Source organism: Castor canadensis, chromosome 9 (genome assembly GCF_047511655.1).
Source record: "Castor canadensis chromosome 9, mCasCan1.hap1v2, whole genome shotgun sequence".
Taxonomy (NCBI): Eukaryota; Metazoa; Chordata; class Mammalia; order Rodentia; family Castoridae; genus Castor; species Castor canadensis.
Window position 1 is genome coordinate 85,993,525 of NC_133394.1, and position 103,941 is coordinate 86,097,465.

The window sequence follows — 103,941 nt, forward strand, 5'->3', positions numbered from 1 at the left end:
GTCCACAGAGTACCAAAAAGCATTTAGAAAGTGAAAACTTAAAAATTCCATTTATTAATTGAAGAAAACTTTCCAGAGCTAAAGAAAGATTCAGATCTTGAAGTTGTCAGTGCTAACCGAATACCCAGTACAATTGATGAAAACAGACTCACTCCTAGACATATCTTGGTAAAGTTTTGGAACTCTAGTGATAAACATAAAATCATAAAGGCTTCCAGAGAGAGAAAAGAGATAACCTACAGAGGAACCAGAATCAGATTGACAGCCGATTTATCATTGGGTACCTTGGATGCTAGAAGTCAATGGGCCAATATCATAAAAGTTCTGAAAGAAGAAGGCTTTCAACCTCGAATCCTGTATCCAGCCAAATTGGCATTCAATTTTGAGGGTAAAACAAAGGTATTTTTTGATATTGAAGAATTCAGGAAGTTTATTTCTTGTGTACCCTCTTTGAAAGAATTACTAGAGAATACACTTTAGTTATTTAGGATGCTTCCTCCTACCAAAACATCCAAGAAAAATTCAAGTACACCTGAAAAATGAGAACTCCTGTCCTTAACGGTGGACAACCAACAGCTTATTTGGAGATGAAGGGAAGGAACTGTTAGGCTGATCAAGTTAAAGGGTGTATTTTAAAATTTTGATGGCAACCATTCTAGCTTGCATAGGAGTAAACTTTCTATCTTGTCACTGTAACTGTAGATGGGAAAATGGAAACACACAGGGGAAAGGTTCCAGATAAATTGGAATAGAAAAACTGCAGCAAGTGCGGGGTCTGAGCTCAATCCCTAGTACCACTGGTGGGGGAAGCAAAGTCTGCATGCATCAAGAGGAGGAAATTTCATAATGCAAATTTCTTGATGTGAACCTCTGCATTAAAACTTGTATTAGAAAAAAAAATTCCATTTATACTAGCACCAAAAACATGACATCAGAAATTGTAAGGCCTGCCGGGCACCCGTGGCTCACGCCTGTGATCCTAGCTACACAGGAGGCAGAGATCAGGAGGATTGTGGTTTGCAGCCGGCCTGGGCAAGTAGTTCCCAAAACCCTATCTCCAAAAAACACATCACAAAGAAGGGCTGGTGGAGTGGCTCAAGGTAGAGTGCCTGCCTAGCAAGCATGAGGCCTGGAGTTCAAAGGCCAAAAAAAAATTATAAGGCCTCTATGCCAAAAAGTAGAAAACATTGATAAAAATCAAAGACCTAATATGTGTGTGTGTGTGTGTGTGTGTGTGTGTTTGTATAAAATGCCCTATTCCTGGGCAAAAATGTGAGACCCTATTTGAAAAACAAAGCAAGAAAAGGTTTGGGGGTGTGGCTCAAGAGGTAGAGCATCTGCCTAGCAAGAGGCCCTGAATTCATGGCCAGTACTGCCAGGGGGAAAAAAAAGTTCTAAATCTCCCCAAATTGATCTATACATTCAGCGGAGAACTCTGACCAAAAATCTCTGTAGAAATGTTCAAACTGCAAGCTGATTATAAAAGCATGTGGAAAGCAACTCTGAGAGCAGCCAAAATATTTGAAAACAGAGCAAAGTTGGACTCCCGCCTTATTGGAAGACTTATATAAGGCTAGCATAATTAAGACTGGTTTTGATGAAATGATAAACCCATGGGTCAATGGCACAGAAGAGAGTGCAGAAATAGAGTCACATGTATATGGTCAATTTTTGACAACTATACAAGTATAGTTCAATGGAGAGAGCAGTCTTTTTAACAAATCTATATGTAAAATATGAACTTCAACTCCTACTATACACCGTTACCTGAAAATGGATGACTTAACTTTACAACCTAAAACTACTAAGTATCCAGAAGAGAAGTAAAAATCTCTGGGAGTTGGGTTGACAAAAAATCTCTAAAAAATTGAACTATTAGACTTACCTGCTCTCTAAAAGGTATTTTTATGGAAATAAAATAAAATGGGAAACTACATTTGCAAAACACATCACATCTGACCATGCATGCATATCCAGACATATAGTAATACTCAGTAAGAAAGCAACCCATCTTCCAGAACATTGGCAAAAGACTTGGACATGTCACCTGAGGAGAGACACACATGGCAGAGGCAGATGAGAAGGGTGCAGCAGCATCCTCAGCCATTAGGACAATGCAAAAGAAAGCCACAACCAATCTCACTGCACACCTCACAGAACAGTCACTTCAAACAAGTGTGGGGAGGAATTCCATCCACTGCCGCGCAGGATGAAAACAAGAATAAAGTCACTTTACAGAATGTTTTGGCAGCTATAAGGTTAAACTTAAGAGTATGATCCATTCTACGGATTAGCACATTTTCATTTATCATTTATTAATCAACATCTAGTTTTGCTTTTCCATTTTTTGGTTAGTATGATGCTGTTACAGTTTCTTTGGTGATACTGGGGTTTGATTACAGGGCCCTATGCTTGCTAGGCAGGCACTTTACCACTTGAGCCACACCCCCAGCCTGTTACGAAGTTTTTGTACAAATTTTTGGGTAGTTGTGTTTTTTGTTGTTGTTGTTCTATGCCTACAACAACAATTACCAGGCTGTTTTCCAAAGCACGTGCACTATCATGCTATTTTACCCTCCCACCCAGCATGAAGGGGGAGCCCAGTTTTTCCACATTCTTGCCAGCGCTGCTTCTCCTCTCTTAGAGCATCCTACCTGGTGTGAACAGACATCTTACCATGACTTGGTTTGCATTTCCTGGATAGCCATTTGAGTATCTCCTCTGGTAATGTCTACTCATAGTCTTTCCCCATTTTAAAATTTGCACTGTTTGTCCTTTTTATTGAGCTCTGGCTTTTTGTGTCTTCTAGAATCAAATCCTTTATGACATACATGATTTGTACAATTTTTCGTTCATTCAGTGGGTGCCCTTTCACTTTCTTGAAGGTGTCCTTTTAAAGCACAAATTTTCAATTTTGATGAAGTCCAATCTATTTTCTTTCATTGTTTGTGCTTATGGTGTCTTAGCTAAGACACCAGAGACCTAATCCAAGTCCAAAGATTCACTCTATTTTCTTCTAAGTTTTACAGCTTTATCTTTTACATTTAGGTCTTTGATTCATCTTGAGTTAATTCTTTTGCATTTGGATATCCAGTTGTTTCAGCACTATTTTCAGAAAGATGGATGAATTTTTTAAAGAGAATTTTTTCTGAAGAAAAAAATGACAAAAGGCAGAGTGGAAATTATAACCAATTACCCTAATCAAATATGAATGAATAATTTATTTTACTGTAAAGCATATTGTATCAGGTAAATCTGGTAAGACGGTGAGCCCTTTTACAAGTGAAGAGTAACTGTCTGGGCTAAAAGCAGTGATAGAAATATTCTCATCTTCAGCATTTGTCTGCCTGATTAATCCAGCACTTAAAAGAAATAATGCAAAACAGTAATTTCTTCAAATACAGGTTGTATTCGTACATTTTCAAAAGTAACAGCAAAGAGCAATAGGCACTATAGATGTGAACCTTGCCTTAAATAACGATCAGGCACAAAACTTGTATAAGCAGTAAATTAAAGGTAGTGATTGCAAATAAAACCCCCATAATATTCATTTCTCGTCAGTAGGCTTTACATAAAATGTTCCACCACACTGATGGTACTTCAAATTGTAAGCTTCTGTTTGAGGTACAATAAACAAATAGATCAATGTACTTTTTAAGTTTTCATATTAACTGTACCTTGTGAAGAATATGCTTTTGTTTCTTCTTTTATCCATTAGCATATTCCCATTTTTGAAACTACGTACCACATGCTTTCAGATGTATCTTTCCCATGCAGGTGTACGAGAATGGAGACTGTTGTCCTTAGTAGGCATCCACCTTCAGATTTAAACCTAAGTTCCCACCCAAAATTATATAATTAAAATAAAGTTTTTCACACCCATTCTTAACTTGAGCTGCAACCCTAGCCCCCTCCGCACCCATTCTCAACTGACCATCTTTTTCCAGTTTATTAAGTGTGTGCTGGCATTCCATTACTCATTCAACGATGAACGTTTCATTATTCATTCAACAATGAATGTTTCATTGTTTTAGCCTCCCTGCAAACACAAGTAGACCTTAGAAAGGACAGAAGTTGAACTAAAGGCTCCTCCCCATTTCTGCTGAACACAGCTTTCCCAACAGGAGTCACGTAAGTATCCATCTTCCTATATCATTCAAAAGTAATATTTCACAGCTCAGGGACTTGGAGAGTGAAAATTGTATTACCTATGTTTTTCCCAGACTGTACTCCCCAGCCTGGCTACAACATAAGGAACCATCTTCATGGTGATGTACTTACCTTTCTGCCTGACAAAATATTTCTATTTTGAGGCACCCTGAAACAAGGGGATTTTTGTGGCATTTGATGTTTTGCTTTAGCCTAACTTTTAGACAACAATCAAGCCAGCAGTGGAGGCTTATGCCTGTAATCCCAGCTACTTGGGAGGTGGAGATCAGAAAATCACAGTTTGATGCCAGTCTGGGCAAAAAGTTAGCGAGGGGAAAAAAAACTGGGTGTGGTGGCATGTGCCTGTGACCTTCATGGAGGAACATAGCAGCAAGGTCCTGGTCTAGGCCTGCCCAGGCAAAAAAAAAAAAAAAAAAGGGAGACTCTGTCTGAAAAATAACTAAAGCAAAAAGGATTGGCTAGGGGTGTGGTTTAAGTGGTGGAGTGCTTGTCTCACGAACACCAAGACCCTGAGTTCAAACCTCAGTTAAAAAAAATAAATTATATTCAAGGTTTTACAGGTACTTTGTCAGTACTGTTAAGAAATATAAACCAAAGCTTTTTGAAGGAAATGCAGCCTATAAAAGCAGTCAATGTTCAGGTGACTCAGATGTCATTGCTCTTTTTTCTTTTTCTTTTTTGAATTAGGCAGAAATTTCATTTCCAAGCTCTGCAAAGATCATTATGAAGTATCCTTCTAAAAGTGTCCCAAATTCAATCAGAGGCACATCACCCAAGCCAAACACTCATGACATGAAGAATTCTTCTAGGTTGTAGTTTTTCACATTACTTTGTGTTTAACCTTCTGCAATGTTCTGTATGTACATCATATTGTAAACATTTTTGAAAGACATAAAATAATGCAGTGGTTTTTTAAGCATACAAAGGAACTTAGCATAAAAAGATCCAATCTGCTTCATACACACGATGGAGCAACTTAACACACAATATTTTTCTTTTCAAACAAGTTTGCTAAGAAACATCTCCCAAATTTAGTGTTAAAAATAAAACAAGTGGGATTGTCATTTAAAAAAATTAAAAACAACAATCTGCTCATGTACAAAAATGAAGACATCATTTGATTAGTAAAGCTTATTCTCCCCTAATTTTACACTTTCCTGTCCTCTTTTACTAATTGTAAATTCATGAGAAAAGAACCAATTTTATGGTATAAAAATCTTAGGAATAAGTTACAAATACTCATCTTTTGGTAAACAAAAATGTTTCCTTCCTAAAATGTAAACATCCAGTAAATAAAACATATGATAATCCAGGTTTAGCAACACCGGTAATTGCCTCGTGAAAGAGGTGCATGTTGATGTATTTGGTGATAATGTTGTCTGTCTTGACATAAAATGCTTCAGCAAAAAGAACTAGTCTATTATTATTTAAAACTGTATTCTTTCACTCCATTTTCTTATTTGAGCAGAAAATTCTTTAATTTCTATGGAATTTTGGTTATAGGACCAGGCCACAGAAAAAGTGTGAAAGTTCAAATAGTCACTTGGTTTTCTTGAGACTTGGAGGCAGTCATTCATCCCTTTGTGTTTGAAGGCTTTCCTCACTGGACTTCTTCCCTTCCATCTTCACAGCAAGGTACAGGGTCTGTGCTCCCGAAGTGACTGCTTCAAGCTGGAACAACCGACCAGCAGGTCATCCTGGCAGGCACTCTGTACGTGGTACCCCTGATGCTCTGCAGCTGTCAGGCCTCGATCCATTCCACACCAGCGTCCACTTTGGGCCCAGGAAGACATGGTGGTGCTGGGCTGGGCTTACATTACTCCTTGAGCTAAAACAGTCACATTACTGTTTTCTAGGAGTAACTTCAAAAGTAGCACCTGTTGGTTGTCTATTCCTGTAGAGTTACTACTTTGTATACTTTGGAAAATTCCTCATAAATGCTGTAAGCCACACTGAAGTATGAGGAGATTTTATGATATGCATTAAATCAGAATTGCAAACTTGTCCACTGTGCAGAATGATCAATTTATAAAATGTTAAAATGAACTTTTTAAAAAAAGTTGACCAAGTATTGTTAATGAAAAGGTTCATACATTTTAGGTTTCTCATTTGAAGGGCTATCCATTATGAATTTATTGGTATTAGCAAAATTACAATGTCTGTAATCCAGTAAAGATGACAGTGCCTTGGCAAAGTTTTCATTTCAATTCTTTCTGAATGATTTGCTAAGGGGAACTGAGCTACGTTTTAAACGCTTAATACTTAAACAGATTATCCTTTAGCAACTTTGTAAAATGATTGATGGCACACCTTTCCCCATCAAAGAGATGCTCATCTAAATCTATAAAAAGGTCAGAACACCTGGAAAGCTCGCTTGGTATTTTCTGTTGGACCCCCAACTCCCTTCTTTCAAACACTTCCATTCTTGAGTGGGTTCTTACAGCTGCTCACAAATATTTATGACTTGACACAGATTTTCTGAAGGAAAAAGCAAACCATTCTTTTAAACGCATAATGGTGACCCAGTTTTAGAGCCTTTGAGGTCTGACGCTTACAGTGTACTGATAAAGTCTTCACAAGTTAAAAGAGCTCATAACCTATTTACGACGTGTCCAGCACAATAAGTAAGATTTCACCTGATCTGACAGGTCTGGTAATGCTTCACTTAGTAAACAATTCGACCAGTCTTGGCAAATATCCTCTGTGTGGAAGAAAGACTTAACACTGACACCATAATGACTATGAACTTTCCGAAGGGACAAGTCTTTCCTTTGAGCAACTGAAATGTTGAAGATGTTTACTACACTTAGAAAAACGTCTATCCTGAAATCTGTATCTGGTCTTAAAGTTATGGTAAGCTTTTTGGAATACCATGCAAGTAAGGCTACAACTACTGGTTACAAATACCTCCCTGCCTATGCATCTTAAGAAGCAATTCCAAATGATCTTGACTGAGTTTGTAAGTGAGAAGACAGGGAAAAGCCATGATCTTTGGGGAAACATAGTTTGGTAGAGCCATTTTAAACTCTGAGCATAAGCAAAAATCTCAGGAATCCTTGTTTTCATTTACTTTTAATGATCTGATTATTGCCAGTGTCAGGTGAAAATGTAAGAAAAACAGTCTTGGCTTCAGTTACTACATGATTTGTTTTCCTAACAGTTTCAAGCAATAAAGGTCCTTTAAGACTCCTTCTATAACAGTTCCTACTATTAAAAATGTCAGATTGTTAACTAAGCACAAAAAAATAGATGGTGCCATCAGAATTTTGCAAAGGAGGCAGGCCTACTGGCTGCAAATATTCAAATGTGCTGGCTGCACTGTCACTGAGGAGCTGGGCAGCACAACTGATTTGCAGTACAATTGTGATTCTTCAGATTTGAATGTCTACATGGGATTCCTTCCATTTTTGATAATTATTGTTCTAGTGCTACTAACTCCACAAGGTGTGGCCAATGTGCTGTGCCATCAATAAATTAAGTGTTTTGAAAATTCTGAAATGCATTTATTAATTTCAACAAGTGGCAAGAATCAAAGACGTGTGCAATCTGCTGGCTAGAAGTTGCAAAATGCTGAAATGTGCATTTCATATAGTCTCCGTTGAGATGTATCCCCAGTGCTTTTGCCACTTGAACATCGAGAGCCATAGCATCAGACCTAACGGTCAGGACCATGGTCCCCATGCCAATAGTCAGACGAAGCAGCTGAGCTTTCCACTATCCAGATGCTGTTTGCAAAATGATACCCAAACGGTGTTCTCCAATGATCAAAACTACCCACTGCCATTAACAAATAGGTTTTGGAGGCAAGTGGAGTTTCACTGGCGTCAAGTTTTCCAAGACCAAAGTCCATAAACCCACGGGAACTCTGACTGCTGGGATCCCACTGAAGTTGCTGGTTGAAATACACCTTTTATTATTAATAAACAATACTGATCCAGTGGGCCACCTTTCTCTACTCTTTATGGAAGAAAAGAAAAAATGTTGCTTTGAGACCTGGCCTGGGACATCATGTGAGTGACCACCTAGAAAGTATAAAAAGTATAAAACTTACATGAAGAATTAAATAGACGAAAGGGAAAATGCCTCCAATAGTACAAAGTTGCCTCAAATCCCTGCAGAATTCTATAAAGCCAACAAGTATCCAAGTAATACAATCCCAAGCCTGTGCTCAGTTATAAGATCACTGTGAAACTGAGACACAGAAGTAGTATCTTTAGATGCAAATATACAACATAATTTTAAATTATTCTTTGAAAAGGATACAAATCAACTACTCAGATTATCTTAATTGCCCTTTTGATAATGTAGTTGATACACCAGTCTTACCTGTGAATTCACTGAAATAGGAAAGCTGTTGGATGGGAAGGAAACTCTGAGAACATCTAGTACATATACCTCATTTTATAGATGAGCAAAATGGGACAAAAGGACAGGTTCAGTGACTTGGCCTATATTTGCTGTTGGTTATGAACAAATAGAAAACTGAGCTTCCTAATATCCAGGGGTTCAGTCCTTTCTCACTGTACAGCCTCAAAATTACATATTCAGTGGCTTTAAGGTGTCTGTATCCATTTGCCCTCATACGACATACCCATATTACCACCTCAGTTCTCACACAGTATCCCTGACCTTCAGACTGCTGATTAGTTGTTCCTGTTACTGATAGTGTCTATCATTAGAATTCTTTCAAATTCTTCCTTGTAATTTACTTTCTGATTTGTTGGAGGGCTGGGAAGGAAACTGTCACATTTTACAGTTGTCTAAAGGAGATTAAATGGAGTCTGAAGTAGAGAGACTGAGGTTTTCACCTGCAACTGAGGTATACACTTTTGTAAGTCAACTGTTTCTATCTTTTTTTTTTAAGTTAAATTACTGAATTTTTCAGTACATGGTAGGTAGCCATTTCTTCTTAGACAGCTGACTTCTATTTAATTGAGATTTTGATGAACCTCCCTAAGCATTTCAGAACAGGACTTTCCAAATAGTTTAGCTGCAATCTAGAAGTTTACAAATAAAACTCACCCATACCATTTGTAAGTGCACCTTTCATGACCTTTCATCTATATGAAATATATTACATATACACTTTTTTTTGGGTGGCACTGGGGATTGAACTCAGGGCCTCATACTTGCTAGGCAGGCTCTCTACCACTTGAGCCACTCTGCCAGCCCTATATACACGGTATGTACACTGTAAGGGCAATTATGATACACTAAATTCATTTTGCGCAGCTAACGGTTTGGAAAAATGGTTATAGGATGCAAAAGACATACTTTGACTGCAATTAGCGCGTCTATTTAGGATACAACAGTATTTATTGGTCATACTGAAAAATAGGACAAAATAGTAAGACAATGAGAAAATAAAACAGTGGTATTATAGCCCGCTAGGATGTTGAAAACCCTTCACAAATTTTAATTAATTTTTTTACATTAAAATTCTCAAGTGATGGCAAAGATGCAAATGTGTCACATATGCAAGCGTATGTAAGAGCTGGTGGGCTGGCTCAAAGTGGTACAGTGCCTGCTTAGAAAGCTTGAGGCCCTGAGTTCCAATCCCAGTTTCACCAAAACAAAAGAAAACAAAAGACAAGAATATGTAATAAAACTACTTAATGTCTCTGTGTAAAAGTTTTATTTTAAATGGGGTTTAAAAAACAAAAACACCTGGGCTTGTTTTCTAAATAGAAATCTAAATGGTATCTCGATGTCCATAAGTACCACAACAATGTCTTGAAAATCAAGAGGTAGATATTTGGACTTAATTTTTTAAAGTTTTTATAACTAAGAGTGAAAACAAGTTTGTGAGTTAGAGTGGTGAAGGGAGGCAACTGCTTTCTCTTAAATCTTTTTTCTTCCCTGAAAATGAAAAATTATTTTCTGAACATGAAAGATGACATTATTATGATGAAAGCTAAACAATACAGAAAGTGTAAACAAAATAAAAATCGCAGCTAATATTCCAGGGCGTCCTCCCATGTGTCTTTATGTATACATACCAACATTTTTTCACTTATAATAATATTATAGAAAAAATTTTACATGTCCTTAAATATCAACCGATAGGAACATTTTAAATGTTAAAAATGCTAATACCACAGTATAGTTAAGCCACAAATAGCTAAACTGTAGTGAAGGATATTTAAGTTGTTTCAAGTTTTAGACAGTGTCAACAGTGCCATAATGTGTGTGCACATACACGGCACACGCTCACGTTTATGTCACCTACGTAACCCCTGGGGCACAGAGGCACATCGTTTACTTACGTACTGTGACATATGCACTCAACTTTAGTAAGAAATTAAAAACAAATTTCCAATTCCAGGTGCACATTAATTCGGTGGGTCAATTTAAAATTCATGTTTGTAAACTGTCTTTCACAAAGTTGTTATTTACATTCTCCTCAACTATCCCTATGATGCTTTGAAGTCAGTGGGAGGCTTAAAACTGCTCAGGAAAAATGTAGTCGTAGAGATCCTAATGCTGAGTTGTCTGTTTTTCTGTAAACTACAGGTTCCTTTCACTGTCTTGTTTACTTTTTTTTTTTTTTTTTTGGTGCGGCTGGGGTTTGAACTCAGTGTTTCATGCTTGGACAGCAGGCGCTCTACAACTTAAGCCACTTCTCCAGTCCTATTGTTTACTTTTGAATCTCTGTCAACATCTAACATATAGAGGGAGTTAATTCTCTAAAGTCTAATGAATATCAAACATAGAAAATTAGAACTAGGAAGTATAAATGAGGAATAACCATGCTAGTATTTTCTATTTATGATCAAGATCATACTTAATGTACCATCATTAAAATAAGGAAGACTAAGGCTGTTATGACAATTTCTTTTTCAAAAATTTTTTTCCTTTTATCATTTTTACATTTACTTGCTTTGTGTATACACTGTTTGTGCCACCTCCCCTCTCCCTTCCTGCTTCCAGGCAGAACCTGTTCTGCCCTCTTCTCGGATTTTGTTGAAGAAAAAACTTAAGAGATAATGAGAAAGACAAAGTGTTTTTGCTAGTTTACTGCAGCACTATTTACAGTAGCCAAGCTATGCAAACAGCAAGACACCCCACAACTGACAAATGGATCACAAAAATGTGGTATTTATACACAATGGAATTTTACTCAGCCACAAAGAAGAATGAAATTTGATCATTCGCAGGTAAATGGATGGAACTGGAGATCATCATCTTAAGCTCAGAAGGCCAAAAATCGCATGTTCTCCCTCATATGTGGATTATAGACCTAAAATAAATGCAGGAATATTATTGGACACGGGTCACACACTAAGGGGAGAACACATACAGGAGGAATAGGGAAAGGGAAGGAAACCAAAACTTGAATGTGGTTGATGTGCTCACTGTTGAGGAGCCAATAAAGTAATCTTAAACTGGCAGAGGCCACTATGGGAAGGGGACCAGGAAGTAGCGAAGAGGTCTAGTAGAAATGAACCAATGTGAGTTGTTAGGACAATTTCAAACAGTTTGTGAAAACAAGTTACCTTTAAGAGCCAAATCCCTACCATAGTAAAAAGCACAGGTCTGGGATAATTGTGGATTTATAGAATTCAGGGAGAAGTGAAAAGGATCTAACACCAGTGAAGAAAAAATTAGAGGTGTCTGATGTAGCTAAGAATTAGAGAAAGACATATGACAAGTAGAAATTAGTGAGTGAGGTACCCATTTAACCAAACCAAAGGTTTAAAAATATTAAATCTGGTGGGATCTGCAGTCATCAAACTGTTAAATATCTACTTATTTTTCCGTCAGTATGGAAGGAAAACCCCAACAGTTTTGACCACGAATCTGGTGCTACATCTTCCCAGTAATTTGCTCTTCTGGTCTCTGAACACGTTCTCCTTCTTCCCGCAACTTCTAATGCCTCCCTCCCCAATGCCTTCCTCTACTAAAAGTTCGAGTTCATTGAGAAAGAGGCCATCCAATCAAAATGCATTTCCTGCCACCAACCCTATTACTCTGTTTCTGCCTTTCTTTCTGATCCAGTGGATGAACGATCCCCATTCCTAAGTAAGGTCACACTTCCCTCCATAATGGTGTTGGATGTCAGCCTCCTGCAATTATCCTTGCTTTGGGGCCCTACCATGTTTTTCTCTTCTGAAGCATTCCCAGGAGCCTGCCAACAGGCTGGAGTACCTGCCTATCTACAAACACCCTCCCAGCTACATATGAACCCATTTTCTGCCCTGTCCTTCATAGCAAAACTCCGTGAAAGAGTCCATAATTATTTTTTAAATGTTTTTATTAGTTTATAATAGTTACAAATGTCATTGTGACATTTCCATATATGCACATAATGTATCTCAGTTTGGTTCACCCCATGTTATTCTCCCTCTTAAAATGACTTCAACAGGTTTCAGCATTCCATATTCATACGTGTGCAGAAAACACATCGACTATTTCCACCCTCCTTTACCCTGCCCCTCCCACTAGTGCCCTCCCCTCAGCATGACCTGTTTCACATTCCTGTCCTTCGTTGTCTTAGTGTCTGTTTATTGCCCAGTGGGGTTTTGCCTTGGTATTTTACCTGTAATATATGGTACTTTAGCCAGTCAAACCCCCTTTATTACTCTCCGTTACCCTTTTCCCCCATTGCGTATTGTTTAGCAGTCTTCAGTGTTTGTTGTCCCATTTCCACACAGATGTGATATATTTCATTACTATTTGCTATCATTCTTCTTTCCCTCCTCCCCTAGTCTTCTCTGATAGTCCATTATTGGAAATGTGTTCTATATATATATTCTGTAATAATAATGCCTGTATTTGGGTTTATCTTCAACATATGAGAGACAATGTGACCTTCGTCTTTCTGAACCTGGCTCACTTCACTTAACATGATACTCTCTAGTTCCATCCATTACCTGCAAACAACCCACTTTTGGGGGCATGTTTGTATGTATATGTAATATTACTTGTGTTTGTATTGGACATATATTCCACATATGACAGAAAACATGAAGTTCTTGGCTTTCTAAACCTGGCTAACTTTACTTAAGATGATGTTCTCCAGTTCTATCCATTTACCTGAAAATGACAAAATTTCATTCTTCTTTATGGCTGAGTAATATTCCATTGTGTATATATACCATATTTCCTTATTCCACTCATTGATTATAGAGCACCTGGGCTGTTTCCATGGCTTAGCTATTGTGAATAATGCTACAATAAACATGGGTGTGCAGGTGCCTTTATTGTATCCTAACACATTCCTTCAGATATGTGGACAGGAGTGGGATTGCTGGATCATATGGCAGTTCTTTTTAGTTTTTTTGAGGAGGCTTTACATTGCTTTCCAGGGTGAATGTACTAATTTACATTCCCACCAACAGTGTATAAGGTTTCCTTTTAACCCTCATCCTTGTAAATATTTGTTGTTGCTTGTGTTCATGATGATAACCATTCTAATAGGAGGTGGACTCTTAATGTGGTTTTGATTTGCATTTTGTTTATGGCCAGAGATGTTGTATACTCCCTCATGTGTTTTTTGGCCACTTGGACTTCTTCCTTTGAAAGAGCTCTGCTCAGTTCATTTTTCCAGTTTTTTTATTGGGTCATTGATTTTTGGGAGTTTAGTTTTTCCCTGTAAATTGTGTTTTTTTTTCTTGGTACTGGGATTTGAACTCAGGGCCTACACCTTGAGCCACTCCACCAGCCCCTTTTTTGTGAAGGGTTTTGTGAGATAGGGTCTTGTGAACTATTTGCCTGGGCTGGCTTTGAACTGCAATCCCCCTGATCTCTGTCTCCTGAGCAGTTAGGACTACAGGGGTGAGCCACCAGTGCCTGCCTAAATTCTGGTTACTAATCTTTTGTCAGATGTATAGCTGGCAAAGATTTTTCTCCCATTCCATGGGCTGCCTTTTCGTCCAGTGACCATCTCCTTTGCTGTGCAGAAGCTTTTTAGTTTCACGTACTTGCTTCTCCACCTTCTAGTGTTTCTTGACCCCACTCAAGCCATGTTTACCTTAAATATATTGATTATAAAGATCTAATACCTAAGCAAAGCTGCATTAGAAATAGATAAAATGTTTTTAATCAGTTAAAACCAAAAACAAGTGTTTGACCATTCAGATTTGTTTAGGATAAAATCTAGGTAACCATTAATATATGAGAGTAATATATTGCTTGTCTAGTATTGTGAGGCCCTGAGTTCAAACTTCAGTACTGCCAATAATAATAATAATAATAATAATAATAATAATATATGCCATTAAAACAAAGTTTTGTTGAAAGATAAACAGATTTTTAAAAGTCTAGGCTGGAGGTTGTAGCTCAGTAGTAGAACACTTGCCAAGCATGAGGCCCTGGATTCAATCACCAGCACTGCAAAAAGAAAAAATGTCTGGGAGAATACATGCCAAACTGCTAACAAAAGTTACCTTGTGAGATTATGGGAAAGGAAGGATTACAACAGCTTTAATTTTCTGGTATTTACAAACTTACATATTGTTTGAATGTTTTATAACAAGCATGCATTGTTATAGCTGTAAATAATGTACCTTAGTTATAGCCAAAGTACCCAAAGAAATAAGGAACTGTGTTAGTACTGGAATTATAAAACTAAAATAATCTGGGTGGCAGTGGCTCACACCTATAATCCTAGCTACATAGGAGGGCCAGCCCAGGCGAGCAGTTTGCAAGATCTTATCTCAAAAATATCCAATACAAAACACGGCTGGCAGAGTGGCTCATGTAGTAGAGTGGCTGCATAGCAAATATGAGGCCCTGAGTGCAAACCCCAGTACCACACAAATTCAAAAACCCTAAACATATATGTTCTAGCAACGATTACAAAGAGCAAAATCACATGAAGAGAGGAAAGATAAGTGTGAGTTGTAATTGCCAGGAAAGATGTAGTCTAGCGAGGAGTGGATGTGGAACCATGGGAAATGAAGATGAGAAGAGAAGGTCTTCCACAAACCATAGTAAGATACAGTAAGCAATGTTTTACATTAAAAAAATGCAGAAGAATAGAGTAAAAAACTTGTGTGAAGAGAAAATATTAATGCAGTATTGCAGTGTCTAAAAAAATACCTCTTACTTAGTAGGTGGTCATTTATGAGTAAGTATAATATCTAGTCTGAATGGTAAGTCTTATATACAAATATTCATCTCAATATATGAAAGAGCATTACAACAAAAAATGGAGCAGAGCTAAGTAAAGTAGGACTGCCTGATACTATGCAGCTATTAAAACTTTATCTATTTATAGCTGTATATACATACATAATTTTTTTGTCAATATTGATGTTTGAACTCAGGGCTCATGCTTGTAAGGCTACTCCTACTGCTTGAGCCCTACCTCCAGCAAAACTTATCTATACTTCAAAACAGCGTGGTTGAAGCACATATAAATAAATGATAAAAGGCAGTTAGAAGTGCATGGAAGCAACACTAGGAATCTCTCTGTATAGCTATCTTTATCTCAAACTAGCAAAAACGCTACGTCTTTCTTATTACTGCCTATGTAGTCTCTTCAACAAAATCGGAGAACAAGAGGGCAGAACAGGTTCAGCATGGAAGTGGGGTGGAGGGAGCACAAATGATAAAATAAAAGAAGAAAAAGAGAAATGTATATAAAAGAGACTACAAGGAAATATTCTAATTTCTTCTGTTTTTGAGTATAGCCTAGGCCTAGCCTTGTACTTGCTATCCTCCTGCCTCAACCACCCAAATGCTGGGATTATAGGCACATACCACAAAGCCCAGTTTAATTAAGTACACTTCTGGATTTTTCTTTGGGGGTGGGTGAGGTACTAGGTTTGAACTCACAGCCTTGAACCTAGGGCCTTACACATTCTGAGTAAGTAGTCTACCCCTGAGCTATACCTAACAAAGAAATGCTGTAAATGCTAATTGCTTATATATAATACATCGAAATAATGAATTTTTCCTTCCTATTCTCTCATTCCTTAATTTTTATTAGCATTATTTTAATAGCATAGATGGAATCTGTAAAACTGGGGATAAGAACAATAAAGACTGAGTATTAAATTTATATGACACTCCTACAAAGTTACTGTGTTATTTTCTTCACACTGAGAAATATAAATATAGCTATATATTTCAGCCAAAAATCCTGGACATCCTCCACTGGCATCCACTATAGTGCCTATGAAAAACGCAGACTTTTCTGTTTTGCCTCAGAACAATGGCAATCCAGAACTGTTCTAGATTTTCTAGGAGAATCAGATATTAGAACTGCTGATGTATACTAGACATCCCAATATTTCAAATTTTATCACCAGAGTACAACATTTGGGAAATGTAAAAAAACTTGTCAGGCTATGTGTCTTAATTTTCTTTTCTTTTCTTTTTTTTTGGCAGTACTGGGGTTTGAACTCAGGGCTTACACCTTGAGCCACTCCACCAGCCTTTTTTGTGATGGGTTTTTTTGAGATAGGATCTCTTAAACTATCTTCCCAGGCTGCCTTCAAACCATGATCTTCCTGATCTCTGCCTCCTGAGTAGCTAGGATTGCAGGCGTGAGCCACTGGTGCCTGTCTGTCTGAATTTTCTTGGTGAAAATACTGCTGTTGTGGTAATATACAAATACTCCTTAGGACTATGAGAGTGGTTCAAGTGGTAGAACGCTTGCTTAGCAAGTGAGTTGCCCCTAAGTTCTATCCTACTACTGCAAAAACAGCAACAATAAAAACAATGTTTTTTAAAAAAGAGAAAATGGACTAATTAACGGGAGTAGGAATACTAATAGTCTTAACATGTAAAATGCAGTAAGAGAACACTGTATATGTTTCATTCAACATCAAAAAAGTAATTCATGGGATGGTGGAGTGGCTCAACTGGTAGAGCACCTGCCTAGCAAGTGTGAAGCCCTGAGTTCAAGCCCCAGTGCCATGCCCCCACCCCAAGGTAATTCATTGTATCCTGAGGGTGGCAGAATGAGGCAGCTTAGGAATCTTTCTTACATAATCATAGACATCGTACAGATGTAGAGTGTACATGCAAACTGTTTCATTTCTGTGGAGTACTCTGCTGTTTCTCTCCAATTACACAACTCCTACTTAACATCTCTTCAAAATATAAATACAGTCATGTTTGAACTGAATTTGTTCAGAGGTTAAGAGTGAATTAGGGTCCCATGACCAATAAGCCTTGATCATCTTGGATCATTCACTAAAGACAGGGAAGGAAAAAGTTTCAACTTGAATCATATTTTATTCATTTTCAGCTTTACTAGAAAGTTTCAGAGGAACACAGAAGAAAATGAAATATCCTAACCAAATTAACTCTCTGAATTAAGAGGACAATTTTTGTTTTACTTTGTTTCCTGGTTACTCTTGATCTGGAAGTGAAAATGTGGTATTAGAAACATTTCTGGGGATAGGGTACCACTCAGATTAAATAGACCATTTTGCCTCTCACTGAGAGAGAAAGTCCTCTGTTCCTGCGGGGCTCCTGCCATTACTGCCCAAAGTAACTACTTTTTCTAGAAACAGGATTTGTTTCTCTTTTCTAGAACATAAATCCAAAATCTTCGCTGTTTTATCAAAGAATAAATTGGCAATTCTTATTATGCCATTTTCCCAGGATTACATAAAGACTTAAGTTTTTTTTTTTCCCTTGTGCTACTGGGGCTTGAATTCAGGGCCTTCACCTTGAACCACTTCATCAGCACTCTTTTTTTAAAATTTTTTTTTGTGTGTGTATGTGTGTGAAGGGTTTTTCAAGATAGGGTCTCTCGAACTATCTGCCCAGGCTGGCTTTGAACAACTATACTCCTGATCTCTGCCTCCTTAGTAGTTAGGATTATAGGCATGAGCCACTGGCACCTGGCAAGTATTTTTTAAATATGGATTTACATATCTATGCCATAGATTTTAGAAAAAAATTGGAGACTGATAAAATTTCCAAGCTCAAAGAGATTTTGCAAATTATGTATTTCAACTCTATTGCAACAAGACTTTGGAATAAATTATGTAGCAATTAAAATCGTCTACAAAGAATTTGTAGCAGCATGGGTCAGAGCTATCATAAAGTGAAAGGTAGGGAAACTTGTATAAACCACATGACTTTTTTCTGGGTAGTGGGATTGTGCATTAATTTTATCATTTAAACATTTCTTTGCTTTTCCTATCATAAACATATTACTTTTATAATTGGAAAATCATGAAATATGAAAGAACTTTGATGATTATTTTTCATTCTTTTTCCTTTTCCTGCTGAGACTCTTCATGTTCCAGATAAAAGCATGTTTTTCTAAGTAATGGCAAAGTAAATACTTAGTGATTGTTCAGAAAAATAAAAAGCTGTTTTGTAAACTGTACAGGTTATTGGGTAAAATACCTGAAAACTTTGATCATAGCACACTGTGTTTCTTCATGAGTACTTTTTCTTCTTCATGTGCATCAATTAATTGTAAGCCCTTTCTCTTCTTGGTTATCCTGTCGTTTTTGGCAGAGGTAAGCCTTTCTTTAGACACTTGTAACAGTTGTTGCACCTCAGTGAGTTTCTCAGCATCTCTGCAGCAACTTCTTGAGAATTATCTGGAAATGACTGTTTTAGGTTTTGTCTTGCTTTAATTTTAAGGAATACACCTTCAGGAACCTGTGAAAGAAATATAAAACTAAGATTATTTTAGAAATCATCATACAGGAGATGATCTATAAAAAATACTACTGGATACAAAGCACTCATCTGGTTGCTATGGGAAGTTAGATATGAAAGAAGGGTCATAAGCTCTGAAGTGTTTTAAATGTGTAGTCTGCTATGAGCAGAGTTTAAGGTATTTTACAGAGTTCATAGTACATGCCTTTAAACAGAAATAATAATGTGATACTGAAAGTTTCTGAAATGAATTTCAGAACTATAGAAAGGAGGAAGTAATTTAGGAAAGCGCTCTGGAAGTGAGTTTTCTGTAGTTCTTTGAAGAAGCAATAACATAGTGTAATGGAGGGGACAGGGAAGTTACTTATGCAAAAAGAGATGGCATAGTAGATAGCGCAAGGGCTCTGAAAGTAAAACTGGCCTGGATTTGAATCCTAGTGCCCTAACTTATTAGTTGTCATTTAAACTGCAATGCCTTGTGTCCTTACCTATAAAATGTAAGTAATACAGGGCTGTTCTGAGGATATAATAATTTATGTAACCATAGTATGATACCTAGACCATCTTAGTCTCAATAAATTGTAGCTATTACTGATTTTACACAAAAAGCATGAAAGCAGGTCAATTTATCACATACAAATTAAATATATGTGGTTTGAAAAGAGAATTTCAGGTAGTTCAAAATGCATCAATTAATTACAGAAATAATTCAGTGGGCAGGCATGGTCAAAAATAACTCTGAGATACTCATAATTACTTTCAGAAAGAACAGGGGATTGGAAAGCCTGCGTTTATTTAAGCCTTCAAGACATTTGTCAGCTGTATGGGATTAGACACATCCCTCCATCTCCCAGCTTTCTCATAGGGCTGTACATGAGGCTACACCTGCATTCAGAAGCACTGCATAAACTGAAAATTGCTATCCAAAACCTGTTTTGTCCTAGGAAGAACTAATTCCATTTTCAGGGCATCATTTTACTATTCTAGGAGGACAATGATATTTGATCAAGAAAGAACAAACAGGGAATTGTTTTTCCAATAAAGGTGAAACAATTCCACTGCTTTTCACTGAGTTCTTTTCTGAACTAATGGCACCTGTTTGCAAAGCAGCTTTTCCACGGATTGGGTATCATCTCATAGCATGCAAGGAATCATCAGAAGTTGGCTGGTCTACCAAGTTACATCACTGGTTTTATTCCCAATGCAAAGCTTCCAGTTAGCATTACTCAAGTACTTTCTACATGGAGAACGCCATGAGAAAGGTTAGAAAATTCTGTCATTTAATCAGCATGATGAACAAATTTGGATTTGGGATATAATTAAATTGGCAGTAATAAGTAATTCTACTTTTAAAGCATTTACCTTATTATATTATAGATCTATATTTGTATATTGCAAGAACCACTAGAATTAAAATACATAATATATAGAGAGATATAGATAGAGATGTCTTAAAGACTGTTTTAGTCTTATAAAAACTCTTCAAGACAGGTTTTTATTACCTTACAGAGGAGAAAACCAAAACCAGCACCAAGTATAGACAATAGTAAACAGTGAATTGAAATTGGAATTCATGTCATGTACTTTCCTCTAGTGGAAGAAAAATCCTAAACCAATTATCACCTCATGTACACAACAAATTTGCTTATAATGTAATGGAATAATTCTCTTTTTCCTCTTTTATATTTCTTATGGAAATTTATCTTTGGCCCCAGCACATCAAATCTTTTCCAAAAAAGTGGCTAACAAACCTCCTGTACAATGGGTGCCTCTGGGGAAGGAGAAAAAGGGATTGAGGAATGAAGTTTATCTAGACGTGTAATTTAGTTATATTCTATATAGGAAAAGGAAAATCTGAAACAAGACAAAATGTTAACAGGTGCTTGTTAAGTCTCATTTTCTTCTTGTCAGTAAGGTTTAAAAATAGAAGTCATTTTAACAATGAAGGCAAAATACTTTTCCAAATTATCATACATATATTTCTTTGGTCATGAAATAAGTATCTTAATCTCTTTTTTGACACAGCAAAAAGAGAATGAGTTAGAGCATGAGTTAAATGGTCACTTTAATTTTTAAATTTTTAAAGTGCCAGTTCTACTTCACATTCAGCAATTTATGCTTCTGACACGCACCAATGATCATGCAGCAAGTCTCCACACCTCTGAGTCATTTTGATGACTAGAATATGCTCCTGTCCTATGTCCTTCACTGTTACACTGCTTTCCCAACTCTGGCGATGGTGCTGGGTGAAACTGGGGAAGGCTCAGTGGGTGCTGAAGCTTCCACAGGAGTTCACCAGGCAGCTTATACAACAGGTGCCCCAGGAACTAGGATTCCTCCAGGAAATACTATGCAAGCAGTGAAAATGGGCCACCCACAAGGGTCCTATGCAGAACCCTCACCTTCCAACAGAAGACTATCTACATGTCCACATGGCTTGCCAGTTGTTACAGGGTTATAGACAAGGTGCAAACAGACTAAGAATTTTTCTCTCACTTGTTTTGATAAAACTGTAAATTAATTCATTTTCCCATCTCTGTGTATATTATGTCATTTTCTCTAAATGCAGGTGAGCGTTTGGACCAAGAGCCAGGCTTTATGGCCAAGGGCGCTGGTAACAGAACTTGGCAGATGACACACAGATAGTTTCTGATGACATCTTTTGCTTGTGGCTCACTGATCCTGGCTTTACTTCCTGAAACCATGACACAATGTCAAGGCCAAATTTCCTTGTCAGACAAATGGTTCAAGAACCCCATCACACGCTTGGCATGGTGGCACATGTCTGTTATCCCAGCTACTCAGACGGTAGAGGGAGGAGTACCCGCAGCTGGAGGCCAGCTTGGGCAAAAAGTCAGACTTTAGCTCAAAAGCAAGCTGTAGTATAAGACATATGTCATCCCAGCTATGTGAGAGAAGGTGGGAGGATCATGGTCTAAGTTCACCCAGCAAAAGCACAAGACCCTATCTGAAAAATAACTCTAGCAGAACTGGGGGTGTGGCTCAAGTGGTACAGTGCTTGCCTAGCAAGTGGGAGGCACTGAGTTCAATACTCAGTTATCACCAAAAAAAAAAAAAAAGGTGCAAACAACAAGGAAATGAAAGAAGAAGCTGCACAGTGTTGGTGGCCCTTCACCACCTATGGCAGAAAAAAATGGAAAAATGAACTTTTGAAATCTGTGGGTCCAAAGTTTGTTTTCCTGGTAAATTCTTGCCAGTTGTGCACACTGGACCTTGTTCTTCTTTCATTTCCTTGTCATCTGTGGCTTTTATAGCCAGCTTGTGGAAAAATTTTGGGGTTTACAAAACCGTTTGACAGAGAATTTAGGGTTCTTTGCGCTTTTCACACCAGTTTGTGCAAACATTAAGCTTAAAAAACAAAAACCCAGGTATAATAGGAACTATGTTGTTTGCTTAAGAACAGGAAGTGCCAATTCTGTTTTGGAGTCCCTAGAGTTATTTGCAGCAGCTTTTTTGAGCTCATGTTTGTTTTGTTTTCTTGGTGAATTCACATTTTAGTTGTGGGCATTTAAACTGATATATTTTAATTCTGTTTGGCTTTCATTTGTTTGATTGGAGGGTTTTAAGGCTCAATATCTGGTTTTTCTTTTTGGCTAAGATAATCTGTTAAAATTACTTGGAGGATTGCTATTCAGCCAGTCCTCCACACAGACATCAAAAGAATTAGCTCACCCTCCCAGGAATGTGTAATAACTCTGCAGGAGGGCAACTATTGAGATTTAAACATTAGAATTTATTTTTCTAAACTTTTGCCCCATCCTTTAATTTTTGTTGTAGTATACATTAATACAGTACTTCATATATGTAGCTGAATAATTACTATACATATAAATCAGGGTTTTTTTTTTTTTTAGGAAGAGAGCTCCATGATCAAAAAGTTTGAAAATGCCCACTGTAGGTAAACTGATTATTCTCGCCTTCCATTACCTTTTTTGCTGAGCCCTCACTACAGACCTTTATTACCTTGTTCCTAGGATTACCCCAGTTGTGTTCTGACTTTTTCCTGTCTCTACTCTCTCCTTACAACTTCTTAGGTGTCAGGATGACAAACATGCTTCCTTGTCATTCATAGGCAGGTTCATTCAATGTACATGTACAGTAACAGAAATACCTGGGGGGGGGGTAGCTGGAGATGTAGTTCAGTGGTACAGTGCTTGTGGTACAGTGCTTGCCTAGCATGAACTGAGCTCTGGGTTCTATCCCAAGCACCACAAAAAAACACATAGAAGGAATGTAATTCAGATTGGGAAAGGGTGGATGAGGAGAGACTGCACAGAAAAACCTGGATTCTGTCTTTACAAAATTGAAGAACCCCAAGGAATTAAAATTCTTCCTTCAGGGAAGAAGTATGATAAAAAAAAATCTGCATTTTAGGAATACTGCTGCCAGGAATCAGGAAAATGGAATGAAGGGGAAAGAAATCAGGTTGGAAGAACCCAAGTAGACTACAAGGATGGGGAGAGTTTCAAGGAGCGCCCAATATGATTAAAAGCTAAAAACAGCTCAAGAGCACTGCAAAGTGCTCATTTATACTCAGCAAAGTTCTTGGGGACTGTCAGTACTGTGTCACTAGAGCAGTGGTCACATATACCTGGCGAGTGTAAGTTGAAAAGCCAATGGGGCATTAAGGATGTAGGTGGTTGCTCCTGTGTTTGAGGAGTCTATTTACAAAGAAAAGAGACGGTAATGCAATGATGCCACAGGCTCTTGAGCTTATGGTATCTGTGTTTAAAAGTGGAAGTAAGGGCCAGGTATGGTGGCTTAAGCCTGTAGTCCCAGCTATAAAGAAGATCACAAGCAAATGCATGAGACCCTATCTGAAAAACAAACTAAAAGCAAAAAGCACTTGGGGACATAGCTCAAGTGGGTAGAGCACTTGCACTAGGCCGTGAGTTCAAACTTCAGTACTACAAAAAACCAAACCAAACGAAACCAAACCAAAACAAAAAAACACTAGGAATATACCTCAACATGCTTTATTGGCAGAGTGATTGTCTAGCACCTGCAAGGCCCTGGTCAACCCTGCCACCCCCCTCCCCGCCATCCCGAAAAACTCATACAATTAAAAGAGCACAGATAGAGGAATCAGCACACAGTGGAGATTCTTTCAGTGGAATCGAAATCCTTGTAATTCGTCTCCACTCCTCTACCACGTATCTGCATTTCCCATCTCTACCTTTTCCCACGGTATTCCTACTTAGATGCTACCCTCCTCACTCCTGAAACTCTTTTTTCCTTTTTTCATAAAAATGCTTTCCACTTCTCTCTACATCTTATTTGTATCTTAACAGGCTGCTTCTTTGGGAGTATCACTCTGAGAATCTATTTTACCCACTTTTCTATTTCCCAGCATGCCTTCAACATTGATTTGAATGACCTATACCAATCAGGATCATAAATTTGAGTTCAGAGTGGATTGGTTTGAAATTCTGCCCCACTCCTGGGTCACATGAAACTTCCTTGCTACGACTAGATTCAGCCAAAATCGACAGCCTTGTAGAGTTCTAATACTCAACAATTTGCAATGTCAGGCAGTTCAGGCAACCACCACCTCACTACGAAGGAGCGCAGGCGGTCTAAAACAGTTCATCCAACTGCCCTCCCTTCCGTTTTCCTCATTTTCTTTCCACGGGAGGCCGGGGGGGGGGGGGTCTCGCAATGTAGCACAGGTTGGCCTAGAACTCGGGATTCTGCTGCCCCGCCTTCCAAATGCTAGGATTGGAGACGTGGACCGCCACATCGGCTCTGATCATCCCTTTAAATGACAAGACCACCAACAGCTAGCAAGATCCCTTTTGAGTAACCTCACTTTAACGCCACTAGGCAACCGTGGTCAGCAGGAAAAATACCCGCAACGTGGAGGTAAACACGGCCGACGGCGAGCAAAGACCCCTACTTGCTAGTTTGTCCAGTACCACTCCCCGCCCCACGTTGCGTGCATGTTGCGTCTACGTCACGACGTACCGCCAGGCCACGCCCACCTCCGGGTTCAGCTTGCCCCGCCCTCTAAGAACGTGGTGGCTCCCGTGGCTTCCCTCACATGCTCTGGTGGAGAGGCCGCGCTCGGCTCAGCTCGGTGTCTCAGATCCTGCAGCCCACTGCAAAGCAATTTCGGGCCTTCTTGTTACGTGAGGCACTACACTCAAGCGTCTACGGTAGCTTGACTTATAATAAGTTTTCTTTGTCGGGTCTCGGCGGCTCCAACCTTTATTTTTTGGAGGCGGGCTTTATAGGCGCGGGACTTCCACTTCATCTCTCCATAGGCGCAGCGCTTGACGCCGCTAACCAATCGCAGGCCAGATCGTGTCTCAGCAGCCAGTCAGGAAGGCCTGGAGCATTAAGACGCGCCTTCTCGCGGTTGCAGGGTGGATAATGGTGTTGCAGTGTCTTCCTTCTTTTGTTTCTGTCCTTGCTAGGGCTCAATCCGGCTTCATCGCTCTTTTTGTGGGGCCGAGCCTGAGCATGCGAAGCTGGGAGGCGGGTCCCTAAGTGAGGTGACCGCAGGGCTTGCGGATGGGTCTCCGAGCGCGGTCTCTAGAATGGACTGGAGACCGGGCGAGGAAGGGACCAGAGGGGGATGGAACAGTGCCCTGGAAATGGGAGGGCAGCGGCGGGAGATGCGAGTCGTTTCCTTGCCATTTCTCTTGTAGCTCTCGGAGGCCGGGGCACTGTACGAGCGTTGGCGTGTGTGATTCCAGAGGGGCTCGGATGAGGATGCGCCGAGTCGTAGTTCATCGGACCCCTTTTCTGCCACCGTGAGGGGCACGAGCAAACGCGGTAAGCACGGAGTCCTCCGGCGCGTTGGGGCCTGGCTGGTCAGCTGCGGTAATAGAGAGGCGGGCGAGGGGAGCACGGAGCAGTCAAGTGGTCGTGGTCGGGGTAGCTCTTAGGATTGAGAAGATTTTAGAACAGTGTCTTATTTTTACAACGTGAGATTTCCACCACTGTGCAAGAAAACGAGCCAGCTTAGACTATAGGCATAAGTTAGGCTATAGACTAAGTGGCTTTCTTTCTCCTGCATAGTGTTGGAGGCCACTTAGAAAACAGAAGTGTTTGTAACTTTTTAAAATTTCTTTCTCTAGCTGACGTAATTCCAAACTTCCATACCTAACAAGATTGCTTCCTTTCCCCCTTTTTATTTTCTCTAGATTCCAGTCTAAAAGATTCATGTCAAGGTGTTACTCACACCTACTTTACATTTTAATGTGCTTATATCTTACCTGAGTGACGTTAACAGAACTTTTGCTTATGTTTTCTTAAAAGTCACATGGACGCTGAGAGATGTGCAGGACAAATGCTTGCTTGGCTGTTTTATGTAGGAGATACATAGCAGAGGTTGAGATGAGTTAAAATACTATCAGGTAGTTGGACTATTCCTTTTCTAGTACTCAATTAAGACCCGAATTAGGCTATTAGTAATAACATTATTGTTTTCAGTTGTCTTTAAGGAAAACATTGGTTGTCATATTTTCGTAACAGTTTTATCTGGGATCTTGCTACAATGCCCAGGCTGGTCTTAAAACTAGGGCACAAGTTAGCCTCCCATCTCTGGAAAGTACAAGGCCTGGCCAATTTTAGAACATTTTCATCATCATCCTAAAAAGATTCTAAGCTGTTCCCTCTTCCATACAATCGCTGGAAACAACTAATTTGCATATAGTTTTGTGATTTTTTTTTTCCCACATAGCAGAATGTTTTCAGAATTCATGTTATAACAATTTCTTTTTATTGCAGAATTGTATTCCATTGTATGTATGTACCTACATTTTATTTCTCTATTCATCAGTTACACGTTTGGGTTAACAACTTTTGGCTATTAGGAATAATGATAATGTGAACATTAGTGTATAAGCTTTTGTGGACCTAAGTTTTTATTTCTCTTTATCATACACCTAATTGGAATTGCTGGGTCATATGGTAACTGTTTAACTTCATGAGCATCTGCCAGGCTGTTCTGACATGACTACATCATTTTACCTTCCTTACCAGTAGTGGATGAGGTTCCTATTTTGTCACATTTTCACAAGTGTGAGGTGAATGTTATTGTAGTTGGCACTTGTTAACGAATCAAAAAGTTTGTGGGAAACCTATTAGAGGTGCTCCTTGAGTTGGAGGCAGCGTCAAGATGAATTTCAGTCCTTGGCACATGCATTTTTGCTATCGTATGCATTCTTGGAAAAAAATGTTAAGCAAGATTACGCATTTGAAAGTAGAGTGCTGATTAGAGTTAGGGCAGACTGTTAACAATCTATGCAAGTTATCACTAAATTTTTAAAAAAGGTTAGTAACTGAAGTATTTTTATGCCTTCCTATCCCACTTAAGGGAGACAGCCATAGGGGATATTTAAAGAGCCAGAGTGGCTGATAGTCGCTGTAATCCTACCATGGAGGTGGAGCTTTAGGTTAATGGGTTCAGAAGAAGTGTAACCTGCTGAGGGCCAGTTAGAGAAGCTGTTGCAGCTAGGGAGGGAGCCAGTTCAGCATTTTGAATTGTCCTTTCTTCCCTGCCTAATTGTATTCCATCTGACAACTTCTAATTATTAGTTACAAATTAAAGCTTTACACTTTACACTGCTCTAGATCACTCGTAGAGTACTTCAGTATAAAGAAGTATGTAATGCAATCTTTTGTGGTTTTTTGTTGCTATTTACTTGGTTTTATTGGTGATATTGAGGATCTCAGTTTGATCATTTGTTTATATTTTTATTTACTTCAGTAACTTCATATCCAATGATTAAATCTTTTCACTGCTGTTCACATAATGAACTGTTGTGATTATTGAATACTTAAATGAGGATATGTAAGCTTTACCAAAGATAGTGCTATTGCAAAAGGCATTGACCATGCATAAAGTGATTTAAAAATACCTCTTTTTTCAGGAATTATACACTTGGAGGCATCTGGAAAAGATATGTGGATCTTGGAAGATAGTCTGAAATATGTAGGAAAGGTAGTGTATCTTTGTTCTAAATGTATTAAGTATTACTGGAACTGTAACTGTGACTTGGAAATGGAGGTTTGTCCAAGTAAAAAGAGAGAGTTGTGTTTGTTTTAGACAAAGTTTATTTCTCACTATAACCTTACAAAGGGAGACATAGACGTTTTGCATTCTAGGACTGGTAACTTGTTGAGCATTTATCCTTTTGTCAGATTGTTGGCTAGTTCTACCACAACCCATGTCTTGTCCTGCTGTAAGCGACTGGCATTCTTGTCAAGTTTTTCATCATTTGAATTTTCTCTAGTTGTTGCTTTAGAAAGCCTTGGGGTTTTAAATTTTGGTTACTAGCTTTAGACAGTTCTGAATCTTTTCATTTAATTCATAAGTTGTACATTTTGCTTTGTGGATGTGAATATGAATTGACCTGCTATGTTAGTTGATCTTAAATAGTTCAAAACAACAAATGCTATCTCACAGTCAGGAATTTGGGGATAAATTAGAATGGAACTGGCTCAAGGTGATCCTATGAGTCCACTGATGACTTGACTTTTGGTGATAATGGGCATCCTTCCAGACTCTCACTTGGCAAGCCTCAGTTCCTTGCTGGCTGTTACCTGAACAATTTAGTTCTTTGCCATGTGAACTTCTTCATAGGCTGGGTGTATTCACTTAACAGCTGGCTTTCCCGTAGAGGGAAAGATCCAAGAGAATAAAAGCCAAAACACAGGTTTACTTTTTACATGCTGGTCTGGGAATAATATGTTATTCTTTTATTTACAAAGACCAATCCTGGCACGTTGTAGGGGAGGGTACACGGGGTATAAGTACCAGGAGGTAGGGGATTACCTTGGAGATTTGCTATCAACTGATGACTGTTTTTTAAAGAACAGTTTCAATTTATTGCATCAAAGGATTTAGTTTGACTCAAGTAAAGTAGGAGTGTTACAGCATGTATATCCAAATAAGGTACATGATTTTCTAAGGTATACGATTTCTTTCTAAGGTACATGCTTTCTTTCTTGCCCACTCCCTCTTTGTATAACTGAAGTGATGTTCCTTTTGAAAGTTTCTAGAACACTTAAAAGAAAATTCATTTTCTACTCTACGTGTGTTGTGTATCTTTTTCTTGGAGCCTTTTGCTAATTCCTAGGTGAAGGTAGTAGGAGAATGTAATTGGAACTACACTATAACTAGAAATTGGGTACCCCTAAATCCTAGTATTTTGCTGGGGTGGCACTAACTTAGAAAGGTTAAGCTTTTTTGGGGGCAGTACTGGAATTTGAACTCAGGGCTTTGTGTTTACTAGACGGACACTCTACCACTTAGCTAAACTTCCAGCCCTTTTAATGCTGGTTATTTTGGAGATAGAGACTCGCTTTTGGCCTATGCTAGCCTGGACCTTGATCTTCCTATTTTATGCTTTCCAGTGTCCCTGGGATGACAGACTCATGCCTTGCTTTTTCCCATTGAGATGGGGTCTGGAAAAGTTTTTTGGTCTGGGCTGACCTGAAACATCAATCCTGATTTCAGCCTCTAACATACTTTGGGATGACAAGAGTGTACTACTGTGCCCATCTCTTGGTTGAGATGGAGTCTTGCTTACTTTTTGCTCAAGCTGGCCTCACTAATCTTGCTGGTTTCAGCCTCGCAAGTAGCTAGGATTAGAGGCGTGAGCTACCAGTAACCGGCAAGGTAAAACTTTCTGTTCAGAGTTGTCCAAGAAATATCATTACTTATATGCAGTTAATGTAATTTTTTTCTAGAGCATAGAATAAAGGTACATACACAATATCTTAGAAGTACTTTGATCTTTTTCCCCCAAAGTTTGATTTTTGTCAAATATATGATGAGTATGCTTTACTAAACACTTTTTTTCTTCTTTGTCTTTTTCTTGCTTTTTTCTCTGTATGGACTTATTTGGAGTGAGCTTTCTTTTGCTCCTCTTACTACCGACCTAACTGGGCTAACTGGGGGCAACGGGAGATGCAGAAAGGACAAACATGCATAAAGTTGGGGCCAGGTGTGCTGGTCACTTGATGGAGATGCACAGCAGCCTCATTGCTTCTATTCTTCTCTATTCTTTAAGGCCTTACTTCTAAAATCTTTGCTGTTCTTTAAAGTCTCTTTCCTTAGACTCACACTGTCCCATGTTCCCTTTAATCTCTCTTAAAGTCTTTGTCCTCAGACTTGCAGACAAACAACAGCAGCCGTGTCTAAAAACTGCATATGCATAACTCTTAAAGTCTCGGTCCTTAGACTTGCACTGTCCTGTGTTCTCTTTAGCTTAGCTTTTCTAAAGCCTATGTATAAAGTTCTCAGTGCAGACTTGCACTGTCCCATATTCCCTTTAATCTAGCATAACTCAGCACTCTACAAACAGCATCCTTCTCGCAAGCAGCCCACCAATCAGTCCATCCCCTTTCAAAAAACCTTCTATCCAAAAACCTGGCTTCCTCCTTCAGTAAGTCTTTTAAATCCAGTGGTAAACAAGGAGGGGCGTGACATTGCAACAGGAGAAACCTGCATTCCTACTTCTCTGAAGGAAACAATTTAGGAAAAACAGCTGTGCTGCATTTTGCCTTCTCACTCTCCTTTGTGGTTGAGGCTATGCCAAACTCAGCATATAGATCACTGAGCACAACTATGCTTATGTCAAGTTCTCAAGGCTTCTCGTAATCCGCTCCCCATACTTCTTCCCCTCTTAATGAGCAATCAGAATGTCCCCTATGGTAGATACTAATTGTTGCCTGAGATTTGTTTTTTGTTTTTTGTTTTTTGTTTTTTTGAGTCAGCTTTTCTTTTCATCATTATTCTCAAATTTCTTGTTAAATAAAACTCTCCCCTTTTTCCTTTAAAGTATTAGTTCTTGGAAACCTCTTGCCTGTAAAAGCACTACAAACAGGCAAAGAGTAAGCAGTTTGATGTTGAGAAGATACCCTAAAATAACTTGAGATTGTCTGTATTAAGTAGATATGGCATACTTGCAATAATCTTTGTTAGTTTTTTCCAATCAGTAAAATTGGAGGTCTTAACTGTTCTATATTAGAGAATTGAAACTTACAGAAATATGTACTTGCTATGTGTGTTTTAAAGGACTAAGCAATGAAAAAAAATTATGAATAGAGCTTTAAAATAATAAAAAATAAAAATGTCCAATGATTAAACTTTTCCACTGCTGTTCACATCATGATTTGTTGTGATTAATGTATGTGGATGAGGACATAGAAAAAGAAAATCATGAGACTTGAATATTAATAAAATTTCAGTATTGATTTGCTTGTCTGATTGTTTTTCCTTATAGGCATAAAACAAGGGTGTTTTTCTTAGAGCATCATTTGTCAGATTTATTTGATCAAGAAGTTGAAGAGTTACATAATAAGGTAAAGGTGTTTTTTGTTTTTGTTTTTGTTTTTTTTTGAGAAAAAGTTTTAAATGTTGCCTAGACTGGACATGAACTCACAGTCCTCCCTCCCCAGTCTCCCAAATAGCTGTAATTACATGTCTGTAAGCAACCGTGCCCATCGGCGAACGTTAGTTTTTATAAAAAAAATGCAGAAAAGATCAGATCTGAACGTAAGCCTGAACATAAAGTTGATCTGTATTCTGACATGTTTTCCTTACTCTCTTCAGCTTTCAAAAGTAAAAAATATGGTTCCAAAGATAACTGTGAAATTAATAGATTTAAGGACTGGAGGCACGGCTCAAGTGGTAGTGCACCTGAGTTCAAACCCTAGTACCACCAAAAAAATAAATAGATTTGGTTTAGGAAAGACAACTGAAGAAGGAACTTCAGATGGTTATCTTCTCTTAGAAATAATGATGTAATGCTTTCAGACCTCAAAATTCTTAGAAATCATGATTCCTAAATAGAAAAAATGGTGGGAAGCTGGGAATTTAAAATCTGATAACAAGTCTGTCATTAGTTATAGACATTTTTCAAATTTGATTATATCCCATTTATGAGTCATACTAATTTCTTCTTAAATTTATACAAACTTAAAAGCTGATTTAAACTTTTTATAGCCCTTAAAATATTTAGGAAATTATAAAAAAACAGCAAAGCTAAAACATTAACAAACTATGTTAATGTTTTTTAACTATGTTAAACTATGCTATTTTGCTGATACGTAACTTGGCACCAGCTATTATAGAACAAACTGCGTAGCATACCGTAATCTTGTGCTATGTAAGGTTTTGTGCAAAACCTTACCCTTTCCAGACTTCAGTACTATTGGAATGAGAAAGGGGGTCAAATTTCTTAAAAGAATGCATTTTGAGAATCTTTGGCCTGTCTCGAAATCCCAATTTGATGTTTTCTTCATTAAATTAGTTCCAAACATTCTTCTGGCTCCAGTGAGTAATTCATTGTCTTGAAAATGAACATTCTCTGAGAGAAAAAAAAGTAGACTACTTCATTGAACTAATATGTTGCTTTTTTTTTTTTAAGGTACAAATAGTCCTCTCTGCAATTTTCCAGTGTGCATGCTTATCTATTTACCACAGTTTAAATAATACCAGTCCAAGAACATAGTTAAAATTTCAGTTGCCATAATTATTAACTGCAACTAGTTATATAAACTTTGCTGTTGGATTTTAGTTTACAAACCACCAGGGTACATAGTTTTGTTGCCTCCTTGTCTTCCAGAGATTAATCTCAATGTGACAATTTACGAAAAGTGATCATCCAGAGAAGAAATTGACCAACAAAGTGGCAAAGAAACAAAAAAAAATTACAATCTTGGAAGTAAAATTGGATGTGATTAGATTAGAAAATGGTGACCACAAGGCAAAAGATAGGTCAGAAGCGAGGCCTGCAGGAATCTCTAGTTATGAACAATATTGAAAGAGTCTGATGAAGCAACTTTACCTTTTTAAAAAAAAAAAAATTCAACATCTTTTTTCCCCCTTTTGTTTATTTTTACATTATTAAGCATTACAGATAATGTCAGTGTATTTTAGCTTAAATTGTGCTAGGAACAGAGCATCACTTACGGCTTTCTGTTGAAATGGAATATTTACTTCTACTTTGGATTGAAGATTATAATCAAAAGCAAACTTCTGGTTTTCCAGAGCATTGGTATTTATTGCTGCATTGAAAGAAAGTGCTAATTACAAAGAAACTAAAAATGAACATACTACTGCCAGTAAAGGCTATGTAAGAAGTTGGCATGTGTGCTGGAGGCATGGCTTAAGCAGTAGAGTACCACCACCAGAAAAAATCAGCAGGGACTGATTAGTACTAAGCTGTCTGGTGAAGCTGCAAGCCCAGAGGAGGACGCTACTGTGAAGTTTGCACTCAGATTCCAAGATATAGGCAGTTCTTGCTTTGCACAATTGTTCAAGCCTGTACTGTGTAAGAAACTGCAGGATTCAGTATAGTGCTATAGAAGACATGGTCGACTTTGGGAATATTGACACTGCTGCTATTCAAGAGGCAAGGTCGTTTCAAAGCAGTTTACATGGTGGCCAGGAAGTAAAGAGAGGATCCCTGTGCTGATTGGCTCTTCTTTCCTTTTATATTCCACCTGGTCCCCTACCTTTGGGATTGTGCTGCCTGCATTCACATGGGTCTTCCTACCTTTGTTAAACCTCTGGAAACTCCCTTGCAGATACACCCAATGGTCTGATTTACTAATCAAGGTGATTCTCCATCCAACCAAGTTAACAATTAAGATTAACCATCTCACAAATCTGTTGGCATAAATGAGAGAAGTGGTGACATAAAAGATGAAGAAACCTCAGAGAATGATACCAGCAAAAACCACATTAAAGGAGGCATTAAAAGCACAAAGGATAAAATTTTGGTAGCTCATCCAAATTCAGGAGTAGGGTAATTTGACAAGACACAGAAAAGATGCTTTCTGTAAGTAATATCACAGAAAAGTCAGTACTGTTCACGGATTCTTAATAAATTACAAAGACAATACTTGCCAGTTTCTAATATTTAGAATTATAGTGTACTAAATCATGTATGTTGTTAAAAATTTTTTAAAATATATTTGTAACCAACAAGTGTTAGTTTTGTGAAAAATTTTAAGATCATAGAACAATCCTTTTCCTGTAGGTAAAGATTGCTGCTAGGTGCCAGTGGCTCACACCTGTAATCCTAGCTATTCAGGAGGCAGACATCAGGTGGATCGCAGTTCAAATAGTTGGTGAGAACCTATGTCAAAAATACCTAACACAAAAAGGGCTGGCAGAGTGGCTCAAGTGGTACAGCACCTGCCTAGCAAGCATGAAGAACTGAGTTCAAACCCCAGTACTGCCAAAACAAAAGATTGCCCTGTGGTTTCTGCTTATGTGGTCAATGCTAGGACTGCCTGCATTCAAAACAAGATAGGGAATCTTCATCTTTTTTTAACCAAATGTGAAACATCCATGAATTGTCTTTAGAACAGTTATAATTTTACTTTTCATACTGCTTTATGTTACTGAGTGCCTTGAAATAAAAATTTATATTTTAATTTCTTATACTTGTATTTTATCATTTGTAAGTAAAACTCGTAACAGATTGACAAATTTTTTTCCTGTAAAGGGTCTTGTAAATATTTTAGGCCTTGACCACATGAATTCTGTTCTTAGCTAAAGCAGCAATAGACAGTATGTAACCATTGAGTGTGAATGTGTTCCAGTGATTTTTTATATACAGACACTGAGATCTGAATTTCATATAATTTTCAAATGAAATATTTTTCTTTTGTACTTTCCCCCCCAAGGATTTAGTTCTTAGGGCCTGGAGTTGGGCAGGGGGAAAAGTTTAGAGTTTGCTGACTTGTTTAAATTATTGTGTTTTTGGAAGAAAGCAGTTCTAATTTTTTTTTTTCCATGCCAATGTACACATCCAAGTAGCAGGGACTCTTGGAATGCAACACGGGAGAAAAGTTGGAAGTTACCATCCTTTGGCTCAAATGTGGTCCTGTTTTTAAAAGTTGGAGTTTTTGTTGGCACTTCTATAGGTAAATCTTGTTGCCATAAATTACAATGGAAAACATTGAAAAACATTTAAGTTTGCCACAGTAAACTAGTAATTTGTTTGAGCCAATGTGTTTCAAGCTTATAGAAATAAATTTGGTTTTTATATGAACGATGTATGTAGGACACTTAAAAGGGTGTGTAGCCAGTACAAAAGTATTTCTTCTTTCTAGTACTTAAATAGTACTTTTTTCCCTACCCTGTGGTGCTGAAGTCAAACCCAGAGTCTTGTGCATGCTAGGTAAGAGCCTCACCACCAAGCTAAAAGCTCACCTCAAAACTTGATCTTCCTGAGTGCAGGGGTTCAATGCTTGTATCACCACAGCTTTCTGTGTACAAGAAATACTCTACTTCAGGTGGCTAGGAAAGAGGTTAAGAATGAGTTGGCTTTGGATGATATATGAAGATAACTTGTTTAGGGCTGGAGGCCTAGCTCAAGTGCTAGAGTGCCTGCCTAAAAAGCAGGAGTTCCTCTGAGTTAAAACGGGTTGAGTCCAGGTTTGGTCCTTTACAGTAAGTGATTCTCCACTGGCTTGACTTTGCTAAATGGAGTACATCATGTTAACTGATAAGCTAGATTCAGAATGTGTGTTTTCTCATGTAGATCCAAAAGACGAATGCATACACAGAAACATGCTCATATGCACATTTATATATATACAACATGTTTATAATAGTGGACTATTGCATGGGACTAGGGGGAGGAGAAGAGAAAGTCACCAATACTGAAATACGTTGCATCAACAATGTATCCAACAATATTGAAATACATCTACCTAGGTAGGTGCCATAAGGAGATGTACTGAAAGCTGTTGAATTATAGGGGGTAGGAGAGAAAGGTTAAGGGAGAGCAATAAAAGGGCTTGGTTAACTTGACCAAAGTACAGTATACTCACAGCTGAAATAAACCCTTTTGAACAATAAATATGGACCTAAAAAATGAGGGGCGGGACTGGAAAACAGGTCCTGTGAGGGGATGGGAACTTTATATACTTACAGAGCAGTGAAAGCTTTTGTAATAGTTTTGTGGGAGGGAATGAGGGAAAGATGAAGGGGCAAACCTAACCAAGGTGCAGTGTAAGCATATACAGAAATGTCACAGTGAATCCCTTGTACAACTAATAATAAAATAAGCAAAAAAAAAAAAAAAAAACTTGTCCAAAGTAAAAGTACATGTAAGCAACATATCTAAGACTCCAGGATCTGAGGAAACTAGTAAGGTACTATCTTGAAACAGTTGGAACCAGAGGATTTGGGAAGTTTTTGGAAGTGGCGTGGGGAGGGGATTGAGGGGGAGAGATGATGGGGGAAATGTAAATAATGTACAATATAAGTTATAATTGAAATTGTCACTACGAATCCCCCCATATGATGAATATATCATAATACAAATTTATAAAAAAGAATTTTTTGGATTTGGGGATTTGACCATCCCAAACCTAAAACAGCCACGCTCAAAAAAGTCGGGCTTTCAGGTTAGGGATTTGCGAGTGCTAATAGGAGCTGAAGTGTTAAAGGTTACTTTCTGGAATTAAACACCACATCCACGCTCTCTGGAGTCATGTCAAGTATGTCCACACAAGCCTTCGGGTGTGACAACATCGTTTGGTTTCATAGTTCTTGAAACGCAAAACTAGACTAAACAATTTAAAGAACCCGGTCCCAGCTGCAGCAAGGTTCGTGCAGCCCGATTTTCGCGAGGTTTGGTGCTGGCAATGTCGCCAGGGGCTGCTGACGCCTCACAGGACTAGTGCTACGTGGCGGCCCGTCCTTCAGGCACTCGGCAACGCCCAGCAGGACTTTTCCTTGATCCGCGCCTGCACCCTGCGCGCCGTGCCTGAGAACAGGGTCCGTAACCCACGCGCCCCCAACCGCTCCCCCGCCCGCGCGGCTCCCGGAAGTGCTGAGGCGGGCAGTGCACCCGGGTGGGCGGGGCAGGACGTCGCACCCGGAAGTGTCGGCCGGCAGGGCGGGGCTGCGGCTGCCACGTTGGAGCGGAACGTGGAGGTGGCCCGGGGCCGGAGGAGGGGTGGCGGCGAATCCCGGGAGAGTCCGACGGGCGCCGCGCTAACGCAGAACCGGTTGCCGAGAGTCCCCGTCAGGCGTGTCCGCCTCCCGCCCTCTTCGTCGACTGTGGGGCCTTCCGGTGGAGCCCGGGCCAACGCTGAGACGCCGGGCTTGCTCTTCGCTGGCCAGCTAGGCTGCGGCCCGGCCTCTGGTGACGGCGCGCCCCTGGTCTTTGGGCCCCGCGGGACAACGCCTGGCGTCGGGACTCGTTCGGTGATCGCGTCCGTCGCCATCCGCCGACGTTTGCAGCGCTGAGCCCCAGCTTACCGCAGGCTCACTACACGGTGTCGGGCCGGGCGTCGCCGCCGGGCTGGTACCTGGAGCTAGAGGTTAGGAGACCTTGAGACCTGGGCACAAAGAGATGCGATCCCCAAGGGCGAGGAAGGGAACGGACCCCAGGGTTATTCTCTTGACAGGAGTTTGGTTGGGGTGTGTTTGTTTGTCTTTGAACCGTTGCCATATTTAAAGGTTCATAGGTTGGAACCGAAGGCTACTATCATTTAGCTAACGTTAGATAATTTTAAGGACAATAGTTGCCAACTGCAGCCTATACTTCGAAGGAAGCGTCCCTAAGTATCGCATAGTGTTGCTAATAAGTTGTAAGAAGTTAAGTTGTGTATATTGTAAAATATATCAAATACTGCCTGGACTTGGGGGCGTTATAAACTTTTCTGTGAGATCGGAGAACTAGTTTTACATAGGTCTTTTTTGAAATTGCAGTGATACGATGTGTGTGACAAATCTTTCCTCTAAGTACAGAAAACTGAAAATTGGTTGTCTTAGTTCGCAGTAGTAACTTTTTAATCAATAGTTAGAAGCTCGTCCTTGTATCACAGTATCCTCGTTTTCCTTCCGTCCGGATTATTCATGAGTTGGCCGAAGTTTACGCTCCTTTTCTCGTGGTTCTTACGTGCTCCTTGTTTTTCTTTATGCCTTATTACAGCTCTGGGAAAAGTTTGTAGGCTTTAGAAACTTTGGGGTAACTTACAATGCCTTTGTAGTTGTGAATTTATGTTACAGACATTCACTGTTATTTGGGAAGTTGAGAAATTTGAGATGAGTTTTGGATTATGTTGCTTAATTTTCTATAACCAAGTTCTTTTCTGAGACTAACGTATAAGAAAAAGACATTTGTAAACTGCAGTGATTATCAATCTTGAGATTCCACTCCCTTTTTAGAATCTAATTGAACGCATTGGATCATCTTCCTAGAAAAACAGGCATGCACAGATGCAGAATTTTCTGTGTAATTTCATGAGTTTTACAAATCCCAGGTTAAATCCTTGTAAAGTGATAGTACTAAATTGATTTTTATATTGTGTTTAGAAGGGCTGCCATTCTTAGTAGGTTAATACAGTTTTATCATTTTGCAGATTAGTAAAACCATTTAGTTGTTACCAGTGCACAGTTCTTTCTTTGCTTTGGGTTTGTTTGAGATGAACCTACAACATTGACAATACTGAGTTAAACCTGCAGAACAAATGCTCTCTTCCTTAATGAGATATTTTGCCCAAACCAGATGGGTTTGTACTAAAGGGAGTGCCAGCAAGGGATTGTGTTCCTAGTTTGGAAGTAAAGGTGCAGAGTCCATTTTTGATTTCCACTTTCTGAGGTATGCATGGGTTAGCTCTATATATAGCATCTTAAGGTTGGTATTTTTCAATGAATAGTGCTGTGGGGTTTTAGTGTTGCTACACAAAATTGGCAGTTTGGAAATGAACAGAAACAACAAAAAAGGTTTCCACTTAATTGAATGCAATTATTGTGGAAAGTTGGGTGAAAAAGTAAGGAACATAAATTTCCTCAGATGTGTTCTTGAAAATTCATTGAGATGGACTTTTTAAATTGTGATTTTTTTTTTTGAGAATAGTTGTCATTTATGAACACTGATTAACTATGTGCCAGGTACTGTTCTAAGCCCTCTAACTTATGTAATTTTTACAAGGTATGGTGTTTATAACTGTTACTGTCTTTATTTTACTGGGAAAGGAGCCAAGATACACAGGTAAAGTTACATGACAAGGTGAAGCTGGGATTTAAATTTATGGTATGTGCTCCAGACCAGCTACTCTAACTACTGGGCTAGACTTAGTGTTTTACAGATGGCATATATGAACAAGCCACTGTCCTCCTAATTTTTGTTTTCTATTTTTATAATGATTACGTTCTGTGTGAAATGATCTTTCACAATTATGCTTAGTGTGAATTCCAATCACATGTAATATTGAAAGAATTACACTTTAAAGCACGTCTTTCTTGGGGAGCGTACATGGTTTTATCTAAGCCCTCTGTATTTTCAACAAAATTAGTTGCAATTAAATGAGTGATCATTTAATTTCCTTCTAAAAGGAAATACACATGGATCCAATGAAGCTGTATTTCCATAGCACTTTTATTTTGAGAGTGATTGCAGTTTGTAGATTATGGTACTCTTCTTTAATTGTGATCAGACCTCCTTACATAGTTCTAAGCCATTGATGTAGTTTAGCGTCGTTCTTTTTGTACAGATGGCACTGAAGCCTTCTACTCACTGCAGGTTAACAAGTAGAATTACTTCTAGAACATGTAGTGCTAGCACTAAGAAATAAAACTTGTAAATGCTTGAATTTCCACTTAACCATGCCATGTTCTTATGAATTTGTCTCTGTGTTACACATTAACTGAACACTCACTAATTAGGTAGCCCTTGTACCTTTACTGGTAGAGATACTGTAATTCTAGCCAGTTTTTTTTTTTTTTTTTTTTAATACGGCAATTTTGTTTTCCATTTTTAGAAATTATTCTGGGGCTGGGAGTGTGGCTCAAGTCGTAGAGCACCTGTCTGGCAAGCACAAGGCCCTGAGTCCAAACCCCAGTAAAATAAAAGAAAGTAAAAATTATTCTGAAATCATAAACTTTTTCCCCTAGCAATTCTTTCCCCTATTTTTAAATATGTAAAGTTCCTCTAAACGGTTTAGAATGTAAAAGTTACGTGTTTTATCTAAAACTGGTTGTTCTAGCTCATCAATATTATATATTTTTAAGTGTGGGCATTCAGAATCAAAACTTTGTATATACCTACTGCATTGTTAAGCAGTTTTGATTCAAAAGTGATAAAAGTTGTAACACCTGGTCGAAAATTGACAAGATGGCACATAAAAGTTTGTAAAAAAGCTAGTTGGAAAATATATAAGCAATGTATGCTAGTCAGATACCATTAAGTATTTAATTAAAGTAGGATGGCATTTTATTTTACGATGCCTAAAGTGTGTGTTACTGACAAATAGGAACAAATACTTGGGTCAGTGTGGATTGGATCATCAGGGCAGTTTTCAGGAATGAGCTTGAACTTACTGTTAAAGATTAAGTCACTTGGCCAAGAAGAAAAGAAGGTACTTATAAGAAATAGGTCCTGTTTTTGCTTATTAGAAAATTGCATTTCCCCCCAGAATAATATTAGGTATGAAGTTTTCTCAATAGCAAGTAATATTTTTTAAAGGGGTAGCATATCAAAATACTAACTCATGTGCTAGACACTTTGTTTGACTTTCTATTTTAAAACATATTATCTCCTTTAAACCAACCATCCCATCACATAGACTCATTCTGTCCATTTTACAAATAAAGAAACTGGGGCTCAGAAGTACATAATGTGTCCAGGTATCATAGCTAGTAAGTAATAGATCCTTTCACCAAACCTGTAATATACTCCCACCTTCCTCTAACCTGGCCCTTTGTAAAGTGCATTTCTTGTCCTCAGAACTTCATTGTGTGTGATTATTGCCATTAATTGTTTCTCCTAAATATTATTTTTTTCTGTGATAAAAAATTGAATACCAACTTGGAAGTAATTAGTAAGTTGGGCTTTGGAGCTAAACTTTTGAATTCAGGTCTTGGCTCTGCCTCTTGCTAGCATGTATAATTAACTTTCTGTGTCTTTATCATCTGTAAAATCTTCAAATAGAAGCAATTTGAATGTATAAAACTCAAAGGCAAAGTGTTAGTCGAAGACCCTTTTAGGGACTGTTGTAAGATGAACTTAATCCTCTAAAGGTGAGCAAAAAAACTACAGTAGTATAGTGCAGAGCATTGAGTATTTAACTACAGGCCTGAAACTGAAACAAAAATGGGTATAAAGAGGAAAGAATGACACATAAATGTTAAATGTCCAGTATGTAGGCATTTGTCTACGTAACTAAACAAAAGAGAAGTGGAAAAAAACAAGGTAAAGAAGTTCGTGGATTGCCAAATATATAATATCTGGGAGTCAAAGGATATCATTTAAAGGTGACAAACCAGTTAGTACAAGTATAAGCATATTTAGCACTGTAAAGGTAAACACCAAGAAAGATAGTATTGTTGACTAATACTGTGTGGTGCAAGAGGGGCAGTGAGGTTTTACAAGCGAATTTCATTAGTGCTACTAGTAGGGATTCAGTAGTTGTATAAAAAATAAGAGGGTAGTGATAGTAAATAACATTATTTAAGATTATAAAGATAGAACCGGAAACAGAACAAAAATATAAACAATGTTAACTACACAAAAAGACAATAGATAATAGTGATTTTTAAAAAAATTGTAAAGCTAAACAGCAAAATGTGATAGATTGTGACTAACCATATGTTTCATATCAGATTTTAAGTGGTTTAAGCTAACCTATTAAAAAGATTTCAGATTGGATGATCAAACAATCTGATGTTTTTGCTATATTCAGGACAGTGAAATCAAAGTGGTTCAAAGTTGGAAAGGGCAAGAGTGCGCGTGAAAAGTGGATTTTAGAAAAGCTAGAAAGCCGGTGTGGTAGTAGTGCACATCTGTGGTCCCAGTGTTCAGAAGGCTGAAGCAGAAGGGTAACTGAGCTTAGAGTTCAAGACCAGAGGGGCAAATAGCAATACCTTGTCTAAAAAAAAAGCTGGTGTATTGATCTTACTATGAGATGAGGTTGTATTTATTCAAGCTAAAAGGCATTATTTGAGACAAGGATGCTAAATAAAGTTAAGATATATATTTGACTAGATATTTAACATTGTAAATATGTGCCAGATAACTACTTATTAAATAACAAAATAACTTTACTAAAGCAGAAGTTTTAGTAAATATCAGGAAAATAGATACAAACACATTAATACATTACTAGTAGGAGACTTGATTCCTTGCTCTGGTTCAAGACAAATCAGTAGGATGGAAAATAAGGTTATAAAAGACCCAAATGATTTAGACAATAAAAGTAGATTTGGTTAACATATATAGAATTCTGAACTCTGAAAATCAGAGAGCACGCCTTGTTTTTAGGCCCTATGAACATTTCACAAAAACTCACTTTATAGGAGAGGGAGAAATTAATAGGCAAAACACAGACTTTAAGTTAGGATGCTATAATGATGAATATAAATCATGGTTGCCAAAACCTACAAAGTGTACAGTACCAAGTGTGAGTCCTAATATAGACTGTGGACTGGGTAATGATGTGTTACTGTTGGTTCATGGATTAAAACAAATGTACCTGGATGTGGTGCGGAAGGCTGAATGGGGGAGATGGGGCAACTGTGGCAGCTGTGTATTTTTCTTAGTTTCTCTGTGAACCTAAAACGGCCCTAGAACATAAAGTCTATGTTTAAAATGTCAAAAAATCTATGGGAGGTAAATATATATATATATGTTTATGTACACACATAGAAGCACATACATATAAATATAATCAAATTCAAAAGGTTAAATTTACAATGTAATTTTTTTTTAAATTGGGGGCTAGGAAGGTTGCTCAATGGTAGTACAAGGCCCCAGTTCAATCCCCAGCACGCACACAAAAAACTCCCCAAAATAAACTGATGAAAATCAGAAAAGGAAAAAAATGGGCAAAAAATATGGATAGGCAGGAAAAGTGACAGAAAGGGGACTATGGATGACTCATAATCATACAAAGACATGCCACCATACATTTAAGAATGAGAAATGCGAAATTAAACTAATTTGCATTTAGAGCCAACATTTTTTTTTTACCTGTTGGTAAACATCTACAAGTGTGACATTTCCTCTGGTAAAGCTTTAGGGTAGCAGCAAATCATATATTACTTAAGGTATGAAAAGATTCAGTTGCCATAGAAGACAACTTGGTAATATTCATAAAAATAGAATTGCATTTATATTTTAATCTAGCAATTTTACTTCTGGAAATTTATGGTCAACCCTCTGCATGAATAAAATAACATGTACATATGAACATTTATTTCAGCATTATTTGTAAAAATTAGCAAATTGAGTTTAGGTGTTCATCAGTATTGGACTACATAATTAAATTGTGATATATATTACAATGGAATACTATGCTTTGTGAAATTATGTAAAAATATCAAAGATTTGAAAAAAATGCATAGTACAATTATCTCCTGAATTTTTCCCCAAAGTAACTTTAATGGGAATATATAAATAAGTGCTATGTGACTATAGTTTGAAGTGACTAATTTTCTAAACATCTCCACTTCATCTTTAAAATCTGTGGTTTTACTATGTTCTCTGTTCTAACTTAAAATTTTAAAATATTAGATATTTTTGAGACCGGGTCTTGTTATGTAGCCCAGGCTGACCTTGAAGTTTTGGTCCTTCTGCCTCCACTTCCCAAGTGCTGGTATTACAGGGTGTGTACTACCCATGCCTGGTTTAAAACTAGTGTTTAAAACTTCTCTTTTCAAGTACTCCAATTCCAGGAAGATGCATCTTGTTTATTGTGCAGCTTCTAATACCCATGATACACTGTTGCCCATTCTTTTTTGAAAAGCACACAGGAAGTTAATTCCTCAGATTCCACCCAGTGTTGTTTTGTTTTGTCAGTGGTGAACTCTGGGCCTTGCTGCTTGCTAGGAAAGCACTATACCACTCCAGACGCGTCTCCACCCCTTTTTGCTTTAGTTATTTTTCATATAGTGTCTTGCAGTTTTGCCCAGGCTAGCCTCCCATCACTATCTTCCTGCCTGTGCTTCTCTTTTAGTGAGGATTACACGTGTGCACAACTGCCTAGCTTGCTTGTTGAAATGGGATTTCAGTAACTTTTTTGCCTGGGCTGGTCTCAAACCACGATCCTCCTGATCTCTGCCTCCCAAGTAGCTGGGATTACAGGTGTGAGCCACCACACCTGGCTTCCTGTATTGTTTTTGTGGCATATTTTTCCAGGCTGCATTTTCAACCAAAGGACTATAGGTTAAGCATCTCTTATCCAAAAATCTGGAAAGTTTGAGATTTTGGAGCATTTCAGATTTTCTGGCTAGTGATGCTCAATCATTGAAGTCTATAAAGATATTTCAAAATCACATAAGCTCTGAAATCTGAAACACTTCTCACTCCAGACATTTTGGATAAGGGGAAGTCAACCTGTATAAATCTGTAAAGAATTACAGTAGCCCCTCCCCCTTTTTTTTCCTCTCTTTTGGTGGTGGTGGTACGAGGGATTGAACCCAGGGCTTTGCACATGCTAGGCAAGTGCTCTACCTCTGGAGCTATATCTCCAGCCCAAGTTTAATATTGAGCATTTCCAACAAATGGCACCTAAGTCTGTTTGAATTATTGGTAGTTGGGCATTGCTAATGTTTAAATGGTTTGTCCACTATGTTTCTATGTAAAATATGTTTTTGTATTCTAGTTACATGTTTGATATATTTCTCTGTAAAATGTTGTTCAGCAGGATGAAGTTAAAGGAAATAGATCGTACGGCCATGCAGGCATGGAGCCCTGCCCAGAACCACCCCATTTACCTAGCCACAGGTAAGTTCAAAGGGAGAAGATAGAATGAGTAACCCATTTCTTCTACATCCAGCTTACTCATACTTTTTTTTTTTTTAAAGATTCAGTTCAAGTGCAAGGTCCTGAGTTCAGACCACAAAAAAAAAAAAATTGATTGATTTCAAGCTTCAAAAGTCTCTTTTCCTCCAGCAAGATACCTCCATTCTCCTTGTCAGCTGAGTTCATTGTCTTCATCTGTGTTCACATAGCACCTTGAACATCATAGCGTTGATCATAATGTGTTGTATATGTAGTAGTTTTCCTCCTGCACAGGGATTTTGGTTATCTTTATTCCTCCAGTATTAAGCCAAATAGATGACATATAAAATACAGTCAGTTTGAATGAATAGAGAGCAAATTTGTGCATGTATTTTTTGACTAAAAAGACTTAGAGTAATATTGTGTATGACTGTAAATATTACAGTAAATCATCATGGGACTGTTTCTAAGGAGAGATTTCAAAATACCTATAGGCTTAAAAAATTTATTGGCAATATCCACTCCTACAAATAACATCTCTGAGTCCTTTGCTAGAATCTCATTGCTATAGTAATTTAAGCATGTACGCAGTGGCATATGTGCTGAGATTTCAGACCTAATGCTGTATTCATGAGCAAGATAATTGAAAGTATGCTTATAATTTCTATTTTATACCGTTTTCCCTGAATGTTATTTTTGCATGTGCAGTTACCATAAATGTGTTTTCCATAGGAACATCTGCTCAGCAATTGGACGCAACATTTAGTACCAATGCTTCCCTTGAGATATTTGAATTAGACCTTTCGGATCCATCCTTGGATATGAAATCTTGTGCTACTTTCTCTTCTTCTCACAGGTATGAGGTTCAACCTCAAATTCATGTGATTATTATATGTTATAGTTGGTGTCCACTTTTGTCTGTAATTATGTCATTATTAGAAACTGTAAGGAATACTGTCAGTGACATGAGAAGTTTTATGAAAAAGTACATAAATGCATTTTTGTGGAAGCGAAAGAACTGTTTATGTGTTCTATTGACTTTTATTGTTGACTTATGTGTAAGTGGAAAGGAGAAACTAGTATTTTTTTTTCATCTTAGTATAGCACTTTTTTCTATCTCCTATATCTCACTTGTTGATGCAGGTATGACTAGAGAAAGGTGTAGTTATTTTAATCACTTTGTTAATAGTGTTTATCTCTGAATGGCAGGTTATTTTCATTTTCTTTGTACTTATCTATACTTAGAAATATATTTTGCAAGAAATTTTGTTGACATGATTTCTGATACACTAAAGTATTTGGATCACCCTTTTAAGTACTTATTCTGTATTATAATGTAGGGAAAGAATGCTTTCATTTAGTAATAAAACAAACTTTGTTGTCTCAATATTTTAGCAGGTTTTAAAGAGATTATACCTTAGCTAACAGAATATAGCTCAAATTGTAGAGTTTCACAGAGTCTCTTACACTCTGCAGTCTTTGCACTGTGATGGGAACCCCAGACACATTTTGTGTAGAAACTTTCTTCTCCCCCATCTGTCTCATCATACAGCTGCATGCCACTGTAATATTTTATCTACATGCCAGACCATGATTTCTTTTATTCTCCACCAGAAGTAACAAACATAATTTTGATGCCACCTTCCTACTGTCATAATACAGTATTTTTCTTAGAAAATTTCAGGTAACTCCCCTGTCACCAGTACTGTTTAACAGACTATGTTAATATGTCTGTGGTTAAATGGAATGTGCTATTTGTCAAGGACAGTGATTGGTTAGCTCTATTTTACAGATGAAACAAAGGCAACTTAGGAAGATTAAGTAAGTGGCCCAGGGTCTCACAGTTTCTGAATGATGAAGTCATTTTCAAGCCCATATCTTTTGGTATATAAGTATAGTTTGCTATACTGTATTATCCTTACAAGAATCTTTATTTTTTAGCGATTACAAAATCAATTATGCAGATGAGTACAGTAAAAAAAATAAAATGCCATTTCACTGAAGTGGAGGAGAGCAATATTTTTGTAGTATTTATGAAATTATAAATGTATAATTTTAAATTATTTTCTGTACTTACTTGATTTCATGAATGAGTTATTTTATTCATTTTTTTTCCTAAAGGTACCACAAGTTAATTTGGGGGCCTCATAAGACAGATTCCAAAGGAGATATCTCTGGAGTTCTGATTGCAGGTGGAGAAAATGGAAATATTATTCTTTATGATCCTTCAAAAATTATAGCTGGAGACAAAGAAGTTGTAATTGCTCAGAATGACAAGCATACTGGTCCAGTGAGAGCCTTGGATGTTAACATTTTCCAGGTTTGACTTTGACATTCATTTATAATTCTCTAGTATGTACTACTCATTTGAAATAAGTTTATAACTTTGTTATGCTTCAGCCTTAGAATTGAAAGCTAAAAAAATGTGGGCCTGTATGGGTTGATGAGTGAGTACATTTGTTTTAAGAATGGTGGGACTGGACATGTGACTCAGATGGCAGAGTGCCTGTCCAGCAAGTATGGAGCCTTGAGTTCAAACCCAAGTACTACCAAAATAAAAGAGCATGGTAAGTTCAGAGTTGAGATCATGGTGAATAATCTAATTCCATGAAGAGCAGACTAATAAAAGTCTGTGTCTAATGTCATACCATCTGGCTGGACATTTTAAAATATTAGTTGCCGCAGAGATTGGAAACTTTGCCTTTTAAAGTTTGTGCTAAGTCAGGGTTAGGCTGATAGTATGGTGTCTAGTTAAATCACCATCTTATTAGCTGAGAAATTTTGTTTATGACAAAAAGTTTATTACTTTATGAAATAATTAGAATTTACACAGATAATGCAAATTTAACAAATAGCCAATTAAGACTCTGTCAACCCTATAAACATTACTGAATTTTTTAAAATCTTTTTTTGTATTGTACTGTGGGTACATTGTGACTTTTGCAAAAGTTCTTAGAATATATCACAGTTGAATTCATCCCCTTCATCATTCTCTATCTCCTCTCCCTGCGTTCCTGGAACAGTTTCAGCAGGTCTCATTTTCCCATTTTCGTACATGAGTACATCATATTTCCACCATATTCACCTCCTACACCGTTTCCTAATATCCTCCCTGCTCCCACTGGTGCCAGCCCCCAGACAGGACCTATACTACCTTCCTGTTCTCCATTTTTGAAAAAAAGACATTTTTGTTTGTATAAAATAGCTATACAGAGTTTCACTGTGACATTTCCATGTGTATATGTATATAACCCAAATTGGTTCATCCCCTCTATTTTTCTCCTTTCTACCTTAGTCCCCTTCTTACAGGTTTGAAAATTCTGTATTCATTCTTGTATAGAAAGCACATCAGTCATACAAACATTCTTAACTTCCGTCTTTTACCCTCCCTCTCCCATTAGTGACCTCCCCTAAGCGTGTCCAGTTTTTATTACTGAATATTAATTATGTAAATGCATAGGCTAATAAAGTTCTTGAATTAATGGAATACTAGATGCAACAAGCAAAAAATGAATATTAAAATTTTAATTTAGTTCTTTTTTGTATCATAATTTAATTTAGTTCCTTTTTATATTATAAATACTTAGGGTATAGAAATAAAGCTATCCAAACTTCTTCATTTATACTATTCATGTTATCTGCTCTTAAAATTAGCTAGCTAATCCCTGTCTGAAGTATATTAATCACCTGCTGATTTTGGTATACGTGTGTTATAATAGAATTCCTCTATTTTCATGTTACATGTCACTTGATCAGATAAGAATTTATGAGTGTGAATAGTACTGGATGAAGGTCAGTGTTACAAGCTCATTGTATTCTTGTAGTTTATATCGCAGTTTTAGGGATTTTTTGACCCTAAGGGTTTATAGCAAAAAAACTGTAGAAATATTACCTAAAATAAAATTGAGTATATGTGAACTAGAAGTATGTGAAGGTTTAACACATTTTTCAAGTTTTATACTGGTCTAGCTTTGGAGGCTGGCTTTGAGGTATTCTAAGAAAGATGTAATAGCTATTTCTGAAAGCAATGATTGGTGACCTGTTTTTATCTTCTACAATCGAATGCAAAGCCACAAAAAAAAAATCACTACATGAGTAACATGATTGCTTAAGAATTTAACCATATAATTATTCTTTTTTTTGTAATATCTTGTACTGAAATTACTTTTGTTGTCAGCAGACATAATTTCTTTTTAAATAGTTTTATAATATGTTTCTCTAAAAAACTTCTTTTCGTTATTTTTTGCCATACTTGGGTTTGAACTCAAAGGCTTATGCTTGCTAAGCAGGCACTCTACCACTTGAACCACACCCCCAGATCTCCCCTCCTTTCTTTTAGTGACACAAGGGATTGAATCCAGAGCCTCACACTGCTAAGCAAACACTCTGCCTCTGAGCTGCATCCCTAGCCTCTAAAAACTTTAACTTTGATGAAGAATTATGCATAATTATTTAGGAACTTGTGTGTGTGGTTTTTCTTTTTTTTAATAAAATAGAAAAACTGTGCTAAAACTGATGTCTTTCTAACTCTGAGCTGGGTTATTCTGAGTTCTCTTAAGTACTCATAAATACTATTTAATTACTTCTTATTGCAGACTAATCTGGTAGCCTCTGGTGCTAATGAATCTGAAATCTACATTTGGGATCTAAACAATTTTGTAACTCCAATGACACCAGGAACCAAAACTCAGGTAAGTGTTAATTTTGTTCTAAACTTATGTATTTCAGTTTTAACTTTTTTCACATAAATCAGTGCTTAGATAACCTTGATTTTCCTTCAGTATAGTAAAGTCTTACTTATGACTTTAAAGTATCATTGAGTTCTTCAACAGTTAATATTGATTTCAGCACTTTACAACACTTTTCATTGTACTAAACAAAGAGTAGTAAGTAAAATCAACAACAACAAAAAAATCTTTAATAGTTTTCATAGATATGGTATTTTTGTTCTTGGTGTGATAACTACTCTGTACTTTTAACAGCATCCGACCTTACTTAAAAATACATTTTTTCCATATGTTTCCAGTAAGTTTAGTAAAAAAAAATCTTTCCGTCTTCCTCGAGTTTCTGTTTGTTATATAATGGCCAATTTGAGTGGCCATTGTAACTGGTGCTAACATTTTGGCCCCCTTAGAGGTAGCATAATGATAACATACAGTCTACTGTTTATAAAGGTGCTTTTTCTTTCTTTCTTTTTTTTTTTTTTTTTTTTAAGCAACCCAGGCTATAACTGTTGTCCTGCCTAATTATTGCTTATGTTCACCGGTATCTACTTTGTAGTCTATGACCTACCTTGCAACAATTGCAAGTAAAAAACTAGTGCTTGGTTTCTAGCAGATCGACTAGCAGAATGCTTGTGAATGACACAATTCTTTGAAGTGGCATATATATCTGTGGTTTAAACTGTATTGTACATGTCAGGAATGTGGTAATAGAAATTTGTGGAATAAAGGGATCACATTTTTGTGTAATTATTTTTTAGTAGATTTTGTAATTAAGTTTGACTATAATAGAGAAGTTTTAGTAGTCTATTCCTTATAGCCCCCAGAAGATACCAGCTGCATTGCATGGAACAGACAAGTTCAGCATATTTTAGCATCAGCCAGTCCTAGTGGCCGAGCAACTGTATGGGATCTTAGAAAAAATGAACCGATCATCAAAGTCAGTGATCATAGTAATAGGGTAAGTATATGATTGACTTGTGATGAGCGTATTGTATTTCTGTTGTATGTATTCCTGTATTGATTGTCAGAGTTGACAATAAACCAAAAATTCATTGGTCAATCATACTGAAATGAATGGTATTTTCCCTGCATAAAGAAACCAATAAAATTCCCAGTACACATGGTGGATATTATTAATGATGAAAATAGAGCTGATTGTTTTGGTTAACTAGCTTTTCAAAGCATTGCGGCAACTTTTAATTCATCTTTAGCTTTTCCTAGGATTGTATGAATTTTTCCTGCTTGAAATTTTGAGTGTGAACTTGTAATTTCTAAATTCCTAGCTTTATCTCGTCCTCTGATTAGGTACTGACAAAGTGAGCTAATATCTTTCTCCCACATGTGCAGTAGACAGTGGTATAGAACACATTAAAATCTCAACCTTAACAAATTCTTTACATTTTTTGTCATTAAGTATTATTAAAGATTTAGAAGCCTGGGATTGTGGCTTAAGTAGTAGGGTGCCAGCCTATGAAGCATAAAGCCCTGAATTCAGAATCTCAGTATCACCAAAAATATTTTTAGACAACAGAGATTTATTTTGTTTGCTTTTATTATATTGGTTAGTTTGAGATTTTTCTAAAACAAGTTTGCTTAAGTCAGAATACATCTATAATTTTAAAACAAAACAAAAAAAACTGTCTCAAAGAATAGTCTTCAGAATATTGTATTTCAAATGGATCAGAAGGTTTAAAATATAAGTTTCAATGGCATAAAGCATATAAAAATCATTTTAGTCATCTTTTGGAATGTTTAACAGAATCTGAACTTCTATGAAAATTTAGGTGATAGTTTTGCTTAAGACTTTTTTTTCCTTATTTTTCTGGTAGGGAAAGGTATGGGAATTTCTTTTTCCACTATTAAAATATTTTATTTTCTGGAAGCATATTTTAAATATGTATAAAACTTTTCTGTAGTTACAATACTGACAGTAAATATAGAGTTATCCTGGCCCAGAATTGTCTTAAGTGTATCAAATAGCTAGATGAATTGAAAATGTTCAAACATATTTATAAGTCTGTTTAATAAAATTCATAGTTTGCAAGTTGCTTTTTTTTTGTGGGACCAGAATTTGAATTCAGGGCTTTGCACTCACAAAGTAGGGGCTCTGTTGCTTAAGCCATTTTGCTCTGGTTATTTTGGAGCTGGGGATCTTGAGAAACTATTTGCTTGGGCTGCCTTGAACTATGATCTTCCTGATCTCAGCCTCCCAAGTAACTGGGATTACAGGTGTGCACTACTGGTGCCCAGCTTTGTTTCTGTTTTTTTAAAAGATAAAAACTAAGCCTGAGCTGTTGTAATGCAGTTGATAAAATGTGAGCCTTAACTCTGTGTAGATGCATTGCTCTGGGTTGGCATGGCATCCTGATGTTGCTACCCAGATGGTCCTTGCCTCTGAGGATGATAGGTTACCAGTGATCCAGATGTGGGATCTTCGATTCGCCTCCTCTCCACTCCGTGTCCTGGAAAACCATGCCAGGTATTGTGCTCCTGTTCCAAGAAACCTGATTTGCTTATGTGCTAAAACATATTTACTTACTACTTTGCATTATTAGACCTTTTTTCTTCCTTTCTTTTTTTTTTTTTTTTTTTTTGAGACAGTGTCTTGCTATGTTGCCTAAGCATATGCCACCACACCTGGTTAGATAATTTTCTGTTTACTTGTTTGTTTTTCAAACATCTTTATTAAATTTACTAAATTATTAATTTTATCCTTTTCTGTATTGTTAAGTGACTTTATTATTTTACATAGAGCAGTTTTAGGTTCATAGGTAAGAAAGGAAGAATTAGACAAAAATATCACCTTAAAACTTCATGTTACCACTTGGGCTCTGAACTCATGGGTCATCCACAGCTTTCCCACTACACTTCTAGTCTGTAGGGTTCCAGGGATTCAGGTGACAGGAGAAAAGCTTTGGGTTTTGTCAGCAAAAAGTTACTTTTTAGGGGCCAGTTTTTAGCAAGCATTAAGACTGTGAGTTCAACCCCCTGTACTACCACCCCCCCCAAAAAACACCCCAAAAAACTACATACAGGAACCAATTTTTTGCAAGTGAGTTTCCACTCGTCCCATCAAACATGAAAACCTGAATTTCTACATGTTGGACTCAGGCACCTCAATCCAAATTTCTATTTAATGCAGCAAGTTTTAGTTAACTTCTTGCAGCACCTTCATGTGGAGCAGGGAAGTTCACATACTATAGAGGAATTTAGATAGGTTTTTTTTTTCTTTAGTTAGGGGATCGACTTTATCTCTTTCTGGTAAAAGACAGTACAGATGTTTATTTTTATTTTAAGCAATAGGCATCTGATTTTCTCTTTACCAAAGTGGTAGCCAGATCGTACTATAACAACACAAATCCTTTTTTTACCAGTTATTTCAAATAATATTAATAGATCAAATGTCCAGTGTACCATAACACTTTGGGACAGCCCTTGAAATTTATTATGCAGTTTGATCCTTTGTTAGGGTTATCATAGTTGTGAAGAAGAGTCTTCCATAAAATTTGATGTCAGTTAGCAATTTGGAAATTTGTTTTACTTCTAAGTTTGTATTTTGATTTAAAAGCAATTTTTTTTTTTTTTTTTTTTTTTGTGGTATTGGGGTTTAAACTCAGGGCCTACACCTTGAGCCACTCCACCATCCCTTTTTTGCGCAGGGTTTTATCGAGATAGGGTCTCACAGAACTGTTCGCCAGGGCTGGCTTCGAATTGCAGTCCTCTGATCTCTGCCTCCTGAATAGCTAAGATTACAGGTGTAAGCCAACAGCAACTGGCTAAGAAAGCAAATATATTTGAGAAATTAGGTTATTCTGCTTTCAGTTTTTCACAAATGTATCAAGGCCCTAAAAAGATACTGGAGTTTTCTCATGTTAGTTTTAGTATCATTAAATTTAGTTTGTAATTTAGTAAATTTCCTACCATTCTGAGGTACCCAGAGAGTATATGGAAATTTGTCCAGTGTTTTAAAACAAGAAACAAATTACTTACAATGGTATAGTATTTTCCAATACTTTTGGACTTTTTTTTTTCCTTTCCTATTTATGGATGTATAGTATATAGACCAAAATTGTTTATCACACTCCCCCCTTTTAATTTTAGTTTCTAGTAGACTCTTTGAATGATAAGGGATGAATATAGAAAAGACAAAATATTAATAGTGACTTTTTCTGGATAATGGGGTACAAGAAATTTTTCTTTTTCTTTTTTTTTTTTTTTTTTGTGTGTTAGTATTGGGGAGTTGAACTCAGGGCCTTGTGTTTGCAAGACAGGTACTCTAACACTTGAGCCAGACTATCAGGTTGTTGTTGCTTTAGATATTTTTCCAACAGGGTCTTGCTTCTATGCCTGGGCTGGCCTGGACCTTGGTCTTCCTATTTGTGCTTCTCTTGTAGCTGAGATGACATTTGCACACCCCCATGCCCAGTTTTTATTGATTAAGATGGAGTCTCATGAACTCTTTGTCTGGATTGTCTCCCAGTCTCCCAGTCTCCACATCTTGAGTGGCTAGAATTACAGGCATGAGCCATAGTGTCTGGCAGGATTTTTTTATTTTCTTTATGCTAGTCTGATTTTTCAAAACTTTTACAAAAATTACTTTTGTTACACTAAAGACAAAAATATCGAAGTGATTGCAACACAAAGAGCTATATATATATATATATATATAAATCTTTAGATCGGGAGCATGGTTCAAGTGGTGGGGTGCAGGTGCAAGACTCTGAGTTCAATTCCCAGTGTTGCATAGATGATAGATAGATAGGTAGATAGATAGATAGAAACAAACAAACAAAGATGCAGGGCATAGCTCAAGTGGTAGAGTACTTGCCTAACATGTACAAGGCTCTGGGTTCAATGTTTCTTACTGCAAAAACTACAGACAGTCTGTAGTTTATTATTACATAGTCCACATTATTAGGCATATGTTTTCATTTTTTGCTATGATACACTTACACCATATTAAACATCCTATGTCTTTGTAATAATCAGAGACCTTACATATTACTAAACTGCCTTCTAGAAAGACTACGTTAAATTGTACTTCTGTTAGCAGTGTGTCTCCAAAGCCTAGACGGAAATAGTTTGAAATTTGTTTTTCTCAAGATTAAAAATTTCCTCATATCTTTGTGGATTTTTTTCCCTTCCATTGTGTTTTCTATAGGGGAATTTTGGCAATTGCTTGGAGCATGGCAGATCCTGAATTGTTACTGAGCTGTGGAAAAGATGCTAAGATTTTCTGTGCTAATCCAAACACAGGAGAGGTATGGACAGGAAGTGTTTTTCAACCTTCTATCTCTTGCATCATTATGTTCTAGCTAAATAAGAAATTTTCCATATGTATTCGTTAGTGCATTGTTATAATAAAGGACGTGCAAAAGTAGACGGAGGTGGGTATAAAATGTTAATCAAGGACAGATTTTATCAGAAACATTATCTAACATCAGCTCTTTCAACCAGGAAAATTAATTGTGCAAAAGAAGTATTAGCTCCCTCATTTCCAATAAAACGTTTATTACCTAAACTCAGAAATACTTAGTTTGAGGTGTAGGAGTGTAACTATGGTAGAGATCGTTCTTAACATTTGTGACGCACTGGGTTCAACTCAGCACCAAAAAGCCAAAAAAGTAATACTTTGATTTATTTCACATATGACTTAGGGAAATCAGTATCTTCATTGTAGGATCGTTCCTGTTTTACCATTACTAAAAATTGTTTTTTGGAAATGAATATATTTTAATTTCTTTTCTGGATGATAAAATATTAGCAACATATTTTATAATGTAGTATTTTTCATTTATCTTGCTCATGGAAATTTAAATGTAGGAAGATTTTACTTTTTTTTTTTTTTTTTTTTGGTAATACTGAAATTTGAGCTTGGACTCTTGCACTTGCTAGCCAGGCAGGCACTCTCCCACTTGAGCCACTCCTCCAACACAAAATTTTACCTTGTTAAGTATAAATGTTAAATAAATGTGGCATAATTTTATTTGCTTTGATTTATGAGCTAAAAATACCTCTTGAATACCTCTTTCTTTTTCCTTAATAGTTGCATGGTTTTCTTGCTTTTTTCTTTTGGACCATACATTCTAGTTACAGCTACTTTTACCTTTTCTATATCATGGTAGATTATTGCAAGTGCTTTGTAGCTCCTCTAACAAAAATGAGAGTATCTTGGGCTTGGGGTATAGCTCAGTGGTAGAATGCTTGCCTACTATGCACACACACAAAATATCTCCAGTAGGTGTGATCTATCTTATTAAAATCACAACAAACACTTTAGTTATTTGATTTCTGAAAAAGGTTTTGGATATGATATCTGTAAGAATATAGAAACATTGAAGTTAGGTAGATGAAAGAAAATAATTAAACCAATAATAAATTTTACCACCTGTGATTTGTAGACCATGTGCCCAAGTAAGTTCAAAATTCATGGAACTTATTGTTATGTGATCATTTTCATAGTTGCGTAATTTTTTTTTTCTGGTGTCATCTTGCTCTTACTTTGTGTATTGAAGATTTTTGTCTCTTGTTAGTGCTTATACTGTGTGTTCAGTTGGTTTTTGAATTTTTTTTTCTTTTGTATAGGATCTCACTCTGTAGCCACACGTCCTCAAACTCGAGGTCCTCCTGCCTCCACCTCCCATGTACTAAGATTTTATTTTATTTATTTATTTTTTATTGTTTTTATTATTCATATGTGCATACAAGGCTTGGGTCATTTCTACCCCGGCCCCCACCTCCTCCCTTACCACCCACTCCACCCCCTCCCTCTCCCCCCGCCCCTCGATACCCGGCAGAAACTATTTTTCCCTTATCTCTAATTTTGTTGAAGAGAGAGTAAAAGCAATAATAGGATGGAACAAGTGTTTCTGCTGGTTGAGATAAGGATAGCTATACAGGGAGTTGACTCACATTAATTTCCTGTGCGTGTGTGTTACCTTCTAGGTTAATTCTTTTTGATCTCATCTTTTCTCTAGTTCCTGGTCCTATTTTCCTATTGGCCTCAGTTGCTTTTAAGGTATCTGCTTTAGTTACTCTGCATTAAGGGCAACAAATGCTAGCTAATTTTTTAGGTGTCTTACCTATCCTCACCCCTCCCTTGTGTGCTCTAGCTTTTATCATGTGCTCAAAGTCCAATCCCCTTGTTGTGTTTGCCCTTGATCTAATGTCCACATATGAGGGAGAACATACAATTTTTGGTCTTTTGGGCCAGGCTAACCTCACTCAGAATGATGTTGTCCAATTCCATCCATTTACTAGAGAATGATAACATTTCATTCTTCTTCATGGCTGCATAGAATTCCATTGTGTATAGATAACACATATTGTTAATCCATTCGTCAGTGGTGGGGCATCTTGGCTGTTTCCATAATTTGGCTATTGTGAATAGTGCCGCAATAAACATGGGTGTGCAGGTGTCTCTGGAGTAACCTGTGTCACATTCTTTTGGGTATATCCCCAAGAGTGGTATTGCTGGATCAAATGGTAGATCGATGTCCAGCTTTTTAAGTAGCTCCAAATATTTTTCCAGAGTGGTTGTACTAGTTTACATTCCCACCAACAGTGTAAGAGGGTTCCTTTTTCCCACACATCCTCGCCAACACCTGTTGTTGGTGGTGTTGCTAATGATGGCTCTTCTAACAGGGATGAGGTGGAATCTTAGGGTGGTTTTAATTTGCATTTCCTTTATTGCTAGAGATGGTGAGCATTTTTTCATGTGTTTTTTGGCCATTTGAATTTCTTCTTTTGAGAAAGTTCTGTTTAGTTCACTTGCCCATTTCTTTATTGGTTCATTCGTTTTGGGAGAATTTAGTTTTTTAAGTTCCCTATATATTCTGGTTATCAGTCCTTTGTCTGATGCATAGCTGGCAAATATTTTCTCCCACTCTGTGGGTGTTCTCTTCAGTTTAGAGACCATTTCTTTTGATGAACAGAAGCTTTTTAGTTTTATGAGGTCCCATTTATCTATGCTGTCTCTTAGTTGCTGTGCTGCTGGGGTTTCGTTGAAAAGTTCTTGCCTATACCTACTAACTCCAGAGTATTTACTACTCTTTCCTGTATCAACTTTAGAGTTTGGGGTCTGACATTAAGATCCTTGATCCATTTTGAGTTAATCTTGGTATAGGGTGATATACATGGATCTAGTTTCAGTTTTTTGCAGACTGCTAACCAGTTTTCCCAGCAGTTTTTGTTGAAGAGGCTGCTATTTCTGCATCATATATTTTTAGCTCCTTTGTCAAAGACAAGTTGGTTATAGTTGTGTGGCTTCATATCTGAGTCCTCTATTCTGTTCCACTGGTGTTCATGTCTGTGTTTGTGCCAGTACCATGCTGTTTTTATTGCTATTGCTTTGTAATATAGTTTGAAGTCAGGTATCGTGATACCTCCAGCATTGTTCTTTTGACTGAGTATTGCCTTGGCTATTCGTGGCCTCTTGTATTTCCATATAAATTTCACGGTAGATTTTTCAATCTCTTTAATGTATGTCGTTGGAATTTTGATGGGAATTGCATTAAACATGTAGATTACTTTTGGGAGTATCGACATTTTTACTATGTTGATTGTACCAATCCATGAGCATGGGAGATCTCTCCACTTTCTATAGTCTTCCTCAATCTCTTTCTTCAGAAGTTTATAATTTTCCTTGTAGAGGTCATTCACATCTTTTGTTAGGTTTACATCTAGGTATTTGATTTTTTTTGAGGCTATTATAAATAGTTGTTTTCATACATTCTTTTTCAGTTTGCTCATTGTTAGTGTATAGAAATGCTAATGATTTTTCTATGTTGATTTTATATGCTGCTACCTTGCTATAGCTATTGATGATGTCTAGAAGCTTCTGAGTAGAGGTTTTTGGGTTTTAAGGTATAGGATCATGTCATCTGCAAATAGGGATATTTTGACAGTTTCTTTACCTATTTGTGTTCCTTTTATTCCTTCTTCTTGCCTAATTGCTCTGGCTAGGAATTCCAGTACTATGTTGAATAGGAGTGGAGATAGTGGGCATCCTTGTCTGGTTCCTGATTTTAGAGGGAATGGTTTCAGTTTTTTTCCGTTAAGTATAATGCTGGCTGTAGGTTTGTCATATATAGCTTTTATAATGTTGAGGTACTTTCCTTCTATTCCTAGTTTTCTTAGGGCTTTTATCATGAAATGGTGCTGGATCTTATCAAAGGCTTTTTCTGCATCTATTGAGATGATCAAGTGGTTTTTGTCTTTGCTTCTGTTAATGTGGTTTATTACGTTTATTGATTTTCGTATGTTGAACCACCCCTGCATTCCTGGGATGAAGCCTACTTGGTCATGGTGAATAATCTTTTTGATATGTTGTTGAATTCGGTTTGCCTTTATTTTGTTGAGGATTTTTGCATCAATGTTCATTAAGGAGATTGGCCTATAGTTCTCCTTTTTGGAGGTGTCTTTGCCTGGTTTTGGGATAAGTGTAATACTGGCTTCCTAAAATGTGTTTGGCAGTTTTCCTTCCCTTTCTATTTCGTGGAACAGTTTAAGGAGGGTTGGTATCAGTTCTGCTTTAAAGGTCTGATAGAATTCAGCTCAGCAGAGAATCCATCAGGTCCTGGACTTTTCTTTTTGGGGAGACTCTTGATTGCTGCTTCAATTTCATTTTGTGTTATGGATCTGTTCAGGTGATTAATTTCCTCTTGGTTCAGTTTTGGATGATCATATGTATCTAGAAATCTGTCCGTTTCTTTAAGATTTTCAAATTTATTTGAATATAGGTTCTCAAAGTAGTCTCTGATGATTTCCTGGACTTCCATGGTGTTTGTTGTTATCTCCACTTTTGCATTCCTGGTTGTACTAATTTGGGTTTTTTCTCTCCTCATTTTAGTCAGGTTTGCCAGGGGTCTATCAATCTTGTTTATTTTTTGAAAGAACCAACTTTTGTTTCATTAATTCTTTGTGTGGTTTTTTGGTTTCTACTTAGTTGATTTCATCTCTTACTTTTATTATTTCTCTCCTATTTGTTTTGGGATTTGCTTGCTCTTGTTTTTCTAGGAGTTTGAGATGTATCATTAGGTCATTGATTTGGGATCTTTCAGTCTTTTTAATATATGCACTCATGGCTATAAACTTTCCTCTCAGGACTGCCTTTGCTGTGTCCCATAGGTTCCAGTAGGTTGTGTTTTCATTTTCATTGACTTCCAGGAACTTTTTAATTTCCTCTTTTATTTCATCAATGATCCATTGTTCATTAAGTAATGAGTTATTTAGTTTCCAGCTGTTTGCATGTTTTTTGTCTTTACTTTTGTTGTTGAGTTCTACTTTTACTGCATTGTGATCAGATAGTATACATGGTATAATTTTTGTTTTTAAAAATTTGTTGAGACTTGCTTTGTGCCCTAGGATGTGATCTATTTTGAAGAAGGTTCCATGGGCTGCTTAGAAGAATGTATATTGTGTAGAAGTTGGATGAAATGTTCTGTAGACATCAACTAGGTCCATTTGATCAATTGCATATTTTAGATCTTGGATTTCTTTATTGATTTTTTGTTTGGATGACCTATCTATTGATGATAATGGGGTGTTAAAGTCTCCCAGAACCACTGTGTTGGAGTTAATATATGCTTTTAGGTCTTTCAGGGTATGTTTGATAAAATTGGGTGCGTTGATATTGGGTGCATACAGGTTGATGATTATTATTTCCTTTTGGTCTATTTCCCCTTTTATTAGTATGGAATGTCTTTCTTTATCTCATTTGATCAATGTAGGTTTGAAGTCTACTTTGTCAGAGGTAAGTATTGCTTCTCCTGCTTGTTTTCAGGGGCCATTGGCTTGGTAAATCTTCTTCCAGCCTTTCATCCTAAGCCTATGTTTATTTCTGTCGGTGAGATGGGTCTCCTGTAAGCAACAAATTGTTGGATCTTCCTTTTTAATCCATTTCGTCAAGCGGTGCTTTTTGATGGATGAATTAAGTCCGTTAACATTAAGTGTTAGTACTGATAGGTATGTGGTGATTCCTGTCATTTAGTTGTCTTAGTTGTTTGAAGGTTTGATTGTGTGTACCTAAGCTGAGGTTACTCTCTACTTTCTTGTTTCTTCTTTTCCTGTGGTTTGGTGCTGCCTGTCTTTTCATGGTTAAGTTGGTTTTCACTTTCTGTGTGCAGAATCCCTTGAAGAATCTTTTGTAGTGGTGGCTTGTGGTCATGTATTGTTTTAGTTTCTGCTTGTCATGGAAGACTTTTATTGCTCCATCTATTTTGAATGATAGTTTTGCTGGGTACAGTATCCTGGGGTTGAAGTTATTTTCATTCAGTGCCTGGAAGATCTCACCCCATGCTCTTCTTGCTTTTAATGTTTCTGTTGAGAAGTCTGCTGTGGTTTTGATGGGTTTATCTTTGTATGTTATTTGTTTTTTCTCTCTTACAGCCTTCAATATTCTTTCCTTAGTTTCTGAACTTGTTTTAATGATGATATGTCATGGGGTAGTTCTATTTTGATCTGGTCTGTTTGGTGTCTGGAGGCCTCTTGCATTTGTATGGGAATATCTTACTCTAGATCTGGGAAATTTTCTGTCATTATTTTATTGAGTATATTACACATTCCCTTCACTTGCACCTCTTTTTCTTCGATGCCCATGATTCTCAAGTTTGGTCTTTTGATGGAGTTGGTGAGTTCTTGCATTTTCTTTTCACAGGTCTTGAGTTGTTTAATTAATAGTTCTTCTGTTTTTCCTTTAATTACCATTTCACCTTCAAGTTCTGAGATTCTTTCTTCTGTTTGTTCTATTCTGCTGGATTGGCCTTCCATTTTGTTTTGCAGTTCTGTTTCGTTCTTTTTTCTGAGGTTTTCCATATCCTGGGTAGTTTCCTCTTTAATGTTTTCTATTTTTGTCCTGAGTTCATTTATCTGCTTATTAATCGTGTTCTCTCTTTCACTTTGGTGTTTATACAGTGCTTCTATGGTTTCCTTCATTTCTTCTTTTGCTTTTTCAAATTCTCTATTTTTGTTGTCTTGGAATTTCTTGAGTGTCTCCTGTACATTTTGGTTGACCATATCCAGTATCATCTCTGCAAAATTCTCATCGAGTACCTGTAGTATGTGTTTTTTTAAATTATTCTTGTGGGCTTCATTGGGTTCTTTGGCATAGTTTATCTTCATTTTGTTGGAGTCTGTATCTGAGTATCTGTTTTCTTCATTCCCCTCTGGTTCCTGTACTAATTTTTTGCTGTGGGGAAACTGGTTTCTCTGTTTTTTCTTTCTTCCCATCATTGTCCTTGGCATTGTTACTGTCCCTGTCCTGTGTGCAATTAAGTATTTTCTAGCTTGTAATAATAACAATGGTAATATTTAGAATGGAAGGGTGAGAGGAGCTGGAAAGCAAGAAGTTAAAGAAAAAGGAGAAACAAACAGACAAGTAGGAAAAAACAAAACAAGGAATCAAAAAAGTTTCAAAGGTATAAATAGGGAGCATTAGTTTACTAATCGACAGTAAGCTGAACAGGCATTAGAGAGACAGAGGATTGAAAATAAAAAATAAAAAGAATGAAGAATAAAAATAAAAAATAAGTAAATGAAAGAAATATATATATATATATATATATATATATATATATATAAAATAAAACAAAATGAAAAATAGAAAAAAAAACCTCCAAGTTCAAATGCAATGAAGTTTCAGTCTTAATAATTTGGGTGTCTGTCTCAGTCTCCATTCATGGAGATGGTTCCTCAGATGTTATTATGTAGTTGTCTCATCAAAGGGGATGCCTAAAGTAGAACAAAACTGCACACACACACACACAAAAACCCACAAAGTGTCCCAAGTTCAAATGCAATACAATTTCAGTAAGTTTTTCAGTATGCTGGTGTAGTTCGGTTGTTTTCTCATCAAAGGTAGGGAAAGAGAAAAAAAAGTCCGGAGGCAGGTATGTGAATGGCTATCTGCAGCGGTGGCTCACCTGCTTGCTGCTGTCAGCCTGCTGTTGCTGGAGGCGTTATTTATGCAGATCTCAGGGGTGAGCTTAACACTCACCTGGCCCTGCAGGCTTTGTTTACTCAGAGTTCTCCTGTGCCAGAGCCTCTGCTACAAGCTTTCCCCTTTCCACGCACACTGGGGGAGGTGACACTGCACCTGCTTTCTAAGGCCTGCATGTTTGTTTACAGCTCATATGGGAAGTGGGCCTTTCCCCGCTCTCTTCTGGAGTTTTCCACCCTCCGCCACTTTTACAAATTTTCCGGCTCCTGATTGCTGGGTGGTGCTGCTGCTCCTGCTGGCCTGCGTGGTTGTTTACAGCTCACATGGGAGGTGGGTCTTCCCCCCTGTTCTGTGGAGTTTTCCTCTCTCCGCCACTCTCACAAGCTTTCCCACTACTGGTTGCTGGGTGCGCGCCCCTGCGCCCGCTGGAGCCTTCCAGCCTGCCCAGCTTGTTTATTTACAGTTTCAGGAAGGATTCCCCTCCCCCAATCTTCGGTGCTCAGTGCGCTCCACCCTCTTTCCCGTTTGTCTTTATTGCTCTTATTGCTTATTACTCAGTTTCTCTTTTTTCCCCCGGTGGAGGTCCGTCTGTCCAGGGCTATGGTGCTCTGGCCCTTGGTTGTCTGTGGGAGTACCATGGTATCGCTAAGCTCACCTTGTCTGGGTGTTCCCAAGCCGTCTGGGCACGGGTGACTGGCGGCCCCAGGGCCCTCCTGGTTTCTCCGTTTAACGTGAAGTGGAGATGCTCTGCGCTGGCTGGAGGTGTGGAGGGGTCAAAGTTTTGCCTTTTCTTGGTGGTTTTGCCTGCAAGGTGTGTCTCCAGCGTCTCTCCAATATTTCACCATAGGAGGCACGCTTTCTGCTTCCTCCCTCTAGCCGCCATCTTGGAATTCTCTGAGTTGCATAATTTTAAAAAGTGAGTTTTACATGTGACTAGTTGTGTATGTTTGAACTAATTGACCTTTAGTGTATGCTACAACTGAAAAAAATAGATTTTTTTTTTTATTAAGCTGCATAGTACGAACAGACAAGTGATTTAAGTTTCATCAAGCTCTGTCTTACCAGTTCGTATGATCAAAGACAGAGCATGCTGGACACTTCCTAACTTCTGTTTTCTTAGAAAGTGTTTTAAATGTCACACAAAGCCAAAGTTAAGATCATTTGACTAAAATCCTGTGTTCCCACACTAGCTTTGAATGAACAGCTGTAATAAGGTTATAAAGGTTTTACATCAGCCGTTTTCTATAGTTTTCCATGTCCTTTTGCTCCTGAAGATGCTGTTAATGCCAAATTGTATTAGTTTTCTGCAGTAGTACAAATGGTGTGCCCATGCTTTCTCCCTTGACAGAAAGCCATGCTTCTAGTGAATTCTTTCCTCTTAAGAATGATTTTAAAACATGGTCTTAAAACCACTTGCGTATGGTTATTTGGCTCTTTCTGGGCAAAAATAATTGGACAGAGCACCATTTTACCTTTGAAGAGTTTAGTAAGAGTGTTCTAGTCTTCCAAACACATCTACTACCATTTCAAGAAAAACCTGTTTTTAAAATATGCTTGTTGAAGTCTAGTTGAAACATCAGTAGTATTCCTGTCTAGTATGGTAGACCATCATGATTGACTATTCTCTTTCTTTTCCTGGCTAAGAATTCTTTTTAAAAGGAAATGTTTACCTGCATGGTTGTACATGCCTATAATTCCAGCCAAATGGGAGGCAGAGATCAGGAGGATCACAATTCAAGCCCAACTGGGGCAAAAAAGTTAGTGAGGACCCCCCCCCCCCATCTCAATAAACAAGCTGGGCATGGTGATTTACTTTTGTAATCCCAGCTAGGTGGTAGCATGTAGGAGGATTGTAGCTAAGGCTGGCTCAGGCCAAAAAAGTGCTACATTGTATCGAAAAAATAACTAAAGCAAAAAAGGCCTTGGGGCATGGCTCAAGTGGTAAAGTGAAAAGCCCTGAGTTGAAACCCTAGTACTACCAAAAGAAAAAGAAGGAAAATGTTTAACTGTACTTGCTGGTTACTTTAATCCATGTATTTTGGTTATAAAGTGTGTGTACCTTTTTCTGATTTTGGTTGTTTACTTATTTATTTTTGGCCCAGGTGTTATATGAACTTCCCACCAACACACAGTGGTGCTTTGATATTCAGTGGTGTCCCCGAAATCCTGCTGTTCTGTCAGCTGCTTCCTTTGATGGACGAATCAGTGTTTATTCTATCATGGGAGGGAGCTCAGATGGCTTAAGGCAGAAACAAGTTGACAAGGTAATTGAAGGTTTAAAGCCTTCGATTCTTAACACCCTAAAAGATGATCATACTATAGAATTGTTTTGAAAATACTGATTTGTAGGATAATTATGATTTAAAAATTTCTTGGGTCTGCCTTGAAAAATGCAACAAAGTTTGTGTAAGTTACAGATTCATGCTTTTTTTTCAGCTTTCATCATCTTTTGGGAATCTTGATCCCTTTGGAACCGGACAGCCCCTTCCTCCATTACAAATCCCTCAGCAGACTGCTCAGCACAGTATAGTGCTGCCTCTGAAGAAGCCGCCAAAGTGGATCCGAAGACCTGTCGGTGCTTCTTTTTCAGTACGTAGATTTTATTTTTTATGGCTCATAGACACAAAGGACGTTTCAAAGTAAGGGGTTATGATTATTCAAATAGAAAAAAGTTTAGGTTTGAAATATATTTGTTGACTGTTCATACATCATCCTGATCATTTTTAAGTATACAGTTCATTGGTCATGGTGGCATGTGCCTGTAATCACAGCTACTCAGGAGGCTGGGTCGGAGATTGGGGTTGAAGATGAGCCTGGGAAACATAGTGAAGCCCTATCTCAGACAGATAGGTAGGTAGATAGATGGCATTAAGTACATTCATACTGTATAACCATCACCACCCTCAATCACCTCCCCTCTCTCTTTAAAAAACAAAAAAACAACTTATCTTTTCTCTCCTTGTTTTGGAGGGTGTCTGGGGGCTGTGTGTCCTCTTCTTCCTTTTGTAGTTTCTTTAACTGTGAGGTTTTTTTATTGTAAAACCCAAATGACATAAAGTGTGCCATCTTACCCATTTTTAAGTGTATGGTACCGTAGTGTTAATTGTATGCACATTGTTGTGCAATAGACCTCTAGAATTTTTTCAACTTGCAAAATTGAAATACTACTCCACCACCCAGCTCCTGAGAATTCTTCTTTCTATTTTCTAGGAGTTTGACTAAGTTAGTAGTATTTGTCTTTTTGTATCTGGCTTATCACTTAGCATAACATCCTCCAGGTCCATCCATGTTGTAGCTTATGACAGAAATTCCTTCTTTTTGAAGGCTAATAGCATTGTATTTATATACAGCATTTTCCTTATCAATTCATCTGTTGGTGAACATTTAGGTTACTTCCAGTTTATTAGATATTGTGAATAATGCAGTAAACATTGATTTGTAAATTTCTCATCGAGATTCTGTTTTTAATTCTTTGGATATATACCCAGAAATGAGATTGCTGGGTCATATGATAGTTCTGCTTTTAAGTTTTTGAGGAACTTTCACACTATTTTCTGTAGCACTTGACCATTTTACCATCTCAGTGTCTGTCAGCCATTTTGACAACTGTCTATTCAAGGCCTTTGCCCCATTTTTCAGTTTGTGTTTGTTGTTGAGTTGTAGATGTTTATATATTTTGACTATTGACTCCTTATCAGAGACATGATTTACAAATATTTTCTCCCATTCTGTAGGCTGCCATTTTACTAGGTTGATTGTTTAAGCTATGTTTGAATGTGTTGGAAACTTCATCTCCAATGCAGCAGTAGAGCCTGATGAGAGATGATTAGGTTAATGTTGTTACTGTGGAATCAGTTAGTAATGGTGAAAGTAGATTTGCTATAAAAGCAAGTTTTGCTCCCTCTTGCTCACTCTTTTCCTCACTCTCTTGCCCTTTCACCTCTGTCATAGATTGACATAGCATGAAGGCTCTCATCAGGTGCCATCACCTTGATAATGACTTCCCAGCCTCCTGAACCATGAGCCAGATAAAGTCCTAATGTTTATAAATTGCTCAATCTCAGGTATTGTGTTAGAGCAACACAAAATGGACTAAGATAGCTTCCTTTGCTGTTTTTGCTTTTGTTGACTGTTACTTTGTTTCATACCCAAGAATCATTGCAAATCTGATGTCGAAGTTTGCCCTCTATATTTTAGTCTATTAGTTTTTAGGTCTTTAATTTATTTTGGAGATTTTTGATAGTATACAGTAAGGATTGAACTTTTTTTTTTGAAGGTTTTATTAACTTGGTGCCCCAATCAAAGATCATTTGGTTGTATATATATATATATATATGGATTAATTTCTGTTGTCTCTATTCTGTTCCATTAGTCTGTGTGTCTGTCAGTTTGTCATATGCTTCCAAACCAAGAAGTGTGAAGCCTCAAGCTTTGTTCTTCCTATTTCTTTAAAAATGTCTTTGGGATTTTATTGATTTATTTTTGAGACAGTGTCTCTTTTTGTCTGGGCTGGACTTGAATACCTGGGCTCACATTGTCCTCCAACCTCAGTGTCTTAGGTAGCTTGGCTTATAGGTAGGTGCCAGCACTCCCAGAATCATTGAAATTTAAACAAGGATTGCATTGATAAGAGTGCTGTGGATAGTATGGACATGTTAACAATATTAAGTTTTCCAGTCAATGAACACAAGATATGTTTCCATTTATCTATGTCTTTAATTTTTTTGGTGATATTCTGTAGTTTTCATGTACAAGTTTTTTTATCTCCTTTGTTAAGTTTATTTCTAAATATCTTCTTTTTGATGGTATTGTGAATCGAAGAGTTTTTTTCAATTTTCTTTTCACATCAGTCATTTTGAGTATATAGAAACAGCTGATTTTGTGATTTTTGTTCCTGCAACTTTGAGTTCACTTACTGGTTCTAACAGTTTTTTGTGTTATCTGTAGACTTTTCTACATATAAGATACCATTTTTGAACAGAGAACTTTGCTACTTTCTAACTTGTATGTTTTTCTTTCTTTTTCTTGCTCCTTTACTTTGGCTAGGACTTCAGTACTGCATTGAGAAGTGGTGAGAGTGTCATCCTTACTTTGTTCCTAATTTTAGAGGAGAAGCTTTTAGTTTTTTTACCACTGAGTAAGATATTAGATGTGAGCTTTTCATATTTGACCTCTGTTATGTTGAGATCTTTTTTTAAAATTTTTTATGTCTTAGTGCATTCCTGCTTCTGTAAGAAATACCACTGACTGGGTAGTTTATAAATGATAGCAATCTATTTCTCACAGTTCTGGTGGTTGGAAGTCTAAGATCAGGGCACCAACAGGCTTAAAGTGCTGACTGCCTGGTCTCTGCTTCTAAGATGGCATCTTGTTGCTGCATACTCCAGAGGCAACGAAGTCTGTGTTCTCACAAGGAGAAAGAGCAAAAGAGCTCTTTAGTTTCCTCCTTTATTCTGTTCATAAGGGTTCTGCATCTTGACATAATATTTCTTAAATGCCTCACCTCTAATACTTTCATATTGGTATTTACATTGCAACATGAATTCTGCAGGTATCATACTTTGAACCTGTAACACCTTTCTATTCCTGTTTTGTTTACTGCTTCTATTGGGAAAGAATGTTGAATTTTGTCAGGCACCCTTCCTGCTTTAATTGATAGGACCATGTGATTTTTATCCTTTTGTTTGCTCAGTGTGGTATATTATATTGACTGATTTTCCTACTTTTGAACCATCCTTACATTCCAGAAATAAAATCCCCCTTGGCCATGGGGGATAATCCTTTCAGTTTAGTGTGCTGGTATTTCATTGTGGATTTTTTTTACATCAGTATTCATCAAGGATATTGGGCTGTAGTCATATATTATCATTGTTTGACTTTGGTATCAATATAATGCTAGTAAATAAATGCTCATAAAATGAATTTGGAAGAGTTTCCTATTCTAGTTTTTGGAAGTATTTTGGTGCTAATTATTCTTTAAATGTTTATTTTTGGCTTTTTTTTGGAGGGGGGGGATGGGATTAGGGTTTGAACTCAGAGCTTTGTGTTTGCAAAATAGGTGCTCTACTGCCTGAGCCACACTTCCTGTGTTCTTTAAATGTTTGATAGAATTCTCCAGTGAAACGATCTGATTCTTCCCTTTTCTTTTTGGGACATTTAGGTCACTGATTCAGTCACCTTACTTGGTAGACATCTGTTTATATATTTTGTTTCTTTGTTTTTCAATCTTGGTAGGTTGTATGTTTCTAGGTTTCTCACTTGGTGCTATGTAATTGTTCATACTAGTCTCAATACTCCTTTTTATTTCTGTGGCATCACTTGTAATGTCTACTCTTTCACTTCTGGTTTTTGTTATTTGAGTGTTCTAGTTTTTTTTTTTTTTTCCTTAGTCTAGCTAAAGTTTGTGAATTTTGTTGATTTCTTCTAAAATCAACTCTTATTTTTGATTTTTTCAATTGTTTTTCTCTTCTCTATTTGCTCTCATCTTTACTATTTCCTTCCTCTACCTTTTTTTGTCTTCTTATTCTGGTTCCTTCATATGTTAAGTTAGGTTATTGATCTGTATTTCCTGCTATAAAAACTATCCTCTTAGTACTACTTTTGCTGCAACTCATAAGTTTTGGTATGTTGTGTTTGTGTTTCCATTTGTCTCAAGATAGTGTCTATTATCCCTTGGGATTTCTTATTTGACTTGCTAGTTCAAGAGTGTGTTGTTTTATTTTCACATATTTGTGAATTTTCCATTCTTTTGCTGTTCAATAATAGCAGCTTTATTTTACTGTGGTTGGAAAAGATAATTGATTTCAGTCATTTCAATCTTAAATTTGTATGATTATTCAATTGTATGATTTCAGTTTTAAATTTTTGGTTGTTTAATGGCTTACCATGTATCCTATTCTGGAGAATGTTCTGTGTACCCTTGAAAAGAGTGAAGTGTTCTATATTCTCTATTAGGACAGGTTTGTCTAGCATATTTTCTAAGTCCTCTATTTCCTTATCATCTGTCCATTATTAAAATCTCTTACTATCATTGTCTTTGTATTTTTATCTTCATTTTTGTCAGTTTCATACAGAAAGTGGGTTGTGAAAGCGAAGAATAATAATTGAATGTTGAAGTCAGATTGTAGAGTTTGGGAGAATTAGCTAAATTCACCAAATTGGTATATTTAGGCCATGGCTCATTATTTTGACAGGTTTCCAGTAAGCAGGTTTTCTGAGGCTATCCTGGTGGTTAAAACTGATTCCTTTCATTTATTCTTTTACAGTTTGGAGGCAAGCTTGTCACCTTTGAGAATGTCAAAGTGCAGTCTCAGCAGGGAGCTGAGCAGCAGCAGCACGTGTTCATTAGTCAGGTGGTAACAGAAAAGGAGTTTCTCAGCCGATCAGACCAACTGCAGCAGGTTGTGCAGTCACAAGGATTTATCAGTTACTGCCAGAAAAAAATTGATGCTTCGCAGACTGACTTTGAGAAAAACGTGTGGTCCTTTTTGAAGGTAAAGTTGGTATATAAAACCATTTTATCCCATTGTCTGTAAAGTTCACTGTCCCTATTATATTCTAAATCTGTCTTCCTTTTAAAGGAACAGTTGGAAAAGTGTGGCTGCAGGAGTTTATGATGGAATTTAAGAAACCAGAGCCAGATGTGATGGTGCACAACTGTAATTCTAGCACTTTGGAGGCTGAGGCAAAAGGGTCTCTAGTTTGAGGCCAGCTTGGGCTACATAGTGAGTTCCAGCCCAGCCTGGGCTAGGTAGTGTGACCCTATCTCAAAAACAACAAGCAAAAAGAAAAACAACAACAAAAATTAGCTAATTTTTAAAAATCCATTCCTTGGATTCTTTTCTCCCAATGAATCTTGAGGATGATATAGTAGACTTATCTGTAATATATATAGACTTATCTATATTTGTAATAATTTTATTTGGAATTTGATTGATTCTTATAAAAGTAGGCTTAAATGTAGGTCTTTGTTTCAAGAATATTTTTTTTTAAAAGGTAAACTTTGAGGATGATTCTCGTGGAAAATATCTTGAGCTTCTAGGATTCAGAAAAGAAGATCTAGGAAAGAAGGTAAACTTATGGAGACATTGAATGGCTGTCCTTGAATAAAATATTTATGTCTTTTTAAAATAGTTCTTCACAAATTATTTCAAATATGTCAATAAACATTTCATAAGAATTTATGTATGGTTGCCAAAGTTTTGAAATGTAAAACTCTACTTTATACCTGAGTTTAGAAACTTCCAGACCACCTTTAATTCATACTAGATTGTCAAGAACAATAGAAATAATGCTGAGATTTTAATATGAGGTATAAGCAGTGGCATTGTGGAGAAGGAGAGAAACTATTAGAAATTCCCCCATGTCTGTACAACTCGAGTGATGAAAAAATAGAGTACTGTTTCAAGCTGTCCCAGTGTTCCATCCTAGCTGTCTTGATGCCTTTAGCATACAATTCTCAAACCGTGTATTGAGTTGATCCAGCTAACAAGTAACTTATAAATATTTTGCAACAAGAGTGAATTATTGTACTGAATCTGAGTAAACAAAGTTCAAGTGGTTTGCGTAACAGTTTTAAAAGGGTGCTTAATTTTTATTCTGTAATGTTGACATCAGCATCAGTAGTAGTGAAAATACTATGGAAATCTTGAAGGCACTATTTTAGTTCTCTGACAATATAATTTGTATTAGCCTTTCTCCATTCTTTGGCAAAAACTAAGTTGTCTGTAGCATAGTACAATTGTTGCTTAAGTAGTGCAGGTTTGTACCATGCACTCTAGACACAGCCTAGTATTGCAAGGTCATACAGATCTGGGATCATATCATAGTCTCACTGCTTAATTTAGGCTGTGTCTTTGCTTGCTCCTTTAGAGTTTTTATATTTAACTTTATTATTAGCCTAAAATTCTTTTGTATGTTTGTAAGAGATTGATAGGAAAGTTTTATTGCATGCCTGAATAGCAAAAAATGAGGAAGTAAAATCTGGTTGTCAAAATACTTCTCATTAGCAGTTCTTTTCATAATGAGTACCTGAAGAAAAATTTATAGTTATTTAAAACAAAGTAGAAGAAAACATGTTTGTTTTGAGGTTAGTTTTGTGCCTAAACAGCAGAGCACATTGACTTCTGTGCTCCAGAACTCCATATGAATGAAACTAGAACCACTGAGAACCAATTCTGCACAGATGTTATTCTTTTCTTAAACTTAATATAATGAAATATGAGATGAACATTTGTTGAACACCCTGAAATAGAATTCCATTTTATTAGGTAAATTGTTATTTTTATTTCAGATTGCTTTGGCCTTGAACAAAGTGGATGGATCCAATGTGGTAAGAAGGTCTTTAAAAATAGCTGCCTTCTAAACGTTTAGTTAGGTCATAGCAAAGAAGGAAGCATAATTTAAGAAGTTTTATCTGCTTTATGCTTCATGTCATAAAAGTAAATGTCTATTCTAAATATTTTAATAAGTTCATAATTTTTAACTTAAGTTTAGTTGATGCAGCATTCCTTTCTTTTGGCATATTTGAATTTTGTAAAAGAGGAAAATGGAATCAAAGGTAAAGATCTTTCATGCTGGGTGACACTTAATAGGAAAAAAGGGAAGATATTAGCAGTAATTTCTCTTGCTTTTTCTGTAACATTTTTTCTGAAATAAGTTTACTTGGTATTGCGTCTTTTGATCAGACTAGATCTGAATATTATTGGTTGTTGGGTCTTTTGTCTTCCTTATTACTAATAACCTTTTAATGCTTCCTTCTTCAACTTCTTCTGTAATTGTTTTGTATACCAAAGGCTCTTAAAGACTCTGATCAAGTAGCACAGAGTGATGGGGAGGAGAGCCCTGCTGCTGAAGAGCAGCTCTTGGGAGAGGTACTTACTTTTTTTTGTATTATATTAGACAAGTATGTGATAATTGTATGTTTCACATGGAAATATGGAAAATCACCATGACTGCTTATTGCAAAATTAAGTTGTAGTGTTACTTTCTTAGAGATGTTTAAGGTAAGAATCTATTTACCTAAACTGACAGGAGTATTATCTCTGAACGCTTTAGTTCTCTAACCTAGCTTATGAATTATATAGTTTAAAATTAATAGCTGATGTGAGATTAACTGATTGTGGTCAGGTGACTATCAGCGTGTCAAACTGAAAAGAAATTTTTTTTCAGAAAGCCACTTTGCATTGCATGTAAAGTTAATAGGTTCTTCACACATCAGTATTCTTCACCCACTGTCAGTGACATGGACTGAATTAATCCAGATTTGGAGAACAAATAAAAAAAAATGACACTAACTGAATTGATAGTCATGAATGTAAATGTAAATGTGTCCTTAGTTGTACTTAGTAATTTCTGTAACTAATTCAAAAAGAGTCCTTGAACACAGAGTTGTATCATTAATTTTTTTTTCTTTTTCATTTTCTAATAACTAATAATTAATTCTATAATTTACTTCTCCTATTTCTAATTTTATTTCATCTTGGACAATTAATTAACAAGTTCTTATTTCTCATCTCATCTTGGACTTTTTCATCGCCTTTTGTGATATGGGGATATCCTGACTGGAATGTTTTATATAATCATTCACTAAGTTTAAAAATAATTAATATATTTAGACTTTTACAAGATGATTAGTAAAAATAGCTTCCTTTTAAGTCAGTCTCCTAGGATTTTAACAAAGAAACAAAGGATGTGGATAAAATCTTACTAAAAGTTTGGACTAATTTGGGGGATACCTAGAGAGAATTGTCAATAGATATGTTGTAAGTTCATTTGTGTGCAACTAAATTAACTATATATTGTCAAATAAAAGACCATTTGGAGCCAGGCACAGTGGCCATGCCTATAATCCTAGCTACTTGGAACTCAGAGAACTGGAGGATTACAGTTTGAGGCCAGCCCTGGGAAACAGTTAAAAGACCCCCCCCGGCTCAACCAGTAAAAAGCTGGGCATGGTAGAAATCAAACCCAGGGCCTCACACATGCTGAGCAAGGATTTCAGTCATGTATATTTTATATGTTTTAAGTTACTCAGAGTTGAGGTATTGAAGAAAACAAAGATTCTTTACTTTTAATAATAATTTTTGAATTATTATTGTACATATTTTGTAATGAGTATGTACAGTTATGTTTGTTTAGCATTATTTCTGATGACCTTTAATTGTTTTTATGTTTGCATATTGGAAATTAATACCTCAGAAAACGATAGATCCTAGTATTAACTAGGATGGAAACTATTTTGGAATAAGTTGGTATACCATGTAGTAGGTAGGTGAATAATCATATAAAACTTTGTTTTGCCAGTAAATTATTCTACAGTTTCATTTTAGCTAAATTGCTGCCTTTTCCATCCCTTAGTGCTTTAAAGAAGAAAGACAAGAATCTGAATTTCTATCCTCAGCTAGAGGAACATTTAGTATCTCCATCAGTGGGGGTAAGTACCTGTTGTTTTGATTTTTTCTTTTTGTCTTGTTTTTTTTTAAACCATTTAAAAGCAAGTAGTTCTTAAGTTTAAGTTAGAAATATTTTTGGTGTTCCCCCCGTTGTTTGTTTGTTTGAGGGTTTTGCTATATGGACTAAGCTAGCCTAGTCTCGCGATCCTCCTGCCTCAATGTACCTAATGCTGGGGTTACAGTTCACCACAATGCTTGACTGGAAGTGTTTTATCACAAGCTGAGAAAGAACTTAGTTTTCATTTAGTATATGTAATCAATACTCAGGACAAATAGTATATTCTGACACCTAAGTGATCTTCACTAATCCATTTAAGCAATCTGTAAATAATATTACTTTATATGTATCTTAGCGTATTGTCATAGCTCTCTTCTATAAATACTGAAAGTTTATGTTAGAAATTTTATCCACCAGTAATAAAAAATTACCATTGTGTTCTCCATTAGTGTTATGTAGAAAATCTGTTATGTGGGATTTTGTTATAGTTGTTTTTGGTAACAAAACCTCTATTTAACGTGCATGTTTTATTTCCTTATTGCAGATATTGATGGCCTAATTACTCAGGCTTTGTTGACGGGTAATTTTGAGAGTGCTGTTGACCTTTGTTTACATGATAACCGAATGGCTGATGCCATTATATTGGCAATAGCAGGTGGACAAGAACTCTTGGCTCAAACCCAGAAAAAGTACTTTGCAAAATCCCAAAGCAAAATTACCAGGGTATGTTATTTTCAAAATAAATGAACAAAATAAACAATAGGTTGTTTTTTTTTCTCATTAGGTGGTCCAAACTGGCCTCAAACTTTCAATCTTCCTGTCAGCCTCCCAAGTGCTGGAATTACAGGCAACGTATTTATCTTTCAGATTATGAAAGTAATATGCTGTTACTGTAGATAATTGAGATGCAGAAAACAGTAAAGAATTAGAAAACCCATCTATAATTCCTTGACCTAAAAATAGTTGTTGACAATTTCACATGACTATTCCAGTTGTGTGGCTTCCATATATAATTTAAAAATATTTCAATATTATTTTAAAAAAATGTAACTTAGAAAATTTAAAGGTTAAAATTTTAGCACTTCCTTATCCTGCCAATAGATTGGTGCACAGCTTTCCTATCTTTATATTTGTAGAATTTTTCCTGATTGAAAATAGATTATATATTATAAATGTGTGTGGTTTTAATAGGTTTTGTCATTTACATTTAAGTATTTTCTCACAGCATTAAAGATTATTATAAAAATTTAAATTGTTCTACAATATTTTATGGTAAGGATGATTTATGTCTCTTTTTTGGGAATGTTTAGGTATATTCTAATATTTTCTTCATGTAGGTAAATGCCATTATTTATACAGTGATTTAAAAAAAAACTTTCTTTGTGCCTAAATACTTGTGCGAATTACTGATTATTTTCAGTCCTCTTAGAGCAATTTCTGTCACAGAGGGTCTGAACATTTTAAAGCTTGATACTAGTTTCCATATCATAAATAAGTGATTTTTATAGAAATTATTTTCCGAAATACTGTACCACAGTGAGTCCCACCCACTACCATTGGTTACTGTACCTCTCCACAGCCTCTCCCTGTTTTCTTTTAGTCACACTGGCTGCCTTTCAGCTCCTCCCTCCCTCCTTTCTTTTTGGGACTTTGCACCTGTTCTCTTGGCCTGGAATGCTCTTCCCTCTCCAGTGAAGTTATATGCTGCTCGTCCTTCAAATCACCTCTCTAAAGTTTCCATGGCTATGTAGTTTTTCCTCATCCACCACACCAGGGCACGTCTTCCATTCTGCTAGTATCTTCTACTTTTCTTCTCAGCACTTTATAAAATACGTTGCTGTGATTTTTGGGGGGTTGGGGACAATACTGGGGTTTGAACTCAGGTTCTCCCACTTGCTAAGCAGGTGCTGTGCCACTTGAGCCATACTGGAAATCCCAGACCTTTTTGCTTGAAGAAAGGCTTTAGTTATTTTTTTAAGTAGGGTCTCAAATTTTTGCTGAGGATCAGCCATGGAACACAATCATTCTCTTATACTTATCCCACATAGCTGGGATGACAGATGTGTACCACCATGCCTGAGCTTGTTTCGTTGAGATGGGATCTCGATAACTTTTTGCCCGGATGGGCCTCAAACTGCGATCCTAACAGACTCTTCCTCCAAAGTGGCTAATTACAGGTGTGAGTCACTGTACTGCCATGGTTTTCTTTCTTAATGGTTCAGGGATATACTTTACTTTGCCACTGATTTATTTGGCATGCAGCACTATAAATTGTGGTTTTGAAAGATGATACCTGGGAATGTAGCTCAGTGGTAGCGTGCTTGTCTAGCATGCGAAAGGCCCTGGGTTAGAACTCCTGGCACTGCAAAAAAGGAAAGATAGGATTGATTAGCCAGAGTTAACTTTCATTAATAGTAAAGACTTAATTTTCCCTTTGTTTTTCTTTCCCAAGCTCATTACTGCAGTGGTGATGAAGAATTGGAAAGAGATTGTTGAGTCCTGTGATCTTAAAAATTGGAGAGAGGCTTTAGCTGCAGTATTGACTTACGCTAAACCAGATGAATTTTCAGCCCTGTGTGGTAAGAAATGAGCGTTATATATAGCTATGTTACATAAATGTTGTAAATAAAATTAATGACAATTTTCATTGGAAGTTTTTATAAATCATTTCTACAGCTAGATATAGAATCTTGTGAGGTCATTTATTACATATGTCTTGTCATCTACTTTCATTCATTTAACAACACTACCTCAGCATTCGGAGTGGGTTTTGTTTCTGTCTGCTACTCATGTGTTGTGAAATTTAATCTATACCTGAAAAATACTGTTGAAATGCTCACAGCCTCATGTACAGATTAACTTGGGTATGATCATATTTTGTTTTCCTCTTGACTTACAGATCTTTTGGGAGCCAGACTTGAAAGTGAAGGAGATAGCCTTCTACAGGCCCAGGCATGTCTCTGCTATATTTGTGCAGGGAATGTAGAGAAACTAGTTGCCTGCTGGACTAAAGCACAGGATGGCAACAGCCCTTTGTCCCTTCAGGTTAGTGTCTTTTAAAACAAAAGGTGCTTGCGTTTTAGTGTTTTCTTTCACTCTCCTTATGACTAAGTTATCTTCAGGAAATTCATTTGTTCTAGAAGTTTATTGCTATTCCTACTTAATTTACTTTCTAGAAGTTCTTAGCTAGGTAACTATGTATTTATTGCTATCTTGAAAGAAGCAAAATTTGAGATGATGGAATAGCAAAGTGGAATTGCAGCTATTCATAAGATCAAGATTGTGATTTGGCAGTTTATTGGGGGAAGTAGGTGGCACTGAAATAGCCCTTTTTCCATGTGTTGCTCCTGCTTCCTGTGGCTGTGCCTGCATTGGGCTAAGAAAGAGGCAATGCTGGCTAAGAAATAAGAGACCTCCCTAGGACCAATAGCGATGTTCATGATTGAGGAAAAATGAAATAAGAGGTAAATGGAATCCCATGTAGCATCAATACACAAGCAAAAAAGGCCGTAAAATTGTGGCAACTCTTCTCCAGCATGGGATAACTATTATCTATATATTGTTTTCTGAAAGCATTTAATCAGCAGAATCTTACAATATTTTATTGTAATTTTTATTTTTTTTCTCCAGAGAGATTTTTTTATCAATAGAATCATTGCTTTAAAAATTGTTCTATTGAAGCCAGGTGCTGGTGGCTCATGCCTGTTATTCTAGTTACTTGGGAGGCTGAGATTAGGAGGATAACAGTTCAGAGCCAGCCCAGTCAAATAGTTTGTGACACCCTATTTCCAAAAAAATAAGAGCAAAATGGATCGGCAGAGTGGCTCAAGTGGTAGATCTCCTGCTTTGCAAGCACAAGGCCCTGAGTTCAAACTGTAATCCTACCAAAAAAAAAATTTTTTTTGTTCTTTTAAAACTAAAAATCAGGGCTGGGGATATAGCTCAGTGGTTTAGTGTTTGCTTCGTATGCATGAGGTCCTGAGTTCAATCCCCAGTACCAAAAAAAAAAAACCAAACACACTAAAAATCGTGTAGAAAATCAAGGTTTTCCTTCTAAATGCTTGTGAGAGAAAAATCCTTGTTCCACACTTCCGAATTTGTGTAGTTGTAAAGAGCAGTTAGGTAGGGTATTCCTATACATTTTCCCTGAAGCATAGTTTACCCTTGTTGAAAGAATTGGTATTGAAAAGCAACCTGACAGACTTGTAGTCACAATAGTATATTAATCATTTTTGCATTACTGTAGTGAAATATGTGGGATAATCAAGGTTTAAAGAGAAAAGGTTCTATTTTGGCTGATGGCTGTGGAGATTGCTGCCCATGATCTGACAGCCATGGCTTTTGGCCTCTGGCAAGAGAGGCACATCACAGCAGGAGTACCTGGGGGAACATACCACTTACATCATGAGCCAGGAAATAGAAGAGAGAAGAGACAGGAAGTGACCTGGGTCCCGCAGTTCCTTTCAAGGGCATGCCCCCAATGACCTAAGGGCCTCCAACTATACCCCACCTCTTAAAGGTTCCACCATCTCCCAGTAGTGCCACCCTGGGTAGCAAGCCTTTGGGGGGATGACACATGGGCCATTGAGGTATGTCAACATCAAAACTAGCACATAGTAAGCCCCTTTGGAGGTCATGTACCTTTGTTTATGGGTCATCCATTAGTAGTAGTATTGTTATAGGAAAGATGGTGTGATGTTTTCATTCATAGTTCCTCCTCTACTTGCTAGGACACAGTTTTTGCCTTTGGATTTCTGCCCATCACTTTCATCACTTTCCTCCCCCGCCCATAGGTATTATTTTATTTATTTATAATTATTTCATTATGGGGGGGGATTCATAGTGGCAATTCTGATTAGACTTAAATTGTGCATTGGATGCATTGCCCCCCTTGTATGCCCATCACTTTCATTTTTGATATTGCCTATCTTAAGCCAGTGGATGAGTATCTGGCAATTTAAGGCAGTTTAGGAAGAGAGTGCTGTAACCACAAGTAAGAGAGTTCCTCCTCCTAATTTCTCTTTCAGTTACCTTAATGGTGGTCACCTATCCCATAGTTTTCAAACAGGGGTAACAAAAGGCACTATACTTTTAGTAGGTTTTGGAAATCTTAGCAACTCTTATCTTTTCCTGTTTGCTATCATATATATGGTCTTAGTATCTCTGTTTCTCTCTCATTCTCCCTTGTTTTTCTCATTTAGGATCTGATTGAGAAAGTTGTCATTCTCCGAAAAGCTGTACAACTTAGCCAAGCCATGGACACTAATACTGTAGGAGTTCTTTTGGCTGAGAAGATGAGTCAGTATGCCAATTTGTTGGCAGCCCAAGGCAGTATTGCTGCAGCCTTGGCTTTTCTTCCTGATAACACCAACCAGGTAATTAGATTGACAATTTGTTATTTTCTTTTTAATATGTTGAATAAAAGAGTTTAGAGGATGTAGTGCTTGATATTAAGCATGCACATACTAGTAGATGCAATGTTTTGAAGCAGTTGAGTTTCTGTCACCTAAGTGTAGTAAATGTGGTTGATATTCTTTAAGGATCATTTTAGGTATACCCAAGTTGTGTCAGAGAAATAGGATGCTTTTGTAGTATGTTAGGTCCCTTGTATTGAGGGAATGTAGTTAAGGAAAATAAATGAAAAAGGACAAACTTTTTATTTCTTAAAGGCAAATTCTTACATTCTTCCTATGAGGTTCTTTGTAGGAAAGAACCTCATGGGGTATTAAAAAGTTTTGATTTCCATATGTACAACAAGATATTAATGAAGAAATTAATTGTTTGCCATTTTAGTCTGATACTGTTTATAGGCAAGTATTTTTAAATTACTCCAAGTAGAGGGACTTATATTGCATTGCTAATTTAATGTCCTTATTTGGTATACACTAAATCTGGGGCTATTTTCTAATATTTGTTTCAATTCGGTTTAACAAATGGTAGGTATAGAGTGATAAACAAGATTGCCAAGCTCCTTTCCTTCAGAGAGCTTCCACACCCTGATGACTATAGATTTGGAAATGCAGGATTCCGAAAGTATGATAAGTAGAGTGATAGAGGCAGTGGTGCTATGGGAACACCAAAGAGGGGAAACTTGAGCCAGTAGAGTGGTGTTTGAGGAAGCTTTTCCATAAGTAGCATGTTTTGACTTGCATTTTATGTCTGATGGAGCTTGATTGTGAACCTTTGAAAGTAGTTTCTTGTCTCTGTGGTTTTTATTAACTTTATTCAGTTTTTGATGAGTTTTTGTTTTATTCAGTTGTTTTCATTGTTTTATCTTTGCTAGAGAATTTTCAATAAATTTCATTGAATAAAAATACATAGGTTGGGGATAGCTCAGTGGTAGGGTGCTTGCTTAACGTGGAAGGCCCTAAGTTCAATCACTAGCACCGGGGGTGAAAAAATACACACACACACACACACACAAGTGGGACTACCTCATTGGTTTTGTATATACTTTTGTAAATCTATATAACTATAGACATATATGAACTACAGATAGGAATTTGATATCTTAGTGTTTTATTTCAAAAATATTTTAATAAATGAATTTTTCTCTCTCAAATCATTGTTTTCTTCTATTATCATTTTTAGCAGTTGATTTTCTTTGAGGCCCTTTTTATTTTTTTTTGTCCTGTGATTTGTGAGCATTATTACTTATCCACAAGGAAACATCAGAAAAGCAGTGATGATAAGTGCCATCAAACTTGTACACTAACTGTAAGATGGAAATGATTCAGTTCCTTGCCTCGGTTAAATTATAAGTTGTACAGTAGGTCATGGCCTTTGGCGCCAGTCTTTAGCATTAGAAACCATGATTTTGAATCCTTATGTGTCAAGTCTGTTGGTCTGTATAATACACAGCATATGAACAAAAAGGGGTCTCTTAAATAATAGATTACTTTAAGAAAATCAACATGCTGTCATAAAGTTGAGTGAACTTTAACAATTTGCTCTGTTTTCTTCCATTGCTGTTTATAGCCAAATATTGTGCAGCTTCGTGACAGACTCTGTAGAGCACAAGGAGAGCCTGTACTGGGACAGGAAACACCTAAAATTCCTTATGAGAGATACCAGCTGCCCAAGGGCAGGCCTGGACCAATTGCTGGCCACCCACAGATGTCAAGAGTTCAAACTCAACAATATTATCCCCATGTGAGTGATATGGTCAGATGAAGTAGGAACATTTATGCATTTCTCTTCAAATTGATAGTGTTTGTTGGGCAAAAGATCTTCTCTAATAGGTAAAACTGGACAACATACTGCTTTAGTTGTTAAACTTTCTGAATACTTAAAAGTGGTATTTATAATCTCCTTTCCAAAGTCATCCCTTTAATCTTCTCAAACAGATTATATTTTAGGTATGTTAGTTTTAAGCTCTCTAGTGAGATTTGTCCTCCTTCCTGTCTCAGTCAGATTTCCCTTACACATATACATCTGTACTTGAAACATCCATTTGACTCATCTAACAAGCTGGAAATAAAGTAGTGGGAATATGAGAATAATCTTACCCATAATACAGGCCCTTTTTTTAAGACAACTTGGATACTGGAGAAAAGGGAATGACTGAAGGTTTTAAAGTTACAAGTAATGTGAAAAAGATAAATAATTTCTTATTTTATTTTAATTACCAAGTGTTTGATGGCATAAAATATGCCCTTACTGTCTTTTACTATTTCATATAGCAGCTTTTGTATTTCCAAATCAGCAGATAACGTTCATGTTCTCAAATGAAAAGTATTTTTTTTCTTAAGTAATAAATGGCATTGATTGGTTGCAATGCTAACAAATACTCTACCTGTTTTAAAATAGAACAAATTTGTGATGGAATTGACAGGTTCTTTTTATATTTCATTATAGTAAAAGTAAGTCTAAATTCACAGACAACTGAAAAAAATCAATTCATGTTCTTTTGCCTGTTTTATTTTAGATGGTACTAAACAGAATAGACTACATTTGAATGTAACTTTGCTGTCTAGAAGACTTCTATTATTATTTTTTTCATTCATTTAACAAATATTTATTGAGATTATACTTGGTTCCAGGCATTGTTCTAACTGTTGGTATTATCCTGGTGAATAAAATACAAATTCCCTACCACCATGGAGATTGTATTAGTGTTAGAAAAATCGATGACATATGGGGGTTGAATAGGAAAACTGAGAAGCAGAGATGTCAAGCATCCCACCAGAGTTGCAGTTTCTCAGTCTTTCTTGACTGCTTAATGGCCAAGTTGGGATTAGAATATTCAAGTAGTTTGTGTTTAGATAAAACTGCCTCTCAGGTTCTAAAGCAAGGCAAGCTCTGCAGTGGGAGAAAAGAGTATTTACGATTTATGTATTTGGGTTTATCTGTTTTTCCGGGAAATGGTAAAAGCATTGAAGATGTTGGTTGCACTTTGATTTATCAATCTCATGTTTTTGGAAAAAAAATTGAGTCATAACTAAAGCAGTGATTTTTTTTTTTAAATGAAAGCTTATGATAAGCTGAATGGATGAAGACAGTGACTTCTAGTTTTAAAGAAGTGTTTATAGGTGGGTAAAGGGATAAGGGGAACTAGATTAGTATGAGTTCCACCCCCACTTCCACCAGCACAACTTTGCATTTATTTATTTAGTGCGGGCGTGCGTGTGTGTAGTGGTTTCTACAAAGATTTACTTGCCAAATAAGACTTTGATGGCTTAAAAAGAAAATTGAAAGCCTGTAGACCTCAGAATAAGCAACAACATGGTGCAATGTAGAAAATACTAACCTGGGAATCAGGAGGCCTGGAATCAGTCCAGGCTCCATCTCCAGTGAGTTGGAGTTGTATGAATGTGGGTGGATAAGCCCCACACATCTTTGGGCCTTGGTTTTCTTACTGGTAAAGGGTGGGTTAGACTGGGTAATCCTTAATACTCAGCTTTAAAATTATCTGATGGTGTGATTTTTTTTTTTTTAAAGCTTCATGGACACTAATGTGATTTTTTTTTTTTATGTCCTCCAGGAAAGGGAGTTTATAGCAATATGTTTACAGATTACTAGTAGCATAAAAAATATTACTCAATTACTTATTTTACCAGAATATCTTCTTTCTTTTCCTGCTTAAAGAACCTCACTTTCCCTCGTTTACTCTTGATGCTTGAATGGCATAGGTTTTATGCTTTGATTTAGGAATTCATGTTGATTTTTTTTTCCTGCCTCTCTCCCCGTGTTGTGACTGTGCTTTTCTTTTGGAATCCCAGCTACCTTGAATGCAATCACCTAACTAATATGTTATCTTGCTGCTCTTACTTTTTGCTTTGCATCTAGCTATTAATACCTTTGAGTTGTTTTTCTTCTTCTTCTTTTAACGTTTTCATTTTTTATTTTCTGTGATTGGTATTTCTTTGTTCAATTCAGGTTAGAATTGCCCCTACTGTTACTACCTGGAGTAACAAAACTCCTACTGCCCTTCCCAGCCATCCACCTGCAGCCTCTCCCTCTGACACACAGGTATATCCTTCATTATTCCTCTTTGAGCAGGATTCTGCTCCCCTGAATATATTTAGCTATATATTCTCTAACTCTCTTCTTTATGTCCTCCCCACCCTGACTCTGCATCCATCTGCCTGTTTGTTGCATTTTATTGCTTTTGGGATGTGAGAGGCAGTTTTTAAGACAATTAATCTATTTCTTTTTCCCTCCTTTCCTTTCACAGTTCTGAATTGACTTGAGCTAGGAAAATATCAACCAAGTTTCCATGGTTTAAATCTAATTTTCTAAAGATATTTTTCCTTTTTATTATCTTTCTTTTTCTTTCTCTTTTTTTTTAAATTTAGCATGATAGAATTTGAAGAAAAATATTTCCAGAGTATGGTGTAGTGGATGAAAATTAGTAGAGATGGGAAATTCTGGTGACTGATAATAATATTGAAACTTTTATGAAGCTGTTAACATCTTTTGCCATTCATTGTAAATCATTTTGGACCTTTAAATCATTCAGAATGTGTTGCTCATAAAATGTAATATTGTGAGGAAGACAGTATATGCAAAATGTGGTGTTTCTTGCACAGTAAAGTTGTTTGTTTTAAAATAAGCATGGAACTACATTTCAGAGATGATAGGGCCATCTGGTAAGGTTCTTGATCCCAAATATAATCCTCCTTTTTACCATATTCTTATTTCTTAGGGAGAAAATCCTCCGCCTCCAGGTTTTATAATCCATAGAAATGTCAATCCAAATGCTGCCTCTCAGCTCCCTACATCTCCAGGTCATATGCACACCCAGGTACCACCTTATCCACAGCCACAGCGTAAGTAATGTGATCCTAAGGTCCTTTCACAGAAGCCTACCTTATCTCATGTAGTAACCATTAACTCAGAAACACCAAAGCATGGTTAAGTCAGTTTTGACAAAATAAGAACCATTCAGCACAGGACTATAGAGAAGCATGGCTTCCCTAAGAAGCATCCTGAATCGGCATGCTAGGAGATAGCTTCTACATCACTGTTCAGAACAGTTACCTCTTGTTCCTAAGACATTACTAAGACCTAGTAAAGCGAATCAAGTGTCCTGTAATTATGGTATAAAAAAAAATAGAATTTTAGAAATTATTTGGTATATATTCTGTTTCTTCAGGCAAGATGACACAAACCATTTCTGGAAAAAGTTGGTTCCTAGGGACATTTGTTGTTTTTTTCCCATTTATTTACTAACTGATTTTGTAGGGGTTTATTTATGTTTTTTAGCATAGACTTTTTTTTTAAATTCTTTTTATTTTATCATTTTTACATTTATTCATATGTATATACATTGTTGGAGTCACCTCCCCCATCACTAGTAGGCTAGACTTTGTTTTTTAAGTAGTTTTAGATCACAGTGAAATTGAGCAGAAAGTACAGAGTGCATATGTAGACAAGCTGCCCACTAACTAAATCGTGCACTTCAGTCTCTACCATTGGCATTTGTTTGGTTGCTTTTAGAAAATAATTACATTTGAAAAGTAAAAAGTCATTATAGTTTCAAAATTAGGAACAAAGAATCTAAATAAATAAAAATCTCAAAGGCAAAAATGGTAAGATTAAACAACTACTTAAAAACAAGAGACCATTGCCTAGTAAATCTAGTCCTAATGAGTGTGATCAACGGTGGTCATTCTTATTTAATAGGAATACAAGTTTGATGCAACCTTTCACTCAGATGTGCTCAGTGTGAAAGTCCTGTCTGCAGAGAGCAGACCTACTATATTCATTCTGTAGTGGTTCATTCCTACCCTGGGTTGTGTTAAGGTCCCCCTAATCTGGATGTGGGATGAGGCAGAGTGGGAGGTTTGAGCTGCTCCCCACTAAACTGCATGTAACTTTTTCTGGAAAAGGCACGATCTGGATGTAAAAATCCTGCATGGTTCCATCTGGTGGCTAGTGGGTATCACTGCAGTCTTTACAGGAACAGGAAAAGGTTTTTGTAACCAGTAACAATCTGGGGATGGCACTTTTCAAATATTGGATCAAATGATTTTTAATATATTTAGGGCATCTGAGCCTCAAAAAAGCATAAAGTAATTTTGTTGTTGTTTGTTTTTGTGGTACTGGGGAGTTGAAACCAGGGCCTTGCATATACTGTGCAAGTGCACTATCACTGAGTTATACCCTCAGCCCACAAGTGTTAATGTATGGTTATAACTTGTTAGAAAAATAATGACTAAAATCATTTCCACAAAATGAGATAATTTTGTGGTTTTTTTCTTGCTGTGGGAGTAAACTTGTAACTAATTAAAATTTCTGTTTCTTCTCCTTGGTATAGCTTACCAACCAGCCCAGCAGTATTCCTTCGGAACAGGGGGGTCAGCAGTGTATCGACCTCAGCAGCCTGTTGCTCCTCCTGCTTCAAGCGCTTACCCTAACACCCCTTATATACCTCCTGCTGCTTCCTATTCTGGGCAGTCCCAGCTATACCCAGCACAGCACCAAGCCTCCTCACCTACCTCCAGCCCTGCTGCTTCTTTCCCTCCTCCCCCTTCCTCTGGAGCATCCTTCCAGCATGGCGGACCAGGAGCTCCCCCATCATCTTCAGCTTATGCACTGCCTCCTGGAACAACAGGTACACTGCCTGCTGCCAGTGAGCTGCCTGCGTCCCAAAGAACAGGTCTGCGCTTAGAAGGGATTTGGTTTGGCTCCCTGTTGTTTCATGAAGAGATGGGTGGGTGGGAGTATTATTTCTGTTTGTGAAGTTAGGTGTTCACTGGGTTTTTATATCAAATTCTAAAGCTTTCTAAAAGAGTAATTATCCCATAATGAACTTTAGTTGCCAAATGAAAAAGCTTTAGAACTTGAAACAAGTAAGCATGCTCTTGAACTTCAAATAAGTGGTAAGAAATTAATTGGCAAGATAAGTGGTAGTTAAAGTCAGATCGAGGTAACACTAATTTCTTCAGCAAAAGTATTCGCTCTGCTCTTGAAAAGTTTTCAACTTTAAAAATTATTTGTAGTTTAAATTCATTCATGAAAATTAAGCAGAATAGGTCCTTAATGAGGTTATACATATATTGCAGTTTATTTATAGTGGCAAGGAATGATCTTTATATGCTTAACCAAGAATGAAAGCAAGAGACACAGCTCTGACAAGGAGATCCTGGAAGACAATAGAAAGTCAGTGTTCAGTGGTATGGAGGTTCTCTATTAGGGCAGCACTGCCTTTTCAGGCATTCTCGAAATCTCTGTGCATATTTTTTGTCTACAAACATACTTGTACTTGAAACCATAATTTTATAAATATTTTATAGTGAAAAGTTTTTATTAGTAATGTTTCTGATTTGCAAATCATAATTGTATACATTTGTGGGGCATAGTGTTAATATTTTTGTTGTTACTTTTTGGTGGTACTAAGGGTTGAACTCACAGCCTCATGCTTGCTAGGCAGGAGCTGTACCACTTAGTTCGCGCTGCCACTCCTTTCTTCTTTAATTATTTTTGGGATAGGGTTTCACGTTTTTGCCCAGGCCAGCCTGGACTGCAGTCTCCTATTTTATGTTTCCCACATAGCTGAGATGACAAGCCTGCCATCATGCCCAGCTACTGGGTGAGGTGGTGGTCTTGCTACCTTTTTGCCTTAGCTGGCTTTGAACTGTAGTTCTCCCATTCTCTATCTCCTGAGTAGCTGAGATTAAAGGAATGAGCCACCATGCCCAGCCACTGTGATGTTTTGACATATGTATGGATAAATTGAGTTAATTCATCCATCATCTTGCTTATTTATTATTTTTCTGGGCAGTTGAAGTACACTTTTTTTCTGGCAGTGCTGAGGATAGAACCCCAGGCCATGTGCATGTTAGGTCTATGTTGTACCACTGAGCCATATTCCCAGCCCCATGAAATAAACATTTTGTAAACTCTTTTTAGCACTCATTTATATATTACTCTTAGAGCATTATGTTAATTTTTATGGTTATATTACCTGATTTTTACTCAGAGATAGTAAAAAGGGCCACAGAAATATGTGTTGTGAAGAATGAATCAATGACTCAGGATTCAGAACCACTTTCTTAGTAGTTAAGGTTACAGGCTATGGAATTAGATTGCCTGGGTTTGTATCCCAGCTTCACTACTTTTTAGCTATAGGATCTTAGAATAAGTTACTTATTTAACTTCTTTCAGCCTCAGTTTCTTCAGAGAACAATAGTAATACTCACTCATAAGCTTATTAAAAGAAATGAATGGGTTGATACATTAAAAGCATTTAGGGACAATGATTACCAAATAGTAAGCACTTAAAAAGTTAGCTTGATTATAGAAAACTTCACTTAAAATTAGAGCTCTGTGCAGTTCACATTTGCAAGTAGTTTCCCTTTCAGATTATAATTGATGGTTTTGAACTAGGGAGGCAAAAAAGATGAGGAGAGACTTGCTTTACTCCTAATACTGAAGTTGTTCTACGGAAGTCTGATATACTTTTTTTCTCATTTTATATGCTAAACAGTAGCTTTGATTGATAAAAACTTACCATAATTTTATTGTGGAAGCATTCTTTTCTGATTATATGACTTAATATGTAATATAAAATATTTTTCAAATATTAACTACTTTTAAAGGCTTATGGGTAGTTGATCCCAGAATTATACACATATACTATGTAATATTAAAGCCCAAAGAGCTTGTGGGCACCTGTAGCTCACACCTGTAATCCTAGCTATTTGGGAGGCGGAGATCAGGAAGATTGTAGTTTGAAGCCAGACAGGGCAAATAATTTGTGAGACCCTATCTTGAAAATACCCATCACAAAGCAGGGCTGGCAGAATGGCTCAAGTGGTAGAGCACCTGCCTAACAAGATTGAGGCTCTGAGTTCAAACCCCAGTACCCCCTCCCCCAAATAAGGCCAAAGAATTAAAAAATGACACACACAAGCATTAGTAGTCCTCCCCTTATCTATGCAGAATACATTCTAAGACCCTCAGTGGATGCCATCTGTAGTACTAACTCTATGTATACTAAGTTTTTCCTGTACATACATCCTATGATAAAAGTAAATTTATTAACTAGGCACATTAAGAGATTAACAGCAATAACTACTAATGAAATAGAGCAGTTATAACAATAAACTACAATAAAATTGTGAGCATTGCTATTTTTTTGTACTTTGGGGTCATTATATTAAATAAAATAAGGGTTATTTGAATCCAAGCACTGTAGAACCATTCTAGCTGATCCTACTGAGAAGTCATAGGCTGGTAGCATATGCAACATGGCTATGCCATGAGACAGCATATGAGACAAGATGGAGTAGGATAGCACGAGATTTTATCACATTACTTAGCATGGTGCCCTGTTTAAAACTCTTTACTTCACAATTTGTATTCAATTGACTATGAGTAACTAAACCCACAGAAACTGCCACTGCAGATAAGTGGAGAACTACTGTATGTGCACCATCCATCACTAAACAAGTAAAACTTCATTATACACTACAGATACTTCAATAGTGTATATTTTAGAGTGGCGTGCCAGTTCATCCAAAATTACCTATTTAAACCTGGATGAGTGAAGACAGTATCCATTTTGAAATAGCTGTTTATAATCAGAGTCCTTGAGTGAAGGAGATAGTATGGATTCAAGTAAATCCCCACTTAAAAAGTAGTGCAACAAAGTGGGGAAGGGAATTAATGTTTATTAAGCTCCCTTGGACATGATCTAACATTTATTGTATACTTTCTTACTTAGCTCCCACAACCCTGAGAAATAGAAATGATTAGTCTTTTTAAAATTGCAGATGAGGAAACCGAGTTAATTAGGAATTATGTAATGTTCTTAGAATTGCACAGTGATAGTCTTAAAGTTGAGATACAAACCTGGGTCTCTAAGTCTTAAAGCCTGTGTTTATTGTTCCACACTGGGTATTCTAGTCTTGATGTAAGTGATAGAAAGCTTTTAGAAATTACAAAAATCATCTAGCAGCACTGTTTTAGACATTTGTTACTTTATAATCTAAATTAAATATTTGCATGGGTATTTTTTTCTCAAGCAGAAGTGCATTTTGGCATGCACTGTGTTTATATGCAAAGTAACAGAATGTTCTAACCTGGCTGAGAAACATGACTAATGGGAAGAAGAGTCAAACAGACTTGTTTGGTTCCGCATGTACTGTGTATTCCTAGCTGCTTTGTTACCTATTGCATGTTAACAGTCTTCTATATTTTAATTAATGGTTATAGCTTTACTGTATTTTATTTGTGACTTTTCTAAAAGTTTTAAGTTATAGGAATAATTATGACTGAAAATTTTATTGTCTTCTGATCTGTCATAGATCATGATTTTATTCAAGATTTAAAAATTCCATTTGGCCAGTGAATAATTCCTGATAAACACTACAGATTTTCAAGTTTTCTGTTAATTAAACCACATAATTATATGCCCAGGGCTTAGAAAAATGAATGTTACAGCCAGCAAAGCATTGTTCAGTAAATTCTTAGTCAGCAATCAGAATTATCCCAGAGGCAGGTAGGCAGAAAAAGATAGTATATTTCTAGGGAATAGCAAATAACTCTGTGATATGCTGAAACATAAAATTTATTTTTTAGGCCAAGTGTTAGTGATACAGGAGTTTGGACTCAGGCATCATGCTTACTAGTCAGGCACTCTACCACTTGTGCCATGAAGAAGTTGGCTTGTATTTAGGAGCCATATTGCATGAAAAGCATCTGTCAGCAAACATTAGAATCACATTCACACAGTGAGAGTTCAGGCTGTGGGATTTTTCTCCCACCTTTCAATTTCTCTGCACCATGTGCTTCCTGAGTAGAGCTCAAACCGAGCTGAATTCTCTATTTTTGTTACCTTTTCTTGGTTCCTCCCTTGCAAGTGAAGGTGTTTGAGTTCTCATAAAATATGTGCTTTATACCACGTTTTTGGTCTGAGGCTGGGCCTGGCCTAATCCTAAGTATTTGACAATTAGAATTGCTCTGTCAGTTTTCAGGCTGTTTTCTCTTTTTCCACTGCTAAAACCTTTGATTCTCTTAGAGAAGCGGTGATCCAGGAGACTTGTGCTAGGTAGTCTGAACATCCATGTATTCTGACAGAAAGGATCATATGTGGAATGGCAGTATGTTTTCTGGGCCTGGTCTTATTTATATTCATATTTATGACATGACCTCAGAAATTACAGTTGTTTCCAGAATGCAGCCTTCTGGGACCTTTCAAATCCAGCAGTGAAGAGTGGTGTCACTCTGTCAACATTGTCAGGCATGTTTATTTTTAGCAAATGCAGTGCTGATTGGGGTAGTGTTACACACCCAGCTAAAAAAATGATGTTCAAGAATTAACTGCTACTCCTGTAATTCCAGTACTGTGGAGACTGAGACAAATAGAAAAACAACCTGTACTAACAATTAGCGAAACACTGTTATTTAAATAAAGAGGTAAGTTTCTCCTAAGGAGATAGCACAATAAAAGAAAAGGTGATGGAGCTGGAGGCATAACTCAGGTGGTAGAACACCTGCCTAGCAAGTGGAAAGCCAAGTTAAAGCCCCAGTACCACATAAAAGAAAGCAAGGGAGGGAGGGAAGAAGGAAAAGAGGAAGGGATGTTGAAGAGTTAACTGGGCATTGGGCATAGTGGTACATATCTGTAATCCCAGCACTCTACAGACTGAGACAGGAGGATCGGAGGTTCAAGGCCAGCCTGGGCTACATAATGAGACCCTATCTCAAAAAAAAGAAAATTTCATAGAAAAAATAAAATTAGTTAGGTCTGACACAACTTAAATGAATTCACTTTCCCCCAAAACAAATTACTTCCTCAAATAGTTAGAAGACATTTCACATGACTTGTTTTAAAAGTTTGTTTTTTCTGGGGATGGATGGAGGGAGACAAAACAATTATAAAATGAGAAGTAGAGTTTAGAATTGATTATTTAGTAATCAATAATACTATTTAAGTGACTTTTACTTTTGTCTACAGAAAATCAGTCTATCCAAGACCAGACATTTATGTTGGAAGGTGAATTGGTTCTAAAATATACCCTTGGAAATCTTTGAATCATTGAATACAATTAATAAATGGACTTTTGACAATGCATGTGGGCTTCAAAGATGATGATATCCTAAATCTGATCGGTTTCGTTTTTACTTGGCTTCTTAATTGAATCAAATTTTAGATCTGATTGAATTTACATAATGACACTAGCTTTAAATCATAAAAGCTGTCTATTTTATATAAGCATAAAAACCATAATCATACCAAGATTGTCCTAGATACAGGTAAGACTTGAAAGTGATGGGAGAGATTTGAGTGATTAGTCTGTGTGTCCAGAAGTTTAAGTTTTGTTAAGCAGATAGAGGCATTATGATTTAATATTTTGGACTAACTCTTAAGTTTTTTGAGCCTTAGTTGGCATTTTATTTACTAATAAACTTGTAGAAATTAATTTTGTTTTAAAAACTAAAGCCAGTGGGTATGTGGTGGTTAGGAGAAAATCTATATTTTTAAAAAGTTTCTGTGAAATGTCAGAGGAATGCCTGAATCAGTTTTTTGGTTTGCTAAGCAAATTTGTTGTAACTTAACATGCATATTAATTAAACAAGAAAAAGTGAAAACATTGAAAGAAAATTTACCAGAAGGGGAATAAGTTTTTGTCTCTACACATATACACACATAAAAGTTTCTTTAGTAAGTAATCTAGTCCCTTTATAGAAAATACCAGTACTTGGTGAAATATAAAACAATTTTGATTTAGACATCCTTATTCCAGCATGTTTTATTTGTTTTTTTCCTTCGAAGATAGTGGTATTAAAATATTTAATGAGTTTCTACTACTGATGTCCATTTCAAAGTTTAAATGATGATTTGAATTTCATTTTATTACTTTCAGGATTCTAAAGAAAAACATCCTCTGTTATCTGTTCTAGGTCCTCAGAATGGTTGGAATGATCCTCCAGCTTTGAACAGAGTACCCAAGAAGAAGAAGGTACTAGAAAAAGATGTCTATCCAATAGCCTACAGATGTTATGCTAATAAGTAGCCACTTGGAGCATACCACACTTCACTGATCCTTTGAAAGGCGAAGCTTACTGGTTAATGTATTTAAAGTATATTCAACATGTAGTTTCTAATCCATAGCAAGTAGGAAAAAAAGTAGAAAACAGTATCATCAAAACCTTGCTCTGTTATTGGAGTTACAAATTAAAGCCCGTTTAGAAAGCAAGATGCAAATTCCCAGCAGGCTGCTCTCAAACAGTAGTAAACAAAATATCAGCCTTTGCAAATGATTTTTTTCCCCCTTAAGGGTAACTTTGGTCTTTGGGTTCCAACACTAATTGTGTTTTTAAGTAATTATATTTGGACCTTTTCCTCCATTGCATATAATAGTGAATTAAGAAATAGCCTTGTAGGGCTGGCAGAGTGGCTCAAGTGGTAGAATGCCTACCTAGCAAACATGAGGTCCTATACTGCCAAGAACAAAAAATGAAAAGAAATAGTGTTGTAGTTGAGTATTGTTTATATGTCAGTAATTGTTCAAAGCTATTTAAGCATAAAATAAGATTTTCGTTCTTTCTTATAAGCTAAAGTCACCCCTTTCCCCCAAATATGAAGTCATAACATAAAATTGGGAGACATTAAATGAGCAAGGAAACACAAAATATAGGTTTGCAATAATCAGAAACTTAATCTGCTACTTTTAGTATGATTGAATTACCAAGTAATATCCATTTAGTAATCTAGAAAAATGGCATACATCCTTATGACATTAAGTTTGTGTGTGCGCATGTGTACACACATGCACGGTATAGATGATTCCCATGTTGTTAGATATAATTCTCCAGACATAACACCTGGTTTAAGCCCAGTGCTGGTGGCTCATGCCTATAATCCTGTCTACTCAGTAGGCAGAGATCAGGAGGATCTCTGCCAGCCTGGGCAAATTGTTCACGAGACCCTATCGAAAAAAAACCCATCACATAAAAGGACTGGTGGAGTGGCTCAAGGTGTAGGCCTTACGTTCAAACCCCAGTACTGAAAAAAAAAAAATTCTGGTTTTTGCTCCCCTTTATTGAAGTAAGTATGGGAGGACAGTGGGAGACAGTGAGTCAGGTGTGAGTTCTTTACCTACTTTAGCCAGATTAGCTCTACTTTTACATTTTACTCTGGAATTCTACATGGAATTTCATTTGAAAAAACTATTCTATTAAAAACTTTTTAGCATGAAATACTCTAACACCCATACTTATAAGCTGAGGAAATTTTGCTATCCTTGTTATTCTTACACTTCGTGTCTTTTATTTTAATCTTTTAAAAGATGCCTGAAAACTTCATGCCTCCTGTTCCCATCACATCGCCAATCATGAACCCTTTGGGTGACCCCCAGTCACAAATGCTGCAGCAACAGCCATCAGCTCCAGGACCACTGTCAAACCAACCTTCCTTCACACAGCCACATCTTGCAGGTGGCCAGCCCTTCCCTGGTATACAGCAGCCTCTTGGTCAAACAGGCATACCGCCATCTTTCTCAAAGCCCAATATTGAAGGTGCTCCAGGGGCTCCTATTGGAAATACCATTCAGGTAATGCTAAATCTGTGGAAGTGGAATGGGAAGGTGGTTGTTTCTCAGTACATTTTCTTTAATGTGGTGACTGTTATGATTATATCATTATTAATGAATATTTAAACTTAGTTTCAATATAGACAGCCTAAACAAAAACACTAGCCTTGTTTTTAAAAGACTGATTACGTGTATATATTATTTTGCAATTAAATGGCCACATGCATATTTCAGATTGTATGCTTGCTATATCTTGGCAGTTGCAGTGTTTTACTTGATCTAGTTAGTAGCCACAATTTAAAGATGGTTGACTTATCTCTTCAGCTGAGGTTGCTAAGCAAAAAGCTCAAAGGTTTTTGGACTAGAGGGTGTGGCTCAAGTGATAGAGCCACCTGCCTAGCAAGTACAAGGCCCTGAGTTCAAACCTCAGTACTGCCAAAAAAAAAACCAAAAAAACCCTAATAGCTTTGTCTTTGGGTGAAGATGCATGTTTTTACTTAATTTTGACACAAACAGCTAGTTAACAAAGTCCTAGGTGTTGAAAAATTGAATGCATTTCCAAATGTGACTTAGGACAAAAATATTTTGTTCTGTTCATAAAAATGTAAAGCGTCTGGATTGATACTCAACATAAGGCAATGAAACAAACTCCTGGTCAGGTAAAAAATTTGGTCTGTTCTTGTCTTTGACTTATTGAAGTCAAATTTGTAAAGATCATGTATATCTCTATCAAAACAGTATGCTTTTCTGTTAAGAGGTAGTTGTACCTGAGGAATTTTTTAATATAATTTTTGCATTATAAAAGCAAGTATTTTGATGAAGGTCTGAAGACTTGCATCTTTCCATGAAAATACAAGCTATAAAGAATACTTTTGCTTTTTTTTGGTACTGGGATTTGAACTCAGGGCCTCACACTTGCTAGGCAAGCACTCTACCAATTGAGCTACTCCACCATCCCTGCTTTTGTTTTTGAGGATTTACAAGCCTATATTATTTTTAAGAAGCCATCTCCTTGGTTTAAAACCTGAGTTTTCATGGTGTCTTCATGTAGACCAGAACCTCAAATACCTTCAAAAGGAAGAGGTGTATAGTACTCAGCCAGGCTAATATTCAGTCATCTGCCTCCTTGGATGTCTCAGAGACTCTTCAACCTCCACAGGTCTAAAACCTAATTCATACCTGGTCTCCTCTCATTGTTTCCTGTCAGTGAATGGCACCATAATATTTTCTGTTGAATCCAGAAAAAAAAACTGGGAATCATCTGTGTACTTTGTATACTTTCTTCTCTTTCATCTATTTCAATCTATCCCCCAAATCTTGCTAATAGTGCTCTAAGGTAATTTTTGAAACTCTTCTTTATGTTTCTACTCTGTACTAAGCTATTTATCTCTCATGTTCACTAAGGTAGGAGTCTCCTAAGTGGTCTGCCAATGTCTATTTTGATCCGTCTCTAGTTCGGTCTTGTCGCTTTGTTTAAAACGTTGCAGCTTCCCATTGTTATCAGCATGTGAAGACCAAAGTATTTCACATCATCCTAAAGGCCTCAGCTCATAATTGCTCTTTCCCTCTGTGTTCCAGCCACACTGGCCTCCTTCTAGTCCCCTTGTGCCTTTTTTTTTTTTTTTGAATTTTGTATGTCAATCTCTTTTATTTATTTTTTGTTACCTAGTGTCCCAATATCTAAACAGAACAAGTGGCAGAATTTTAAATATTCCTTTTTTCTTTTTTTTTTTTTCATTTTTCTTTTATTCATATGTGCATACAAAGCTTGGTTCATTTCTCCCCCCTGCCCCCACCCCCTCCCTTACCACCCACTCCGCCCCTTCCCTCTCCCTCCCCCCCAATACCCAGCAGAAACTATTTTGCCCTTACTTCTAATTTTGTTGTAGAGAGAGTATAAGCAATAATAGGAAGGAACAAGGGTTTTTGCTGGTTGAGATAAGGATAACCATACATCCCCTTGTGCCTTGATCCTTCCTTTGTGCGAGTTATTTCTTCTGCTGGGATGCGTTTCCTTCCCTGCTTAACTGATTAGCTCCTATTTATTTTTCCAGTGTAATTTCCTGAAGAGAGCCTTTCCTTACCTTTAGTCAAATGCCAGTTGTCATGTCTTCTGGTTCCACTGAGCATTAACTTTACTGTAGTTGCTATTTTATATGTTTATAACATTTTTAAGCTTTCTATCTCTTCTCTTGGCCTGTAAACTCCCTGAGGACCAAGGTAATTTCTGTATTGGCTTGACAGTATACAGCCAGTGCCTGGTTCGTTATTGACTGATAATTGAGTGAAAGAATGAACTAATAGTCAAAATTTAGAGAATGTAAGTTTCTTCTATGTTCTTTTATCTATTTACTCAACAATATCTTGGTATTTTGTCTTAACCTTTGGTTAGATCTTGCAGTTTTGATTAATAGTCCACTTAACACCCTCAAAGAATAAAACAGAACAGAAGAATGCCAAATAAACAAAAATGAGCCAACAAGTAGAGCACACAGCATGCTGAGCAGCCAGCTGTGTGTTCTAATACCTTGTTTTTTATTTCCTTGCACAGGCTTACTTCCCAGCACTTATGTACAGTAACGACCAACATACCTATCAATCACTTTATGTCTAGTCCTGCTGTAGGATGAGTGCTGGCACTTTCTACTTTCTACTTTACCTAGCCTGGGAAATTTCATATGTTAAACTTTTATTTCATTTTGAATAGGCCTGTCTATAAGGTTATTGGTTTCTTTTTATTGCATAGTTTCAGTATTTTGTATATAAAATGCCTAGTGATCATTTCTGGTCATTTTTATGATATTAATTCTTCCCAGCATGTGCAGTCATTGCCAACAGAAAAAATTACCAAGAAGCCTATTCCAGATGAGCACCTCATTCTAAAAACCACATTTGAGGATCTTATTCAGCGCTGCCTCTCTTCAGCCACAGATCCTGTATGTACTTTTTTCTCATACTATACTTAATTAAAATAATCCTTCGTGGAGCTCTTGTATAATTATTGCTTTAAGTCCCATGAGATATATTTTTTAGAGTAATAAAGCTAGTAGTTACATAGCTTGTATTACATAGAGAAATATATTTGCTTTTTATAAAAACATTTAATAGAATAACCACATGGTAAGTAGGTTTGTCCTTTTTATTTTACAGATAATTCCTATCTGTAAAAAAAAATTTACAGAAAAAAAAATTCAGGCAAATACTATTTAGCAAACAGCTAAATAACGCCAAAGGTCAGAGCCAGCATTTCAACCTAGATATTCTGACTGCAGCTGCCAATCTGTATTGCCTCTCATCCGTAGACCTTTTTAGACTATAATAGTGGTATGCAAGAAGCTCCAATGTACAGGGTTCTTTCTGAGCTTATCTTGAAGTTTTTTAAAGGTAGATGGGTCATCTACTTTGATTTTTCAAGGATCTTTAAGATAATTAAATATAAATACTAGAGTCAATATACTGTTTGTTTAGTATCTTATCTTACCAGTCAGAATATGTGCTCCATGACATGTAAGACTTTGTCCCCAGCACAGCACATTTAATAAAATGTTATCCCCTCTAAGGCTGTTGTGTAATGTAGATGATTAAGTTAATCACACTGTACTTTTAAAAACCTTTAATTTAGATTTAGAATAGTTTCTCTCACTACAATTATAGTTCTAGGATAGGGAATTTTTCTTTTAAAAAGGTTTTTTTTTCTTAGTTTACTTGGAAAATGCTCGTGTACTGGCAACAACAAAAATTCCACAAAGCTAGTTTTGTTTTAAGTAAAATTCTGTGTTCTGCCAACAAACATTGAAGATATTTATTTAAGCCATTAACTACTTGTCTTCTTGAAGAAAGCAGCTTCTGGAATTTGTTGTTCCATCAGACATTGAATATTTGTGCAACCTTCTGCTAGACTTGTAGACAACAATTCTCTATACTGAAAGTGTCAGGAAACCAAAGGGCTAACAGAAGCCTTGGCATCTGGCACTTGAGGAGTGATGGAAAGTTCAAGCTGGAACCGAAAGCTCAAATGAGGCTGATAGCCAGATAAACTCGGTCCCCTGTGCATACCCATAAGTAGACAGGTCATAGTCATTCAGAAATGGATGGATCTTAATAAGAATGTGGCAGAACTCTAATCCTTCTTTAAACGTCTATACATTTTTTTGTTTTTTGGTGGCCCTAGAGTTTGAACTCAGGGCCTCATGCTTGCTAGGCAGGTGCTCTACCCCTTGAGCTACTCTGCCAGCCCTCCAATCCTTCTTCAGGTGTGATTCAGTGTAGAGAGGACACATAGTACATGGCCCAGCTCAATCAAATTTTGTTGAGTTTAACTGCATCTGAGTTATCAAACCATTTTCTTTCTGGGTGTCTAGGAGCTCTGCGCAGAAAAGAACCACAAAAGGCAGAGTGCTCCTTCGATTAGTTCTAATACTTGCCTCGCTGTAACCTGCCTCATGGGGTAGGGCTTCTGTTTGTAGCTAGATGGGATTAGCTTTGAGCATAGACCCTTCCTCAAAGGTCCATTTCAGTTAGTACTTAGAATCATTTTTTTATAGCATGGATTTATTCTTATTTTCACTTTTGTTATGTCCAAACAATACACAGTAATTTTGGAGTACAACTTAGTATGTATGTAATGTGATTCTTAATGGCCTCATGTCTTCTTGTCCAATCTAGACACGTGTGCTGGGCATTGCTTCCTCAAACACTCCAAGAGCACTTCAGCAGCAGGGGCTTTGTATTTGCTGCTGCTCCTTTTGCCTAGATCTCATCCACCATGTATCTACATTGCTCGCTCCCTCACTCATTTACGAGGCCTTGCTTGCATGTTCCATTAGTCATTAGGCCTTTCTTTACTCCCCTCCACACTTCTAGTCCCTTTATCCTATTAACTTTTTTTCATAGTGCTTACCACCGTCTAGCACACAATATACTGTTTACTTGCCATTTTTTCTCATGCACTAGAATATATGTTCCATGACACACAAGACTGTGTCCCTGGCCCAGCACATAGTAGACACTTCATAAAATGGGGTCATTGGTAAGGCTGTTTTGTAATATAGACATTAATTTAATCACACTGTACTTTTAAATCTTTAATTTTAATTTTACAGTAGTTTTAGAATAGTTTTTCTTGCCATACTTACAGTACTAAAGGATAGAGAAGAAAGAAAAAAGAAAACTTTATATAAGAACCTATTTTACTGGTTTCCTCTCAGTAATCCCAGGGCCTTGCACAGGCTAGGCAAGCACTCTACTGCTGGGCTAGACAACCAGCTCACTCTTAGTGACCTTAAGTTGCCAGAAGATAATTTCCTTTTTCTTTATGGGTGCTTGAAAGACATGGAAAGAGGCAGGATTAAATACGCCAAATGTTTCTAAGTGTATAAGTAGTATTTTGAAAGGTTAAAACAAGATTCCATAAAACAAGATTATATGGAATCTATGTGTTTGCCTTTTACCATCCATAAGCTGTAGTACCTGTACTTAGATTTTCTTTTCTGTGGCACTTGGACCTCTGCTGCCTCCAGAAGTCTGTGACTATGGCACGGTTGTGTGTACACACACCTGTCAAATGGGTTTGTAATCTACAGGAATGCAATCAGTTCCCCATTTTGCACACTGGAAGGAAGCCTCATCCTCTGCACATCCTCACCATTAGTAGATCACTGCTGTCCATTCTAATAATTTGTCCAAATTTTCTTCATTGTAGTTGCCTCTATTTCTTTAATAAGATGAAACTTTTCAATATCTTGAATGTAAGGTTTAGTAAAATGAAATAGGGCAAGTTCTTTGGATAAAAGTTAATGCTCAAATATAACCTCTCTTTTTTTCTTTCCTGCAGCAAACTAAAAGGAAGCTAGATGATGCCAGCAAACGTTTGGAATTTCTGTACGATAAACTTAGGGAACAGACAGTAAGTTTTAGGGGGCTGGATTCATGGTAGTCAGTTTTCCCTAGTTGCTAGTAAAAAAAGTGTCTCATCAATACTCTTATTAAGGGTACTTGAGAGCAAAATTATCATATCAGTTATGGAATAGGCCTTCCTCTAATTGTCTTTATCTGGAGGGGGCTAGGGAAGTGATTTAAAAAAAAAAAGTTTAATTCTTATAACAGAGATTAGTAAAACAGGCTCATCTTTATTGGCTCTAAGATAACTGACCTTCTGCTGTTCATTTTATAAAGCCTGTGTATGAAGAATTCAGAGACTATGCAGGTACTCTGTTTGTAGATCTAAGACTCTAGATCCTTTTCTTCTGGAACAGCTATGACACAAAGCCAAAGCCAAATGTAGCCTCCAGATGAGCAGGGTAATGTTCTGTAACTGTGAAAATAGCCCATACCAAGGAGTCAGTACACTCCCTGTCCTGTTCTCTTGGCCACACCTATCCGTTCCTTTCTAGCACTGTTTTTGTTTTATTAATGAAAGTACTAGAATGGGAGATTTTTATATTTTTTTATTTCAGCATTCTTCTGCTACATTCCCTACACCCAGTCCCATTAGATGAAAATAACCATTCTCTTATGAGGACCAAACCAAGTTGAAGGGGTGTGGTCCATGACTGATCCAAATCACGTCTTCTGTGTAAATTAAGAACATGTATGCCAAGTGATGACATGAGAAGGACCTATAAGTTTTATGGTTTTAAGAGATGACAGAGCTGGGTACATTGGCATGCACCTATAATCCTAGCTACTCAAGAGGCTGAGACAGTAGAATCATTTGAGACCAGCCTGGGTAACATAGACCCAGTCTCAAAAAATTGAAAAGAAAATCTGGAAGAGGTGACAGGATTATAAAAAGCAGTTAAGGTGTGCCTCGCTAATAAGCACAAGGCACTGAGTTCAAACCCCAGTACTGCTGAATAAAAAGAAGTAAAAAGCAGTTAAGAGGGCTGGCCTTGCAGCTTAAGTGGTAAAATCCTTGCCTACCATGTGCAAGACCCTAGGTTCAATTCCCAGTACTACAAAAAATAAAAAGAAAGAAAGAAAGAAAAAAAAAAAGTTAAGAATTGATAGATTGAAGCCAGTTGTCATTGGCTTACCCCTGTAATCCTAGCTATTTGGAGGCTGAGATCAGGAGAATTGAGTTCTTGAGGCCCCGTCTCCAAAATAATCAGAACAAAATGGAACAAGTGTGGCTCAAGCAGTAGAGCACTGGCTTTGTAAGCTCAAAGCCCTGAGTTCAAACCCCAGTCTCGCCAAAAAAAAAATAATAATAATAAATAATTGGTAAATTGAAAGCATGGTCCAGTCTGTTGCCCTATGCTCATGGAAGTGAACAGATAGTTCAGAATCTCTATTGTAGATAAGGTTTTAAATAAATAAGGTCCTGACTTTGAGATGTCATGATTTAAGACATAGAAAATTCATGTACATAGAAAATTCTTAATTATTTATTTATTTCATGTACATAGAAAATTCTTAATTATTTATTTATTTTTGTGGTTTTGGGGTTTGTACTCTGGGCTTCATGCTTGCCAGGCAGGTACTTTACCACTTGAGCCATTCTGCTAGCCCTCATAGGAAAATTCTTAAAAGGTATAAGGCTCTGTCTAAAGTAATTGAAGAAGAATTAAAGCTCCTAACTCAAGAGAGATGTTAGCATTTCATCTTTTCAGTAAGAAACTACCTAGTTTGTTATACATACATAATTCATAAAATAGCTTCTTTACATAAATCATTTTGTCAATGATTCTACTTTATAACATAACTGTTGCTTGGTCCTAGAAATGCTAAATGGTTCAGACTATAAAATATGTTTATTTCAAATTCCACTTAAATACCTGGGTTTAATGTTTATGGATGGTATCATATGGGATATACTCTTTTAATTCTTTCTCTTGGTTTCACCTTTCTTTCAGCTTTCACCAACAATCATCAACGGTTTACACAACATTGCAAGGAGTATTGAAACACGAAACTACTCAGAAGGATTGACGATCCATACCCACATTGTTAGCACCAGCAACTTCAGTGAGACCTCTGCTTTCATGCCAGTTCTCAAAGTTGTTCTCACTCAGGCCAATAAGCTGGGTGTCTAAAAGGACAGCTTCGTTCTCAGCCCATATTGCATTTTTCCAAAGAAACATGTTTTAAAAAAATTGTAAGACATGGACCAATCCTCATTAGCATGTTTTCATAGCAGCCAGTCACATTATTTCTGCAGATATACTCACCTTGGAACTGCTCAAAACCCTGGTGCTTTCTTTTGTTTTAGTCTTGTTGCCCATGATTTTCCTATTCTGCAAATACTGTATTTGTTGGATTACACATGGTATGGTTTCCTGATATATTCTGAGAGAATAAGGTTTTTAAAACCTCAATACTATCTACTTTTTAGAAAAAATTGCATCTGGTTATGCATAAAGCAGAGCTAAAACTAAATTTCTTTCGTGCCCTCCCTACTTCCTCCATGTCAATCAGAATTAAAGTGTGTAATCCTATCTTACGTGTATACGGTCCTTTTAAAAAAAGAAAAAATGGTTGCTGGGCTGGGGTTATAGCTCTGTGGCAGAGTACTTGCCACAGGTTCGATACCCAACACTGCAGGGGATAAGAAAAATGACTGCTCACAGTTTAGCTTAATCCATATTCCTTGTATGTTAGTCTTTACCCTGGTCCTGAACAGATAACTACATCGCAAGCTGGGGCCATAGGTTTTAGCAAATATTAATGAAAAGTGTGCTTTCTAGCTTTAAATATCTATAGGAAAAGACTAAGTAAGCATTTTCATTTTTATGAGATGCATAGAGATTTTCTCTATTGATGTTTTTAATAATATGATGTTTTGATGTTTGGGTTCAAGATTGAATTGTCTCCATTTTATAGTTAGGGATTTGCTCACCTTTTTTCTATAAAATTACCTATAGTTTTGAAGTTTACATTCAGAAAGAAAACTATTTCAGTCAGGCTCCTGAATGAATCAAAGCCACACATTTTCCAGCCAGTTTTTCTGTGAAGTGATTTTATTATAATCTGTCTTAAGAACAGTGTGGTAAATAAAAGATAATGGTCCCCATAGAATCTGGAGGAGAAATAAATGCTATTAATTGTTAGTATTTATAGCAATTCCCTTTACTGGAATCCTCTACTCAACAAATAATACCCCTCCTGTTTGAAAAACAACCATCTCCAATTTTTATAGCTCAGAATGGTTTTGTAACAACAACAAAAAAAGTACCTTGATAGTATACATGTATATTGGAGTCTTCAAGTGGAGTGTCTAGACCTACAAACTGCTCATTGGCTCCTGCTCATCTGTCTTCTTTGAGTTTGGTAGTACACATCAGTTGTACTCATTGAAATGACAACTTGACCTTCTGGACCTGACCCTGAAACTGCAGTGTCAAGTCTAGAATCCATCTAAACAGCCAGGCTGGCTTCTAGTAATTTTTTTCACTCATTGCCTTTATAATTAGGATTTGTTTTATGACTACATGTTTACCATAATTAGCATCATTTTATAAATTAAAAGAAGAAGAAAACAAAACTCCCCAAAAGATGAGAAACAAGATTAGGTAGCAGTGAAGCTTTGGCCACCTCAAAGATCTCAAGCATACACATGCACAGAGCATTAATAATTTTTCCCACTGTGGAGTCATTCCTCAACATGGCTTCTAACCTTGTAGGAGTTTTATATAGCTGAATGAAAGTAAGATGAGCAGAATCCAAAATTGTTTTGTCTCTGAAGCATGAATAGATTATGGAAAGAATATTTTGTTTTTCTCAAGAAAAACAAGACAACTTCTAAGATTTCTTTTTGAAGAAAACAATAGTGTAATTTCAACTCTATTTTGTAAATTATTCCATTTTTAATGTTTTTAGCCCAGGATGACATTATAATATATTCCTCTTTCACAACTCAGGATGTTCTACTTCAAACTGTCTTTACATAAGTATGGGTGAGGTGGTACATACCTGTAGCCTCAGCATTTGGGAAACTGAGGCAGGAAGATCAAGAGTTTGAGCTCAAGGTCAGCGTAGGCAATATAGCCAGACACTGTCTCAAAGAAAAAAAGCAGAAAGAGAGAGAAAGAAAGAAATATTAATGATCATGCAAGTGATTGCTATTTAGTTTTGGAAAGTTATAGCTGTATTTTTTACTCCCTATTTTGGTGGTTCTGGGGTTTGAACTCAGGGCCTTGGCTCTACCACTTGAGCCACACCTTTGACCACAGTCCTACTTCTGCCTCCTTCATAGTTGGGATAACAGCATGCATCACCACACCTGGTTTTGGTATTGAGATATGGGGTACTTTTTGCACAGGCTGGCCTCAAACTGTGGTCCTCTCAATCTGTCTCCCAAGTAGCTCAGATTGTAAGTGTGAGCCACTGTGCCCAGCCCTATATTTTTTAACTTCAACTATAAAGGGAAA

General features: G+C 36.9%; 1 protein-coding gene and 1 long non-coding RNA gene across 19 annotated transcripts; one reads left to right on the forward strand and one right to left on the reverse strand.

Moving 5' to 3' along the window:
* Nucleotides 1–10,665: 10,665 nt before the first annotated feature.
* On the reverse strand, nucleotides 10,666–24,860 carry LOC141410938 (uncharacterized). The gene is made up of 3 exons (XR_012435744.1): nucleotides 24,733–24,860; nucleotides 18,487–18,747; nucleotides 10,666–11,410 (listed from the first exon to the last, which is right to left on the reverse strand). It is a non-coding gene; the product is annotated as an uncharacterized lncRNA (long non-coding RNA).
* Sec31a (SEC31 homolog A, COPII coat complex component) lies at nucleotides 24,782–102,009 on the forward strand. 18 transcript variants are annotated; one of them, XM_074041878.1, is made up of 32 exons: nucleotides 24,782–24,923; nucleotides 25,419–25,545; nucleotides 27,648–27,718; nucleotides 31,008–31,086; nucleotides 44,398–44,480; nucleotides 45,210–45,333; nucleotides 46,599–46,797; nucleotides 49,073–49,168; nucleotides 50,019–50,159; nucleotides 51,538–51,680; nucleotides 54,363–54,462; nucleotides 64,241–64,402; nucleotides 64,575–64,727; nucleotides 69,404–69,631; nucleotides 70,134–70,208; nucleotides 71,431–71,469; nucleotides 71,933–72,010; nucleotides 73,497–73,572; nucleotides 74,134–74,312; nucleotides 76,042–76,168; nucleotides 76,489–76,634; nucleotides 78,791–78,964; nucleotides 80,568–80,741; nucleotides 82,968–83,060; nucleotides 83,737–83,860; nucleotides 85,351–85,692; nucleotides 90,997–91,035; nucleotides 91,944–92,002; nucleotides 93,332–93,595; nucleotides 96,391–96,510; nucleotides 99,408–99,479; nucleotides 101,428–102,009. In XM_074041878.1, exons 5-32 carry the CDS (start codon nucleotides 44,402–44,404, stop codon nucleotides 101,605–101,607), a joined length of 3,786 nt encoding a protein of 1,261 aa, XP_073897979.1. In that variant the 5' UTR covers nucleotides 24,782–24,923; nucleotides 25,419–25,545; nucleotides 27,648–27,718; nucleotides 31,008–31,086; nucleotides 44,398–44,401; the 3' UTR covers nucleotides 101,608–102,009. The 18 variants fall into 18 exon arrangements, with proteins under 18 accessions (XP_073897979.1, XP_073897977.1, XP_073897980.1 ...); XM_074041876.1 differs by lacking the exon at nucleotides 24,782–24,923 and adding an exon at nucleotides 25,098–25,262; XM_074041879.1 differs by lacking the exons at nucleotides 24,782–24,923; nucleotides 25,419–25,545; nucleotides 27,648–27,718; nucleotides 31,008–31,086 and adding an exon at nucleotides 36,685–37,074 and having other exon boundaries at nucleotides 44,401–44,480.
* Nucleotides 102,010–103,941: the final 1,932 nt, after the last annotated feature.

Bases quoted from the DNA above. Each gene is read 5' to 3' on its own strand.
- Sec31a (XM_074041878.1), top strand. From the start codon at position 44,402: ATGAAGTTAAAGGAAATAGATCGTACGGCCATGCAGGCATGGAGCCCT. The intron at 91,036-91,943 runs GTGAATTGGTTC...TATCTGTTCTAG, and splicing joins CCAGACATTTATGTTGGAAG to GTCCTCAGAATGGTTGGAAT. The intron at 93,596-96,390 runs GTAATGCTAAAT...AATTCTTCCCAG, and splicing joins CTATTGGAAATACCATTCAG to CATGTGCAGTCATTGCCAAC.